General features: G+C 33.0%; 11 protein-coding genes, 1 long non-coding RNA gene and 2 pseudogenes across 12 annotated transcripts; 6 read left to right on the plus strand and 8 right to left on the minus strand.

Annotated features, from left to right (window-relative positions):
- Positions 1 to 3753: 3753 nt before the first annotated feature.
- On the minus strand, positions 3754 to 10154 carry LOC122604968 (protein HOTHEAD-like). Its single transcript, XM_043777823.1, has 7 exons — positions 10055 to 10154; positions 9326 to 9967; positions 8699 to 9087; positions 8481 to 8616; positions 4322 to 4721; positions 4068 to 4123; positions 3754 to 3953 (listed from the first exon to the last, which is right to left on the minus strand). The coding sequence occupies exons 1-7, from the start codon at positions 10152 to 10154 to the stop codon at positions 3754 to 3756; spliced, it is 1923 nt and encodes a 640-aa protein (XP_043633758.1).
- Positions 10155 to 13341: 3187 nt separating this feature from the next.
- LOC122605831 lies at positions 13342 to 14255 on the plus strand. The gene is made up of 2 exons (XR_006324727.1): positions 13342 to 13981; positions 14095 to 14255. It is a non-coding gene; the product is annotated as an uncharacterized LOC122605831 (long non-coding RNA).
- Positions 14256 to 15644: 1389 nt separating this feature from the next.
- Positions 15645 to 18058, minus strand: LOC122604969 (protein HOTHEAD-like). Its single transcript, XM_043777825.1, has 5 exons — positions 17959 to 18058; positions 17231 to 17872; positions 16589 to 16986; positions 15973 to 16499; positions 15645 to 15818 (listed from the first exon to the last, which is right to left on the minus strand). Exons 1-5 carry the CDS (start codon positions 18056 to 18058, stop codon positions 15767 to 15769), a joined length of 1719 nt encoding a protein of 572 aa, XP_043633760.1. The 3' UTR covers positions 15645 to 15766.
- Positions 18059 to 22177: 4119 nt separating this feature from the next.
- Positions 22178 to 22713, plus strand: LOC122604970. The gene is made up of 2 exons (XM_043777826.1): positions 22178 to 22278; positions 22374 to 22713. Exons 1-2 carry the CDS (start codon positions 22178 to 22180, stop codon positions 22711 to 22713), a joined length of 441 nt encoding a protein of 146 aa, XP_043633761.1.
- Positions 22714 to 53640: 30927 nt separating this feature from the next.
- LOC122604971 lies at positions 53641 to 55232 on the plus strand (annotated as a pseudogene).
- Positions 55204 to 57372, minus strand: LOC122603681 (L-idonate 5-dehydrogenase-like). Its single transcript, XM_043776454.1, has 6 exons — positions 57078 to 57372; positions 56899 to 56966; positions 56486 to 56722; positions 56110 to 56400; positions 55573 to 55760; positions 55204 to 55477 (listed from the first exon to the last, which is right to left on the minus strand). Exons 1-6 carry the CDS (start codon positions 57172 to 57174, stop codon positions 55285 to 55287), a joined length of 1074 nt encoding a protein of 357 aa, XP_043632389.1. The 5' UTR covers positions 57175 to 57372; the 3' UTR covers positions 55204 to 55284.
- Positions 57373 to 57980: 608 nt separating this feature from the next.
- LOC122603384 (sorbitol dehydrogenase) lies at positions 57981 to 61565 on the plus strand. The gene is made up of 6 exons (XM_043776069.1): positions 57981 to 58170; positions 58274 to 58341; positions 60282 to 60518; positions 60603 to 60893; positions 60995 to 61182; positions 61262 to 61565. The coding sequence occupies exons 1-6, from the start codon at positions 58056 to 58058 to the stop codon at positions 61452 to 61454; spliced, it is 1092 nt and encodes a 363-aa protein (XP_043632004.1). The 5' UTR covers positions 57981 to 58055; the 3' UTR covers positions 61455 to 61565.
- Positions 61566 to 68314: 6749 nt separating this feature from the next.
- Positions 68315 to 71172, minus strand: LOC122604972. Its single transcript, XM_043777827.1, has 5 exons — positions 71106 to 71172; positions 71001 to 71029; positions 70019 to 70501; positions 69379 to 69568; positions 68315 to 69249 (listed from the first exon to the last, which is right to left on the minus strand). The coding sequence occupies exons 1-5, from the start codon at positions 71170 to 71172 to the stop codon at positions 68315 to 68317; spliced, it is 1704 nt and encodes a 567-aa protein (XP_043633762.1).
- Positions 71173 to 73024: 1852 nt separating this feature from the next.
- On the plus strand, positions 73025 to 76800 carry LOC122605006 (calcium-dependent protein kinase 14). Its single transcript, XM_043777868.1, has 4 exons — positions 73025 to 73187; positions 73658 to 74549; positions 75480 to 75776; positions 75866 to 76800. The coding sequence occupies exons 2-4, from the start codon at positions 73955 to 73957 to the stop codon at positions 76426 to 76428; spliced, it is 1455 nt and encodes a 484-aa protein (XP_043633803.1). The 5' UTR covers positions 73025 to 73187; positions 73658 to 73954; the 3' UTR covers positions 76429 to 76800.
- An 860-nt stretch (positions 76801 to 77660) lies between these two features.
- LOC122603960 (dehydration-responsive element-binding protein 1D-like) lies at positions 77661 to 78408 on the minus strand. The gene has a single exon (XM_043776827.1). The coding sequence runs from the start codon at positions 78406 to 78408 to the stop codon at positions 77782 to 77784; it is 627 nt and encodes a 208-aa protein (XP_043632762.1). The 3' UTR covers positions 77661 to 77781.
- Positions 78409 to 87284: 8876 nt separating this feature from the next.
- On the plus strand, positions 87285 to 88723 carry LOC122604973 (protein ALP1-like). Its single transcript, XM_043777828.1, has 3 exons — positions 87285 to 87816; positions 87976 to 88311; positions 88395 to 88723. The coding sequence occupies exons 1-3, from the start codon at positions 87285 to 87287 to the stop codon at positions 88721 to 88723; spliced, it is 1197 nt and encodes a 398-aa protein (XP_043633763.1).
- Positions 88724 to 96843: 8120 nt separating this feature from the next.
- Positions 96844 to 97725, minus strand: LOC122605971 (ethylene-responsive transcription factor ERF027-like). The gene has a single exon (XM_043778935.1). It carries the CDS (start codon positions 97712 to 97714, stop codon positions 97151 to 97153), a length of 564 nt encoding a protein of 187 aa, XP_043634870.1. The 5' UTR covers positions 97715 to 97725; the 3' UTR covers positions 96844 to 97150.
- A 10487-nt stretch (positions 97726 to 108212) lies between these two features.
- On the minus strand, positions 108213 to 109232 carry LOC122605156 (ethylene-responsive transcription factor ERF023-like). Its single transcript, XM_043778046.1, has one exon. It carries the CDS (start codon positions 109201 to 109203, stop codon positions 108751 to 108753), a length of 453 nt encoding a protein of 150 aa, XP_043633981.1. The 5' UTR covers positions 109204 to 109232; the 3' UTR covers positions 108213 to 108750.
- Positions 109233 to 124709: 15477 nt separating this feature from the next.
- Positions 124710 to 125264, minus strand: LOC122604974 (annotated as a pseudogene).
- Positions 125265 to 144179: the final 18915 nt, after the last annotated feature.

Raw genomic sequence — 144179 nt, forward strand, 5'->3', positions numbered from 1 at the left:
CTAAACTTTAAATTTTCCTTCTTTAGGTTTTAGCCTAAAAAATTCAAGCTTTTGTGTTTTTTCACTACCGTTACTACTACAAAAATGAGTATTAATTATTGTTTATTTTACACTTTTAACAACAAAACCATGTAAAATGTATAAATCAGGAAATTTTGACAAGTTCAATATATTTAATGGTATATAAGAGTGGATTTGGAAATTTTGACTTAGGCGAAGATAAAAACTGTGTGTAAAAGTCTGTTATTATACACGGTTAAAACAAAACTCAGTAAAATGGAAAAACGTAATTTTTTGACACGTTATTTAAAAAATGTTGATAAGTGTTGTATATTCGTGACATATGCTTATACATATGTAGATTGACAACAATAATTTATAGATCTAATTAATGTACGTTTGATTCTTTAGATCTTTATTTTTGTTTAATCTTACGTTTTTTAAATTCATCCACAAGCATTTGTAGAGGAATATGAAAAATCATTAGATTAATGATCTATATGTTTTGTTGGCATCGGATTGGTTATCCTTTCCTTTACATTATCATTTTAGTTTAGTTAAGAGTTATTATTTAGTTTATTTTACTTCTAAACACAAAAGGCATAAGATTATTATGTTACTCTTATTATTTTAAGTTTACTATTATATAATAAGATTAAAAAGTAATATGGGTAATTCTTTTTTTCTTTCATAGATGTTACGAGTATGTTATTGTTTGTTGATTTTACTTATTATAATAAAAATTTGATTGTGTCGTCTTTTTTTTTTTAAAGATTACTATGATGATTCAAGATTTAAAGGTGAATTTGAAAAAAAATTGTATAGTAGATGGAAGTCTTAATATTATTCTTGCATTGCCTTGACACTCGAATACCCGAAAGAAAAAGGTTAGAATTTTTAATCTTATTCATAATATTATTTCTAATTCATGATAATTCTCCATGACATTATTTAAGACTCTCTTATATATAGATGATGATGTCATTTTTTACTTAAGTTTGAATTAAAGCCATTTTAGGCCCTTTATATTACTATAAAATATATGAATTAGTTTACTGAAAACTCTTTTATAGTAATTATCTTTCAAAAATTGTATGAAAATTTTATTATGATTTCTTGAGATTCTTTTGAATTTTAAATTTCAAAATATATCTTGTTTCGGTCAAAAATAAAGATTATAGACAACTCAAGAACCGAAGATTTGTAAGTGGGGTTTGGTGTTCAAGGATTTTCAATAAAAAAGAAAAGTTTTCTTAACAAAAATTACTAAACTATGAGTTTAGGTTTAAAAAGAGTTTTAAGAAGATCTTTGGGATAAAAATATTTCGAGTAATTAAGAAAACGGTTGAAGATAACGTAAAGTAATGCAGATTAAAACTAAAGCGTTTAAGTAATGTGGTAAAGAAAATGCGCTAAAGAATAATAACACCGGAATTTTGTTGACAAGGAAAAACCCTTGATCCAGTTAAGTGATCTTAGGTAAAAAACCCTGGGAGGATGCAATCGACCCTCCAGTTGTTCTCTTATTATTACTCTTGTTTGCGAACGATTACAACGAAAAGAATGAATAACAATTGAATGAGTGAATAACAATTGTTACTTAATTAAATTATGGTTGCCTGAACGATGAGTTGATTGATGATTTGCAGAATGTGTATTCTTTCAGTGTTGTTGATGAGTGATTGATAGCATGCCCCCTTCTGCTTGTTGGCTTCTTCTATTTATAGCGCTAGACGTTGAACCGTATTTCTGAAATATCCGGGATCTCCCTGAACTTGCTCTCTACGCTGAAGAAATGGCATTCTTCATCAAGTAAATCTGTTGTCAAGTCCGATTCTCGTGGAGGAAATGATAGACTATCCGTTGTAACACGTTTTCTTTGTGTAACACGTCTTTGACTTTAGTCCTGCAAATAATACCTGACACACTGGACATATATTTGTTAGTAGAATCATAGATCTTGAATATATCAAGATCCCAATATATCAGGATAATGATGCAATGTGAGCTGGAACTCTGAACTTAGTAGGATCTAAGATCTTATAATTCTATACATTGTTACGTATTTTTTACAGAAGAACTAAAACTAAAGTATTAATTTTGTTCAGGATCTTAATAGTGCAAATTCTACCCCAAACATATCTTTAACGCTCATTCTATATTTCCTTATAGATTATAACTTGTTTGGCCCAAATCCAATACAATTTTCATTGTGATCCTTAGTAATAATCGTTTATTCCTTTAGATTTTTTATTAATACTATATAATATCGATATTTTTTAAAGTTATAATGTATGATCAAATAGATTGAAAGAAATAGTCCATGAGCATACATTTAAAAATAGTTTATAATTATTAATTTATCTTTAACTTAGCATATGGTACTCCAAAAGTAATGTTCAATAGCAATTAAGCATTTACGGACTTATAAAATAATTAGCTATGTTGACGAAAATGGGGAAAAATTAGCTATATCCACAAAAAGGAAAAAATAGCTTAATATTTTATGTTTAATAAGAAATATTATGTTTTAGTGTTACTTGCTAGATGTATATATAACATTGAGCCAATGTGTACATTGACACTATCTATCATATATCAACTATAAGATAATAAAAGATAGATATTCACATTGGTATGTTATGTGATATGGTGAATAAGAATATGTTTTATGTTATGGTATATGAGTTTTAATTTGTTAACTGATTGAAGATGTCGTAACATCAATGGTGCTTTTCTTAACGACATGTTTTTAATCAAGGAAAAATATACGAGTTTATTTTTATAAAGTGGAAGGGCTAAAGTTGTGTTGATTTAATAATAAATTTGGTAATGATATCATTATTTTGATCTAAAGAGTATAACTAAAAGTTTAAATTCGTCTAATGGTCTTTATTTCTCTATAAAAGAATTTAGCGCCTTAATAATCTCATCGTATGTACACATGTTTAACTTATAATAATAATTATGTTATTACGAGAACTTAATATGTTTATCTCGCGTATTACGAGAGAAATATTTATAAATCTACCAAAGTGTTAATATGTGATAAACTAATAAATAAAGTATAACATATTAAAACTACTTTTTGGGTAAAAAGATCGATCATATGGTCAATGGTATTATTATTATTATTATTATTTATTTATGGTACATGACTAAGAAGGAAGTTTTAGGCGTTCGATCATCTAAGGGTTCATTATTATTATCGTTATATTATTTATTTATTATTATTATCATCATTATTATTTATGGTACATGACTAAGAAGTAAGCTTTAGGCGTCCATATATTATTATTATTGTTATTTATGGTTCATGATAAGGGTATCTTTTGTCTAATCATATAAAGTATAAGTATTAATATTGTCAATAAGTAAAGATGAAATAATTAAATTTGATCTAATGGTTATAAATTAAGGATGAAATTCATCCAAAGATTCTTATTTGTTTAATAATGAATTTAGGACCTTGTTATATATATATTGGTAGATTTTTTCCGTGATATACTTTAGATTTTTTCCTTACCTATTTTGGAAGCTTATTTGAAAGGACATTTGATCAAAAGAAATATTCTTAACTATTTTTTCCTTTAATATTAAGATAGATTTCCTATATGCATGTAACGTTGTAAGCAGATTACACCCGGCCAGCATTTCCCTATTAGATATTTAGAGTGATTTGCATCAATCACACCATCACACAAAACAATTATTTCACATAAGCGATCATACAATATATAACCACATTCATAATTAAATTACTACTGGAAAAAGTAAGTGTAGTTGCACCAATTTGGCTCCAACGACGAGACCAATTTGGTCATTCGACTTGCAAACAAGGTACGTGGTCGAGACCAATTTGGCTCCAACAACGCCAACATCCCGGCCCGTGTAGTTGGACACGTACAACGTCGTTGTGCCATTATGTCCATCCACTCTTACCTCTCTTAAAGCTAGCAACAATTAAACTAAAAAGTATGAATATCACATCAAAGGAATGAAATATTATTCCGTATATATCTAAAAATGAGTGCTTCGTAACTGGTTAAGAAAATGACAATTTTTACCTACATCTTTCCAAATGCCAATCTTTCTGCTAACATTTAATTGTAACCCCATATACCTAAAACAACAAGAAGAATTGAAGAAGAATAATAAGATTCATTAATTATAGATCATCGTTACCTAATTCTATTAATTATTTAAACAAAAAATATATATATATCTTTTTCAATGATATAGTAGTATGATCTATATATGTTCGTAGACTATATAAATTATTGTATAATAAAGCATATATGGACGTACGTATATGGTTTACCTTCCGAGCATCATTATAGTAGCTTGAGGATTCGTTCCAGGAGTATTTAGTAGAGTTGAACTATCAATTACACGCAATGCATCCACACCGATAACTTTATAGTTACGATCAACAACTTTATCAACCTGGCATCCTCCATGGTAATGCCATATACTCAACACAGTGTCTTTGCAAAATTGTTCTAAATCAAATGCCGCATTGACATGTCTAGGTCTCAAGTTGAGAGGTAATGCAACGATCAAAGCAATCAACGCTTTAACCGAGATTGAAGGATAAAGAAACTTCTTCAATGCTTTTGATTCCAACACCTTTATAACTATTTCCATACCTTGAACACATCTTTGGAGGTCCTTTGGGTCTCTAAAGTAGTTGAATGTAACCTTAGGATTATGACTGGGATTTTTCGTCACAAGCTTAAGGTCGAAAATTTTTTCGAAACGGACGTATTTCAAGGGTGTTTTGTCAAACAAGTTTTGGAAAAAAATTTTTTATCAAACTAGTCAAACCGGTATTTGAAATACCGGATTCAAAATTCCCGGTCAAATCCGGTATTTGAAATACCGGTTTCAAAAAGGGAAATTTGAATCCGGTATTTCAAATACCGGACTCAAGATTTGATATGACAAGAGAGAGAGTGGGACAGTGCAGGTACAGAGCACAGAGCACAGAGACGTCACAGACAGACAGAGAGACAGACGTGCAGGCAGAGAGTGACAAACATAGTACAACGAATCCGGTATTGGAAAAACCGGATTCAACCAAACCCTAACACGTGTCGATGCCTGGTCATACCCTAGTTGATGTGATGTGACCTTGGTTCAGAGGTACAGAAAGATGGCAGTAGCAACAGTATGAATCCGGTAATTCCAAAACCGGTTTCAAGTTCAGACAAAAAAAGGCCATGCAACGTAGCAGTCTGTGTATTGTATATATACATGCATATTTTCTCATAGATGATCACCCAAAGCAATATATATTTTTCATAAACAAGAAACAAGCAATATATATTTATCAAAGCAGTATTTTCATAAACAAAAATGGCCTCTATCAATGTTAGCTGTGTTCCAAGAAACCCAGAGTTGTTGTGGCTACAAGCTGCAGATGAACATCGGTCATACAACATCTCCCATGACCGTAAATATTCAAATTTCAGGGCATGTCTTCCTGTTATGGCCCAATTGACCGCAAATACCACATCTAGCTTGTTGTCTTGAGGTTGAAGATCTGCTCGTAGAACTCTCATCCATCTCATTCCGGTACCGTCTGGTGCGTCTCCTACCCCTTTGGGTGACCAGTTTTTCAGAGTCTCCCTGAATCTGCCAATCTACCGGCGCCCAGTAATTCACCTCTCGAAGGGGAAAAAGTGCAGCATTATACTGATTTATCCATGTCCTAGTTGTGTACCTTTTACTTGGAAGATTAGCAGCTCTCTCTTGTCTATACCCGCAAACAGCAATGGCATGAGAACATGGAAACCTTTGATGCTGCCAAGCTCCACAAGAGCATTTTTTCCTATTCTCCCCCATGACAACATTGTATGTGTACTCGCCTTGTGCATTTCTTTGGTTTGTTCTGACCGTGTAATTACCTGTTCGTTCATCAAACACTTCCACTCTATGGCTTGTTAACGCTCGTTCACGCATCTGATAAACCTGCCACATTTTGCGAGCTAATGGTGGGTTCCAGCTACTTGCCTTCCGGTATTGGCTGACAAAATGGTCTCTTGTCCAAGTAAAAGTGCTCTCAATTAAAGCTCTAATAGGTAGCATTCGAGCCTTACCAAGGATATTGTTTTGGCACTCGGCAATGTTTGTCGTTAAGTTACCCCAACGACGAAGCGCCGAGTCGTGCCTTAGAGTCCACTTGTCCAAACCAATGTTCCTCAAATACGGCCAAACAGCATCATCTTCACCTTTGATTGTGTTTATCGCCCAAGTATACTTGGATGATTGGGAGGTGGAACCGATAACCCAAGCCAGATTCTTGATTCTCCTGTTCTTGAAGTGCGAGTTGACGTTGCTACAAATGTGCCTCAAACAATACCGATGATGCCACCCATCAATTTGGCTCACTACATTAAGAATGCCTTGGTGACGGTCTGAAATGATACACAAATCACCTTGCCTCTGCGACCCGACATGCTCTTCAAAGAGATTTAGAAACCATCCCCAACTTTCATTAGACTCTTCATCAACCAAGCCATAAGCGACCGGCAATAGTTGTCCATTGGCGTTCTTTGTCACTACAGTTAGCAACTTACCTTTGTAGCTGCCTTTCAAATGAGTGCCATCGACAAAGATCACCGGAATACAACGTTGGAATGCCCTAATTGCCGGTCCAAATGCCCAAAATACATACTTGAATGTATGTATATGGCTTGAACTGGTTGGAGAATGGAGCCATTCCACAACAGTGTCTGGGTTAGCACGTTGTAATTTTCAGCAACATACTTGGGCAGTGCATCAAAGTTACTCAGCCAAGTTCCATACAACCTTTCAATTGCTAACCTTCTTGCATTCCACGCCTTGGCGTAGCTCACATCAACATTGAACGTTGTTTTTACTTGGGCCTGGATCTGTCTAACTTTTAAAGTTAAATCCTCCCGCACTTGTGACAAAATTTCAGAAGCAATCATACTTGCTGTCATACAACGATTGTTATTAGATATCACTTCTCCATAACAATTGTGACTCTCCACCCACTTTGTGATCTGAAACAATCCTAATCTGTTTCTGTTAGATCCAGCTACAAGCCACCTACACGGGACCCGGTCCAAAACACCACGATAACTCTTCCCCCTGGTCATGCACTGTGCTTTCCAAAACGCTGGCCTTGTATTCATAACAATAAGTTCCCTGTTTTCTCTTATGTTCCAAAGCCTAACAGCGTGTATAAGCTCCGCCTTGCTCTGAAAAAACATTCCTTTTTCTATCACATTTCTATCCGGCGACCAAAATTTCACATCTTCTTGAACTTCATTGAATGGCATTAAACGATCTTCATTATCATCTTCAAGATTAACAAGTTCTTCATGCTCCAAAGGACCTTGTGCATGAGCCCCTTCTTCTTCTTCATCTCCAGATACATCCCCATCAACGCTATATGCGTCGATGGTATCATCACTTGTATAAGGTGCCTCGTCGCTTGATCCACCAACCATTGGGTCAATTTCATGATCTTGAACATGTTCATCGTCTTCATCGTCATGGTCTTCATCATCGTCATTGTCATTGTCTGCATCATCTTCGTTATCTTCTGGTTCGTTACTTCCTTGGAAATAACATTGGCTTTGATTCAAGCTTAACAACTGGTTTGTAAAAGTAGGCTCGAACTTCACTTCAAATTGCGCTTCACCGAGATGATAAATCATTGCCAAAGTATTATCATCCGTAATTAAGTTCCTAAAAGGAACACCCTTAAATTCATACCACAAATATAATTGCAGTTTGAACTGTTGTTTTGAAACACCAAAACAACTGTAAATTATATTACAGATTTGTGAATAAGTCATCATGTGGAAATGGGAAAACTTCTTCTTTTCGATGGATCTGTATTTTGAAGGATTCCATTTATGAATGATACTTGATCATCCCATACTAACTGAACTACAATGGGTTTGAATGATGAAGAAGAAGCCATTTTTTTTAAAAGTGTTTGAAATGTTATCTGAAAATGTTTGTTTTTTTTTTAAAGTGTTTGAAATGTTATCTGTAAATGTTTGTTGAGTACTGATAATGTTTACTGATGAAGAAGAAGCCATCACATACTATATATATACAACAAAAATCTAATTAAGTTAACATAGCATATTAGGGTTTCACCTCCATTCGACACGTGTTAGGGTTTCCTCGAAACCGGTTTTTCAAATACCGGTTTCGAGAGACGTGTACGCGACCACTGTACCACCAGTACCTCTGCCACTGTACCACCAGTACCAACACTGTCCCACCATTGTCCCCCTCTCTCTCTCTTGTCACATCATTTCTTGAGTCCGGTATTTGAAATACCGGATTCAATATCCCTTTTTGAAACCGGTATTTCAAATACTGGATTTGACCGGGAATTTTGAATCCAATATTTCAAATACCGGTTTGACTTGTTTGATAAATTTTTTTTTCCAAAACTTGTTTGACAAAACACCCTTGAAATACGTCCGTTTCGAAATTTTTTTCCTTAAGGTCCCCGAAAGAGAGTGGGCCTATCACCTTTTCAAGTATAATACCAAAATTAATTCCTTGTTGATCCAAGTTAAAGTGATGCCCAGTAATGGATTCTAACTTGTCAAGCTTGATGGTCTGAAACGAGATATATACTGTACGTAATTGATTGTGAATAAATTTATCAATCATATATTATGTCCTTTATATACTAACAAACCTGGTTAGCTAAATATCTAAAATATGAACCAATTTTTTGGAGGATTGGCAGGTTGATATGGACACTGGCTGCTTCAATGAAACTCCCAAATCGAGAAATGCCCACAACCTCAATCAGTGAAAACTCAACGAGCTGTTTTGAAGGAACGAATCCTATATTCAATGGGTTATCAGATAAGCCCTGTCCAACCATGGGCTGGTCCAAAACCACTTGGATCCCATGGGCCTTTAAATGCTCCGACGGCCCAATACCACTCAACATCAACAACTGTGGGCTCCCAAGTGTCCCTGCTGATATTATTACTTCATTTGCCATCGAGTCTTCACTCAAAAATGCGTGGTGTTTTTTGCCATACATATCCTTGTACAACACTCCTTGAGCTCTCACTTCTAGTCCTGTCCCATTAAAGATACATGTTTTAAGTTTAACAACAGTAGTTATATTCAACTCCATATATATAAAGTTATAGAACATTTAATCTATTAAATACGGAGTATTTTATATGTGGTGACAACTTTATAAATAAACTTGATGATTATGTCAATTTTTTAAGCTATAAAAGAGCAATCAGTAGTCAAGCCATCAATTTAAAAATTAATAGATCATGATCTATTCTTACGTACGTACCATCGGTTTTAAATAAAATTTTGTGCACCGTAGCATTTAAGTAAACAACAATGTTGCTCGGATCAGCATACTCGAGTAAATCCGCGGCCGTGTGTCTCCTCCGGTTGAGATCAAAAATGCTTCCGCCAACTTTAGTTCCATATAGATGGTCATAAGTAAATCCATTATCGGGCAACACTCCAGCCTCCAACAGCCCTTCTTTAATCGCGGACTGCCATTCCAATACCTTTGGCTCAAACGCAACTTTCTTCTCCGCCCAGTCATAAGACTCTTCCACTAGAATCGGGTCCCACCCTGCTTGGTCAACATATGCAGGGCTCGCCCTGGTGAAAAATCTTGCATTTATAGCAGATCCACCACCCAGAACGCGAGCCCTTTGGTTGAGCACCCCATCCGTGGACACAAATGTCTGAGATGGTGAGGTGGGACCAAGGTTAGCAAGTGTTTCAAAGAAGCCATATATGGTGTTGACGGAGGGGATTCCATACGGCAAGTCACCTCTCTCGAGCACTAAAACTTTTGCGCCTTGTGAAAGTGTGGCAGCCAATGCACATCCAGAAGTCCCACCCCCGATTACTATGTAGTCATAGGATGCCTCCAACGGAGCTTGGGTGGCACCTTTTGCAAATGTGCTATATGGAGCTATACGTAAAACAACTAGTAATCCATATATAATAAGGTGTACGTTTTAATACTACTTAACGAATTATTCAATGAATATTGTGTTACCTTTTTCGGACAATGAAGAAGAAGCAAAAAGGACGATAATGGTAATGAATGCATGAAAACCAATAATGGTGGACTGCCGTGTGAAGGAAGTGTGATCCATTGTGAAAATTAGTTCAAATGAAAAGGGAAAGGAAATGAAGGGAAATTCAAATGTGGATGAACAACCAATTGGATCATACTATACATGTGTTTGCAAACATTATAGCCTTAATTCATTATACTTTGAGTATGTTTTCGATCCCTACAATATATAAATGACGAATTAAAGTTTCACACTAAGTACCTAACTTATCAATTACAGACTCGGAAGCAATTACAAAATCGGCGGCAATTACAAATTCGAAAACTTAACTAAATAAATTACAAGTTTGAAAACTTAACTTTATCAATTATAGTTTAAGAGCCTAACTTGATTGAGTGTTTTAATAGTTTAGACGTTGCACTTACAAACCTAACTTAAGTAAACGTATTTGATATGATTGTAACACACTAATAAAAATAAATAAAAAAATTCAAGTTTACGTACACTACAAAAAAAATCCCCTTTAGTGGCACACACTTTCAGTGACATATATTTATGCGCCACTATATGGTGGTCTTTAGTGACATTTATATATGTGTCACTAAATAATGGATGTATTAGTGGCACTTAAGAATTGTGTCACTAAAGAATAGATGTATTAGTGGCACTTAAGAATTGTGTCACTAAAGAATGGATGTATTAGTGGCACTTACGAATTGTGTCACTAAAGAATGGAGGTATTAGTGACACTTAAAAATTGTGTTATTAAATAATGGATGTATTTGTGGCACTTAAAAATTGTGTTACTAAAAAATGAATGTATTAGTGGCACTTAAAAATTGTGTTATTAAAGAATGGATGTATTAGTGGCACTTAAAAATTGCGTTACTAAAAGATGAATGTATTAGTGGCACTTAAAAGTTATATAAGTATGTGCAAGGTATTTACTTACTTTCAGAATGTCTTGTATATATTAGTCATTGAAACGCCTCGACTCAATTTATGAACATAAAAGAAAAGAAACGCAAATTAGTTAAATTATACTTAGAAAAAATACGGCCAATTTTCGCCAAAATTCAAAGTTCTCAAATTTGAAAAATGACAAATTGAACCTTCTTAGAATGTTAATATAAGTCTATTATATGAGTTTCAGGTCCCGGAAAGATCAAACGAAGCCTCGGTAAAAAAGTGTAAAAATTACACAGGAGCACGGCTCTTGTGTCCTGCAGAGGCCGTCCACAAGAGCCGTCCTCTGCACAAAGGCCGAACTCTTCAGGTTTCGTACTTTTGATACATTGAACAACTTTCGACCCCTTTTTCTCAAAACCGAGCTTCCGACAACTGATTAGCAACTTAGTTTTGACATAAATCAACTAACACTACATTTCCAAAAGTCTCCATACCATCCATTTATACAAACCAAGTTTCTACAAGTAAACGGGTCATCTTACCCATTTTGACACAATTTTCGCCAAAAGTGCAACTTTACATCTTTTCTAAAAAGCTTTACACCTGATCTTTTACATAATATAACAAAATATGACCATCAACCCAAAATGTACCAAGAGCCAAAAGGAGAGGGATAACTAAGCCTCTAAACCCAAAAGCTTGTCATTCATCCATGAATGACCTAAATACCTTCAAATCTTGCAAATCTTTACTTCAACCACTTCAAGCTCTAAATCAACACTTTCAAATCAACAATCCTAGTTCCCTCTTCCGGAACTACCTATAAAAAGGGTAAACAACTAAAATATAAGCAAAGGCTTAGTGAATATACTTGCATACATTTACGATTACGAAGGAGGGCAAGTACAAGGACTATTACATGTAACCTATGGCATCGTCATGACACATTTACATGTTCACCTTGCACACTAACAACACATATATGGATCCATATAAGCCAATCAATTACCACACATGGACTAACAACTTCAACATGGTGGTCTTTCCACACATGGACAAATAACTTCAACATGGTGGTCTTTCCACACATGGATAAATAACTTCAACATGGTGGTTTTTCCACACATGGACAAATAACTTCAACATGGTGGTCTTTTCACACATGGACAAATAACTTCATCATGGTGGTCTATCCACACATGGACAAATACTTCAACATGGTGGTCAATTGACCCAACATAAACATAAAGGTATGCAAATATACTCACCTCCTCCGCAACAAAGACAATAACGCTAAACGAACAAGCACAAGCAAGATACAACCTATGATCATATCGTAAAAATGCATAAGCTTACATTCACAACTATGACTAGCTCAACCTAGTTATACTCAATCACTAGCCTTTCTAGACCCAAAACCCAACCCATTTGTCATTGAGTTTCATTTTCTTTAACAAACACACTAGGTAGTTCAACCTACCATTTTCATCAATAATTCCATAACTAGTCAAAACTCATCTTTTCTCAAGAACTAAAATTTATCACATGCACTCATTATTTTCATAAACAACATATCATATAACTCAATGACAACTAGGTTAACTAAGGAATTGGGAAAAATTAATCATAATTCAATTTCTAGCAAAACCCCCAATTTGGTTCCTTCATGAACCCTAAATTCAAAAGAAAGATAAAGCTAATTTGGGGAATTACCTTACCTCAACAAGAAAGACAATTACTTGGGGTTTTAGATTCACAATTCCTTCCTCCTTTTTCTCCCAATTTTCAGCCACCACCACTAAACCTACAAACCCTAGCTTTGAATTCTTGAATAAAGATTACTTGATGGTGATGATTAATATGATTGTTCTTATCCTTGAATTGAAGGAATTTAGCATGATTTTGAAAATGAAATGAAAGAGGATTGCATGTAGAATGAAAGAGAGCCAAAGTGGAAGTGTGAGTCAAAGGAAAAGGTGGCTGGCACCCTCCTGGCTTGCCACGCCCCATATGAATTTTTGGTATTAAAATACCTGTTATTCGCTAAAGTTCCAACTAAATTAACCCCATATTGAAAAATAAAATACTAGGAATTTAATTTAATGCCAAAACTATAAAAAGAGGTCAATTTCTTTTACCTTAAAATATTTGGGGTGTTACAGTCATTAATTATGATAATTATTTACAACATTAGAGATGATAAAAATTAAATCCGGATGCATCATGATTGACTATAAACTTTAACAAACTATATAAAACTTATATATTAAAAACGTAAATGCATAATTGCCCGTTGATTAAGTAAATATATAATAATTGAATATAACTCTTGCAAGTTGTAAGTGTTGAAGGTCATCATTTCTATTTATTTTATAAAAATACTACTGGTTGTTTATCTAATACATAGAAATAGTCTAAGACTATAAAGTGTTAGATTTTTAAAAAAACGCCTACATAAAACCCTCTAATCTCTTTCTCTCTAGCCGGCTGCCCCTCTTCTTTCTCTCTCTAAAACTTTTCTTCTTTTTCATCTTTTGTTCAAGATTTGGTAAGGATCTTTTAGATCTATGAAAATAAGCAAATGTTTAACACAAATCTATATAAAAAACGTATTGTATATGTATATATGTATTCAGATTTATTGATTTAAAAGAGGAACAGCATGGATTTCAATAAATTTATAAGAAACCGAAATATCTATGGTGTTAATCATTGGATCGGGTTGGTTATGGGTAAGATCTGTTCGGTTTTTTGGGTTAATCAACAAAACCTTCATCTTTTTCTTCTTTTCAAGATCTTGGTAAGTAATATCTAAGGTGATTTCGGTGTTAGATCTGCGTTAGATCTGGTGCGATTTCGGTCAAATTGAGATCGAAAAGGTGGTTGTTTGTTTGTTTCTTGTAATAGATCGAAAATGTGGTTTTTTTAGTATAATGTTTCTTTTTCATTTTTTGTTTCTTTGTGTTACAGATTATAGATTTTCATGCAGAAAGAAGGTAATTCTTTATAAAAAAAATTCTTTTTTTTATCTTGTAATTAGTTTATATAATATGATATTTTGTTCATAGTTTTTGATATAAATCTGCTCCATATTTTAATTTTGTTTCAGATCTGCATAGTCGATTATAAAGTTCACATTGAAGAAAAAGATTCGAAGATGATGTTTTCTTGATGATGTTGTAATTTGTAAATGAGATTTAGATTTCTAAATTAAAGTTAATGTATAAATAAATTATTATTATATGTATCTGATTTTTTATTGGTTGAATATTATTATTTTTGTGATTTATTTCAGTTAAATTTTGTAAATGATGTATATTTCTTGATTTATTTTTTTAATTTTATTTGTTTATTTAGTTTTAGAAAATAAATATAGTGTATATAATACAAAAATATAAAATATACGTAAATATATTTATTATATTGATATTATAATTAAAAAGCATAAAATAATTATATTTATAATTAAAAATAAATTTAATTTTTTATAAATTTTCTTTTAAGCAATTAAGGTGTAGTGAGTAGTGACACAAATAGAAAGCATCACTAAAACTAAAAGTCTATAGTGACATACAAAGAAGTGTCATTAATAACCAAAAAAGATTTAGTGACAGGCTGGAAAGTGCCACTAAAACCTTTTAGCAGCGTTCTTAGTGACTTTTTTTTTCTGCCACCCATTACCTATATGCACTTTAGTGGCACTTATGTGATATTTAGTGACATTTTTTGTGTGTCACTAAATGATATTTTTTTAGCGGTATTTAGCTATAAGCATATATTAATCATAGCTAATATACTTATAAAAGTTAAATTTTCATATTTGATACTATGGTAAGTGGATAGGATTCATTTTGTAGTGCAAATAATTAAAGGCAGTATTCCCTCTTATATATAACCTAAATAGAATCATGAAATTCTCTTTCAAGAAAACATAATAGTCTACATAGAGTCATGAAATTATTTCCAAGAAAACATTCTTAGTTCACTTCCGATAAATTAAGTTATTGGTAAAATTTTATAAAATTTTAACAAGATAGTAACTTTATGAAACTGGTACGGGAAGACCAACGTACTTTCTCATTTGTACACGATTGTCCATTATATTTTTTTTATTAATGAGGTTTACCCACAAACTTTTTTTTTTGTACTTGGCTAAACCATAGTTGACCCATTTACCGGTTATAGTCGGTTAATGAAGTTGACAATCTTTGGATGACTAATGTACTTTTCTTTTGGTACATGATTGACCATTGAACTTTTTTAACCGATGTGTATTACTAACAAACTCTTAATATTTATACATGGTTGACCAAAATCTTCAAAACTGATTCTTTCTCATACTCAAATCTTCAAAACTGTTTCTTTCTCAAAAAAAAAAAAAAACCCAGAACTTTTAATTAAAAAAAAAAAGATTTTTTTGAATTTTTTTTAATGTTTATATAACTAAAAATAACATTCACCAAAATTTACTTAAACAAAAGCTATTCACCGAAAGAAATAACTTTATTACGAGTAGTATGTAGCTATTCACCAAAAGCAATTAAAGTTTTTTAGTCTGTACCTATTTTTAGTTGTAAGAACTCGAAAAAGAAAGCTAAAACTGTTATGAGTAAATCTTAAAGCAATTAAATTAATTAGAAACGTAATTAAATACCTCCACATGAACAAATATATGAAATACATACCACAGTCTCAACCCCAAAAAAGAAATGTAAAGAAATATAAATAAGAAAACGAGTGCTTCATATATAATCAATTAAGAGAATAACATTTTTTTTTCTCTACATCTTTCCGAATGCCGATCTTTGTGCTATCATTTGTAAGCCCATATACCTAACAAAAACAAGAAGAAAAAGAAGAAGATAGATTAATTATAGGTCATAGTCTGCTTGATTCTTTCTATTTAGTTAAAAAAGTTTTTTTTTCCCTCTTTTTCTGCAGTAGTACAATCTATGTACGTAAACTTTTATTAAATTGGTATGGTTACCTTCCGAGCATCATCATAGTAGCTTGCGGATTTGTTCCTGGAGAATTCAGTAGAGTTGAACTATCAATTACACGCAACGCATCCACACTGATAACTTTATAGTTACGATCAATAACTTTATCGACTTGACATCCTCCATGGTAATGCCATATAGACATCACCGTGTCTTTGCAAAAGTTTTCTAAATCATAAGCGGCATTGACATGTCTAGGTCTCAAGTTGAGAGGTAGTGCAACGATCAAAGCCAACAACTCTCTAACCGAGATTGAAGGATCTCGGAACTTTGACAATGCTTTTGATTCCAACACCTTCACAATCATTTCCATACCTTGAATACATCTTTGGAGGTCTCTAGGGTCGTTAAAATAGTTAAATGTAACCTTAGGATTATGACTAGGATTGTTCGTCTCAAGCTTAAGATCTCCAAAAGAGAGTGGGCCCATCACCTTTTCGAGTATGATCCCGGCATTAAGTCCTTGTAGATCCAAGTTAAAGCGATGCCCAATAATGGATTTTATCTTGTTAAGCTTGGTGGTCTAAAACAAATAAATATATAAGTGATTGTCAATAAATCTAGCATTCATATAATTCTAAGTATGGAAATAGTAACATATACCTGGTTAGCTAAATGTCTATCATAATATGAACCGATTTTTTGAAGTAATGGCAAGTTAATATGGGTACTGGCAGATTCAATGAAGCTCCCGAATCGGGTAATGCCCACAACCTCAATCAGTGAAACCTCTACGGGCTGTTTAGAAGGAACGAGTACTAGATTCATTGGGTTATCAGATAAGCCCTGTCCAACCATGGGCTGGTCCAAAACAACTTCGATCCCATGGCTCTTTAGATGCTCGGAAGGCCCAATACCACTCAACATCAACAACTGTGGGCTCCCAAGTGTCCCTGCTGATAATATAATTTCATTCATCATCGAGCCTTCATTCAGAAATGCCTTGTGTTTTTTGCCATCCATATCCTCGTACAACACTCCTTGAGCTCTTCGGACTAGTCCTGTCCCACAGAATTGAAGTTACATGTTTTAAAACAACCGTTTTACTTTACTCCATATAAAGTTATATACGATCGAGTAACTATTAAATTATTTGTTATGTGAATGTAAATAAATAATACTATATGCATGTTACCATCCGTTTTGAATAAACCGTTTTACTCTACTCCATATAAAGTTATATACGATCGAGTAACTATTAAATTATTTGTTATGTGAATGTAAAGAAATAATACTATATGTTACCATCCGTTTTGAATAAAATTTGGTGCACCGTAGCGTTTAAGTAAATAGTAATGTTGCTCGGGTCAGCATACTCAAGTAAATCCGCGGCCGTGTGTCTCCTCCCATTCACATCAAAAATGCTACCTCCCACTTTGGTCCCATATAGATGGTCAAAAGTAAAGCCATTATCGGGCAACACTCCGGCCTCTAACAATCCGTCTTTAACCGCGGCCTGCCATGCCATAACTTTTGGTTTAAATGCAACTTTCTTCTCCACCCACTCGTAAGACTCTTTCACAAGTTTCGGGTCCCACCCTGCTTGGTTAACAAAGTCTGGACTCGCCCTGGTGAAAAAGCCCGCGTTCAAGGCAGATCCACCACCCAGAACGCGAGCCCTTTGGTTGACCACCCCGTCTGTGGACACAAACGTCTGAGAAGCTGAGGTGGGACCAAGGTTAGCAAGTGTGTCTAGGAAGCCGTATATGGTGTTAACGGAGGGGATTCCATAGGGCAAGTCACCTCTTTCGAGTACTAAAACTTTTGCGCTTTGTGAAAGTGTGGCAGCCAATGCACATCCAGAAGTCCCACCCCCGATTACTATGTAGTCATAGGATGTCTCCAACGGAGCTTGGATGGCGCTTTTCGCAAATGTGGTATATGGAGCTGTAAAACACAAATAGTTATCAATATATAAAGATGACGTGTTAATACCTACGTAACGAATTCTATGAATATTGTGTTGTGGTTACCTTTTTCGGACGTTGAAGGGGAAGCGAAAAGGAAGATGGTCGTAAGCAATGCATGAAAAACAGAGGTGGATCGTCGAGTGAAGGAAGTGTGATGGTCCATGGTGATCGAGAATTCTGAAATGAGAATATGTTAATATTATTTATTAGTGTTGAAAAGCTAGAGAAAGGGAATTAAGAGGAGGACGTATATATGTTGACTATGGGGGGAAAAAGTGGATGAACAACCAAGGATCTTAAATGGTGTTTATAAACAATATTGCCTTGATACATTCTAGTAAGTGACGACACACTTACCACCTTCCCCTTAAATTATTCCATGCCATTTATGCTAACTAATTAATTAAAACTCACCTCTACTCTTTTTCTTTTTTAATTAAGTTATCTAGCAATTAGATGCTAGAATAGTAACAGAAGGTATACATAGTAATAGATAATTAGATACAAATACATAAACAAATGAAAATTAATATAACGGAACAATTTAACCAGCTAGGGGATTATTTCGCCATTCTAACCAACTAGTTTTGTAATCTTTTACCACGGTTGGAAATCCAATTGAATGAGAGAATTGAAAAACAATTTGTCAAATACGTTTTTGGGTTTTGAGTTCTTAATTATTTGAATACAAGCTAGCTCTATTTTGATCGATTCTTCCAAAATGACACAAAGTGTTGTTAGAATCACCATGTCCAGTTGAGTCTTCTTGTTCTAGGAAGTGTTATTAGCCCATTTGATCGAAGATTTCACATTCTCAGAAGTAGTCGTGCCTAAAAGCAATAACCAACCCGACCCAACCCGAACCGGTTTTGGTCAACGGAATTAAAAACCAGATTTGACCAAACCCGGACCAGTTTTGTTCAAAGGTTGACCGTTCTTTTCAGGTTTTTTTTCCCCAAAAACCGAAACCAGTTTCGTCAAACTTGGTTTTGATCGGGTTCGTTTGTTTGTTTCTTCCGTCTAGGTTTGAAAAAAAATCGGGTTTTTGGCCACCTCTAGAGAAGTTAGCGGCCACCATTTTTTTACATCCAAGTCCCAACTCCCAAATATCAGTGAAAAGTGATTAGTAGTTTCAATAATGTACTACAAGTATCTTTTATAATGAAAAGCAATTTAGCTTTTTCTATTTTTTAGAAAGAAAACAAAAAAGGTTTGGGCACATAACTAAAATGTCTTATATTTTTATTCTCTATCTTAAATATCTATTTAAAATATCTTGATACACTTATGAGGCTATAATACCTTAGATTAAATTAATTATTAAATCTACCCTTTAACTACAACTAAAATTTTGTTAATGACAGCTCTTAGGGATGTCAATATTAATTAATTTGATGCATCAAAATTTGTACTTTATTTTGTGAAAATTCAAGAGACGGTTATTGATATAAAGTACACTACTAGAAAATCTGTGTATACCCACGGATTTTCCCACGGCAAGAAATCCGTGGGAAATTTTCCCACGGATTACCCACCGAATAGAGTTGAATTTATAGAATCAAGTTATTTTTATATTTTTTAACGGATTTCCCACGGAATACCCACTAAACAAATATCCGTGAGAAGTAAAAAAGTATTCAAAGTATTTCCCACAAATATGAAGTCGTGGGAATTTCACTTATTAAATATTTTCTAACTTCCGTGGGTAATCCGTGAAAAATATTTCCCACAAATTACCCACTGATTACCTACAGATGAAAAATATTCATGGGAAATCCGTGGGAAATTACATAAAAATTTTTTTCCATATTCGTGGGAAATCTGAGGGAAGAAATTACCCACGGATTACCTCACAGATATATCTTAACCGCGGGAAAAATCTGTGGGAAATATTTTTCAAAAATATGTTTAGGTAATCTATGATAATCGATGGGAACGATTTTCCCACGGATTTCCTGTAGATTATTTGTTTCCGTGGGTAATTTGTGGGAATTCCATTGAAATTGTTTTTACAAAATTTTCTAGGATAGTCTGTGGGTAATCCGTGGGAAGTATTTCCCACAGATTTCCACGGATTATATAAGATGGTGGGAAATCCGTGGAAATTCCATGGAAGGTTTTTTTTCAAAAAAACCTTTTAGGCAATCCATGGGTAATTCGTGGGAAAGATTTCCACGAATTTCCCATAGATTATATGATTCCGTGGGTAATCCGGGGAAATCCTTGGGAAAATTGTGACAAATTCATAAAAGTTATCGTTTTGTGTGTGTATATAGTGTATGTATCGATATACATTATATGTAAGTACGTATATGTAATTCCTAAACATACACGTACATACATAGCATTTTATATGTATCGTTTATATATGTATGTACGTATAATGCATGTATATGTACATATAGATCTATTTAAGACTGCACATCTATCCATAAAACACGTACATGTTATACATAAGTATATATATCATTAGTACACACAACATACCTACCTCTCATACATACTTATATATACGTACAATACCTACATATCTCACATATATACCTACATACATACATAGACGATATATAATATTCAATTACCAATATACTAAAACAGGATTGAAGTAGTTTTAAAGTATGTGGCGCTAGATATATAAAGTCATGTGTCGTTTTGATTTAATATTTTTAAAATATAGTTACATCCTTAATGAAATAATATAAGAACATCTACCCAATTTACCCTTCACTTAACTCATTAAGTATAACCATGTAATACATTTAATGAAATAATTTATAACATAAATCACCAGCCCTACCACGCATCACCCTCACCACAACCGCTGTCACTACCGCCATCATTGCCACCACCATCACTCGTTGCCACTATCACCACCACGCGTCTAGTACTTGAAAAAATAATTTATAATTATTATTATTTTGTCCCTAATCTATATTTAATAGAGTTAGATACCGTTTCTTTTTTACTTAATAGACTTATAGATTAAGAACTTAATACATTAAGCCAAGTTTTATGTTTTTTTTATGACTTAATAAATAAAAATAATCGTCAATTATCTTTTTTTTCTTAATACATAAAGATATTATTTATCTATTCAGTCACTTAATACAATAAACATTTGATAAATAAAAGAATCGTAGCTATAGTAAATTAATTTAAAAAATAACTTTAGTTGTATAATTTCATTATTACAAACTTTGATTTCTATACTTCTATATTACTATATAAAGATTATGCAATTTGAAAAGTTAGAGTTAAAAAAGGAGATGCATAATGACCATTATGCCCTTAATGAAATAGTTTACACTATTAGTCCATTATCTTTTAAAATAGGGCTAATTACACGAAAAGGTCCTGAAGTGGCAAGTTTTTATTATTCTAGGGATCATTCTATTTTTTCCCATAACAAAGGGGCCAACGTGGAAAACCCCGTATAATGTGGGATTGAAACCACTATCTGGTTTTCTTCCTCCGATTTTGTGTGTGTTTTTTGTCCACGCTGGCCTTTGACTGCCACGCAAGCTCATTTGGGCGGGATAAAATTGTTTTAGGCGGGATATTGAAGTGTTGACCTCATTTGTCGTTTATGTGGAAAGATAACCTTTTTGTCAAAAATATATATACTCTAAAAACATATATACATATAGATAAACCAAATCAAATATATCCGACATAAAAAAACACACTCTCACTCCAGTTGGTCCCCTCTCCATATTATGTCTTCAAAGTGAAATCTTTTTTCATCGGATCGTGAAAAAAATAAATCATAGTTGCATCTTCATAGCTGATGTTCTTGTGATTCCCAGAAGGCAAGTTTTTTTTCTTTTAATACGATATATCGATAACAAAATCTAACAAAATTGGGATTTTCTTGTTTGCAAAGATTTTCCGGAAATACGTCACACAATATTATCTGTTTATATACATTCTAAAACCACAACCATTTAATTTCTATAATTTTACGTTTAAATGAATATAGTTGTCAGATTAGGGTTTCAAATTTTTTTTAAATTTTTTAATTAATTATTTTTGTTGATCCAAGATCTGGTCTAGATTTCCATGTTATCTTGTGTTGAAGTACGTGACTAATCGTGGTTTAATATATTCTTATTAGTTCTATGATTTTTTTTCTATATAACTATACTTGTCAGATTAGGGTTTCAGTAACTTTTTAATATTTTTTTTTAAATTATTTAATTTATGGGGGTTTTGCATGGGTTTTGTATGCAAGTACGTGACAAGTGGTGACAGATGTCTGTGGGTGACTTTGAATTCGATCATAATGGAGAGGCAAGATGTGATGAGGAGATTATGTTTGAGATGGAAGACTGACATATCTCCTTCAATTCAAAACAGAATTGAGTGGGCCAAGGACCAACAAAGGTTAGACATTGGAAACCTTTTCATGCTGTTTTGTATATTCTTTGTATATTGTTTATAATTTACTATTAAATAACCAATGTGTATGTAAAATGCAGGTTTTGGAAACCTTTTCATGCTGGGGGCTCTCATTGGGAAGTGAGACAATTGTATGAGGCATTTAAGGTAAATGTGGATGAAAAAACATGTAGCTCCAGAATGTGGGGACTTTCTGGTATCCCATGCCCACATGCTTGTGCAGTTATATTCAAGATCAACAAGAGACCTGAAGACTATGTTCCTGGTTGGTTTAGAAGGGAGAAGTATATGCAGTTGTATGATAGCCATATCATGCCAGTTGGTGGAATGAGTACATGGACCATCAACACAAAAGACAAACCACTACCACCACAACCAAGGAAAATGCCTGGAAGGCCAAAGAAGAAGGGCAGCACATGAAGGTCCAAGTCAGAGATCCAAGGCAGGTTCCATTTTCAGACAGAGAATTTCTAGACAAGGATTGGTAATGACTTGCAGCAAGTGTGGTCAATCTGGACACAATAAGTCAAAGTGTGTGAATGAGGCAGTGGAGCAACCTCCTAAGGTTCCAAACAAGGGTGGCAGACCAAGGAATGACTCAAACAACCCAAGTGCTAATGTTCAACAAAATGAACCATGGCAGAACAAGAGGACAAGCAAGTGTGTCCATAAATGGTAAGCCACTTGCTCAAGCCAGTGTTGAAGTGGGAACCAATTCAAGAGGACATGCAAGAGTCAGTGTTGGAGGTCAAAATGGTTGTGAAGCCACAATTAACCTAAGTGGTGGCAGAAACTCATCTAGGAGGACACAAACAACAGAAAGATCCCCAGACCCAATACCATATGGCACACCAGATGAACACTTAACTCCAATACAGACACAAGAAAGTCATACATCTCCAAGATCACCAATTCCCAAACCCAGGTGGACAAAATGCTCCATTTTGCATGACAAACTGAGTCCACAGAAGGGAACAAGTGCAGGACCATCTAGGAGGTATGAAGACAACCGTGTTCTTGGGTCACACAGTGTATTAACCAAAGCAAGTGCTGCTCTGGGTGTCACAAGTATGGGGTTCAAGAATGTGAAAGCACAAGGTATGGGTTTCATCTCTCTTTATCATACATATTTTGTAACAAAATAGTAGGTTAGGACAATTGAAACTGATGAGAATACATACATGTGAATATAGGTCCTAGGAAGTTACCTCTCTGGTGGGGTGCAGGGCTTTATGTAGACCCTATAACTAATGAATCCTTTATAGGTGGTTCAGATGGAGTGCCTGTACCAATATGACCTAGGGATGTTCCCATACCACGTGCAAGTGAAGAGTATGACAAGAAACGTAAACATTTGGAAGAAATTAGGAAGAAAGCTAGAGATAATGGGGAAAAAAAAGTAGTAGAGGCAGTACAAAGGATGCTACAAAGGGACTCTATCAACAAAGATGTTGCTGAAGTGAACAAAGTGAAAGGAAAGGAGTGTGCTAGTGATGGAGTTGCAAAAGGGAAAGGATTCTGCTACTGAATGTGTGGTGAGTAAAAGCAGGTGGATCAAACAAACAGGTGAAGAGCCAACCAAACCCAGTCAGACAAAGGCGTCCAAGTGAAAGAATAATGAGAATGAATTTGGCAAAACCAGTTGTTGGTCCTAGCAGCACCAAAGAAAGTGCAGTCAATATTCAGTGATATGTTTGTAACAACTCTTGTAATGCTTTTGATGTCCCTTACTTTTGTATGATGTAAGAACACTATATTGTGTCTTAAACTTATGTAATAGTTTGTATGAATGACTGCTAAAACTCTAGGATTAGTATCATGTGATGTAACACTAATGTGACATGGTTGAAACATTAGCTTGCAGAATGCAACCATGAATGGCTTTGTTGCCAAATTTTGTATCAATGGAATTTATGTATGTATTGCATTATCTAAAATTTGTATTTAACATCTTTGTTTTGCCTTGTTGCCTTAACACTAGTGTGTCATTTACATATATTTGCAGTGGTCTGAATATGAAAATAGTTATACACATATATAACACATGGAAAATACAAAGCCTATTAACCAATTTTAAACCAACAAAGGTAATTTTTTTGGCATTCATGGACTTAACCAGTCAATTACATAACAAACATCCCAATCGAAATACACATTATCATTATTACTACCAATAAAAAGCAACAGATACTCTTATAAACATTGATGGTTGTGTTCTTGATCTTCATATCCTCCTCGACTTGTTTTGTGTACTCCATCCCTGAATCTGCAACTTCTTCAGTAAGAGCTACTCTTTCATTAGCTTTTAATGATTCAACACTCTTATGGAGGTCATATAGCAAGCCTTTGTAGTAATCACTTGGGAGTTCAACATCTAATAAACTGTAGGTGCCACATTTCTTTTTCTTATCCTTTAAAGCAAAAAAAAAATATTGGTACTCACATTTGATTAATTATATTTAAATACCGATTAAACAATAAATTACTTACCATTTTTAGGCATGAGATAAATCTTCTACCTGGGTTCTTGTTTGTCCAGGATGTTGTAGGGTACAGTTTATACCCACAACCACATACACCATAGTTGGTGTTGTCTTTCGATAAATTTGACGAAGAAGAAGACATGGGTCGAAAGGAGATGGGGAAAAAAAGGGTTGACTATAAACGATGGTTATTGATTACAGATTCAGCCTCAATTTGATGATCTGCGAACAAAACTTTAGTTTTTGGAATTAGGGCACGAAAAGGGGTGAGGACGTGTGAAGTATAGGTGTACAAAACAACCATACGTGGCCATATACCACTACCCGGTATTTTTATATCCCGCATTATACGGTGTTTCCCACGTTGGCTCCTTTGTTATGGGAAAAAATAGAATGATCCCTAGAATAATAAAAAGTTGCCACTTTAGGACCTTTTCGTGCAATTAGCCCTTTAAAATACTTCCACTACCCTTTAGATTATCGACACCACCAAAATGTCGTTACCACAATCGTTGTCGTATTGTGCAAATATCATGCTATATTAATTAAGATAATAATAGGGTAAGTGACCAAGAACCCTATGGTCTTATGTACCGTCTATAATAGTTTAACACTCAATTTATTAATTTCGAGAAGAGTTACAACAATCTAGCGAGGAGCAAACAAATTATAAAGAGAGTTATAAGAACGCTGAAATGCTAATTGAATTGAGTTGTGATAAAAAAAAACAAAAAAAAACAAAACATAAAAAAGTCAATTTACGTAGATGACTCCAAACCGATATTTACAACTTGCTCTTTAATATAAAATAAAATTCAAGGCAACTTGATTGTAGATGACTCCAAACATTTGCATTCAACCATTTGATATTTGAAGATACTACACGTGTCGGTCAAAACATCAAACCCTCCTTACACCATCTTTTTGTCAAACTCCTGACCAATCAATATCCCCCATCACCCCTCACTCGGATTTTAATCGTGCGTCCTAGACATCATTCCCAAAATATTATACTTTGATCCAAGGATTCAAATTCTCCCAAAAACAAACACAAACCCAACCTCTTCCCCAAATAAATAAACAACCCACCAGCCTTTCCAAAAAATAAACATCCCACTCCACCGCTACTGTAAATGCAATCTAAAGTCTAAACTTAGATTTTGTATTCTTTTTTCTCTTCTCGCAACAGTTTTGCTCTTCTTCTACATCTTAAATATAATTACTTTTGCCTCAAATCAATAAACCCACTTCTCCTTTTCTTTACTAACAATGTGACTGGAGTTTTGAGATTAATATCTCTTGTTTCGTTCAAATAAAGTCATCCGGTATGAAAGCGGAAAAAAAAGTCCGATGAAGGAAGATGTGATCCGTGATGCAACTAAGAATATATTGAAGGCGATGGATGTGGTTCATGTTCCTTAGTTTTATTTCAAATCTAGAACAATAAATCATATAGCTTATAGTTTGTATTTAGATTAGATTAAACATGATGGTTTAAACTAGATTTAGACTTAAATAGTACATTTTTTGTAAATGTATATTATGTAATATTCATTTGTTATGATGTACGTATTTGTGAATAATTAATGTCAATTGTTGCTTATTTAATTGATTTTATATTTAATTAATTCTGTTTATTCATATTAATAAATTTATTCTAAATCCGTGGGAAATTCATTGCAAATTACGTTCGAGGAAAATCTGTGGGAAATATAATCCGTGTGAAATCAACATGTGGGAAATCCGTGGGAAACAATTCCATTGCAAATCTGTGTGAAATAATCCAAAAAATTCCGTGGGAGATCTGTGGGAAACGGGAAATCAGTGTGAAAGAAAATCCGTGTGAAATCGGTGGGAAACTAAAATCCGTGGGAAAAACAAAAAAACATATCGTTGCATTTCCGTGGGAAATCCGTTAGTATCGCCGTGGAAAATTCCGTGGGAATTTTTCCCACGAATTTGTTACCGTGGGAAATATTTTGTGTCCGTGGGAAAAATCGTGGGAAATTATTTCCCACGCCACTTTTAACGACGGCCACAATCCGTGGTAAATTCGTGTGAAAACGACCATTTTTCACGGATTTCCCACGGATTTGTCCGTGGGAATCCACCACTTTTCTAGTAGTGGTACTACTTTTTATGCATGTAATAAGTTGTTAATCATTTTCCCTACTAAAAATAACTATAATTTTAAGCCATGTGAGGAAATTAATTAAAGCTCATATCAATTGTCCTAGAAATTACATTCACATGGGGTGGGAACCTTATGATTGTTGTATATCTGCATTTTTCTGGCCGAGCATGAGCGCGCTAATGACATGGAGGGAGGTTAATTTGAATATTTTGGGATGCACTCCATCTCGATCGTGGGAGGTTCAATTCACGTGCACTGTATCGAATTGTTATGTAACACGTACCGGTTTAATTCCTGTATCTACATGTGACTGGATGGATATTCATGCATATATATAGCGCTACATGAATTTCAGCTCATTAAACATAAGCATATATATATATTGGTAACATCTTTTAGAAAGAATTTCTCATTTAATTAGTCATGTGAGGGAATTAGTTAAAACTCAGATCAATTGTCCTAGCTAGCTAGCTGGAAATTACATTCACATGGGTTGTGAACCGTATGATTGTGTTGTGGGTCTGCTTGTATATCTGAAACTAGCTTTCTGGCCATGAGAGCGCTAATATGTAATGTTTAAACATTTTGGGATGCACTCCATCTCGAGGGTGGTAGTCCACTTGATCGTTTCTAGCTTCTCGATCGATATATATACTGATTTTTCAAAAAAATAAATAAAAGGCAAATCATGTATTATAATGTTTTCAGGCCAATTAATTTAATGTATGCCCTTCGATCAATTCAGTATATTTGACTTGTTCAATTAATTAGTCTCTTAACTACTTGAGGATATCCTTGAGCAAATTAAAGACCGATAAGGTGTTAATCTGTCAATTCAATACAGTTTAACTTGTTTTGACAATTTATCGATCGACTCGTATCTTTTACATACTACAGGTGTTATTTGTCCTAAACACAAGATCGAGAAAGAAAAACACGTGCAAGTCATCCGTTTTTCTATTGACGTACATGACATTGTTCATTAGGTTAGAAATTAATAATGCGTAAAGGTTATTAATTAGTCAGTAAAACAGGTTTCCTTTATTTGGGTTGTATAGTGTACCTCCCATTTTGCAATAGATAGATGACAGTATGTAATAAGAATATAAAGAGGCAAGTATCGCTTATAATTTAAGTTACTATATTCATGATACTTGGTTCATTTTACATAAAAACAATCAAAGAGCCAATTTTCCAAATAAACAATCAAAGGACCAATTAAGTATTAAAGTTAGTAGATTATGTGGCGGTGATTCAACCAATTAAGATACAAATAAGTTAGGGAAGAATTTTACCTGAAAGTTAAAGTATTGAGTTGAAGTCGAATTAAAAAGAGAATTATTCTCTTCGGAGCACAAACCCGACGATATATAATTTACAATTTTCCAAGAAAAAAAAAATATGTGGCGGTGATTCATTTATGATTCGTCACGTTGTATACTCGTAGTACAAGTCAAATCATTGCTCAACAATCCCTGAATCTCAATCAACACTCTTTCTATATTTTACTCGTATTTTATTTAAGGTATTATCTAGATTTATCTAATAACCCACAAATTAAAAAAAACTCTAAGTACCATTTTGGATCATACATTTTTTTCTTTTTTCTCTCTCTTCAATTAAATAATAAATTTCACCCAAATAATTTAAAATGATTTATCTCACAAACCGTAAATCGTTAGGCAAAACAAAAAACATATGCAATCTTAAAATTTTGTCCTCTTTCATTAAAGATCCAATTCGATATACTTTTGACGACTTTTTAATTTTCGCTTTTTTCTTCTCTTGGACTTGTGTACCTACACATGTGTATGATCATTGTTTTCACATATAAATCAGTAAATGAACATATCTACACAGCAATGAAGGTTACGGGCGGAGTCTGTCGATCCATGGTGGAGCCATGGTGGCCAAGGGCGGAGCCCGTTAGTCCATGGTGGAGCCATAGCGGCTAATGGCAGAGCCCGTTAGGTGGATCGTCCATCACTGGTCACCCTTATGACATATCACCCTTTATGACCTATCAAACTATGACCTATCACCCCCACCAGCTTTGGTTTATGAATATCCTTAAGGGCGAAGTTTGCTCTGAATCATAATTTTTGTTCGACTTACACATTTGTAAGTTATGAGAAAACGAAAATTTAAAAGTCGTCAAAAGTATATCGAATTGGATTTCTGATGAAAGAGGACAAAATTTTAAGACTATTTATGCTTTTTGTTTCATCTAACGATTTACGGTTTCTGAGATTAAACATTTTGAATAATTTGGGTGAATTTTAGTATTTAGTTGAAGAGAGAAAAAGAGAGAAAGAATGTGTGATTCAGAACTGTTTTTAAGTTTTTCCCTTTTTTTTTATTCTCAAAATAACTCATTCTTTTTTAGCCCATAATATATAAGTTAGCTTCATCCGTCCACTTACGTACAAGTTACAGATACGTGGCAACTTTTAGTGTCTAAACTGATATTTTTTTTATTTTTTTTACAAAAATCTATGCCCAAATTTTACCTAATTTTGTATTTGTTGAGTATCTGTCTAATTGAATAAGTGAGACTTCCGAGTTCCGACAAGTTGTATATATGTCAAATTTTCGTTGAGAAGACAATAAAAAAGATTATCCGCTAAAGTTTGTGAATGTAGATAGGAGTGCATTGCTTCTAAATGGCCACTAATCCACCATCAATATTAACATCATCACAAAGATGTAGCTATATATATAGCCGATAAATGTGTTTTTGGATAGTCATTGTTTTTCGATCATTAAATGATTTATGACATATGTTCTCGTGGAATAAATGGTTTATGACTGAAAGCATCCATGATTTTTCCCACAGGTCTTGAGTTCGATTCTTACAAGTGACAACTGACAAATCTGTGGGTTTTTTCCTTGAATCACCTGTAACGGCTTATGGTCTACATCTCGTAGTCTAGAGTACATGCAGGACTTCACCATTATATGGTGAGGTGTTCCCTGATGTCAAAAACTGACTAACTGTTAAAAAAAATGGTTTATGACATATATGTAAGTTCTTATGTACTTGGCCACATTTTTTGAAAGGTCAAAACTTAAAACATCATGACCGTATTACTTACGAGCATCAAATTCTTATAACAAATATTTATTTGAACTTGTTATGCAATAAAACTTATAATTTTGCATTCAATTATTTGAATAATTATAGTATCTACATTTATATGTCAATTTATACATTTCAGAATTGATTAGTGAATTATTTAACAAAATATTACTCGTAAATTATAACAAAATCAATAAGCTTTTCTGAATAACAAAATTGATTAGTGTTTTACTAAACCTGCTATGCGGGGCCTCGGAGGAGTTTACTCTAAGGTCTTAAGTTCAAGCTTTGGTAGGTTCTCCTCGGCGGTATTTTCCAATTAAGGAGGTGGTATAATGAGAAAGTATATTTAAGATCCGCTTAGTACGGACCCTTTTATTTTGCAATTAACACACATTATATACGTCTGAGATAAAATTTACATGTTAAAAAAGTGACCACCAAAGGTCCCAAACAGACATTTGATTAACTCGGACCAATGTTCTGGACTCTTCGCTTATCATACCCATTTTTCCGAGTCCACGTGTTACCATGTTAGCCATGAACTAGTTGGGCCTTTCTTAGAAATCATTTACACTCAGATTCTATCTGCTCTGGGCCTCTGGTTTCAATATGGGCTTGATATTACCAGAAAGCTAGTGGGACTGTGGGAGTGGACGATTGGACCATTACTTTTAAGAAAATTTATTGTCAAGTACTCAAGTCTCAACATAACATATGACCAATTAAGTTTTTAAAACATTATACATGCCAATCATATATGTCGTTAGTTTTAAAGTATTAAAGTTTTCTAAGATTACCATTAAAATTTGATGAAACTAGCTAATAGTTGATGACTAGTTGTTGGTAACTCTCCTTGGTAGTTATATGTATTAAGTGTTTTCCCAGAATAACTAAACTATTAACAAAAAATGTAATAAGATCGAATCGACAATAATAACTAATATTTAATAATTGATAGGTTATATGTATTAAGAAAAGTATAAATGTAATTGATGTCCAAAACCTGGAAGCTAGAAGTTTATTATATAGTTTTTATTTTTAAATTAAGAGTTTTCATTGAAGCTAAATACTTTAAACTCACGTAACAAAGAAGATTCTTTATTTAATATGACTTTTTTTCTTAACAAACTAGCACGGTATCCGAATAATGTGGCGGTGGTCATGACGGCAACGGTGTGGTGGTGGTGCGGTTGTTGGTTGTGGAAACGGCGTCGAATGGTGTATATATTTGATGTAAAATTTATTGATATAAAGTGTTAATTGAGATATTTAAAAAAATAAAAGATGATAATATAATTTAAACATTAAGAGTATTTTAGACAATAATTCCATGTAACTTTTAATACGAGGATAGTTTTTTTTATAACATAGTATGGATCGAAGGTTTCAAAAGCTCTATGTCAAACATAGATTTAAATGTATATATTGATACAATCAAAAGAGAAAATAATATACAGAAGGCAAAACAAGGCTATTACGTACTCCATATAACAATTTATTTATATCCAAACGAACTAAGACGTTCCAATCCATATGAAGTCTGCTACAAAATTACAAATCAATAACTGCTTCAATAATAAACCTTGTCCCCTGTTGTAAAGGGATAGGTTCAACAACACAATCTAAGCTAATAATAATAATAATAATAAAAATTGTAATAAAAAAGTGTATGTTTTTCTCTTTGTAAGTTAGAAATATAAAACTCTGCCACTTTTGGTCCATGTATGAATCAATTTCTAACTACGATAACCCGACGGGGTGATCTTGATGACAAGCCCAGGGAAAACATCATCCGGGTCATGAATATGCGGGTTTTCTTCGATAATAAACGGGTCGCCACACTTATCACTTATGGTATGCAAGGTTTCACCTTCTCCGACAACATATATTTCGTCGCAAGGAGGATGACCAGCCTCCGGGTTTACTTTCTTGATCAGCGAGTTATCATCTCTAAAAGAGCCTAACAAAACAAGAAACACAAGAAATACGATACAGTACCACCGAGCTGCATCGGCGTAGCACATAGTCGTTCTTGATGATGCCATATGATCAACTGATAGATCGATTATTCGTAGTCGTAAATATATATATTTTTTCTCTATTAATTTTGGTGGGCTTATTATGGAAGTTAGGATATATGTAAATGGGATGTGTATTTATATAGACACAAAGGGTCATGGGGAGGTTTGGGTGGGTGACTGGGCGTGTACGTGGAGTTAGAGTATTGGGTTCGACGATTGTCTGTTGTTCTATTTTGGCTTAAGTTGTTTGACCGACTTTTTTTATATTAATTTTTAGTTTTTATACTAACATATACGGTTATTTCAAAGTAGTTGGCACTTACGATCGACGTCTTGTTAATTGTTACCAATTTTGAAATATATAATGAGAATCTTTATTATACGTACCTTAGATAACTGACATAACAATTTATTAACAAATCAAATCGCTCAATTTTATCAAATTGATTTTTGTGGATGTCATCATTTAAATTTAACAAAACTTTATTTAATTAATATATAATAAGTTATTTAAAAAAAGTCGAGATTACATATATGGATAAATACAATATCAAACCTATTATTAACTTCATCTAAAACATGAGTAAGCTATTTTTTTAATAAAAAAGTCGAGGACACATATATAAATAAATACAATATAAAACCTATTTTTTACTGCCTCAAACCTTCAAATTTATGCTACAACCCCTTTAACGTGACGGTGGACCCCGTTACCATTATAACAACCGTTAAGTTCATTATTTACAACACTGTTATTTTAAGGATAATAATGGTTTGACCCTATAAGTTTTTTTGGCATGATTTAATTCTACAAATTTCAAAATTTTGACTAACCCTTTATAGATGTTGGCAAAAAAAACGATTCGGAATAACCGAAAACTGGACCCGAAAAAAACAAGTTCCTAAAGAACCGGTTCCGGTTTCTCAAGAACCGATCGGTTTGGAACCGGTTCCACATTTGGATCCAAAAATCGGATTCGTAACGGTTCCAAAGTGTTTCAGAACCGGTTTTTGGTTAAAAAAAAACGAAAAAAAATCGGTCAAACGTTTACCAAGAACCGGTTCGGAACCAGTTCCGATTCTTGAAGGTCAGTTCCCGTCAACGTTGACTGGAACCGGTGATTTGGGGCACGTCTAACCCGATATTGAATCTTTATGTTTAGAAAAAAAACCCAAATTTTAATATTTAAGTTGTACCTTTTACAATGATATTTTTTGTTTAAATTATGTATTTTAATACTGTAATTTACGATTAAATTGAACTAATGAGCAATATTAAATGTAATCTTTTATAATTTTAAAATCACGGACTTCATTGAATACACCATAACTAGTGTCACAGGATAGTTACCAAATCTTAAGTTAAATATAACTCAATCATCATATCAGTCAATCAGTGGTTGGTTGATATTTCCTGATTGTCTCGTCTAATTAAGCATCTTTTATAAATATATCATTTTACAAGATTTTTCTTATAAAAACTTAAAAAGTATAGAAGGTATAGTGTCAACCATGATGGCTCACATATTTATTCTCACGATTAGCAGACTTTTCGCTAATGGTGCATGCTCACTCTACTGGTCCAAGTCCTATATATGTCGTCTTTAAGACGCACCTATAGTTATTATTGGAAGTCCTAATCTTTCTTACATCTTTTATTTTATTTTAATCCTATAATAATTGATAAAAGTCCTTTTTATATCGTTTTCTAAATTTATAAATATGGAGTACATGTAATTAAGAATTGAAGATTAGGATGACGTTATCTATATATATATTTGGGTATTGATGATGTGTAATTTGGATGGGAAAGGATTGCGTGAAGTGAATGAGCAGCCTTCTTTTAAAAAGATCGACCAAAAATAGTTTATATCTATCTAAAATATCCATATTCCATGTCATGTGTTCATTTGCCCATATACTCATTTATACTGCTTTTATCAATTTCCTTTTTTATTATTCTATATATTTTCGTTGTAATTGTCACGACTGCAAATTATATTTGACCATATGAATACAATGATAATAATTTAAAATATTTCTTTGTAGATGTTTACTATCTATTGAAGGAATAAAAGACAACTGGTCATTTTTTAGACGCCAATTAATATGAAAATTTAAAAATGCAAGTGTGTCACAACATTGAGTTACGTTCATTAAAGAAATGAATATGCCGAATGTCAACTACTCACTAAATTAGTTGTTACTGAGTTTATTGTGAGTTTGGGATGCTAAAAAGTAATATATACTCGTAATATTTACCAATAAACTAAAACAGAATTAAGATATTCTTAAAACGACATGTGGCTTAGTTATTAATCGACATGTGTCATTTTAATTTATTTATTTTTATTTATATAAATTAGCTTTCGTAATTGTATATAGATTCAATTTCCTTATTGGAATTTTAATTAAACTCTAACTTTTGGCTTATAAATATTAAATACTTAACACATTATATTTAATTTGATTGATCGTTTTCTCATTAATAAAATTATCTCTTTTTCTTTCTCAATTCTTCAAATCCTATTACTTATAATAATAAGTTATTAACATGAAGACTGCAATAATTTGAGTTTACGATCCGACTCACAAGACTATTTGCAGCCATCCACTATGCTTACAAGTTCCGATTTTGATGTGATTGTAAAAATTTAAGGTAATTCAAAACTTTAACTAAACATATATTATATTTATCATTATTCATTGCCTTTTATTATAACTTAGCTTCGATTATTGATTTACTTTAACCAATTTGTTTCATATTCTTGAATCATATATAAGGCATATTTGAATTTCTTTATGATACAATCTATATAACTACCGTATATCGTACGGACATTAGGACTAGTAATAAATATATATAGATCGAGGCATACTATACGGTAAGTCGGTAACTAACATATATCATTAATAAGTGGTAGTAATTAAAGCATCACTGGTACATACTAATTAAATACTTTTAAGGAAATAAACTTACTATAAATAACGTTGTATTTGTTTACAATTTTAGTTAGTGTTAATAAATTAAAAAATTCATCATGTTTTTATGTGTGTAAAAATATTAACAATTAAAAGTGTGTAGAAATTAATGCACACTTAAGATTGTGGTATTCTAAAAGTTCACACCTTTTAGTGTGAACTTTCATATTTAATTTGTAACACCATATTATTTGTCCACACTAACTAAATATGTGGCGTGGACAAATGTGGTGTTACAAATTGAATACCACAATTTTAAGTGTGGATTAATTTTTTTTGAATTAGTTCTCCATATTTTTACACATGAAAATATAACAAATTTTTTAATTTGTTCACACTAAATAAAAAGTTGAAAAAATAAAATATTATTTGAAATATTTTTTAGTTCTTCATATGTGCTCAGCGTGTTTTCTAAATATTTGTAATATAATGCATGTAATTTTCTAATGTTTAATGGAGTATGACCACTTTATTTCATTTGCTATAACCAATTAAATAGAGTATATAGGTGGGTGACTCATAATTTTTATCAAAGTCCATACGTACATAGTCAGGAAGTGGCCATGATATAATAATGTGTTGATGCATACTTGCATTATTTATACAACTCAACATAGGCATTGGCTAGCTGGTCATCCTGTACTAAACCGAATAATACCGTGGGCAGGTACCAAAAAAAATCTAAACCAGACAAAGCATGCATATATATGTGTAACATCATACACCATACTGGCGTCACGCACAAAAAAGAAAAACTATATCGTTTTCATCGAAGTTTCGTAGGTGATCGATTAACTATATTGTAACAAGACTAATTAAGGGAAGGGGAAAAAACAAATTAAGGGCAGGTATTAGTGTGCTTATGTGTCATATTAAAAGAAATAATCGTCTTTTAATGAATGATTTTTTGAAAGTTGACAAAGTTGTTGGATGAGGGTGGGATCTGGTGCCGACCGCATTCGGCCCAACCCAGATCTGATACTAATTAACAACGCACGTACGCAACAAGTTAAAGATAATGCAATTATATTACCGATCGAATGGATTAATAGTCTTATTGCGGACTCAGAAATTCACATCTTTATCATGCTTACTTCATCAACGAGTATTAAGTTTGTTTCATTATTATTGTTCAATGACTGTCATCATGGTGTGTAGCGTGGAGGCCGGTGTTGGAGCTACAAGGGATATCGATCTGTCATCTCACATGCTTTGTGAAGCCACAACTTATTGGTTGAAGAATTATCACGTACACATATCATTTGAACCCAGGTTTGATCACCTTATGATCATACTTTTTTTTTTTTTTTTTAAAACGGCGATATATTAAATTGAAGAAAGCGACTAGCAAAGCACTAGTCGTCCAAATCTGTAAAAGCACAATATACAGACCAATACAATCGACAAGATCCTAAAAACTATTTAGAACTTGAAATGCGAAGGATGTAAAAAGGGTAGAAAAAAACTCATGTCACTTAAACCCGAGACACGAGAACAAACCCTCACACACACGGTCGAGCCATCGGTTTTCACCTGTATTTAATATACCCCATATAAGCCCCAAGGAATTTTTATTGAAGTGGTTTTGATCCTATAATCATGATGATCAAGGAAATCGTTTATCAAATATATTCAATTATGTGTTTGATCATGGGAGGATCCACCCGGCCGGGTTCGAGTCTCACTTTTCACATTTGCCCGAGTGGTTTAATATGTGGTTTTTTGAGAGTCATGATTTTTAAGTGTAAGTGTAATTTAGGAGTGAAGTAGACTATAATGCCGTTAAAAAAAAATGTACTTAGAAATCAAACAATTGAAATTATTGGGAGAAGATCGTACGTATACTTCACTGGAGTTGTTATGTTTGAGTTTTGAAAGCTTAGTTGCACCTTGTGTTTTGATAAGTCATAACAAATGTCATTTTCTTAAAATTCGTAGCATTATCTTTTGGGAAAGTCTTGGCTCTTGAGGATATTTTATAATAGAATGTACGTTTGCTTATTAAAATCAATAAGTTATTTCCTATTGTGATAATATATATTAAATCAATTAGTTCTAGCCAACGTCTACAGATTAAAAAGTTATAAGTTTTGTTTGGATGCAACTAGCTTTAGCTTTTATTTGAAAGAAAAAGTTTAAGTAGCGTTTCAGGAGCTTTAGCTTTTCGATAAAGCTTTTTGTCATTAAAAGTACACAAGTTCATCTTAAAGTTGCAGCTACAGCTACCATACCAAAAATTTTAAAAAGTAAAAGCGCTAACTAACAGCTTTGCTTAAAAACTACAGCTTACAATTCCAACTAAAAGCTACAGCTACTAGTTACAACTACTTTTGCCAAACATACAGTGTCATATAGTGTCATATGCAGAGTACATATCAACTATACTTGACTAATCTCACTAACTTTTTCATCAAAGCAATCAAATATAGTTGAAAAAGTATCAAAATTGATCTTTTGTTCTCAATAACTATTTACAAAGTGTATTAGATAGAAAATGGTGAGCATTTCATTAGGCCGTCCTCAAACATTGAACATCGTCACTGAAAAGAAAAATAACAAAATCAGAAAGCAGAATCAGTTCCACACCATAAGACGGAGTACTAAAGAAAAACGACTCAAAAAAATAAATTATGAAGCTTTGCAAGATCAACGAAACAAGTTTTGGTGCTGGGCAAGTTTGAGGTTTGGACCACTTTTCACCAATAAATTTCACCGATATGAAAAAAAAAGTGAAGTAATTAAATAAGCCTAAGACGCTTTTGTCACCCATTTTCTATCCAATAATAGAAAGTTAATTTTTGAGAAATCTACTGTATTAAACTATTCCGAGCTTATTTTCCATTCAACATATTCTTATGGGAAAAATTAATAAACTACTCATCTATGTACTTTCCGTCCACCGTTTGTCAAATTTTACTTTTGACCAATGCTTTATTGTTTAGTACTTGACATCTCATGATCTCATCTCAATCTTATGCTAAAATGACAAGCAAAATAACTGATTGAGTCAAGCAGTTCTTACACGGCTAGCTCTGATCAGTTAAGCTGATGACTAGGTTTGACTGTTTTATATATCGAGTTCCTGTGCGAATAGTTTGCAACCAATGTTTTGGAAAACGGGTTGACTTGGCTGGTCTCGAACCGGTTCAACCGACTTTATTTAGTTGCCCTGTTCAATTCAAATCATTTTCGTGGGCTTCCAACCGTCTTTTGGTTGGACCGACCCGTTTCTAATTTTAAGCGTTTTTTTTATAACTAACTTTGAGCTTTCTTTTTATTTTATTTTTAAAAAAGTTTATACCCTTATTTTGATGATTTATGTTTATATTTGGTTGTTTGTAACCTTTATGACTATAATTTTTATTAGAACTATTGGTATTATTTTTAAATGATTTTAATTGTATCATGACATTTTCGTTTGATTGTAATGGTATTTTCATTGATAATTTAAAAGCCTAACTAGTTCAATTAGTCATTTTAACCAGTCCAATCTTTTAGTTTGCCCGGTTCGTCAAAAAACCGGTGTTTAAAACATTTTATGCAGTTCTATTTAACTCACACATTGCAATTGATACTTAATTATAGTTTTTATAGATTTCTAAATGATAAACCATTAAGGCTTAATGTGATGTTACAATTGGTACATATTCGTATACCCTTATGTATATTGTCCGTACATCACCAATATGTTTTATGTTGTTGTACTCTACAATGTATAAAGTATGTTTAGTAATGTATGGTTAAGAAAATGGTGATGTACAGATTATTATCCAAGAAAGAATGGCATTGCACTAAATTTTTAATTAGAGAAATTTACATTTTTTTACCTCAACTTGGCAACTTTTGCACTTTTAGTCTCTAATTCAAAAAATTGCAGCTTTCATACCTAAAGTTTTGTGTTTTTTTTCAGTTTTGGTACCACGTTCATACGGCGTTAAATTTTGCCGTTAACGCCCTCACGTGACAAACACGTGAGGGGTATTTTAGTCTTTTAGCCATCTTTTTTTTTTTTTATAAAATTACAGTTTTGATACCTCAAATTGTCAAATTTTTTATTTTTGGTACATCAAGTAGACAACATTTTTTTTTATTACACTCTATAATTTTTATCTCACACATTAGCATCTATCAAACAATACACACTTAAAAATCAACACACATTCATATGAATCCATGTATACCTATATATCTTTATACCATACCAAATCCAATACATAAACATGCATAAATAAATTCAAATCTCTTATATGAATCATACACCACCAGAAAAGATTGCTAACTATCTCCCTCCCCACCATGCACCAGATTCTGATCTAATCTCGTCTGAAGCAAATTCATCTGTAGTAGATTCCGTTAAGATCTAGTTTGTAGCAGATTCCGATCGAGTGTCGTTTGTAGCATATCCAATATAAGAAGAGGGTAATTTAGGGGTGAGAGGATTCAGATCTCTTATATAAATCATACACCACCAGAGAGGATTTTCCCGTGACATGAGGTTTTTTCGGCCATCGATCCACCAATGCATTCAGTTCCTCCACCATCACCCGTAATTACACCAACAACATATAATATTTCAAGAATAGATACACACCATTGGGAGTTTTTTAGGAGTCGTTAAAAAAAGTAAAAAATCATGTGTGTTGATTTTTGAGTGTGTGTTCTTTAATAGGTGCTAATGTATTAGATGAAAATTGGAGAGTGTAATAAAAATATGTTGTCTACTTGAGGTACCAAAAGTGGAAAAAATTAACAACTTGAGATATCAAAACTGTAATTTTCTCACAAAAAAGGGGGTCAAAGACTAATACCCCTCACGTGTTTGTCACGTGAGGGCGTTAACGGTAAGATTTAACGCCGTATGAACGTGGTACCAAAACTGAAAAAAACACAAAACTTTAGGTATGAAAGCTGCAATTTTTTGAGTTGGAGACTAAAAGTGCAAAAGTTACCAAGTTGAGGTACCAAAAATGTAATTTTCTCTTTTAATTAAGATTCTACTAAAGCTTAGTGCACAAATTAGTTGACGTACGAGAACCGATAATTAAGAGTAAAAAATTTGCAACGTCGATCCAGTCCCATTTTTCATTACTCTATAGTATGTTATTTTGAGTTTGTCTGATTAGCACATTTTTCATTACTCCGTATTGGAATTACATTCTCTTTGAAAGGATGCAGACACAATTCGTGTAGCCATCACATGCGTTTTAAGACGAGTCTTTTACTCTTATATCATAATTTATTTATTTTTTGACAAATACTCGTAACCTTAAATAAACCCTTTTAATTTGTAGCCGTGAAAAAAAAAATTTCTTATTTGTAAATTTGGAGTTTGATGAGAAGTTAAAAGCTCAATTTTTTCTTATTTATTACAGTACGGTGTAAATAAATAAAGGCCAAAGAAAAACAAAAACAAAAAACTGATTAATATATAACGATTTCAATTCTCCACATCTGTTACATAGCTAGCGAGGGAGACCAAATTACATTACAATAATAATAATCAAAGAAAAACAAAAACTAGTAACAAAAGTTATTAATTATTGTAACGACGACGTATTATGTACCAGAAGAAGAAGAAGAAGAAGAAGAAGGGGTGATCTTGATGACAAGGCCAGGAAAAACATCATCCGGATCATGAATATGCGGGTTTTTTTCAACTATAAACGGGTCGCCACACTTATCGCTTATGGTATGGAGTGTTTCTCCCTCTCCGACAACATATATCTCGTCGCATGGACGTCTGTTTAGCACGGGCAGCAGCCGGTTTCCTGTTACGACGTTGGTCGTGCTGCTAATTAGAGAGTAACTGAAATTTTGATCATCTCTCAAGGCACCGGTGAGCATGAGAGTTACTATGGCAATAGCACAGTAAAAAGAAACTGCATCTGCTATCGCTATTGCTGTTTTGGCTTTCATTAATTTAACCATTTTCTGTTTCTTTTGACGCATATATACAAAGAGAGTTTGTATTTATTCTTTTTGGGAAGTAATCGAATGTTTTAATTGATCGAATACCGAGTTGCTTTTTTTTATTTTATTTTTTTATATATATAAAGAGAGAGAGAGAAGAAAAGCATATATAGAGAGTAGTAGTGGGAAGACTTCGTGGAGTGTTGGTTTAGGCCGATGCATAGAGTTGCTTTATATACATTAACCAAACAAATAAATAAAACCGGTTTAGAAAAATATGGGGCTAAGAGGGGTAGTTTACAAATTGACTTCTTGTGTGACAATAAAATGTAGGCCCTTTATTTTAGTGCAAATATATATTAGACATCTTATTTTAAGGTCATTGTCAACAAGAAAAAGTTTTCTGTTTTGATACATATATTTTTCGTGGCATTAAATTAAATCAGTTAATAATGGTGTATATTAATTTGTGTTCCATTTAATAAACTCAGTTTCGTCATTGAAGGTGTATTAAGTGCAATCTTGAACCGGGAAGAAAATAACTAAAATATATATATATATATATATATATATATATGAATTCTATAAAATCTTTAGCAGTTTAGTACCACTTATTGACATGTGTTTTTGTAACTTACACACCACCATGATCATCTCCAACCACCACCATGAATTTTCGGCCACCACATCGCCGGAAAATAATGTGTAAGTTAACTTACATATGTCGTCGCCGGAAAGTCTTAGTGTTTTTACAAAAAAAATTTGTATATCGTAGTAGATGATGATGATGGTGTGTAAGTTAAAAAAAACACATGTCCTAATTGGTAAATTCAAACAACTCAAAATAATATTTCAAGTTAGCTTGAACTTGCGACCTTTTAGAGACAAATTTGATCTTCAAACAACATAATTATTCAAATTTGAAAGAAATGAACGGAAATTTGAAAGAAATGAACGGTACAAAGAGTGAATTCAAAAACTTAGGAACAAATAGTAAATTCACTATTATATGTTGAAGTATTCATGATTTTATATCCCGAATTCCCGATTGAATTTTGAAAAAAAAATAGTTTCATTATAAGTATACGTAAATGTTATATGTGGTACAAGTTAATAATAACTTTCTTTTAACTAAACATTTTATCGGTTTCATAATTCGTGTGTATCCAATACTATGGCATGTCGTGTAGGTATTGAATTGACGATTTCGACACGTTAGATACAAATTTTGAACCAAACCTAACTATAATTAGCTATTTAGCTGATATATTTTGGCTATTCATAATAAGTTTCTAACCGATTGCCAACTTTGTTTCTTTTCTAATAGAAGTAGCTATTTGATACAACTTTGAAGCTATCTATAAATATATCATTGAGGATGAAAATATAAGGTTGTTAGGTATCTAAGCTTAAGTATGGAATACTCACATATTCTTTTTTTTAATCCATAAAATTCATGGGGCCATGTAATTTATTTAAAAATCAACAAATATTAAAAAATTAGTATATAAGGGATTTCACACCTAAGCTTGAGTACTGGACAGCCTTTTATATATATATATATATACATTCACTTTTCTCATGTATCATTGTGTTACCTAATTACTCATTATTAAGTAGGTTTTGATTACTATAAAAAAAAAACAAATTTTGACACATCCAGGGAGGGTATTATGTTTGTCTCACTAGATCAACAAGGGTATATGATCATCACCACGCACGGCCTCAATTATAAACATCAAATCAAGTACACCAATAATCAACTAAATCATTCATTTAATTCCTTATTATTCACACAACATAACATATGATAGAAATTGAAATTTATTTCATATCTTCAAGTTATTTCTATAAAAAGAAACAAAATGATTTCATATTGGTCTAGCTACATAACGATATTAAGTGTTGGCAAATGTATCTACAATTTCTATCTACTTAGGCATCTATTTATAGGGTTTCTAGCCCGCGTCCACTGTGCTTCCGCCGCACCAAAACCCTCAGACGCTATAAGCATCAGGCGCGTCTTGGCTTGCGTCTGGTGCTTGCTTCCGATCTTAGACGCAACGAGTTGGGGTGGTGTGGGGCCCAAGCGAGGTTGAATGTGTTTGAGATAAAAAGAACAATTTTTTTGTTTGAAAGCTTTATTTTGTGAAAAAAAAAGGTATAGATATGGTGGTGTGTCGCGTCTGTGTGGTGGTTTTTATGGTGATGGAGATACAGTATATATCTATGAAAATGAAGAAGGAAGACAAGTTAATGCTAAAGTTTATTTTAACCACCACCCCCCCCCCCCCCCCCCCCCCCCCCCACCCCCACACACACACACAACTTTTATTAGTTACTAAATAAATGGTTATAATTTTAAAAATCACTTTTATATCTATAATTTTTTTGATTTTGTATAATAATAATAATAATTATTATTTTAAAATGATACAAACACATTTGATTTTGTATAAGAATTTATAATGTGTTTTATGTTTTATTTTAAGTGTTGTAATGTGTTTTTAATAATAAAATGTGTTTGTTTAATTTTGTAAAAAATAAAAATAAAATAATATAATAATGAATGAATAGTGTTAGAAGTGGATATTATAAGGAGAGGTGTGTCTAGCAATATGAGTGTTAGATGGTCATCATGGATTTGGTTGTCGAGAAGGAGTTGAGTGCTCTTGCATACGATTAAATGTACGTTGGGTCGATTACCATATGATGGTGGATTCCGTATGTGGTAATCGATTTGGCATTGGGGCCTAATTTGAGGCTGGGGCCTAAGAACCCCATAGTTGAATTGAGATGAGGCCTAAGAACCTCTTGAGTATGTTGTTAGCGTATATGGATCCATGTATGTTTTGTTAGCGCAAAGGTGAGTATGCAAGTGATGGTATGACGATGCCATTGGCTACATGTGACAGTCCTTTGTGTTTTTGCCCTCCTTCGTGTGTATAAGCGTATGCAATGGTATTCACTAAGCTTTGGCTTATTCTTTTAGTTGTTACTCTTTTTATAGGTTGTCCCAGATGTGGAAACAAAGACAAGTATTTGAAGTTCGAAGCTAATTATGGATTTGAATGTTTTAGCTAAATGCGGAAATTGGTAATATTGATAGGACCCGTAGAGACCCTTTTGAACTAGTGGCTCTCGGTACAAAGATTTTATTTTGTGACTTCTTGGTTACATATGGTGTATTTCAGAATTTGGTAAAGTTGTTCTTTTGTAAGTTAAAGGTCAAAATGTTGTTTTAGATCATTGGACAAAACGGGTAAATGAACCCATTTTATGTTAAAATGTACATTTTAGCTAATGGAAGTTTTGAAAAGTTTGATTTAATAATAATGTCTTATTTGAGTCATGAAGTCTTGAATTAAAATGATTTATATGGCGTCATGGTGTAAATGATGTATTTTGTCAAGTTGGATAAAGGCGGGTAAACGACCCGTTTGGTTGTTTTAATGTAAATTTTAATGGTTAAAGTTTCGAATGTATCAATTATGTTGTAATATGTGATTTTACACTTCTTGATGTTTTGGTTTAAGAATTTGAAGCATGGAATGTGAATATATGGATTTTTGGGTCAAAATGGGTTTGTGCAGAAGTATGTGGAGTATTAGTCTGTCGTAGACTAATATATAGAGTATTAGTCTGTTGTAAAAAAAAAAAAAATTTGTCGTTTTCTTGATTCGAGTCTTGGGGTATTACATTTTTGGTGGCTGGATTAAAGACCAAGTTTTTCTAAACATAAATTTAATGAAGCAATTACTTTCCACAAAATATTACGAGTAATAAACTAATAATCAACCAATGGGCTAAAACCCTAGCGGTATCCCTGTCTCCCCATGAAGGGGTTCTTTCCTGTTGACGCAGGTTTCTTCCTGGAGGGAACAAAGGTTTTCTCCCAATTAAGTGTAGTGCCCTTGGGCTGCTTGGTTTGGGGTTTTCCCTCCCCCGTGGTTCCCTGACGCACGGTCGTTATTCCTTGAGCACATCTGCCCGATAGGTGTAGAAACCATATATGAAGTCTAACAGGCTCTGAAGTTCAAAAACAGTCGTCCCGTTAATGTTCAAAAAAATAATAATCAACCAGAAATTGAAAAGTTGTTTGATGGTACCTGGACTCAACCGACCGCAACCATGTTTGACCGAAAATAAGGAAGATCTCAACCATAAACTGATGAACCACTCACCCACCATCTTTTTCTTTACCAATAACTCAACCGCACCCAAATATCAAAGTGTGAATCGGCATGGTATTAGTGTATCCATTTCTTGCGGTCAATTCCTATAATCAATGTAAACGTTTATAATTAATTATTTGAATTACCACCTAATCGTCATTTCCTCCACGACTCTTTCTCTTTCAATATTAGAATTTAGTCTAATCAAACACTATGCTCGATCAACATTACAAAAATACTGAAAATTCATTAAAGTATATGTGGTCTACTAATTATTAAACATATCTAATATCTCCAAAATCAGTTCTTATGTATCTAGCTAGCTACTATACTCGTAGTACAATAAAATTATATAAGAAACAGTTAGTCGACCTAGATTTGTTGACTAAATAGAAATAAATTATAACCAAACCAGCCATTATTGGTCATTTCATACTTAAGATCATGTACATTATTACTTATAACACTTAGTGTAGTGATCCTTTTATTTTATTACGTAACAAATTAATTATACCTTTTACTTGCATACATTATGTTTATACAATTATACATGTACATGATATATTCACATTATCATAGATTTTGTGGATGAATAATGAACTGTAATCTTAGCCGTCTTTAAAGGATTGTTGGCATTTTCAATGTAAGTATAAAAAGGGGTGGAAAGATGACCTTGTAGGCTTATAAATGGTCAAACCTATTTACTTTTACAAAGACTAATGGTGTGTGTACTCGCTAATTAATCAACATATCCTACCAACACAGAGTGTTTTCTCTTTATTATCTGAAGGAGAACGATTCCAATATGACTTTATAACCAATAATAATTACCATACAATATTTATCATAAATACGAGTACATGTTTAATGAACCCCCAACCATAAACTGAGCCAACTTTCTTCGCTTTGAACCAATAATTACCGTATGATAGTTACCATAAATACATGTTTAATGAACCCCCAACTATACAACGGGCCTACTTATTTTGGTTTGAAGATATATTGACGCATGCAGCTTCGCCGTAAATAAGTAAATACGGCTGGCCACTTTTGTTGATCAGTATTACTATATTCCTGTAGAAACCTGTATGTTGTGATTCTTAATTTGTGTCACTTATACTAAAGTAACAACAATTTTAATTTAAAGTCCTTAAAGACAAACAGAAATAACGATATTACTAAATTAAGCCACGTATTTACAACTTTTTTAAGGATGATTTGATATAAAAGTTGTATAATTATTGGCGTGGAACTTGGAAGAAGATAGACGAAGACTGACGATTGTCATCGATAAACTATTTGTTATATATTAATATGTGTAATTAACTCAATACGTAAATCTGAAGTTATTTGATCACGAATAAAGTTTTTCAACTTCGTATTTAATGTGTGAACGTATTTCCTCATTGTTATATATATTCAATTCATCACTGCTTGTCAACAACACAATCACATCACTACTTGCCAACATCTCAATCACACACTGTAATACCAACAACTACCAGCTGGAGTATATAGTTGGTCGATAGATTTCAAATAGTCTTCAATAGATATCAACAGACATCTATTGCATCATAGAATCAACACAAACAAGCTAGCATACACATTTCATAATTACACGTATTTGTCCAATAAAACAAACAAGTTTTGGCACAACTAGTAAAGAAATGAAAAAGGTTTTGAGCATCATTTTCCCCCAAATAAATAAAATAAAAAAGGGTCACGAAACTCACCTCAATCAGCAAGCGGTTGTGCAAAGTCCAAAAGATCACTAGAATCTACACAACATATACATGTACAAGTTACAATTATGGACATGGTCAATAACCATCCATTGTAACCCGCATTTGATGAGATACATATATGGCTACTTTCAAAATATTCACAACTGATTTGTCATGTATTATTAAGTTACAAGTCACATAACTTAATATAGTGTATTTGTTTTAATGATATACCATTGGTTTCTACAAGTTCATATTCACTGAAATTTTTGGTAACTTTATCTAGTTTTTATTAGGACGAAACGAACAATTCAAGCTTTCAAATCTTAACCACTATAACCTTAGAGTGTTATACACTTACATGAATTTTTACTTAATTTATTTCGCACGTTAACTATTTTTTAAAAATTCCATAATTACAGACTAGTTAGAAAATTCACTGTTTGCGTGCAGAAAAGTTTTATAAAAGTTAAGGGCCTTCGAAGCTTCAAAAAAATCCAAATTTTTACTGTACACTCTTAACATCATAAAAATGTTTCTGGAAAAAAAAATAATCTTCCAGTTCATAAAATCGACCAAGATATGACTATTTGAAGTCGACCTAAATCTGTTCGGAAAACTCAGCTTTGCGCAGTTTTATTATAAAATTCGTTTGACAACCTTAAACTTCATATTTTTACATGAAACCAATTCCTCCAGAAAGTAGACTTCCTGAATTTAATTTTAGATACCAAAAACGTGACTTAACCATCTTCCATGACCAAGATACGACCTTTCAAAGTTAACAAACCGAATCTGTCCAGATCTGAAATAATTCCAAACACACTTTTGAAGGCTTCCATGACACAAATAATTATATAGACTTTCACGCTTTAATAAAACTTATATAAATTAGTTATATACTTATATTTATATTTACATGAATCTTCCAAATTGTTTTTTTTTATGATTATATATATAACCTACTATTTATATTTATAATCTCACGATTCATATTTGTGCTCCAATTGTACTAGAATTTATAATGTTATTAACTATACTTGTAATTTATAAAAACCATATTTTATTTTCTGAAACTTAGCCATATACATGTACTCTTCAAATAGATTACATATGAACTTTTAATACTTATATATAAAGAGAAGGAATAAGAATTTACCACCAAGGTTGATCATCATTCCTTAAAGTACCTTTACAAATTAAATATAATTAATGAGAATTTTACCATATAATTTATATGATGAAAACATTTTTAAAGCATAGTATAAATTATATAAGCTTACCAAAATTCCAAGAGATCTTTAGGATTAAGCTTTCCACAATATGGATTATAATAATTTGGTTTTGTGGTGGTGTGGTTTGGAACTTTGGGTCGACGGCAGGAGCAAATCCAAGAGGGTTTTGCTTTAAAATTTTTTGTTTTGATAGTTAATTTATAAGGTATATATATCCTATTCTTAAAGAGTTAAGTGTTTGAGTTAGTATGTATTTAGGATAGCTTATGATTAAAAATCAGCCAAAATTCTAACGGGATTAGAGATCCCCATTTGACCGAAAATCCAAAGTGAGGGATTGGAAAAATGGGTTGGTGTTGAACTAGAACTCTTTAAGATTACAAAACTAAATTAAAATTATTAAATTAAATATATGTATGACCACGTAATATCTTCTTATTTTGAATGTGTCATGCTATACACTAGCTATAGGCTATTGTTAATCTTAATTTAATACTATAAATTATCATTATTATTACTTATAAATATTACAATTAAACTTGTTTACTTATACACTTTAATTTACCAAGTAATAGTGTATAAGTCACATATTGAAATGATCACAACATCTCTACGCTTGTTATACTAAGTAGGTACATTGGCTAGTCAAGAAATTAAGAATTCAAGTTAGAGACTATTATAAACTATCGGCATTGGTGACCGGTGTCACAGTCTCCCCCACTTGAGAAAATTTCGTCTCGAAATTTAGTTGAAAGTATTTTTGAAATCTTTCACTGAATAATCGTGGTCGTTTGTTTCTCATTTGATGTTATTTCGCGGTCTAGTTTGGTACCACCTCCATTGTACTATTAGTATTTATATATAAGGTACTGTAGCTGACCTACGACACTACCAACACACTAGTAACGTACTAGATACTTGTCGTAACCATACGCTATACTTATCCCCATTAGTAGATATTTCTTTTGCTCCCTTTGCTCATAAGGTACATTTAGGTGCTAGTTGAAGGTTCATTGAAGATTAACAACTTGAATTTTATAATGTTTTAGTTTATATAAATATATATATATATATTTATTTATTTCTAAGCACCGTTTTCTCTATGTAAATGTAACTTCTGGTATTTGAATCTTATATTATCATCCAATGATGTTTTCAAAGTTTAGCCAACAATACATTTCTTAAGATTTCGACACATGAAATGTATCATAAACACTGCCTAACTCATGATATAATATTGAATTATAAGCTACTTGAACGATTGGTTTAATAATATTTTTGTATGGACTCACAAACTTATGCTAACTTGCCCTTTTTACTAATTGTAAGAAAATTTTCTAAAGCGACACTTCATGTAGCACTGAATTGTTGACACAACCTTTTAAAGATTTTTGTAATGGCTCTTTTTGAGGATTATTATGGTAGTTTCTTGTACAATCTCAAGTCTAACCACTTTACTCTTCTAGTAATTCATAAAATTTTCAATCTGAATTATTTAGTAGGAATAACTTATGGTAGTCTCTGTATCTCTCACTACTTGTATAAGGTTTACACAAGGTGTCTTTAGTATGTCAAGATAACCTCGATTCTATCAAATTGATGACTAGATATGACTTAACGAATTCCGTTGACTGAATCTTCTAAAAGAGTCACAACACATCAAACCTTCTTGCCTTAATATTGTTGCATACACGATAACTATAAACATTTATCAAAAGTTCACCAACTGACTTTCAAGAAAACGTTGAATATTTCATTCAAGTTTGTGTCACAATTATGTTAAAGTCCACAACACATATAATTTAGTTAATTGTTTTTTTTTTTGGTTAGATTTGTAATTTACATAGCTAGCATTGATATATTTTGTGCTTTAACCAATTCAATCTTTTTTTTAGACCACTATTAACCGTTCATCATTTCCATTAATACTTTTTACGGTCACGCCAGCTTCATTTTCTCACCATCTTCCCCTTTTTCTTTTCTCCCTTAACCATTCCCTTCAAATTTAATACCCCACTATACTCATAATATCACCAATCAAAATAATATAAAGCAAGGTAGTAACAATGAATAAGGTCTATAAAACAATAGCTGAATATAATCATTATCTTTTCATCACCTTAACCCATTTCACATCCACCCCATAATTGTTCACCAACTTCACCCTCTTATTTCACCTTCTTTCTTTCACCTACCCTTAAAAATGGCCCTCGTATTATTATTATTATTATTATTATTATTATTATTATTATTATTATTATTATTATTATTATTATTATTATTATTATTTCCTAAGTATTCAACGTATCTTAATTCAAGACCTCAATACTAGGGATTTTATTGTTATGGACAACCCGACTAATCAACTGTAACACATTATTTGGTAATAGTATTAATATATAACAACCTCTTTAGTTAAACTTAATGTAGTTGTAGGAGGATTCACTTAATAAAATTGCAAATGACTTGAATAAATAAATTGGGGTAATATAAAAATTTTCTCCCACTTACGGGGCATCATTCAAACGTCCATCATATAATTTTGCTTTGTAGTAAAAAAGAAGTGCTATTATTCGACTATATGTTTCTTTGGTATGTTTTGGGTTAACGTGGGATTATACATTCATGCGTGGAATTATTGGACTTCATTTGAGTTTACTTGATGATGTTCTTGGCCTTTAAGTTGTTTTTGATTATGTGCCTTATATTTGTTCTTGGCCTTTAAGTTGTTTCTGATTATGTGCCTTATAGGATTGTTATGATTACTATAAACGAGTATAAATTTTTGTATATAAAAATAATTATTTAGCAATATGTATAAGATAGTGAACTAAAACTTATTACTATAATAAAAATAAGATGAACAAATGAGTTTAGAAAAAAAAATGTACAAATAAGGATTAATAGATATAGAGTTAAAAATCTATCATCTAAAATTTTCAACAAAATGAGAGAGATATGAATTCATCTCGTGCTAGCCCAACAATGTTTTATTATATAATTATTAGAAAGATACTCTAGACACTTTCTTTAGGTGACAGTTGAACACTTGCTCAAAGATTGGTTTAGCTTTCCAAAATGCTTACGAAGGGTTACATTCACTTTCTACATTACTTTGTCGAGTCAAGGATAACCTACCATGATGGTCTCTCAAATAGAGCATGAAAATCTATGTGTGGTGTTTGAGATATTTGTAAGCTAGATTTTTTTTTTTTTTTGAGGCTTATTTTGGGATCTATATTACCACATAATGATGATAATATAAGATTTTAAGATGGTGATAATATAAATAGGTTACAAAATGATATAATACTTGAATTCAATAATTAAATGAGATGATTAAAGAAACTGATAAAATAACTAAATAGGAAAAATAATTATGAGATATGTGATAGGTATAAATTTTGGATTAGGTGATATTTGTATTATTATTTTTACATACACTTTGCGCGCGCATGACTAATTATATATGTTGAAGTGGTGTTTTTTTCCCCGCATTATCTAACATTTATTATAAGGATTTTGATTAAGGATTTTTCGCGTATACTAGAAATAGTCTTTTAAAGTAAAATGGTTGTAATTGTAATTGAAACGAGTTTCTATTTTTAAGGTATATCTTGAGACTATAATCTAGACTGGTTAGCGATGGTATGGGAGAGAAGTCACCATACATTTAACCATACAGATCTAAAACCACTATGTCCCTAGACAAAAGGATTCCCCAAGATTAGCATGCATTGCAAATTACCATAAAGTGTGCACCCGTGATTGTAATTTACTTTGCATGGTCACCCTAGTTCTTCCCATTCTCGAATATGTATACTTTCCTCTATGGAGTGTTATCTACGCTAAGAACACCAGGTCATTAAAGTCACTACATGTTTATAATGTGTCACTATAGAAAGCAGAAGAGAAGGTTTATAAGTTGTACTCAAGAGGACGATGGAGACTTATATATGCTCTACTTCTAGTTTCCTAATGTCGTGTTATGTGATGTGTTTACCTTCAATATCCAACATCACTAATTATAACCAGAAGTTTAAACAACTAAGGTGATTATAGGTCTAAATATTAGGAATTCTCAAAACTGCCACATCCCACATAGAACTATTGCCAAACAAGCTAAATCTAATATTGTAGGATTTACTAGTGATCATAGGTTCATAGTGCATGTATCAGTAATACATTTCTAACGGCAAAACATATACAAGCACTTAGTTCACACAAAGAACACATATTGGTCACAAATACGTGAAATAGCTCATGAATGATTACACATATATATGATGCACACATAGTCCATGTTATGCATGCTATATGTGGGAACTTAGGTTATAGTCTAGGTCAAACCACCTAATTCTCTATAACCAAGGCTCTGATACCAATCTGTCACACCTCACCTTAGGCAGAATCGTAGGATATGACGAAATGACATAGCATAGCACATGGAATTTGTAATAGAGTTATACTAAATGAAATCCAAATAAATGTAATTCCCACAAGCGGGATAAGTCTAGGCAACACGCCTCAAATAGCAAAAGATGTAACAAATAGCAAATAGGGTTCAATGATTAAATGCAACTAGGAGTCTATGAAGGATCTCTTTATTAGTCTTCCTAAAGTCCTTATGCTCAATCTCCTTAAGCATTGTTATTACCTGAAAATGAATGCTCGAAAATATCAACATAATGTTGGTGAGTTCGTAGGTTTATAGGAATACAAATGAATTTGTTGTGCATGATAAATGATGTTTGGACAATAGTGTAAATATAAATTCAACGGTGTCCTTTATAATTCGATTTTCGACTCATGTTTAGCTATTTGAGTTCTATCATAAAGTTCTTCAACCATTTTACTTGCTTCAATTCGATGCATTGTTCAACTGTCAAAAACTTTGGTGAAAATTTTATAATTATTTTTAATAACAAAAAAGGCTATTTAATTTCTATACGTTAAACCCACATAATATGTACACCGATGCAATATTACCAAATACTACCACATATCTTTTTGTGACTAATCGTTATTCGTTATTATTAGTTAAAAATTGAAAATGATTGGAGGAAACGGAAATTATTCATTTATTTAACATCGATTTTACTTTTGGTTTGTAAAAAATCGAAATGTTTCCTATTGATATTGATTGATTGATCTTGATGGATAACAACTTCAGTAACATAGAAGTTGATAGATAGGAGACACCGTCCATGTCTATTGTCATATCTTTTTCCAAATCCACAACCATCAGATACATATAACCGTGTCGACCCGACCCGAATTGGGTTTGGTCAACGGGACTAAAAACCAGATTTGACCACACCCGGACCGGTTTGAATCAGTTTTGTTTAAAGGTTGACCGATTTTTTTGGACCCAGGCCTAAAATCCGAAAACCAAAACCGTTTTCAAACCACCGGGTTTTCCAAGGGTTCAGTTTCAAATTGAATTTCGAGTTCGGGTTCTGACTCAGTTTTTTTCCAACCTCTACGTATGTGCATAATAAATTTGATACAAGTGGGTAAATTTTATCCCCATATTGCCAAGCCATTGACGAATTATATATTCATTGATGGACAAATTTGTATTTATTTTATAAAACTTCACACTCATTGTCGATATTTCCTGTAATCCAATCATATGCACTTGACCAAAGTAATCTGAACAAAACCCTTTTTGTATTTAATCCCACTAGAAAGTCCCATGCTGTCAATTTGGAACATCGTCATCATGTGCGAGTGACTGTCCTTTTTTTGCAATCCCTCTGTTTGATGAAATGCGTGACCGAGGATCAAATGGAAATAACCTGACATCTATTATTTGTTTTAAAAGCTTGTGGCCGTGTTCGAGAATTTCGGTTTGGAGGGAAAGTTCATGCTCATGTCTTTAACGTGGGGTTCGAATCGTATGTTTATGTTTGCAATTCTTTGGTTCATATGTATGCTTCTTGTGGGAGATTGGAATGTGGGAAGGAAGTGTTTGATAAAATGCGTCAAAGAGACTTGGTTTTCTGGATTTCGATTATTTGTGGGTATAGTCAGTGTAATAGATTTGAGGAGGTTTTACGTCTTTTTGATTGTTTGAGAAAAGCAGATTTTGTACCTGATAATGTATCAATGGTGAAGGTAATATTAGCATGTGTTAATATAGGTGACAAGAGTATGGCTAAAGATAACAATGTTGTGATTGATGTTTACCTTGGAAACACTTAAGTTGAAATGCACGGAAGGTATTGTTCGATGGGGTTGGCTCAGGAAGTTTTTGATCAAATGTAGGAACGAAATGTGGTTTCTTGATGACCTCGGGTTATGCAAAAGCTGGGGACTTGACCAATGCAAACTATTTGATCAGATGCCTAAAAGGGATGGTTTTTTTTTGGACTACTATGGTTACCTCACTGGTTCTCTGATGCATCGAGTCTCTTTTCTGACATGATGAAAACGAATGTTAAACCTGATGAAACGATGATTTCCACCGGGCAAATCTATATACATGACTATATTCGTGAAAACAATATAAAGGAGGATGTGTACGTTGGGAACTCTTAATTTGATATGAATTGCAATTGTGGTGCAGCTGAGAAAGCACTTATAGTGTTTCGATCAATGGAAACAAGGGATTCAGTTTCCTGGACCTCAGTCATCTCATGACTTGCCTTGGATGGAAATGCTGTTTACGCTCTCGAGCTCTTTTCATGATATTAATGGAGAAAGTTCAGCCAAGTCATGGAACGTCTGTAGCAATATTGCTTGCTTGCACACGTGCCGGAATGGTAGATAAAGGTTTGAAGTATTTCGAGAGTATGAAAAGGGACTACAAATTGAAACAGATTGAAACATTACGGATGTCTGGTTGATTTATTGAGCCGGGCAGGAAACCTTGATAGAGCATACGGGTTTATGCTGCAAATGCCAACTGCCCCGGATGTAATAATATGGAGAATATCTTTGGGATCTTGTAAGCTACAAGGAAACATGGTTCTAGCTGAATTTGCAACCAATAAGCTTCTTGAATTGGATCCTTCTAACAGTGGGAATTATATTCTTTCATCAAATATATATGTTGGGCTGTTGGCACAGAGAGATGGGATGGTTGCTATAAAAATGAGAAGGTTGTTTAATGAAGGTGATGTGTTAAAACCACTGGCTGGAGTTCTTTGCAAGTAAACAGATCAAGAACAAAAAGGTATTTATTGTAACATATAAATTGATGTTTATATTGTATTTTGATCCACTAACGAAAGTTGTATTTTAGAGGTTAAACATAACTTTGATGGCGTTCCCTCCCCGAGCACTTGTTTCAAATGCTTTCTCGACATCTTCTTGTGTAAATTTGTATCTGTGAGTAATAAGTGGCTTCACGTCAATCTTCCCGGTTTTCAAAAGCTCAATACAGAGTGGCCATGTGTTTCTATATCTGAATATCCCGATAACATCAACTTCCCTATTGTCAAAAGAAAACCAATAGTCACTATTGTGATTGAAGAAACCTGCATATAATAACTGTGTCTATGTATGTGGAGCAAAATAAACGACAACCTTGCAGCTGCAGCAACCAAAGGGATGGTCATCTGACTCCGCCCCAATCCCACAAGACATACTTTACCACCAGCCCGAGTGGCATTTAAAGCCGTTGACATAGTTTTGTCAAAGCCCACACAGTCAAAGCTAATATCGATACTGTCACCCATGGTTTTCTGAATCTTTTCTGTGTCCTCGTCGGTATCCTGTACATATACAACCAACAATCCTGTCAATCTGATTCGACCCGAAACACTTTTATCCTAAGTTTTGTTTTTGCAGTAGTTGGTGTGTCAAATATTGTTGCAAAATTCATGTTATTTTAAATAAATGTATCTAACTTTATGCTTTATAATTACTTTGGGAGTTTGAGTGATTTCAGCCAACCTACTTCTCCTTTAACTATCTTTTATAGAAATTATATACATTTGACCCAATCCATTCATAAGTAAATGGGTCGAAATTGCCACCTCTAAGTTATTCTTTCATGGAAAACTTCAGGTATTGAACTTTATTATCATATCTTGATCATGATATTAATGTAATGTGCAGAACCTGAAGGTTTGTTGAGACTTTAACGGTTCCATTTGCACCAAGATCCTTTGCAATTGATAATCTGTGGTCATCAATATCAGCAATGATGACTTTGGAGGCTCCAAAAGCATGGGCAGCCAGCATAGTTACAAGGCCTATGGGTCCAGCTCCAAAGATCAAAACTTTAGAATCCGGGGTGACATTTGCTCGACGACAAGCATGCACACCAACACTAAGCGGTTCACACATGGCCCCTTCTTCCAAGCTCACATTATCAGGTAATTTGAACACTAAATTTTCTGGATGAACTACCTAATATAAGGCTAACACTCCATTAAAAGCTTGTTTTCAGTTATTCTTAATGTAACTATCAAAATCTTTAACTTTTTCATCTCACCTGATTGGCAAGTGAGCCATTGGTTGGTGGAGAGCCGAAAAACTTCATCTTTTTGCATAAGTTATAGGTTCCATTTTTGCAAAGATTACAAGTTTGGCAACTAATACCAGGTTCCAGGGCAACTCGATCGCCCACTGCTTGAGACTTCACATTGGACCCAACTTCTTTGATTATACCAGCACACTCATGTCCAATTACCATAGGCTTTTTAACTATGAAATTTGCAACCCGCATGTTCTAGTTGCACAAATCAACCAACTAATTACATCATATACAAAACTGGCAAAATGCATTTAGTCGAGACAGGTTGAGTCGTGTTTTTGGCTCAACATTAGTATTAATATGGCTACTGAAACTATATTAGTAAAAAACTGTAATGACTTTGCTAATGAAAAAAAATAATGGGAGTTTACCTTGAAGTGATGAACATCGCTCCCACAAATTCCGAGAGCCTTAATCTGGACTTTAACATCATTAGGGCCTAAAAGTTATAGAAATCAAATGTAAGAATTACATGTAGAACTCTCTTTATTTGGGACCATAATAGTATAGTACAATAATTGATGGATAGTTGGGAAAACATGAATCTTGCCTAGAGGAGGAAGATGATAAGGTTGAATTTGAAGGTTCTTGATTCCAAGAAGCCAAGCTGCCATGTTCGTCTCCTCATTTTCTTCGGTATTCGTCATCCTTTCTCACACTACTGTGATTGGCACCAGAAACTGTGAAAGCAAGTGAGACTTTTATGAGGAAAATGTACTCAAAATTCAACCAACTTTTAATTTGATGGGTACCGAGTACAAAATTTATATGGGGATTATATATGTGTAGGCATGTGTACTTGTTTATTGGTTTTTTGCTTTGGTGATTTTGAACCTCTCTGTAAAGGGAATTACGTATATGAACTGGACACAACAACTTATTTATTGGATGAATAATACAAGACAATCATTCAATATCAATATTTTATATGATTATGTATATAAAATAAAATTATGGATTTAAGGTTTACATACTTACTTTCTGTATGTCGATATGAATTTTCGAAACTTTTAACAGTTAACTGAGCAGTTAAAAAAAATAGAGTATAAAATTGTGGAGGTGTGCACTAACTGACAAAAAGATAAAGCACTGGTCGACAGTCTGAATCGCATCGGATTATCGACAAAGCTGAACAAATAAAATCTAATGAAAACAAATGCCTTGGTGGAATAAATTTTTTTATGTAAATTATTTATTTTTAAAGGTGAATTTTGTTGGAAATTTGGTATCGTAATTCGATGACAAGAGGTTTAGCATACGATGTTTTAGCTGGACGTTAGAGAACTCTATTGAAGTAAAAATGTCTATTTTAAATATTTGGGAGGAAAACCTTTTACTAATCCGTCCAAAAACACAACGATTTATAAGATAAAGCTTTCCCCGGGATTTATATAATACTTATCCAATCCGCCATCACAAATTAATAAATAAAGAATAAAGAAATAGTAATATATATACGAGTATTATCCGGAAGCAAACAGAAAATAGAGCATAGAAGCACAAATCAGTCCAAGAGAGAGAGAAAAAAATGGGAAAGGGAGGAAAGAGTGATGGAAAAGGAGAAGAAGAAGAAGAAAACATGGCTGCTTGGCTGGTCGGTATCAACACCCTTAAGATTCAACCCTTCAAGCTTCCCCCTCTTGGTATGCATATATAACTACTCAGTCACCACTGTGTATATATATATATGTGTGTATTTAGCTTATTATGTGAATTGATTGATTGTATTGGAATGGATGCATGCAGGAGCACATGATGTTCGAGTAAGGATGAAAGCTGTTGGTATTTGTGGTAGTGATGTTCACTATCTCAAGGTGCCTCTTTCTTTCACTCCTTCCTTTATCCATCTCTTTTAATCAAAATATTAGTCCTTATTCTATATATCTATATTCTTTCATTTATGAATCCATCCTATGCTATGCATAAGACAGCATAACACATATACACTAGAAGAAGTCGAGAATTAAAGGGGGTGTTTGGTTAGTATGAGGTATCAATTAAATGTGTTTGTTCACATAATTGGGTTCTGATTTAGATAACAATCAAAATCTGTAAGTTTTGTTATTCACATTCCGAATACCATTTATAAGCAAATGTTTGGCAGAGACTTGTGCCTCTTAGAGGGGATGTCTTGGGTTCAATCTTGAGCATGGGAGTAGTTCAGATCATTTGGTCTATGGTAGACTAGAATTAAGCTTTTCTGTTTAAAAAAGAGTTTACTATTTACAAAACAAACATTACTTAATACAATCGTGTCTTAACTTTTTCGTCTTTACTTTCAGACCTAAAACCTAATATACCATTCCCGCTTACAAACTAAACGCACTGTTATTGTTTTCCACTTTTTGTATCCTATGGTATATACTTGCAATACATATTATGAAGTTTCCTCTTTTAAAGTTTAAGCCTTTCCTTTTTGTTGGTATTTGCTACTTTTCATGATACATACATAAATTTAAATTGATGAATATCAAAGCAACAATTGGTGTAACTCATTTCGGAGGGAAATGAAGAATATAAATTACTCTTTTTTGCTTCTTTAGTAATCGATATATACACAAGAACAGTGGCGAGACTATGTAATGGGGTGAAATGTCACCCCTTGTTTGTGTCAAATATTATGAGAGAATAGCTACGAATTCTATATATGACGGTATGACACCACTTGGAAGTTGGAACAAATTGCAGACCGTATTTAGATTTTATTATTTAGACCACTAATTGGTTTTGGTAGTAAACCTGTAGAATCTTTCAAAAGTTAGCTCAAATTAATGACTAACCCACGTCACTATCTGATGTTTCACATTCTCGCCTCTTCCAGGAAAAAAAAGTTGGATATTCTCAATCTCATCTCCACTTACGTTAGTAATGCTTTCATTCTCTTCAATCTTTTCTCCACCTTGTATTCCTTCTCAATATCAGCTCATCTTCCACTTACTCTTCATTCAGCCAAATAAAGCGTTTGTGTTGAGATTGAAATTTAGAATTAAAGTACTTTTCAATGTTTGAAGTTTAATTGCTAACGTTGTTGATTACTGATACTCCATTGGTTACCTTTTCTATATACATAATAATATCATTAGTTTGGTTATTAGCTCATTCATCCTATGTTCATTATTTGAATTTTTAACTTGTGGCTTCTGCTTTTTAGTTGAAATCTTAAATGTTTGGTTGTTGTATTCTTTGATTAAAAATTTATCTACTTTAACGCAAATCTAAAAAGTTTCAAATGTTTGATCATAACTTTTATTATAAAAATTTTGAGATACTTAAAAATAAAGGGAGACCCAGATACTTGTGCTCCTGACAGTAAACATAGTAGAACATTTTACACTTTGGTTTTGATGATATGCTTGTGTTTTATGGTATTTCTAACGATCCGAGCAGTTTAAAAATGTTTCCCGACCCGACTCACTTGTTTATTTTGAACATGATAAAATAAGCAATGTTTGACCCCAATGAGTTTAATCATGTATTCACCACTGCATACTGATCCCACTTGTGTGGCCCATATGGGAAGGTTAAAGGTATGATGGAGACTGCTTCGTGACTCAATGACTCATGCATCGATACATTCCCGGCCATCTCATGAAATATCTGTAGCAAGTTAGCATAAATAAAAAGTAAAAATGTGGAAAATAACTAATAACATGGCCAATTTAATGTCCAAGTTTTTATTAAATTACATATAACCAATTAGTGTACAAATTTCAGCAAAACATTAATGTGTTATGTTGTTGTCAAATATTTGCAGACATTAAGATGTGCAGATTTTGTAGTCAAAGAACCAATGGTTATTGGACATGAATGTGCTGGAGTGATAGAAGAAGTCGGAAGTGAAGTGAAAGAATTAGTGGCAGGCGATCGAGTAGCTCTTGAGCCTGGAATTAGCTGCTGGAGATGCACACAATGTAAAGAAGGGCGTTACAATCTTTGCCCTGATATGAAGTTTTTTGCCACTCCCCCTGTCCATGGGTCTCTTGCCAATCAAGTACAATTTGTTTCTTCTATGGGTTTGGTAAAATAATCTACTAGAGGAGCTGGGTTAAAACGACTGACTATTTCTTTGTAACAGGTGGTGCATCCAGCTGAATTATGTTTCAAGCTGCCTGATAACGTGAGTTTAGAAGAAGGGGCCATGTGTGAACCATTGAGCGTTGGGGTCCATGCTTGTCGTAGGGCTAATATAGGCCCCGAGACAAATGTGTTAGTTATGGGGGCTGGACCCATAGGGCTCGTGACCATGCTTGCTGCTCGTGCTTTTGGAGCTGCCAGAATTGTGATTGTGGATGTTGATGACAGCCGGTTATCGGTTGCAAAGGAGCTCGGTGCAGATGAGATCATCAAAGTCTCCACTAACATTCAGGTTCCTTTAGTCCTTTGATACGACATGAATGTAGTTGGTAAGTGAGTGTTAGTTACAGATTAGTAGTATGTTTGTCTAATAACTTTTACTATCTAACTTAGGATGTGGATGGGGAAGTGGAAATAATACAGAAAGCCATGAAGGGTAGAGTGGATGTGAGCTTTGACTGTGCAGGTTTCAACAAGACCATGACAACAGCTCTGTCTGCCACTAGTGCTGGTGGCAAGGTTTGTCTTGTGGGAATGGGTCACCATGAGATGACGGTCCCTCTTACGCCAGCGGCTGCTAGGTACCGTTATGACTTCTCAAATTTTAATATAATTTATCGCAAATGTTACTTGAAACTCAATGATTTTTGACATAATCAGGGAGGTTGATGTGGTGGGTATCTTTCGGTACAAGAACACATGGCCGTTGTGCTTGGAGTTTCTGAAAAGCGGTAAGATTGATGTGAAGCCATTGATAACTCATAGATTTGGTTTCTCACAGAAAGAAGTCGAAGAAGGATTTGAGACTAGTGCTCGTGGTGGTAATGCCATCAAGGTTATGTTCAATTTGTAAATTGCGAGATAAGAAAAATAAAAGAGAATAAAAGATGGATTGCAAGTAACTTTAATGTGTTTGGTTGTAATTTGATGAGTCTGGACAATGCATCTGCTTATGTTTTAGTTCTTTCAGCTGTTTGCATCAGATTAAAGCTTCCATATACATGTCCACTACATATGTATAAAAAACTTGGTTATCTTTGTAGAAAAACATCTTCTGGCTCTTTGCTTTCGAACAGAATAAAACTATAAAAGACACTTTGCTTTAGTCATAAACTAGATTACACTTACGGACCGACTAAAAACATAAATAACAAGTACTTGATAATCACAATATTATCTATAGTTTATGATAATATATAAAAAATTATAAAACTACTATGCAATTAATAAGATTATGATAAATATATGATATATATCAAATATGTTATAACATGACTAATGGAAAATAATATCTATAAATCATAACAATCTTCTTTATGCAAACAATCCCATTTGAAAAATGATAATTAACATTTAAGTTTTAATGAAATACCTTAAAATGTTCTTTCCATGTCTTGAACTCAAAACCTTCAGACTGATGCTCAATCATTGAGCTATAAGGTTTGACCTGTGGTCATAGTAATTTACAAATACTTAAAAAAAAAGAATTAAAATAGCTATATATTAAACAGTGCAATGTGATTATGATGCAAGAAATTTATTCCATAACCTATAATTATAGGAAACATTAAAAGATAGATTTAATTAATAATGTAGTCCCAACAATGAATAAGACGCAATAGGACATGTAATATCAAGTTATTAAAAATATTAAATTAAATGGTTTTAAAAATTTATAAAATGTTTAGAAATGTCAAAAAGCTTGTAATGCCGTTTTTCTAAAAAAGGATTTATGATGTATGGCAAGATAATGTATGTGGTATGGAAAAATATATTATTTAAATGCATCGATCATAAGAGTTGATTTAGAAGTTATATAATACATATATATTATCGGTGTCTTCTAATTAGTATTTATATTTCTATACTACTATATAAAATATATAAAAATTATAACCCCTATGTTGAAAGTTTACAAAAATGGGACATGCGAATTGACCAAAATACCCTTAATGATTTAAACACCATCAACCCTTAATATTAAATTACATCATTAGTCGATTATATTATAAAATATTTTTACTAACCCATTTAAATCAAATATTTTTACCTACACCAATAGATGTCGCCACCACCGTCGTCGCCGGCTCACGGTCGCATTGCGTGGATACCATGCTCGTTAATATTCATTTGAATATCTATCATAGTTTATAATAAGTAAACAAATATGAAATATTAAGGAAGATCAAATGGTTTATATATAATATTAGTAGTTAGAGATTATAGGTTTTAATTTTGTTTTTAGCTTTTCAATATAAGGATGAAAATACTGTAACTTTTGAGTGTTGTAGTGATTTTTTCTGAATAAAAGTGTAGATGTTTTGAATGAATGAAGGTGTAGTGCTTAAAAAGGTAAAACACATTTTTTGTTAATCAATCTCAAACGTTGTAATATTTTGGAAATATAGTCATCCACACCACGATCACCGCTACTCATTGTTGATATAGTCATCATCTGTCGCCATTATCAGTACACTGTACCATCATTATTGTCGCATTGTGGGGTATTTGTCTAGTTTTTTTTAAATTAACGAGCATGGTACCCGCGCAATGTAGCGGCGGTAACGGAGACGACGGTATAGTGGGGTTGGTGACGCGTGGTGATGACATCGACGATTGGTGTCGAGTGGTGTAAGTTGATGTTAAGATAATAGACTATTTTATAAGATAAGGACTTAGAATGTAAATTAGCAAGATAAGGGTTTATGATGTAAATTAATTCATTAAAGGCAAATTTGGTAATTTATAAAAACCCTTCCATAATGGGGTGTTTATTAAAGATATTTTGATAATTTTATATGTAATATTTTGGTAATACTTTTCATTTTAAAGGGGTATATAGTCTTTAATAAAGAGTATAATGAAGTCGCGTACAAAAACTCATATTGAAGGAGAATAAAACTCCGGTTGTTTCCAATAATTAGTGGGACCATAGTCCACAAAAACATTATTATCAGTATTTAATTAACAAGTTGGATGTTTACACGCTTTTGCACATGGCAAATATAGCATGGTATGGTATGACTCCTTATCACCTTCAAAAGTTGCGGCCCAAACAACCTTTTACAATTAAAAAAGAAAATATACCCAATAAAATTTCTATCATATTCTACATACAAATATTTCTTATTTAAACCTATCAACGAAGATATATATCAATAAAGTTACAAATAAATATTAAGATATTAGATAAATAATATAATTTTGAACATACGAATATTTCGTAGTATAATGTATTCCATATTTCCATCCACTATGGCACTACAATCCAAAACATGTGCATTGTTTCCCAAAATTTAGCACATATGTTCTTATTAAATTAGGAAAAGATAGTATAAGATTATTTCTAAAAACATCAATAACAAGGGGAAAGGGCAAAAACATCATACGAATAGATTTTTCTTGTTTGATTATTTTGGAATGTTGAGCCTTTTTAACTAAAACTAGCATGTTATCCGCGCAATGCGGCGGTGGTCGTTACAATGCCATTGTAGTGGGGGGCCGAGTTTTGGTGGTGGAGACGGCGTCAAGTGGTGTGGATAATTGATGTAAATGGTTAATGAAAATATATTAAAAAATAAATGATTGGTAGTGTAAATTAATCATTAATGTTATGGGGTAGTGTATGTTGAAATATTTTAAGGGGTGCTAAGTGAAAATATTACATATTTAACACTTCCATAAATAAAAGTGGCTATTTCTTTTATAATACTAGCCTTGTACCCGCACGATGCAGCGGGGCATAGAAAAAAAAACGATTGTTAAGTACCGGTTCTGTGTTATTACATGAATGTATGATTCAACTAAAGAGTTTCAAAGTCCGGCTGAAAGTGCAAACGGACGTTGTTGTTTTAGAGTGAGCGTTTTTTATGCTGATTGATTATTAAATTCGGTAACGCATGTGTGTTTTTTTGGTATACTATGTGAGCAACTTCAGGTCAGGGAAGGAACACGCGTAAGGGTTTTTTTTAAGGGTATTCTTGGAATTTCAGGGATAAAATGTTTGATAATAATATGAATTAAAAGGGTAAAATAAAAATTTTAAAGGTAGAGTGTAAAATATAAATTTATGCCGATAATTTTTATTGGTTTTCTGATACTCCTCTAGTCATCACACTTGAAATATATTCAGGTGTTTTATTGGTTGTTTCTCCACCATATCAAAATTCTCGCACCAAGTTGCTCACATCAGCTTAACTATTTATGTGTTTTGAAGGCTTCACAGTTTATGTGTTTTGTAGGATTATATAAAGCTAATTTTTGGACCAAACCATTGTTTGGGAATTCTGACATCAAAATTCTGACACCTTATTTTCTTCATTAAAACTGTTAACTTTTACTCGTATCAACTCACTTATTATACACAAAATTTTCCCTAAGTCTTAATCCAATCAAAATGATATTATATAATTGGTTTATAGTTGTGTCCCTTGTTATTCCTAAAATATTGATTTAAAGAGGTGTCAAAATCTTATAAGAAAATAAAGTACATCATGTTAAATGGAAATATAGAAACAAATAAAATAAAGAGAAAATGTCACAAATGATCCATGTGGTTTGTCACATTTGCATTTTGCTCCCTGTATTTTTTTTCGTTGCAACTGGTCTCTGCCTTTTTCGTTTTCATTGCCAGAAGCCCCTGACACTAACTTCTGTTAAACTTGACCGTTAAATCCGTCACGTGCATATCACGTGAAGGCATTTTGGTCCATTTTGTAATCATTTGGGACTATTTGTGATAAAAACATTTTTTAATTAAAGATAAATTAAATTAAATTATATAAATGATATATACATAAATATATATAATCACCATCACCACTGATGTCTTGGCTGTGTGAATGCATCCGAGAAAAAAGAGTCCAAAACTTGGGCCTTAAATATTTTTGTTAGATTTATATAAATAGATCGGAATTGAAGTTAAAAGATTTTGGATTTTTTAGACAAGTTAAAGAGAAGATAAAAAAAAAACATGATGATCTAACATAGATTTGATTGGATTGAAGAATGATTATTTTCATAACTAGTACTTTAAGTATATTTGCCAGGGGTATAATATCGAAGCGCGTAACCCGACCAGGCCAAAGCGCATAACCCGACCACCCACTATTAGCGGCGACGTCGCCGCAAATAGTGGGTCCCTTAGTCAGACTGCAACTTTAAAGTTAGACCGAATCACGTGGTGTGGACCCCATTATTAGCGGCGACGTCGCCGCAAATAGTGGGTCCCCCACTGCAGATATATCGTTATAAACCACGCACTATCTTCTTCTCCGTATTATTCCTTCTCCTTCTCCGTAAGAACTCCTCCTCACTTCCTCCATAATTTCCTTTCTTCTCCATTCGTTTAACTTTTTTTTTCACAAAATCCGGCCATCTATCCCCTCATCCTCGTTATCAACAATCCTTTTTACATGACCCACGTTTTACGGCGTCTCGGAGTCCATTTTCAGACGCGGTTTTAAAGGCGACTTTTTCTGGCGAATAAGTTTTCCAGCCAACCAGTTTTGCGAGGAACGTTTTTTCCGGTGATATACGGGAAACCAGTTTTTGGGAATTCCGGCGAACTCCGGCGAACCAGTTTTCCGGCGATATAATTTTTTCCGGCGACCCAGTCAGTCCGGCTTTTGTTCTACTCATTTTTCCAGTGAACCAGTTTTCAGACGAGGTAACACTCATTTACCTTTTAAATAGTTGTTTTTATTTTAATATATAATAATGTTATTAATGTTAGAAAAGAAGGTTTGAAAAATAAGTTGCAAAAATGTGGTCATTTTAGGTATAATAATTTTGAAAAACAATTTTGTGTCCAAAATATGTTAATTTAATTTGAACCTTTTTTTTGACATTTATTTTTGTTTATATTATTTTATAATTGTGTATAACTGATGTAGGTTAAAATGGCTGCCCTTCACGGCGGAGATGGTGGCAACGACCCTCCAAATTGGGGGTGGAATACCGAATGGGGTTGTAGGCGTACGAGTGGTAAGTATATATTGATGTAATAAGCATATAAATATATGATATATGTATATATATATATATTTGTTATTTTATTTTGTTTTGCAGGTATTAGCACAGGGAGAGTTGCTGCTGCTAACAATGATCTGGAGCGGGAGTTTCAGAATTCGGGACGCCGTATCTCCCTTATGCTGAATAACGATCTTAGTAGGTGGCAGGCCATCGAGGACCACGTCAAGTGGTACAAGAGCTATTTGGGGACCTATGTCGCTACCGTCCCACATAATTACGAGTCGTGGGATCAGGTGCCCCAGCCCATCAAGGATGGACTTACTGACTGACTTATGGTATAAAATTTCTTTTTTTACAACTTAAATACGTCATTAAAAAAATATGGTAGATGCTAACTATTACTACAAAATTGCGGAGACGGTTCTACTTGGAACCCTATCTAGATCACCCAGAAACTCACCCCTTACGAAAGGCCGTGACCAACATGATTCGTCAGGATGCTCTGGAGATCTACAGGGACAAAAAATCAAAATTCAAGAAGACTTGGTTCACCGACAGGGGTGGGTCACAGAGGCTGGCAGAATTGGAGGGTCAACCGCCGTATGGAATGCCTCCACAGGTCTGGAGTTATCTACTGGGTTACTGGACCAGCGAGCCTCGGATGATTGCTGCCCAAAGAAACACGACAAACAGGCAGCAACAAGATAATATTGTCAGTACTCACGGTCGACAGTCATACGCTCAACATGAATGGCGTTACGCTGTAAGTTATACGTAAATATTTATATCCACATATGTATACATATATCTATATAGAGATACACATACAAATATATAACCACGTGATTAATGTATATACAGGAAGATAATGATGGGCGACGTGAGGAGCCGCCTGAGTTCTATTTGCGGGCCCACACTAGACGAGATGGGACGGTGCAGAACGCAGCTAGGCCCATTTATGTAAGATCTTGCACAACACTTAAAAAATATAATTTTTTGTAATTTTATATTAAGTATAACTAATTGGTAGTTATGTGTAATTTTTTGTTCATGTGTTACAGGAGCGGCTTCTTGATACCCACCATAGACTTTCCCAAGTGCCCAATACCCCGCCTACGCAGACATTTGTGGACGCTTTAGGGACCCGATCGGGACATACTCGTGTGGTTGGGCGTGTGGTTAGGGGAACATGTGGACTGAATGTCCCCCTCCCAAAGGATATAGAGCAACCTTTCCCAGCCCAGCAGTCACCGTCCTTTAACGTGAGTGATATGTTCGCCCAGGGTGCCATTGGAGCCAGCCATCATTCCAGGCCGGGCCTAACACGTCATCATCCCAGGTTGGGTACTGATAGTGATAGTGAAAGTGATTAGTTTTTAATTTTTACGAACTTGTTCGTTTATGTTTGTATTCATCGTTTAACTGAAGTTCGATTTCTTTTTGTAATCTTCATTTGCGTGATTTGATCATTTGTATTTTTTATGTTTGTATACCTTTGTTGATAAAAATAAATATTATAACAAGAATTATAAAAATATGATCCGAAATCGCCTTATAAAAATACGATGGGTACCAACTTTACAAAAAAAAAAATATTATAAAATAAATATATGTACAATAGAAAACTATGAAAAATTAATGATTGAAACTTGTTTTGGAACAACAAAAACTGGAACATAAAAAATATATACAATAAAAAAAATACAAAAACATACAACCTATATAAAACATCGAACGGATTTAATCATTTATTACAATAGGAGGCCCTGGTGGTACTCTTGGTATGTTTGCATACATCCAATTTTGATACGCTTGTTCTTGATTCGCGAACATTGATGCTAGTCGACGTGCAGGACCGGTTGCGTGGAAATCCCACTCTGGATTCTTGTAAGCCATTGGGTAGTCACCTGCTAATTTCACTGCAACAAAATGGGTTTCGCCATTTATGAGAGCAATACTTATCGGTTGCTGGAATAACAGTTGATCCAAGCCGTGATGCATCGGGAATACTGTGCGTGAGTCACGTAGGCTTACGCAGTTGACTATTATACCCAGCTTATTGGCCAGGAGGATATGGAACCACACTTTACTCATCCAATGATCTCTGGGCCAGCTTCTTCCATAATAAGATGTTTGCAGCGCCGACAACATGCGGCTGCCCTCTGTTTGCCCAAACATTTGCATATACCCATCGAGGTCAGATTCATACTCCGCGAGCATCTGCGTACGAACCCACTTTGCACCCATCTCCTCATCTAGCCCCAAAGCAACAGCGGTAGCTCGAAATCCACAATTACCATCTCCTTTGACATTCTGTGCGCCTACAACGTACGGCCTTAAGTACGATGGTATCTCATCTATTACCCAATCGTAATTTTTGGAAAGACTAGCGTTATACGGTTCCGCAACATACCCAACCCAACTGGCCGAGGACTGTGCCTCTGACTCTGGATCTGACACTTGCTCCTGCGTTGTTTCATATGTGGGTGCAAAGTTAGGTTGTGTCGGTGGTGCCCCGAAGAAGTCATCAACTAAGTTGGAATATGGTTGGTCATAGTTGAGCCAATGGGCTTGGGACGTTTCCCCGAAGCCATATAATTTTTGTGTCACATATGGTGTTTCCCCGACCCCGTATGATTGGGACGGCTCCCCGAATGTATATATATCATCAAGACCTGGATATGGGTGCAGGTTTCCGAAAAAGTCAGGATTATCTTTGACCCACTCTGCTTCGGGGTGGGATTGATCCTCGAACAAGTTTCGTTTCTCGGGATAACGACAGGACTAGGACGGCTCGTACATACTGTGTCGCGCACCCTTTTGGTCATCAAAATAATCATGTGTGTTGTCAAACCGTGATGTCGTTGGGGCGTACTCACTTTGTCTGGCAGGCTGCGCAAGTGGGGGTTTGTTCAAATCTGGCACCTTGTATTCCCTCGGTCGACTGGACTTGGATTTTCGAAGCCCAGGTGGGTTTTTGTTGAGATCCAGCACCTACACCATTAGTAAGAATCAATTACCTAAACTGAGTTAGTTAGATACGATGTATTTATTGAATCAGATAGAAAATTTTATGATGTATTATGTATACCTTTGGCGGCTTTTGTTTCGACCCGACTGGTCTATCGCGTGTGGTCTTTTGAACAAGAGGATCTTTCACTTATGTCTTACCGGGCTTAAACATGTCTTTAATTTTTGACAACCAATGTTTCTTTTGGGCCTTGGGTTGCTGATCCAAGAAATTCGTAAGACCATCGACGACTTTATGGACATCATCTTCATCGTCTTCGTCTTCTACGCATGTCCACGGTGTTAAGTCAAGCTTTCTCCAAAACGGGTCTATCACATGAGGCTGAATACGAGTCCTTGCATTTTTTTTGATATCAATAAGTATACGAAATTATGTCATTTTGATGGGAAAAAAAAGTAATAAACCATACTAACCGCGCTGCATATACTCGGCAATCTTGCAGGCACATGGTAGCCCGCAACTTGACTGAACCTTGCACCCGCATTTTTTACATGTCTTTTAAGGACTTTGTCTAAGCGTACGATTTCATCAGCCATGATGTCCAAAGCTTTATGTGAAACCTTTCCCAACAGGTCCTTCATACAGTTGTAATTATGACTCCCCTTCCGGATCCCGTTGTTGTACCCCGGTTGGCCCCTTATTTCTGTCTCTTGACCGATTAGGACAGAATCAACACATTGCAGGATTCTAGTAAATGTGCATTTCCCCCTCAATTCTTCCTTCAGTAGGTGGTGCTCGGCCTCCACTCTGTTTGTGGTGTGGTTTTGGTAGTTGAGGTGTTCATCGACCCAACAGGACACAAACTGCTCTCGGTACGGGGATAACCAATTATCGGTCAGGTACTTGTAGACGCCTGGGAAAGCTGCAAGTTTATTCTTTAACTCCTTCTCGTGTGACTTAAACTCGTCAAAAGTCCGAGATTGATAGACTTTTTTCCACTAGTCGTTAAGCCTGTCTATAGAGCAATCTTTCTTCATCCGCAATGCCGGTTCGCAGTGCTTGATTATGTTTTGCCATATGTGGTACCTACACAGCAGTTGTTTCGCTTCCGGCATAACAACCTTCAAAGCTCTCATCAGGGCCAGCTCCCTGTCAGTAAGAACGACACGAACGGCAAAGCTTTCAGCAAGGGTGGACTTGAGACATCGTAACACCCATTGATAATTCGCCTCCCGCTCGTTTACGATAAACGCATACGCTAAACTGAAGGTCTTCCCTGTTGAAGTCACGCCGACGATCTCAACTAGCGGCATGTTGTAGATGTTGGTTTTGTACGTGGGGTCTATTTCAATAACCCAGGGAAATGCGCGCCATAGGGTCATTGATGTTGGATGAATGAAAAACAGGATCTCCAAGCGTCCATTTTTGTTATTTGTGGTGAACTGGTAAAAGTACCTTTTCTCCTGCAACAGTGAGAACATAACCTGCGAAAAGTGACCAAGATATATTAAATAAGTCACTTCCAACAACGTAGTACAATATAATATTTAATGTTTGTACCTGCATTGGAGTACGCCCTGCTTGGACCGACCTCCGTCTCGATTTCAGGAAGTTGGTGATGTCTCATTTCCGAGTCAGGTTTCCCGAAAATTCAAGTTTGAGGTTTACCAGGATCTGATGTGGGTACAAACCGCGATCCAATTGGGTCCCCACATATTCCTTTTCTTCATCCGTCATCCGTCTCGCGTACGCATTCCCTTGCAGATCGGTAGTTGGATCATGATTGTGTCTCCAATCCTTGACGGTTAACCTCCAACCACCATCACGCCCAGGGCGGCCTATTAAAGTAAAGGGACAACCTATCTTACTGGACCGTTTGGGTGGCCCAATTAACCTTGCATTGCGCGACATATAAGTGTCACTTTATTGACCACCTCTTTTGAGTTTTTGTTCGTCCGCCGTATGACTAGAACATAACCCAAATCCATTGCTGTTCTTTGAGCCCACTCCGTCAATTCTTCAAAGGAACCGAACACCTCATCAGTTTCAAAGTCCCCAGCTTCGCATTCAAATTCACCGTCTGCATCAGGTTGCTCAAACACATTATCCGGCACTTCAATACGTACGTTTTTTGGGTTTGCCCAAATATCCTCCAAACTATCCATCTGAAACAATTCAAGTAAACATCTAGCTCATTAACTATTGATGGTGTCCATACCATATATATATATATATATTTACACATATGTATAATATCTATATCTATATTCATAATATATATATAAACAATACGCTTGAAAAGGAAAGATACACAATACCAGCAACTATAAATACTGTTTGAAAACGATGATTAGTTATGAAAACGATGATTGCTATGTTTGAAATTTTTTTTTTAAAGATACATTGATTCAGTATGAAAACGACGATTACATATATAGTGTTTGAAAATGATGGGCTGCCATCATTTTATCCTATCGAAGTATGTCAAGTATCGCACAGTATGGCAAATAACCATTCCCGAGATGTCAGTTGGTGGGGGCCCCATTATTAGCGGCGACGTCGCCGCAAATAGTGGTGACGTGGCATTCACTTGTAGTGGTCTGTTAGGCATCTGTCAGGCAGCGTTGAAGGTTGTCGGGGGTCCCACTATTAGTGATGACGTCGCCGCTAATACCCTGGTGGGTTGACCGTTGACCTGGTGGTGTTACCCAATGCCTATAATATCTATACATTTCTAAACTTCGCATATATAAGATTTGATATAGACAAATCTGTTAGTTGTGTTATATACTGTATTTTTTGTATTTAAATATTGTGCATGTATGTGTTAATACATATTGTATCAAAACTTGCTCCCAAGATCAACTATCTATATAATATTGCTATCATAAATTCAATAGAGTGCAGACGCAAGGGGCAAAGTTCCAAAAGACTTTTGTTCCTTTTTTGTCATCAACGTGAAGCAGTCGCAATTCGACGTCAACGGGTATGCGTTCGAACTCTTTAACTTGTTTGAATATGTTATTGTAATGATTGCTATAACTAACATGATTTGCAAGACTTGTTTATTATACAATTTTTATTAGATGTTTTGGTTAATGATTGATGGATTGAGAAAAGGAATGGTAAAGAAGAAAAAAGGTAAAAGAGAAAAGCATAAAGTAAAAAAAGATGGATAAAATAGAGAACCAGGAAGAAGAAGTATTATGATGTGAAAAGACCAAAATGCCCTCACGTGATATGCATGTGAGGGATTTAACGACCAAATTTAACAGAAGTTAGTGCCAGGGGCTTCTGGCAATAAAAATGAAAAAGACAGAGACCAGTTGCAACAAAAAAAAAACACAGAGAACAAAATACGAATGTGACAAACTACATGGATCATTTGTGACATTTTCTCTAAAATAAAAGTAAACAATAAGACGACAACACATAAACTCACAGTAAGCAGAAAAACATAAACACAATCAAGTGGAGGGGCTTTCCTTCTTTTGGGACAAAAGCTAAATAAAAGGAAGCAGCAGACAATTTTAGAGCCCACACCACAACCTCCCCGTCCCCCTCTCTCTTGGGGAGTTCTTGACTTACTTCAATCTCTCTCTCTCTCTCAATCTGTATCTATCAATCTATCCATCTTTCCAGGTTAAACCCCCATTCTTTCTCTCTCCTGAATCTAATATATATAGTTTGAATTTTTTTTTCCTTGATTCGACATTAATTTGTAGATCCGGGTGTTGTCTTTATTATTGAATCTTGATCTTGATGTGTATGTCACAAAATTTTCTATTTTTATTGGTTTTAACTATTCATTGTTATTTTTTGTATTTTTCAGTTTTATTGGGTTTTGAACTTGTTTCAAGTGTTTTTTTATATGTTTAAAAAATATTTATATTTATGTGCTATTTTTGATTACATCAGTTAGGTTTACAGCACTTTAAGTGATAAAGTTTGTGATGTGTTAGAAAAGGAGTCTTGTTGAATTATAGGTTTTCAGCTCTTTAATTGATATAAATTTTTTTGCATCTTGTTGAATATTTCATGAGCTTTTGATTTCAGAAATTTGAAAAATCAAATTCTAATTAGAAGAAGTATTGTTGTGTGTCTATTTTCAGATCCAAGGTCCATCTGGGTTTGCTCACAAGTTTAAATTTATGTCAAGTGGCTCATGACAGCTAACAAGAATCACATTGTAAAAACCTTCACAAGCATATGATGATTCTTGAACTGTAGCCAGTAGTTGATTGCCCAAGACTTCAAAAGTTTGACCTAAAAATCAGACTGTAAAAGTCAGCAACCCCAACTTGGAAAAAAAAAAAAGAAAGTCAACATTTTGGGGCTGCTAAAAAGTTTGAATCTTCATAATCACAATTGGGGATTTTAGATTTCTGTAATTTTGTCCAAGATTTCGTATGGCCGTTGCGAACGATGACATGAATATATACAATGAATCGTCTTTTCAACTCTGCAACTGCTATAAAGTCGAGAACTTGACTGAAACCATATTAGAAGCTAAGCAGATATCGAATCTGAAAGATAGGTATGTTCTTGGAGATCAGTTGGGATGGGGGCAATTTGGTATTATCAGAGAATGTTCGGATAAATTGACAGGGGAGGTATTGGCTTGTAAGTCAATATCAAAAAACCGACTTGTGACTGATGAAGATGTAAGAAGTATCAAGCTGGAGATAGAGATAATGACTAAGTTATCAGGGCATCCAAATGTTGTTGATCTTAAAGCTGTTTATGAGGAAGAAGGCTATGTTCATCTAGTCATGGAGTTATGTGCAGGTGGAGAACTTTTTCATAAATTGGAAAAGCAGGGGAGATTTTCTGAATCTGAGGCGCGGGTTTTGTTCAGGCACTTAATGCAGGTAGTGAGGTTTTGTCATGATAAAGGTGTTGTTCATAGAGATTTAAAGCCAGAAAATATCTTGTTAGCGACAAAAGCTTCCTCTTCACAAATAAAGTTAGCTGATTTTGGTCTTGCAACTTACATTAAGCCAGGTATATACTGAATTCTCATGCATTTATCTATGTTCTCATTATATTATATTCTAAATTTCTAATGTATGGACCTTGTTATCCTGTATTGTATACTTGGTTTATATATGGAAATTTGTTATGGACACGCACACGCTAGAGAACAATAAATATAGGAAGTTAGGAACGTATATTAAGCCAATGATGTAATTTGACTAGTTTCGATCAATATGTGATGTACTATCTAAATGTGCCACGTTTAACTTATAGTTAATATTGTGTGTAATATCATAATTGACATCTTTCTTCAAGTTTTGTTTCCTTGTCATTGCTGGCGATATGTTCGTTTTTTAAGCCTCTTAAGACCCAATGTTACTCCATCCATGTAAATAAGATACCACTTTATAGAGCAGTTCCTAGAATGTATAGTTGTTGGCCGTATGTTTTAACTGATTATTGGGACGTCAAGTCACCATAATCAGTTTTGCTGTATGGATAAAAGTGATTAACTGATTGTGGATTTTTATATATAGGGGTCAAAACTATTAGATTTGCAGCAAGATATTGTACTTTCCTTGAACTAATTATTTGACCTTGTAGCTCTGATGCTGATTATTGAAGTTACAGTTATCACTATAAGGACACACATGACACATCTAAACACATATCACTTCTGAAATATTAAGTTTTTAACAGCAAATTATTATTGTGCTTGTAAAATGAAAATTCTCCATGCAATTATGGAAATTGTGAACTGTATAGACAGCTTTGTAAAAATGGTAAACTAGTAGCACTGATTTTCATAAACCATTCTCGCAATATATACCAATCTTGGAATCTATATATAGCATAGTTAGAATCTATTTTTCTTGTATGATTTGTTCATTTACAGTGTCAAAATGTCAAATGGAGAAGGACAATAATTTAATTTGTTAATCTTGTATGAATAAACAGGTCAAAGCTTGCACGGAACCGTTGGAAGTCCATTTTATATAGCTCCAGAGGTACTGGCTGGTGGTTACAACCAGGCAGCCGATGTTTGGAGTGCAGGAGTCATTCTCTACATCCTTCTTAGTGGTAAGCCACCTTTTTGGGGGAAGACCAAATCAAAAATATTTGATGCTGTTAGAGCCGCTGGTTTGAGATTCCATTCAGATCCCTGGGATAGAATTTCTGATTCCTCCAAGGAATTGATCAGAGGAATGCTTCATACAGATCCTTCCACGAGATTCACTGCTCAACAAGTTCTTGGTAATCTTAAAAAAACCAGTTTAATGTTATATATTACAACTTAGTTAGAATAGTCTCTTTGTTTGCTCAGAATTATGTTTGATTTGTAGATCACATATGGACTAATGGCACGAACCCGGTCTCTGTATCACTGCCAAGTCCTGGAGAATTTGAGATAGCAGGAAGCTCCTCTTCTTCTTTGTTCATGGCCAGGAACGATGACATTAGTTTTGGGATTGGATCACCAGTTATTTGTGAGACATTCAGTTGCAAATCATCATTTTCTACTTTCCTCGTGGAGCCAGTGACACCTCTCATAAATACATGTGGGTTTTCGTTCCGTAGTAGCGGCGGGTCATCAAATGCCACTTTAGATTTCTGCACGCCTGTTCAATCAATGTCGAGTTTTACTTTTTTCGGGCCAGGCCCGGAGACTGAAATTGTGCCTGTAGTATGTGTATTGGGGCAGGAAACGAGAGAAGGGAAAGAACAGAAGTTGAATGAGGTGAAGAGGGGAGGTGGATCGAGAATATATGGAAACTATAACAAGCGGAACCGTACAATTGGACTGGGAGAGTTTGAGCAGCTGGATCTTGTGGTTGCTGAGTCAGTTATTCGGTGGGTGTCGTGCACGCATCTATCAACTACACTAAGGTCGGATTTTGTTTGTTAAAATTGTGATAATGACTGAGTGGGGGTGATGTGAGTTTTAGGATTTGAGTTAATGGAAGTGGTTTGTGGATTTTGACTCTGAAAGCATGCATTCCTTCCTCAAGTTTGATAATATTAATTGTCACTTAACTTCATACTTGTTAAGATCAAACTATTTAGGCTTCTTAATAGTCGAGATGGGCAGAAGGACCGAACTCACGGTTTGGACCCCACCCCTCTCGTTGTCTAAGGCTTCTCAACCCATTATATTTTGGGTGTGTTAGGACTGCAAAGGCCTAACCTGTCTATACTTGTCCTAATTTAATCTTGGTTTTAGACTTCAGTAAGTGTATATAGTTTTGGACTTTTTTGGTATTAGAACCTTTTTCAGAAAGCTGGGCTATTTGATAGATATTAGAAAGTGCTTTCATATATTTTTGTTTTATTCGATCTAGTTGGGCATGATCCTTCTAACCCTGGCCGATCCTATGTCTCTTGATCTTAAGTGTTGGATGTGGTCCCTTTTACAATTGTGCTTATGAACCAAATGGCTAATCAGCTGATACCAATTTGATGACTTGGAGTCATAAACCAAATGGCTAACCTGTTACTCATAGTTTATAGCTTCCTTTGCCAACAATTGGTGGCATCTTCAGTACTGGGTTTTATTTTATGGTTTTGGTTGTAACTTTATAATTTTGATATGTACCATACGCCGCCATACGGTTTGAGTTGCTGATTTGGATCATAATCAGCCTAGATGCGTCTACTAATCAATACTTCGATGGACTGAATAATGTTTCTAATTAATGTTGATTATATGGTTAAACTCGTAAGTACTTCAATAAACTAACTAATTTGGATCAAGTGCTGGAAGTATATTTGCCATTGAAAAGTGAAAACAGAAGTCAAAGGTTTGTAGTTTATAACTGATATATCATTTTGAATAGCTTAAGTTTGAGTGTGTTTTCATTCAAACTAATATCAAACAAATTAGTGGCTAACCGGTAAACATATCGAGTGTTCATGAAATTTAAAAGTTTGAAAATTGCCGCATTGACATCCCAGTTAGGTTGTACATTTGAATTTTAAATTTACCCTTTCCAGGTAATACGAACGGGGAAAACCTCATTTATCTACTCTTTTATAAATTAGTGACAAACTGCAGAGAATGTTAATCTATTAGTGTTCGTTTTTGCTACTTTTGAAATCAACCGTGTGACTTGACTTGAAAACCACTTTTTTGTTTTATTGCTTAGGATGCCTTTTTTATGGCGTATACTAATTGCTGGCCAACTACATAAAGTCTACAACTATGAGCTATTCAACTATCAAATCTAATTCCCTTAATCTAGAGTCAAAATCCAGATCAAATTCAGAAAGTCCACAATGACATGTCAGCACAGAACCCGACGTCATCATCACACTGGCCATATCCAGCAGTCTGATGTGGCGGTGGTACCATCATCCCTTCTGCCATGTCAGCAAGAAACCCCTGCATCCCAAAAACCACCTCATAATCCAAATAGCTACTATTACTATAAAGGTCCGCATTCTCCTTCTCCGGTTCAATCTCGGAATGAAACGCCTCGGCCGCTTTTGCAGCTGCCTTTTGAATATCCTTGACGTTACTACTTTCCGGAATCGGCAGACGCCATAACGAGTCAGCAAAATTCAGACACGCGGACCGTCCCTTCATAGCCAGAGCTGCCACGTCATGAGCCCGTGCTGCCATGTCAGCAGTCGCATATGTCCCTAGCCATATTCTAGTTTTCTTGTTTGGTTCTCTTACTTCACACACCCATTTTCCAGAATCCCTTTTCCTTACTCCCCGGTAAACCGGGTGACGTGTCTCCCTAAACTTCTTTCTCCCAGCTCGCTTTTTCGGGTTTCTTGAAGCCAAGTTCACATCTTCGTCTGAAATATTGTCGGAAGTTGAACAAGAAGAAGATTCTGTTGTTGGAATGTTTTCAGTAGTGTTGAATTGAATAAAAGTAGTCATAATTATTATTAGTAATAAAAGTGAGTTTTAGTACTTGAGTTTGAGTTGGTGTGAGTTAGTGAATAATAATTAATTGTTGAATTGATTTGTGAGTTTATATATATATGTAGGTATGTGGGGTTAAGTGAAGTAAGTTGATAAGCGAAGTGCACACGGAGTAAAGAAAGTGATGAAAAGGAGACAGCTAATGAATAATAAAAAGAAGGTTGGGTTGGGTTGGGGAAAAGCAAGATTTAAAAAAAAAAAACCTATTGTAGACGGTCGTGGCTCATGACGTTTTGACCATTTTCATGCTTCCTTCCTAACACCCCACTAAAGGGCAGTTTGGTTCGCAGAATGTTTTTGAAGGAATTGAAATCTGACAAAAGAATTGGAATTCAAAGGAATTGGAATTGGAAAGTTTTAAAATTTATTTTGTATTTGGTTGATAGGATTCAATGAAATTCAATTAAAAGAATTCAATAAAAATTAAGTAAAATGACAAAATTAACTTTTTTTAATATTCTTTTAAAATGTCATTCTGGAAATCATTTTAACCCAGTTACTAAATTCCTGTATAAATTATTGAATTGAAAATAATAATATATATAATAAATCAATTTATAATACATTCATAAGTAGCTTGGTCCATCTTTATTCCATTTTATATATGTCTGAGGATCCGCATAGCCCTCGATTTATGTGTTATTTATCCATTTTTACTTTTTTTATGCTAATGTTGGTGACTGAAGATAACTTTTATAGATTATAGTCAGTGTTGACTCATAATACCACCATCCCCATTTTCTTTTTCATAGAACTTTAACTCATAATACCACCATCCCCAATTTTTTTCCCAGAGAAGCATAAACCGTCCCCATTATTTGTGTTTCTACCCAACCCCATATATTCTACCAAACATTAACAAGATAAGAACGATTAATTGCTACTAATAACAAGAAAAATAAAAACGATCAATTTACACCAAACGATCGATTATACAGATTTGTGGTTAAAGGTGGTTAATTCCGACGGTGGTTTACACATATTACTTGTTTTTCCAGATCTATCATATTTAAAGGTTTGTTTGTAAATAAACTCTAGTAACTAGTAGCTGTGGATCTCCGATAAGTAACGGGGGTGACAACTGTTGAGCAATGGCGGTGGCTACTGTTAGTCCAAGAAGCAGCAGATTCGGTGGCAACCGTAACTCCGGTAGGCAGGTTACTCCGGTAATTCATATAGGAACACTTCTTTTGGTGTTTATATTTGTGGAAGGGCATGCATTATGGTAAAGATGGATGAATTCCATTGAATGTATAAACATTCCATCATTTTATTGAAGGAATTGTAAATTCCTTAAAACATGGAATTTGATGGAATTTTTCAAATTCCAATTCCATTCATTCTATCAACCAAACAAAAGAAAGTATGGAATTTACATTCCAATTCCATGGAATTCCTTGGAATTCCATGAACCAAACACCCCCTAAGGCTTATTTTGCTATTTCTTTCTAATGGATTTTATTATGCTTAAAAACTATGTTGGACTGAAACGGGTACGACAATGGTGTACGGGAACGAAAAACGGCAAAACTCAAAAAATTAATATACGGGAACAGCAAAGATACGACAATTAAAAAATATATAAAATAAAAATGTATTAAAGAAATTTGAAAATATATATATCTCTCTATATATATAATTCTCTATCTCAAAGCGCATACGTGGCATGTTTCTGAACTCGCTACGTCATCTTTTTCCTACGTGTCGTCTTCATATTATTTTGGTAATGAACTCGACACATGGCTGCCACCTAATACGCCATATAATATTAAAGCTTAAGTTAAAAGGTGTAAAAATTGTTATACGCAAGAGTCGAACCCGCATTTGCTATGAGATATAAACTTGGCAAAACCATTCGATCTAGGAAAGTGTTAGTTTGTTCAAAAATTCGCGGCCCACATTAGTTATAATTCCTTAGCAATTAGCATGATATAACACCACGTTATCATTCATTTGTTATATCCATAGTCCACAATTAAACTAAATCTATAATTTTCATTTTTCAAATCTACATTAACTTAATTAATCAATGGATATTAAATTTAGACTCGGTTTCATTTTTACTTAATTGACTTAATAATTAAGAACTTAAACTTAATACATCCAGTCAAATTTATGTTTCTTTTTTAACTTATTAAACAAAATAACCATCATTTTACCTATTCTTATTTAATGTATATAGATATTATATATTATTATATACCTCTATCTCTCTATATATAATTCTTTATCTCAAAGCGCATATGTGACATACCTCTTTGCTTGCCACACCATCTTTTTCCTACGTGACATTCATACGTTATTGGTATCTCAAAAGTTGACACATAAGCAGACACCTATGCATATTATATTTATTTATAACATCTCTATTGTTATCGTTGAAAATAAATAACAAGCATTAGAGGGGCTCAAACCCGTGCTTGGTCAGGAGGATTTATCATTTTCTTTAGATATTTATATAAAGCTCAAAACATATATATAACACTACAATTAATATCTTAATTATGCATACTTTTAGTTAGCGTGAACAATTTATAAAAGCTTGTCACACTAACTATATTGTCACTAAAAAGGGTGAAGTTATAAAAATTTACAATTTAGGAATGGACTTTCATATCTTATTGTCACATCACTTTTCCACAATACACACTTGCATGACTAATTTTTATAACTTATTCACGCTAATTAAAAGTGTCAATTATTTATCAATAAGGGTTGTCTATATAAAAAAAATATTAAATATTGTTATAATTATCATCAAAATTTTTAATAATGAGTGAGCAAATTCGATGAATAGTGTTTTAACCGAGTCCGCCTGAAGAGCTCACTCGCGATTCCAGTTACATCCTGCCACTTCCATTCCACCATGTTTTTAAGCAAAACATGTTATTATGTGTAAATAATCAAGATCATAGTTGGTGGTGGTCTATTTATTGTTCTTTCTATAGTTGTCGTCTTTGTTACAGTCTGATTCAAGTTATTACATGTTATATAAAGATTGATTATCTGGAAAAAAGATATTATAGTGAATGTAAACACATAGAAGTGTAACCTCTCAAACAACTTTAATATATAAAAGAGTTAGCTGGTTAAAATTATTTATAACTGTATACAAAACATGTACCTTATAATGTATTCCCTTTTGGCCAATACTATGACTTTTATTTGTTTTTATTACATAACACTTTATCAGGAAAAACATTGTTTTAATTCAAATTGTATCTACCTTTCTATATATTTTATGTTTATTTCTTTGAGAATAATAGTAGTACAACATTAATAATAAATAATAATACATTTTTTTATTTGATAAAAATAGAAAAAGTTGAAGGAAATTATTTAAATAAAAAAATAAAAAATTAATTATTATATTCATAATATATTAGGATTTAGTTAAATTGATATTTTAGTGAAAAGAAATATAGCATGTACTGTATTGAGTAAATATAAAATGAAAAATGAAAATAAGTACCATTTTCATAATGATATTCATTCATGTACCAATTTAATTCAATGAATAATTGAAAGAAAAAGAAATAAATATATTAATAATAATATTGTATTATTCATGTAGATAATTGATAAAAATTTAAACATTTATTCACAAATAAATAAAATAATCCTAAATAAATGTGCATTTTATTTCCATTTTCTTACTAATTGAGTAATTTTAATCACATTATTATGATAATTTTAATATAAGATTCTACTCTACTAGAAAATCTGGTACTATCGACAGATTTTTAATAGAAAATAAACCATGAATTAACTTACACATACCTATTCTATATTACTACATATAGTGACAACGATTCATCACCTTTGGAAAAAAATGACACATATCAATGTTTAGGATCAAATAACTAATTTATTATCTGATTTGGTGGACATTGTAACTAGAAAACCTCGATCAATGTAGACATACTCAAAAACCAGTTGGGTTATGGCCCAGTGGTCACCTGCCCCCCCCCCCCCCCTTAGTGGGAACATTACCTAAGTTCGAATCTCTGTAAAAGTATATTTAACCAACCAAGATTTCTGGGATCTCACCGTCAAGCAGCGTTGCAGCGTCGCTAGCTTGATAGGAAAAGTTCTTCTACATGACTTAGGGGTTCATGGACATTTACCATTTTAATGAGCTAAGCTAGGTTTTTGCATTTGTAATCATTCACCTTAACTTCTACGACTATTCTTAAGGCATATAATTTACGATAATTTAGTATGAAATAAGATATAAACGTGCAACGCACGAGGTGTAATCTAGTATATATATATATATTGATGTAAATTATAAATTCCAAAAGTAATACATTCCGTCTATGACTAAAAAAAAAAAAAATTAATAAAAAGTTTAACATTAAACTGTATACAAAATTTGAAAATGGTAATAGTTTAGGGATCAAATATTAATATAACTATTTTTTGTAGAGTTCAAAACAAAACTTATCAAAACAATTATAGCTATTTTGTAAAATATGTAATAATTTAGGGGTTAAAAACAAAACTTGATATTAAATATCTCAAACATCAGATTTGTTCATCGTCTTTATCTGGCCACCTACCCTGCTACCCACCTGCAAATTCTTTCAACAAAGAACACATACAACAAAGAAAATTAAGAATAATAATAATAATCCATGCCAAAAAATTACAGAAACGGATTCGAAACTTCTTGGAAATAGAGAAATGGATGGGAAACTTCTTTGGAAACGTTTCGAAAAATACGGAAACGGATGGGAAACGTTTCAGGGGCGTTTCGATGCCGTATCCGTTCCCTTGACGTTTCGAAACGGGAATGGGGAGCTTTGGGACGTTTCAGTGCTTCAAAGCTTAAAAATACCAATTGTTTCGTATATAATATAAAAATTTTAGGTAAAATAAAACAAGTATTAAAGTTAAAAAATAAAATACCCTGTTCTCGCGTAATACACATATAAACATATATAACTAATAAAATATTAATATTCACGATATCATATATTCACAAATTGTAAATAAAAGGTATTGAAAAACAATAATATTATATATGTTATATTTGCTTACATATAATTAAATGAAGTTAAGTATTTATAAAAATTTAGTTGATACGGTGTCGATAAAAAAAAAAGATTTTAGTGATCCATTCTCTATATACTTAATCTTCATATGTAACAAACATATGAGCTACAAGTTTCATGCACCATTATGAAAATAATGAAAAATTTAAAAGATCGTAAGTTTTTAATTTTAAAGTTTGTAATTAAATTTACTTGTCTATTAACAACTTTATTTAGGGATGAGCAAAAAATCCCAATTCCGGTCCCGTACCAGTACCGTTCCGATCCCGGTACCGAGTCCCACTCTGGATCGATACCGGTATTCATTTTTTTGAGTTTGCGGGATCGGTACCAATCGGTACCGGGACCAGGAAATCCCGAGAAATCCCGTTTGGTCCCATTTGGTCTTGACATGTAAGGAATGTTCATTTTATATGTATATGATCTATATGGTTAGTGTACGAGCTGATATAAACATATCAACGTACAAATCATAAATAGTTGTTATAAGAATCTATATCTTTCTAAGCATTGTGATGAGTGCTAACTAATAAAATCAGAAAGCACAGTATAAAAGGCTCCATGGTCGAACCAATCAATCCTAACTTGTCCAAGTCAAAGAGTTGGCATGTAAATTAAACTTTTGGAATGATCACATTCACATATATTTACTTATGAAATCTGGTATACGTACTAGTGGTTAAGTTAATATGAATTCGTAGATATCAAGTTTCCAACTAACAGAAGAAAAAGATGGAGATATTCAGTTAACCAGATACATATCCAAAAGGTTGTAAATATTTAGTAATACTCGGGATTTGGTACCGAAATCCCGTACCCATCCCGACTCGGGACTAGTCCCGTATCGATTCATATGGGACCGGGATCGGTACCTATTTTTGGCTCATTTCGGGATCGGTACCATCGGTACCGGGACCGGTACTAGACGGTACCAGTCCCACGCCCATCCCTACAAGACCGGTATCTTATATTTATTTGACCGGTAGCATCAATAAAAAATACATCATTTTAAAAAAAAAATTAACTACTAGAATTTAGCGGACCCGTAACCCGGGCTACCCTTGTATCAATGTAGTTCCGCCCCTGCCTATGAAGATGAAACTCTTTAAAAAAAAGACTCTAAACATTAAACAAGTTCCCAATGACTCCCATTTTGTTATTGTAAGTTGTAACTAGAAAGAAATATCAAACGCATAGTGCTCTTATATGGTATCTTTGCTTTATTGGGTGACAATAACTCCTATCACAATCGGACAATCAAATCTATAATTCTCCATGTAAAGAATTAAATTGCTTGAGATATTTGTTTTAAGTTATTGTTACGTAATCTTATCCCACTTTGTCAAGATAAAGTTTCCAAATTTAATTTAGTTTATCAAATATCAAAAATTCTATTAACAAAATATCCAACAAATTTAGAGTTAAATGTACAACTATATACTTCACTTTAAGTACAGCTTTTATAATTTTGTCTAATAAGAACTTAATTTTCATATGTCATTGAAATGATAAGGTTTATATAAAGTCTAAATAATGACAGATAAATTGACTACTAAGAAACAATTACTCGTCATTTTTCACTTAAATGGTGAACGTTTAAATTAATACTTGCTTTATTTTTCATAATGCACGCCTAGACGTCAAAAGTTATATGACTGAAATAAGTTACATCATTGTAATCGTTGTGTGTCTCTTTTTGTCCGAGCATCGATCTACTTCAACTCCTAAAAACTTTTATATTTCTTCCAACAACAAAAAAAAAATAGTATTAAATTGAATTTGTGAGTTGGTTATGTTGGGTTATAAAACTATTATTAAATCAAATCACAAAGCACGCAGCGGAATATAAAATCTATGTAGTTAATTAATTAACCAAGAGAGAAAACGTGTACCTTAAATTGGAGAGAATAAAACAAAAAACCTTTATAATAAGGTTTAAATTAAACATCTCTACGATCGCACACACAACGTTAGAATGTATGTATGCTAGTACCTTGATCACGAACTCACAACTCTTTGTGTATTCCCTTTAATGAAGCCGAATCAAAATCCCTTTGCCTTTAATCTCACAAGTCGACAATTACATGATGAAAGAAAATAATAATATTTTCTTTACAAGTTTTGACTAGTTCAAGAAACAAAGTGAATTGCTTTTGTATTTGAGATTTCGAATACTTCATACAGAAGTATTGTTTTGGTTTCTCACGGCAATCAAGATAAGAGAGAGATGGATTATTAGGGTTTTACAAATCTAATTGTCTTGTGTGAATAGATTTTAAACCCTTAGATTATGGCCCTCTATAAATAGGGATATATTTAGGTTTAATAACTTGGTGACCAAGTTTAATCAAAGTCCTAAAAGGCTTCTCAAAACCGGCCCCCTTTAAGGAATTAGGGTCCAACACTAATTTCCTAATTCCACATTTAATCCTCCTTCTAATTAATTTAAATACAATTAATCCTTTAACTTATTTAAATTAATTATTTCGTGATCAAATTAATCAATAAATTACATTTAATATATTAATTAATTATAGTTACATTCACGTTGAGGTGTGACTCCGTAGGCTTAAATACTTTCCAGACATACATTCATTTTACGTGATCATATTCTAACAGTTTATCCATATACCATCGGTTTATTGAATATGAAAAGTTGTTGGTTATATTTGACAACAAAATGTCTGTATCATATATAACTGTATACAAAATGAAAAACTGGTTGACATTTTAAGTCTGAAACATTTCTTTTACTTTTTGCGTGTCAACCTTGGTTTTTCTCTCATGATTTAATCCCCGATGCCATATTTAAACCCACATTGTGTAATTGTATCACTAGATTAACAAGTTATCATGGTGGAGGGAACTTTTCTTCTTTTCCACAACATTCATCTCTTCTCATCATCTCATTTTACAAAGAATGATCATCTTTCCTATCTCCATATTTTATTTTATTTATTTAGAAAATACATAGTATGAGAAAGTGAACCATATCAAAAGTGTTGCCTCCACCTCACTTTCATTTCCATTTTACTATCTTGGATTATTTTATATAGGAAAGACCGAAAGAGTGGTAGCGCATTTTGAACCACTAGGTACCACACCCATCCCACACTATATCTTCCACTTTTGATTGGTTGTGATTGAAACATTTTGCATTATGAGAAGTGTGGTATCTTTGTCTCATTGTAAGCCTCAAATGCTCCAAAATACCCAATACGTCACCCATGGGGACGTTTTTTGGACAAGAAAATGAAATGTCCCCCAAAATGAAACGCCTCTTTTTATTTCACTTTTACAATTTTGAAGACTGCAACTTGTCCTTGTATTTGTTTTCACTTGTAAATAAATTGTAAGGTGGGACCACATCACAATGACACAAAAATAAAGAAATGTGTTTTTATTTATACTCTCATCTAAAAAATAAAAAAACATTTTCCTAAGTGAAACTATGTCATATAACAAAAGATGCCCTAAGACTGAACGGTGCAAGGCGTCCAAGAGGGGGTTTTGGCCCTGAAACGCGGCCTGAACGCTGTGAACATCTTCCCTGGGTGGCGTTCATGGTAGTCAAATGGTGGTGACCGGACAAAAATGAAGACTTGATTTTTGTGTTTTCCTCCTTCCTATGCTCCAACAGTACCTTCGACCAACTTTTTCCTATTTTTTTTTTAAACCATTAATCCCTTTTTCCTATATAAACCCACCATTTTCTTCCACACTCTAAGTAATATCTCATCAAAAAAAAAAACACATTTTATTCTGTAGATTTCCATGGATCTCAACAATCCATTGTCGTCAAGTGAGAGTTCGACCGATAGCTCATCCGATAGTTCGAGTGGTTCATCCGAGGTAGACGCGGCCATATCGAAGGTGGCCATTTTGGCTGTGAATGCTATGTTGGACGCCGTTCGCGGCGATGATGATAATGATGACGATGCTGACGATGAAGTTGTAAGACCGCGGTTTAAGAGACAGACTACTATTGTGCGTAGGCGTCAAGAAGACGAAGCTCGACTCATGCGTAACTATTTTGTTGATGAACCGATTTACAATGCAAAAATGTTTAGGAGGCGGTATCGTATGAGTAAGCGGTTATTTCTCCAAATATTTGATGATTTGGCAGCCGAGTATCCATTTTTCCAACAAAGATACGATGGGTCGGGGAAGCTTGGTTTCTCAACCAAGTTAAAGTGTACATCGACGCTCCGTCAATTGGCTTATGGCACTAGTGTTGACGCATTTGACGAGAACTTTGGCATATCAGAAAGGACCTCACGTGACACACTAGAACACTTTTGTACCGGTAAATTTTTTTTACTCAAAACGTTTTATACTTTATATATAGTTTTTAGGTAGCTTAAATTAATATATAGTTTATAACGTAGTTATACTTTACATATAGTTTTTAGGTAGTTCAAATTAATATATACTTTATAACGTATTTGTAATTGTATATAAATAGGCATAAGGGAACTATACGGTAGTACTTACTTATGTAGACCGACTTGGAGTGATCTACAACGGATTTACGAGGTCCATGAACAAAGCCATGGTTTCCCGGGCATGATTGGTAGCATTGATTGCATGCATTGGACCTGGGATATGTGTCCTAACGCATGGCGTGGCACTCATACTCGAGGTGATATTGGAAAACCGTCGTTGATACTTCAGGCAGTTGCGTCTTATGACTTGTGGATTTGGAATGCATATTTTGGGATGCAGGGGTCCAACAACGACATTAACGTTTTTGAAGCCTCACCTGTTCTTGAGGAGCTCATATCCGGTTTGGCTCCTACACGTTACTTTTAAAGTACATTATATAATTTCGTTTTTTTTGTTTATATTAAGTGTATAATTTGTTCATTTATTATTCTTTTGTAGCTTCATTTTATGCAAATGACAACTTTTACAAGGCCGGATACTATTTGGGAGATGGCATCTACCCGGAGTATGCAATTTTCGTCAAGACTTTTACCGACCCAATTGACAACAAAAGAAAGTTGTTTAAGAAGAAACAGGAATCGGCAAGAAAGGATATTGAAAGAGCGTTTGGTGTACTGAAGAAGAGGTGGAATGTTATTAGTAATCCTGCACGGTATTGGGACAAGGATAAGATGCAATCCGTGATCTACACTTGTATCATCCTACATAACATGATTTTACAGGACAAGAACAAAGCTTTCTGTCAAAACTACGACCTGGAAGACTGAAACGACTCGACTCAATTTAAGAAAAATACGATTTTTTAATTTTTTTTTTGTACTGGTCGTAAAAAGTGGCCGTAAATTTATGGTTGAGGGCCGTAAATTTACGGCTTAATTACTACTGATAGTAAAAACCCAACCGTAAAATTTTGGCTTAAATTATAACTAGCCGTAATTTGCTCATGGATTTTTTTCTTCCCTGTTTGAAAACAACTCAAAATTTCAAGGGCCGTAAATTTATGGCCCAGGGTCGTAAATTTACGGTCCCATCTAAATCAATGGACAGTAAAATTATGGTCAGGGCCGTAAATTTATGGTCCGACCTGTACTTTTCCATTTTAACCAAAAATCCATATTTCACATTCCATGCTTCAATTTCAATAAACCAAAACACCAAAATGAGTAAAATCATATATTACAACATAATGGATAGATCCAAAACCTTGACCATTGAAATATACATTAAAACAATCAAACGGGTCATTCGCCCGTAGTTGGCAAAATGGGCGATTTGACTCTTTTTAGTTGCATAATTCATTCAACAAAACTCGTGACTTCCAAAACATAATAATATACTTGTTTTACCAAAATGAACATGTATCAAGAGCCAAAATGTACCAAGGAATTGTCTACACCATTATCCAAGTTGCCAACCTTCAAAGATGGCCAAAATACCTTTGATAACAACTTCCACTTCAAACCTATCACTTGATCAAATTTTTTCCTTGGCTAGTACCAACTCCTATAAAAAGTTAAACAACTAAAACATAAGCAATTGCTTAGTGAATGAATATACATATGATCATAATCTAGCTATATAATTTTAAGAGCACACAAGCAACTTTGAGCCATTCTTTCGATAGTCAAAACAACAACAAAACAAATCATGATCATGCTAATTCTACTTGGCCAAGGATGTATGCTAGTAGGTATCACATCATCTACTAGTCTTACACAAAATCAATACATGATAGTAGGTATCTCATCGTCTACTAGTCTTACACAAATTCAATATATTCTAGTAAGTATCTCATCATCTACTAGTCTTGCGTAACATCAATATATGCTAGTAGGTTTATCATCATCTACTAGTCTTACATAAAATCAATATATGTTAGTAGGTATATCATCATCTACTAGTCTTACACAAATCAACCTACAATTGGGTCATAGGAATTTATCCACCTATGCCCTTCATATCACCAACTAAGAACATATACATATTCACTCACCTTAACTTGGCAATTTGACACTATATGGCTATAAGGCTCAACAATTTGCTCTTCACCACCTACACAATACATAATATATATATATATATAACTATGAGTTCTATAAACTCATTTCTTTCATAATCATTTAACAATTTCACCATAACTCTAATATCAAAGTGTTTGGCCATTCCATATTTCAAAGCTCAAATTCTCATAATAAGGTACCATTTTTACATCTACTAGCCAGACACTATCAATATGAGGTTCTTATTATGGGGTTTCTTATTAACAACATATTTCTAAATCAAATTATCAAATTTCTCAATCAAAATTATTAGGGTTTTACTTGAAACCCTCAAATAACAAAACCCCCAATTTTTAAGTCTAAGAACCCTAAAAGAAATTGAAATTAAACTCAAGAAATCAATACCTTAAAAGTTCAATAATATAGACTTGAATCAAAACTCCTTCTTTCTCCTTTTTCTTCCTCAATTTCGACCACCACCACCAATTTCACAACCCTAGCTTTTCAATTTTTGTTTATTGAGGATGATTGATGATTATTATTTACTTGAATGACTGATTACTTTGATTTATTGTAATCATATAAAAAGGGGATTGAAATGGAATTGTAGAAGAAGAAAGAAAATCATAAAAACATGAAAATGGGAGTTTTGGCTGGGCATCCCTTGCCTTTGCCACGTTTTCTTCAAATTAAAATGGGCATTATACCCGCTAATCATTAAAGTTCCAACTAAATTAACCCTTTTTCTTAAAACAAAATACTAAGAAATTAATTTAATGTCAAAAATATGAAAAGGGTTAATTTTCTATTACCTTAAAATATTGGGGTGTTACAAAGACGCTTTTTTGGACCCGGAGTATTGGACACAAGAAACTCCCATGGAGCAACGGATCGAGAACTTGCATGCGATCAAAAGTAGAGAAACCCACAACATGCTCATGGCGGATTTAGTGGATCAAGTATGGACGACCCGTTCGCGACAAGATGAACATGTGCCCGACCTTAATGAATATGTTAGCGATGATGAGGCTTAGTCTTTTATATTTATGTAATGGACCTTATTTTTTTTTTATATGTATGAACTTTTTTTTATGTTTTTTTATATGTAGTTTATAATAATAATAATAATAATAATAATAATAATAATAATAATAATAATAATAATAATAAATATTTAATCATTATTTGATGACACATAGCAAAGGACCCCCCACTAATCCAAGATGCCTTACACCTCTAGTTTTTGAGAATGCATACCATGATGACATGGAGCCATGTGGCCAAAGACCCCCCTCCATAAAAATGTCTCATACCATTTAGTCTAAACTCCTAGTTAGGGCTAGCTTCAATAAAAGAGAGTAATATTTATACATTAAATTTTAGTCATTTGTAGCAAAAATATAAAATTGATTACGTAATTTATAGTGATCATATAGAAATTGTTTGTAGATGGTTTAAGTATGTGGTAAAAATATTGCGCCCCATAAGATATGTCACTCAATAGTGTTAGTGTGGAGTGAAAACATATCTTATTCAACTAGTGGTATACAGTGTACTTATGAATTAAATATTGAGGAAATGTTGATGATAAGGAGACAGGCTGGTAAAGTTGCAAGTTGGTGTTGGTTTTGGTCCTTATCTCATCAAACGCCTGCGGTATCGCGTGTGAATTTCGTGTGTTGATGTTGACTTCAATTTTTCCATGTTTTACTTGACTCATCCAAGTTTATTCCTTAAAATTTAAATTCTTTTATATACTTATCCGTTTTAATAGATAAACTCAATTTAAAACATGAATCTGGTATCTATCCTATCTATATCTATACAGCTTTATGATACAAGTGGAGAGTTCTTAATTCAGCATTTTTTTTACCTAAAATAAAATCTTACACGTTCCTCGTCCCCCCTTACTTCTCCTCTACCCACACTGTACACACAAACACATACATCTCATCGCATTCCATTATCACCGCAGCCATAAATACCCAAAACATCACCGTTTAGCCGTCGCAACGCACGAACATCCATCTAGTAACTAAAAGATGAGGTTAGGGAACTTATAACCTTTGAAATTATGTTTTACCCTTATAACCCTTATAAATTAACTAATAATTTTTTTCTTTCAAATTCTATCTTTATCATGAACTTTGTTGTTAACAAATTATCTAAAGTCCAATCTATTATATTTTATAATCACTAAAACTATGTTTTCTATTGCTTAGTTGGTTTTTTTTTTTTTTTTCATATTCGTAAAATCATTAACAATACAAATGGACACAATGTCACCGTAAATTATTCGTCTCAATTGGGAAGTGTTCTAGAGAGAATGGTTAGCCATGCCCTTTGATGCCATCCAGAAAAAAAAGCCATGCCCTTTGATACGACAGAAAGAGAGAGGGTGTGATGAGAAGCGCGTGAACCACGTGCTGATATTAATACCAGCATGGCTCCCATCTCAGGTGGTTTTTTAGCTTTAAATTCTCTTTCAAATACAACTTGGGCAACATGACGCGCCAGCGGCCAGTCTTCGAAGAAAATGCCCCCGTCAATTTTATTAATCAATTACCTTCTTATCATTATCTCAGCAGATTACGATTTTAAACTTTTCAAGATATTTTTCAAATAAGTTAAAACTATGATATCAATGATATTTGACGATCCTAGGATAGCGTGACTACTTTATGAGCGATATGATATAAGAATGTACACTTAATTATTATATGTTACTCAATTATGCCCAATTTGCAAAGTCGATGTCGAAACTTCAACATTTGAATAATTGAATTTGATGGGTGTTCAGACTTGGGAGATTTGTCTTAGCTCTGAAATCAAAGGCTTAAATATATGAGACTATGAGAGAAAACATATAATATCTGAGCTTGAGTGGAATAAAAAAAATTCATTGATGGGTGATAATTGTGATCCTTGAACCGTTGCATAAATATTAGACGGATGTTCGCGCAATGTAGCGTTGATTGTGGTATCGACGACGGAGATAGCGACAACGACGGTTGCGAGTAATATAAGTTATTAACGTAAAAGGATAGTTTAGATTTTTTAAGGGTTGATGAGTAGATATTGTAAATTATTTCATTCGAGTATATATTTCTAATACCATATATTTTAGGTGCGGTAAGTGTGTTGAGTGGTGATCAATGATATAATAAGGATATATAAGAGTATTATTTATATGGAGTTAATTTTCGTATATTATATATTAAGTTTTGTAATTGTAACTTATATTAACTCTTAGGATGTACGATTATATCTTTCTATAACCTTTTAGATATAAAGTCTAAATTTGTTGTGAATAGGTTTCTGATTACTTTAATATATTGACTTTGATTATTTTGATATCACTTTGAATGTAGCTCATTAATGGTGTATACTTAAGATTTACAATTATATCTTTCTATAATCTATTAGATAAAAAGTCGAATTTTGATATGAGTAAGATTATGATTAGTTTAATATATCGACTATTTAATATATTTGAATTCTAATTTTTTAGGTTTGATTAATAAATTTTGAGACTACCCGTCCATTAGACGGGTTTAAACACTAGTAAGGATATATAAGAGTGTTAGAGTGGTTATTATAGGCGTAAAGATATAATTCTTATTGCTTTGAAAGCGTGATAAACAATAGATATAAAGACTCGTAAATTCATTATTTTACATATGTTCAGATGTAACTTTCTCTTGATTGAATTATCAGTAGTATTCTACTTGTTCATTAGCCTAGTTGTCTCAATAATATAAATAGAAGTAATCGAGATACGGCAAAAATGTTATTTTCTTCTACAAATTAAATATTAAATCTTTTTATACATATGTCTTTCATCCAAATAAGTTTGAGTAAGTAAAGTTTTTTCTCTCTAGTTTTATTAAGATGATTGACATGACAATTGACATATCTATGTTTGTGTAAAATGATATATAGGTTGATTTGAAGTATATAACAAAACTCTGGGACAACAATCAATGAATGGTATAATTCAAAATCTTTTAAAACAGAATAACAGAAATATGACGTGTGATGTTATAAAAAAAACTAATGGCACTTGTATCGTTGTTAGAGCACCCCAATGGAAGAACACGTCAGCGTCACATCAAATAAATCTCTTTTCAATACATTTTCTCTAAATCACACTCAATACTCAATACATCCACTACATTTCAATACACTCCAACACATTTATTTTTAAACTTTTAATATATAAAACCCAAAATATAATTTAAAAAACAAATACATAATATTATATAAAAACTTATTCATAATTTAAAAACTTTACAAATCTATTACAAGACAAACATAAAACATACAGTATATAATAGTTCCTATAACACATTCAAGCTGTTCATTCATTCATCTCATAAACTGCTTTGACCCATATGATCAAATGATTCAAGTTGTAAATTGCACAATCAAGTTGTTACAGAACAACTTGAGTCTTGTCTATCTTCCTCTGCAAATAAGTAATTGATTGAATTTCAAGATCAATACAATACCTGGTTTGTATATAATCGATTTGTTTTCGACACCATTGTTTTTTTGCATTTAGTTTTTGCATTACTGCAACAAGTTCCTCTATAAACAATTGGTGGTCGAGGATATCAGCCATGATATTGTCTTGCACTTGATTGATAGTCATTGGTGGTTTTGGGTTAGTGACATTTGATGAAGAATCCATTTGAGATGTATAAAAATTTGTATTTTGATCAGAAATATTTGATAAGAAGCCAATATTTATAGGTAAACTACAAGACGCTCATTCAGTGTTCAAAATTCAAAATATTTACACAATTAGTCCCTTCAACGTTCGAATTCAAAATATTTACACTTTATTGCAAAATCCTCAATTTATTAGTTGAGAATTCAAGCGAGTTAAATGTAACAAAATGTGAGTTAAAAGGAAAAAATGTGAAGAAAACCAACATGTAACCCGTAATAAAAACCCAAACAAGATATAACGTGGCAAAAGCCAAATAGTTGAACGGGGTGTGACATGGGCGAATCGTAATCCGCCACGTAGAAGGGTAACTATTGACAAACTGTCTAAGAAAAGCAAGAAAAAGTTGAAAGTTATTCTTATAATCTATCTATACTCCATTAATAAGCAAACTACCTCACCCCCTTTTAACACCTTTACCTTTAAAATGTCTTTTATGCCTCCTAATTTACACTACCCTATTTTTTCTCCATCACGCTCATTACACACACATACGTTCATCCGATTTTCGATTTTCTCTCCCTCCCCCTTATCTGATTTTCTCCCCCCATAAACACCATCCACCACCGCCCCAAATACCACCATCCACCGCCGCAATCCACCTTCTATGTACGCTATCCCCCATAAACACCATCCACCACCGCCCCAAAACTACCATCAAACAACCATCCACTGCCGCCGGCTTATTTTTTTTTCTTTTTCATCGTCGCCGTCCCACAAACCACCATCAAACCACCGGCGTTTTTTTCTTATTCCACGCTGCATCGCGCGGGTACAACGCTAATCTTAGTATATACATGTCTAATTATTAATTAACTTTCATCTTAAGCCCATCGCACCATTAGATAAGCCCATCAGCCTTATCTCTAAGATAAAAAACTGAAAAAGAAGAGAAAGAAAGGAAAAGCCCATATGATTAAATTCATTACCCATTTATTCCGTTCGGCAAATGAATTCTAAAGTTCTTTTGTTTTTACAAATTTCTCGTTCTTTAGCCCATTAAATTAGCACAGCAAGGTTAGACTTCAAAGCATCCACGCACAATGACAAGTTTTTAGAAGCATTATTGTAATTGTAATAAAATATATAAGAATATGTAAGAGGTTTTTTAGAAAAAACTTTATACTCTTCAAAAGCTTAAAGTTAGATATAATAGTACGAGTAATATTTTAGATGAGAGAAAAATAAAAAAAGCTTTATATTTATCAACTTATTGGTCATGTTTTCAAACTATTCCTACACTGAAGTAATGTATAAATGCATTTTATTCAATTTTAAGCTTTTAAAAGTTTTTTTTTTTCTTTTTCAATTGGAGTGGAAAACAATTTTTGAAAAATCTCTTACACATTTTTACAAAAAAAAATTTCAAAATTTACTATTGGAGATGCTCTTGCATACACATGACTCAACGTTTTTCTATGTAAATTTGAATAGTGAAACCCCGTTAGTTTATGCCAAGCAGGGTTTGGGCCGGGAAGGTTAGATAGATCAGAGCATTATATCTTTCAGAATGTACCAAATTTGTAGATTTTAATGGTGGCGATGATGAAGTGCCAAAGGAAGAAGGGAGGAAATCACTACATGAAGATTAGTAAGACCGATCGATTATGTGTGTGGAGATGATCACATTTCATTTTACAATACCCACTGGTCCTACTTCGTATTTTAGTTTCTAAAAATATAAGTGCCACTAAAAGTCCACTCATTACAAATTTCTGCTTTTACTTGATCTATTTTCCCTACATGATCATAATGCCCCAAAAATTTCCAGCATGTCTTCACAAAGTACATTGTTTTAGAACTGTTTTTATTGTTTTACTCAAGCTAAACAACTATCGCAAACAACATTAAAGTGAAGATAATTTCAACCTTTTTATTACTATATATAGAAAAATGAACTTTAATTTCCTGTCCAGCCATAAAGTAATTCAGATGAAATATTTCTTTATCCTGTTGGGGACAATATAATTTTCTCTTTATATATAATTTATCCTGACATTAGTGAATTTCCTTTATGCAAATAAATTACATATGTACATTAATTTATTATATACATTATCTACTGTTAATGTTCGTGTTAAAATTGTAATTATAGTTCGTGCAACTGCTTGAACTTCGAAAACTAGTTAAAGAATCTAACCACAATGTTCAATACTAACTGATCAACCGGCATTAAATCTTTTATTTCTTACTTGTAACACAAATCAACTACAAGAAGTAGGATATGTTACATTTATTTTAATGTACAAAAACACACTTCTAAAACAAACCTTTGATACAAGTTGATGTGTTACATACACCAACAAAATTCCATATATATCTTCATATTTTTGGTTAAACTGAAGATTTATGGAAGAAAAAAAGAAGGCACCCTTTATATGTTACATAAGCACAAATATATATGTAGTCAAATTACCGGCTGATACTAATAATTATTACATATAGCTTGTTTTCATGGTCAATTAATAGTCCCATAGATTTCCTCCACCAGAGTTACCTGTCCCCTCATCCGGGGGACTAGAGTTATCATCCCTGGGCGGGCTGATCAGCATTCCTCCAGCCATGTCGGACAACATATTTGGCATACCAAATACAGCATCGTCGTCCATATATTGTCCAGGATTGGTGGAGCTTCCGGCTCCACTTTGATTAGTAGGAGCTCGAGCAGCTGCAGCTCTTGCTGCAGCTGCACGAATGTCATCGGCAGTGGGGCACTCTGGAAGTGTGCTAGAGAGAATAGAGTCGGGAAAGTTTAGGACAGCATAAGTACCTTTGAGTGCCAATGCAGCTACATCGTAAGCGGCAGCTGCCATTTCGGGTGTTTGATACGTGCCTAACCATATACGACTTGTTTTGTTTGGTTCACGAATTTCAGACACCCATTTTCCAGCTCGGCATCGGATACCATGATACGCAGGGTGGCGAGTAGTGGAAGAACCGCCAGGAGTTGGATTACTAACTGGAGGCGGGTTGTTAAGGTCATTTTGAGAAGCAGGGGAATTGTTGCGGCGTCGACGGTTAGCCATGGAATGATATGTTAAGGTTGTTGGATTTGTTGGCAGTTACATATAGTTGTATAAATAGACAAAATATAGATTCTCTGTTGATAGTGCATTATTAACTGGGGATCGTCGGTCTTCAACTGGAAATAGTTTCTCGCGTGGCCGTGGGGAATTCGCGGATATATATATATATATTCTTCTCTTTTTTCTAATTATAGCATGCAAACTTTATGGGAAAAAGACAAAATAAAGTTTCCTACTATTATCAGTCATCTATTATGAAACATGTACAGAGGAAGCCCTTTAATTTGGATATAGGCCATTTCTGCACTATCTATGGTGTACCTGAAGTCCGTATTGAGTTTATCCTTTTCTTTTACATGTGAATAATTAATCTTGACTTGTTAACCTTATAGTGGTTGTAGTGAAAACGAATTGTAGTGTCAAACATATATAGATGATCTATGGTTTAATGGATTGCTTGATTTGTATGTACCGGAGAATCCTTAAATATAACGTGGTATATAAAGTTAAGCGAAAACTCATGATTAGATCGAAATATTGCGAATAATCAATTTCATAACTTTTAGGTTGTGGTATTGCTTTTTTACTCACATATTGTTTAATTGTAGGCTGTCATTTATTTTCAAAGAAATCTACTTTACACTAGAAATTCTTATAGGAATTTTGTTCCAAAGCAATGATGTATATAGCATGGTACCTGCGCAATGTGCGGTGGTGGTAGTGATGACGCTCTGGTGGTGGGGATAATGGGTTTTGATGGCGACGACTATTGGTGGTGGTGGGTGTCGGGCGATGTAGGTTAAAATATTTTAGAAGATAAAGACATAAATTATAAATTAATAAATATAAGAGTTTATGATATAAATTATTAGTTCATTAAAGACAATTTGAGTCATTTGTAATTAAAAAAGGTTCATTAAGAGCAATAGTCGCAAATGGGGAAGGAATGGTAACATTTTGATAAGAAATCCATGAATTGGTTTCTAACAGTCCAAAAAACAATTGAATATTTGAAACCACCAAAGGTCCAAAGCAAGCAACCATGCCTCGAGTTTAAACTGGCTGAGTGAAGGGGAAAGTGTTTTATTTTAGATAAGACGAGGGGTCTATATGCTTATATGATGAAAAAATGCCTTGCCAAGTGTCACATATCCTACCCGTTTGCCACTCGTTCTCTCGTTATTAATTGTGTCCCACATATCTATTTAGCTGGAGATAAAGAATCTAGTCGTTCCATTATTATGGCATAGAAGAGTAAATACTCACGCGTTGCGGCATTAAGATGGTGTGGGTGATAGGTCATAAAGTGTGATAGCAAATGCTTTAATCATACGGGTTCTGTCATCGGATTTAAAAATTCGTCGAAAGTATATCTAATGACATCTCTAATGAAAGAGCATAAATTTTTAAGAACACCCATATAATTTTTATAATTTATCGATGTACGGTTTGTGAGATAAACGATTTTGAATGGATTGGAAGAATAAATGATTTATGGAGAAGAAAAAAAAAGATGATTGGTTGAGATTTGAGAAGAGAGAGAGTATTTGGGAGTAATTGATAGAAGAGATATTTTGGGAAGTAAATGTTGAAACTTAAAATGTTAGACATGAACTTTTTACTTTATAATATAGTATAGATTTAGATATATATTTATAAAATAAAATGTAAATTTGTAACTCTATGCCATCGAATTTTAAAAGATAATAATAAATATTTTATTGTTATTAGTAAGTTTAACAAGCTATAATGTTTCCTACATTATTAATTAATGCGGTTTTGTTATGCTATCCATAAATTAAAACATTTATACGAATAATACATGGGAAAAAGCCAAAATGGCTATCAAACCATGTAAAATATATAGTTATTTAAGGGAAATGCTATAATTTTGTTTTTGATGCAATTTTGATATTCATGTTCGCTAAAAAAAAAAGTGACATTTGAAATATGTATTTATTTAAAGATAATAACTATAATTGTGTTCAAAAGTTTTGAACAATAAAGTATTTATATTTGTTTTGTGCCACAAAAACAAAAGTTTAAAGTAAAAATATACATGAGTAATTTTTTTTTCAAAGAAACAAAAATTCAACCCCAAAAGTAGCCCAACAAAAAGATGGGTCCAAAAAAAGTTGTCCCAAAATTTTTTTTCGTTCCAAAGCCCGTTATTATTCATATTGATAACTTATTGTATATTAATCAAAGGATTTGATCATTCCACTAAAATCAATGGATAAAATTCATATATGAGTTTAATCTTGATTATTGATTTTAATCCTAATGTTTAAATTCACCCAACTTTACTACTAAAGTTTTTTAACTTTAAAATTAACTCATTGTATATTAATCAAAGGCTTTGATCATTCGATTAAAATTAATGGATAAAATTCATATATGATTTTTATCTTGATTATTGATTTTAATCCAAATGTCTAATTCATCCAATTTTACTAATAAAGTTATTTTTAACTTTAAAAAATCTATTCCATTAAAGATTATTATTTTTGAAAAAACTTATTTTTAAAAGTTTGAGGCTTTGAGCTCTTAGGAATTAGGATCCCTTACAAGGCACTTACCAAAGTGTCCCTAAAATATATACAGTTTTCAGAAACTAGCAAACTAACACTAAACTAAAAGATTGTATAAAAGATTGTAATTCTGTAAATGTTGTAACTTGCTTTGGGAATGATTGATGAATTAACCAAAATCAGTATATGAATTATTGGAGTATTATTATGTCATCGGTGATATCATTCGATTATATTATATGTTTCAACACCAAGTCACCAATTTATGAGAAAACACAATATTTTCCAAAAGATTGAATTAACCTGGGATTTTATTTGAGCATTATGATACCACCAAGGACACTTGAGCTATGACCAAAAGACATGAACCAAAATCAGTTAGTTAATTAAATTATTACACAACTAAAACAATGCAACTCAAGTAGATATATAAGTTGAAATCAATATGGATTTATAGTATCCACATGAACTAGTTCTCTCTACGTGTCAGATTGCTTTTGAATTATTGAAGTATGAATTTCAGACTAGAACTATTATCATATCTTGAATTTTTATCTATAAAACTGCATTTATCCGTTTATTCCTATAAATTAAATTACAATTTGAAGTTAATTCAACTATTGCTAATTGCTATAATTTCCTCTTTAAACCATATATGCACTTAATCCGATACTCCTATTCGACTTGATTTGTGATTTAACCAATCAATTTACTTTAGTAAAGTCAATAATTACATACGAGTAGTACTTTTACATAAAACTGAGCAACTGGCTATCATATGTTCATAAGCAATTAACACACTTAAGGCATAACAAGTTAAGTTAGGGTTGAGCTAAAACCGAACCGAAAACCGAAAAAACCATGAAAACGAAAAAACCGAACTGAAAAAACCATTAGTTTTGGTTTTCTAAAAACCGAAAGTTGTGGTTCGGTTTTGGTTTCTAATAAAAACTGAACCATAAAAACCGAACCGAACCAAAAATATATATTTTTACTTTATTTTATATTTATATCATTTTATTATTAAATTTTGATAAATATGTTCTTATATTTGCATTTTTAGGTGTATATAACAATATCATTTATATGTTTTAAGTGAAAATATACAATAAAACTAATTTGTTTTAATAATTGTATAATTAAACAACGCGTAAAATATATAAATAGTTATATATAGAATTTGTTTGAAGTTTGTACAACTTACTTTAATGGATTTGTTGTCATTGTTGTAGTTTTATTGTTACTAATATTGTTTTGAAAATTTGTTGAAATCAACTAAGGTGTAATTATAGAGTATAAACTTATAAACTTTTGATCAAAGTTCAATTTGACCCAAACTACAAGTGGTTAAAAACTGACTAAAATCGAAAAACCGAACCGAAATAGACCAAAACCAAAAAAACCGAAACCCAATGGTTTTAGTTTTCAAAAACCGAATTATAACATTTCGGTTTCGGTTATAATCAAAAAACTAAACTAAACTGAACCGTACTCACCCCTACAAGTTATGATACTATTGTTACCGGGTACGCCGAAGATCATGTCATAAAAAAAAAAGTTAGGTCCATCAAGAAGTTCAAGACTAAATAATGAACGGGTGGTGATATTGTTTACAATATTTTATAGTTATTCATAACAAATATACATATTTTATTATACTATATACAACTGTGTATTAAATATAGATAGTTGTGGATCACTAATTGGTGTTTGTGGGAATATTTAGAAGCAAAACTTTTCAAAATCGGATAGTGAGGAGTATCGGTTGTTGCCTAGGTAATTACAATAACAATATTATCGTCATTTCTTTCTATCTCTTGGCTCTCATTGCTGAGCTTTTTACATCTCTTGATACTTGTTTTCTATTCTTCTTGTCTAGATATATAATATGCACATGAAAGCAATATGACACGTCATGAATATATGATGGTATAAAAAATTTAGCTATAAATAATGATTTAATTAAGAAAATAGTGTGATTTAGACTACTACGTACACTAGCTTAGGCAAGCATGCTCAAGCAGATTGTGTGAGCATCCAACTCAGAATGAACCGTTATTTTAAAGTTAGAATATGAATAATCAACTAATAGGCCTTTTATTCGGCTAGTATCTGGTTAGACCTCACTATAACTTCAACCCGCCAAATGTTATTTGAACCTGTTCGACCCCGACAATTCATCTGGGATATATATATATATTGATCTGACTTGCCAAACAGGCAAACATGATCTGACCCGTCAACTATTTGTTTGACCCCCAGCCATCCTTGTCCGCTTTATTGATAAGGGCCTAAGGGGTAATACTAATGAGCCAACCGGGCTTGGAGTGTTTGGGCCTTCAGCAAGGTAAATGGGATTATGTTTATATTTATAAGTAATATTAAATTATAAAACATTTAGTACCTAGCTATAATATTTGCGAGAAATATCAATAATACTTTTTAAGTAACTTAATTTACAACATATTTCCTTAACACAAATAACTCCACTAACTCATTATACATAAGTTACTTTATATTAATAACCACACTGTTACCATTGCCTCCACCATCATCACCTAGTCACTGTCACTACCGTTGTTGTCATTATATCGTTGTATCACGGGAACATCTGACTAATGTATATATAGATATACGTTCTATACAACTTTTAGCCATATACATGGATAGGAGAGGTGATATTCGTACCATGATTTTTGATTTATGTACCACAAGGTATAACTTTTACAACTGACTGTACAAACTGATATTGCACAGTTGTGGTAAATCTATCAAAAGAAGTGGTACAGATATCACTTTCCCATGATAGCCGTTTCACAAATACAATATTGACATTGAGTCAATGAGTCATGTGTTTCTTAGGCCTTGATATCCGCTGATTTAACAGAGTACGTGATATTATTCAATGGCCAGCCGTTAACTGATCAACTTCAATCACACCCCAATCTCTATCACTTTTTATAGATTAAACGTATGTCGCGTATTTAAACTTTTTAGATTAGAATCCGTTTTAGATGTAGATGAAGATAAATATTACGAGTAATTCGTTATTTGTAGAAGAGACTTAATTTGTTTATTAACAAATTTCTATATATTTAGTGTTTAGAAGAGCATCAGTGTAATAGCAAACTTCTTAGATCAGATAAATCTTTGAATTACTTGTCCATTGAAGACAGATGAATTCTGATTGAAGATCTAAAATCACACACCGACAATTTTTTATAATTATTGCGAACTAAAAAAAAATTGTACTACATGTGTACGTTTTATTTTTCAAAAGATATTAAATTTATCTCTCCATATGCAAAAGACCTTCACCAGATAATAACATTACCACATTATTGGACCAGCGAATAAGAAATCCAAAATTGACCCCCATTTATACTTAGAATAGCACAAATCATGTACGTACATAAAATAGGACATTACTATATCATTAATGGCCAGGGCTTATGAACAGTGTCACGTGACATGTGGCGCTGTTCTATTGGTCTCGCTTGTATTCCGCGTTTTCCACAGATTTTGTCATATCGGATTCCGTTAAGGTTATTTTTTGTTCGGTTTTTCTTAGTTTCCTACATAGTTTTTTTTGTTTTTGTGTTTTCTTTCTATTGGTCCACCTATACCCCGCGTTTTTTCGGATTTTGCTATATCGGATCCCGTTAAGGTTATTTTTCTTTCGGTTTTTGTTGGTTTATTACATAGTTTTTTTGCTTTTGTGTTTTCTTTCTATTGGTTCATCGTATACCCCCCATCACTATTTAGATTTTTGTCATTTTTGATCCCGTTTGGGGTTTTCTCTTGGTGTTCATCATAGTTTTTTGGCTTTTGTGTTCTGAATTAATATGTTGGAAACTTTTACTCAATATTTAATTTTTCCTTTGTTATTTCTATTTTCGTTAAGGTTATTTATCTTTTGGTTTTTCTTGGTTTTTTGATACCTTTAATTTGCTTATATGATCTCTTTTATTGGTTCATTATATACCCCGCATCACTATTTAGATTCTGACATTACGGATCCCATTTTGAGTTTTTTTCTTTCGTTTTTTTTTGGCATGGTTATCAATAGTCACCATGCTTATTAAAACTTGACACGTCGCATCGGCTATAAAGTGACACATCGCACGTTTCCTATAGTTTGGATTTTGCGACATTGCATCCTGTTTGGATTTTGTCACGTCTTTTTCTTTTCTAGTTTTGTTTTTCCTTTTCGGATTTTTTATTACGGGTTACTTCTTTTGTTTTTTTCACACTTTCTAATTGTCATTCAACCTTATTGTGATACACCCCGTACCACTACTTGCATTTTGCTATATCGCATCCACCTGATATCTGAATTAATATATTAATATTTTTGTCATATCAAATCTCGTTCAGGTTTCTACTACGGGTTACGTTTTGTTTTTCTTGCATACTTTTAAACAAACATATTAATGAGAAAATTATTTCTATTAAGCTGTCGAAAATTCACGGCATATATACTAAAATAACGAACCGTTTCAACAAATAAATTGAGACCCCGCATTGTTTCTAGTTCTACACTAACGTACAAACCACATCAAGCTAAGCACTTTTTAAACAAACATTCGATCAGACGTACGCGTCGACTTTGGTACAACTTTGTGAGTTACATTCACCAACAAAACTTCAAATTAAGACTTCAAGTTATCATTATTATTGTAAACCAATTCAAGTGTAATGGATGAGTTATTATTAATATATACAAGGCATACTTACATAATATTACGTACTGACGGTTTTCAGCCAGCTCGTCGTCGTTTGACATACTAAAGGTAACGGTGGTCGGGTCCGTCTGATGAAGGGGGGGGGGGGGGTGTCTCTTCAATGGCCATCGTTCAGCAGCACGCACTAGTTTCATCGGTCAGAGCTTGAGCAATTGCAGCTCTTGTTGCTGCCGTACGAAAATCATCAGGAATCGGAGAGTTTGCTAGGGAGGTTCAACAGAGTCAGGAAAGTTTAGTAGTACAACGTACATATATAAGTACATTTAAGTGACAAGGCAGCCATTTGTTAATTGGTTCACGTACGGATCTCAAACACCCATTTCCCAATTCGGCATCTGATAACATGATAAATGGGGTGACGAGTGGAGGAGGTTCCACCCAGTCACCCACTATAGAATTAGGGGTAGGATCTCTAGTTTCATCTTGGGATACTTAATTATCTACAGTTATCCATGCAAATGTTAAACAGGGAAACATTTCTAATAATAGATCGATCGACCGTGGTTAGTTCGCGGATGCTCTTCTCAAAATGCATGTGGATAGAATTCTTGATGGGCCCGGTGGCATATTTTTTCCAATAACACATTCATTCTAAAAGATGACCGTGTACAACAGTGATCGATTTTAATCATTGAGATTCATCAAGGAATCGAGTGCATATATAATTTCTTTTGGAATTTGGCTGATCTACAACGAAATAATTAATTAATATAAGAAATTAGGATATAAGTGGAAGCTTTACAAATCTTGGGCCGTACGTTTGCTACTCTTCTCTACTCGATCGTCAGATAGCCATATCCAACGGACACAGCTGACAGGTATATCCTCTTAGCATTTTCTCGACAGACAGGTATAAACACTTTACCCTTGTACGACTTTTACATTTTCTTGACCGGAGGTCCTTATGGAAGCAATCTCTCTACCTCTGGGTAGAGGTAAGACTGTCTACAGCTCACCTCCCCCATACCCCGTTCAGGGATTGGGTACAGTTGTTGTTGTTGTTGGAAGCTTTACAAATAAGTACTTAAACAGGTTGGTACTAGGAGGATACAAAGCAATAACTGTCAACACTTAGCGGATGCACTAATGCGTCACACAAAGACAGTGAAGTGTTACAGTAAGAAAGATATAATTGAAAATCTTCATTTTGTACGGTTCAAAATTTGCGCATGTTTTTTCTTTTTTTGACAGGTGCACATCATATATAGAAATGTCGATGCACTTCCTACCTAACATAGTAAGGACCTACCCAGCGTGGGTAGTCAGTTGTCTTAACTGGATCCCGCTACATTCAAACTGAGTCGACTGTCAAGGAAAAACTCTAAGAGACTCCCACACATAGAAAATTTAACGGAGAGTTGATACTGCACTTGACAGAGATCAAACCCTTCACCTCAAGGATAAAACCTTGGTGACTCATCACTGGACCAGTGGATCATTGTTATTCTAGAAGAAGTTTATATGCTTGCATTCTACGTAAATTGTAAAAGTTTGTAAATGGGCTCCTATTTCGCTTTTAATTGACAAAGCAAATTTCATTCTTTAACATTTTAAGATTGAATTTTAAGTTTCAACAATTCATCAAAATTACCTCATGCCACACTAATAATTTACACTACTCCTCGTCGTTACCACCACCAATCGCCGCCACTACCACCACCACTACTACCATCACCAATCGCGGACACTGTCGCGCACCGCAACCATAGCCGCCGCAGTTACATCGACATCATCGCCACCGCCATTACACTGCTGTATCACGCAAGTATCGTGCTACTTGAATAGAAGGTTAAATCATGAGGAGTACTTTCAATATATGTTACAGACTTATGTTTTAATGTGAAACAAATTTATATTTAGTTTTCATATATAATACTAACGGGGTATACGATCTGTTTTAAAGTAGTTCAAATTTTTAGAAATGGTTAAAAATCAACATTAGGTAAGGTGGTCATAATGAACAACCCAAATCTTTTGTAATATAGTCCTAACTCCTAAGTGAGTGTTCTATATATTGTAAAGCTACAAAATATTTTACAAATATGTTAATCTACCGTTTTGCAAGGATAGCTCATATTTCTTTTGTTGTTTACTTGAATACATATATATATATATATATATATATATATATATATATGAGAAAAAGTATGGGGCTGTTATGCACCTAATTTGGGTGAAAAACCCCTCACATACCAATATTTTAATATTTTGAATAAATGTTTGGCCCTCCATGATTTTTATGGTTTAAAAAAAGGTATATGAGGGGTTTTTCACCCAACTTAGATGTCTAACAATCTCATATTCCCTTCCCCTATATATATATATATATAAATATTAAAACAATAGGAATCCTAGCTTTTTAAAACCCTATTTAATTTAAAATTATTTTTAAAATTTGCCACATAGGAATTTATCCTATGTGTCATCTCTATAATTTTCCACAATATTTATTTATTTATGCAATAAAATATATTAAATATATATTGGTATGTAAAAAATAAAATTATGAAATTAATAAAATTGATTTTGTTTCTTAAAAACCAACAATAGTTTCATATATAGATTACATAATTGTGTCGACCCATCACACCATTGTCATATTTCTTTTAAAAGTTGGTTTTTGATTTCATCTTCAAATTCTTTTCGACTTTTAATATGAAAAGTAATTGGGTTGATAAATTTTATGTGCTTTATACATCATTATATTTCTCAAAAAATTTATATGCTTTAATGTATTATTATATATTAGTTCATGTTCATTTTTATTCTTTTTACGTAGGTTATTTTAAATAGCCGCACATCGTGCGGGTAAAAAACCTAATATAGCTCATCATTTTCAATTAACTCATCATCGGACAAAAAAATATTACAATTATCAATTTCCTTTTGCAACATGACAAAGTCGATCACAAAACCATGAAGATACTAAACTTAACTTAAATTTAATTACATATATTCACTTTTATTCCTAAAAAATGATAGTCCATGTGTTCGAAGCTGTACGTATTTAACACCAGGATTATATGTACATCAATTTAATTACATCATTTACGTACGTATATATAAAGACAACTTTAATTAAGATTAATATATATATACGTACGTGTACAGTCCACTTCAGAGCAAGCATTTTCCAATTAATAACACTCCTAGTATCCCAATCACACTTTTTGGTATCCCAACAAAAAGTGTAAGCCCATATATATAATGGTATACATGATAGGGTAAAAAACGAGCTCTCTGTCATTAATAATCTGGTCGGGTTACCAAAATCATGCTCGGAATACCAGATGCCATTGATAATCATACAAGTTATAAATTGGTGAGTTACATTAATTCACCTACGAAACTCGATCCAAACACTTGATTCATCATTAATTATATATAGGTCTTCTTTTATTGGCAACCGACGGTAGTGGATGAAATAGAAGATATGGATACATTACATCCCCACAAATATTTAGATATTTATGCAACCTACCGACGGTTGGTACAAAAGCTTATATAATTAATTATGTAATCCAATAGATTCCCTCTAGCTAGCTACCGGAAATTAATTATCGGACTCAATCATCATTTGACATATTATACATACTAGTGATGACTGTTGTTGGTGCATGGGATTAACATCTTTCCCAGCTGCACGTGGCCGGAAGAGCCAAGTAGTCTTGAAAATAACTTTTAAAATAAAATTCTATATATATAATAAAAAAAAGAAAAAGAAAAGCTGTGTTGGTCGGGCGGGGGGCCTTTGGCCTCCCTACAAGCTCCGTCTTTGAGCGTCCACATGCTCATCATCTCCAGCAGCACTACTATTACTTTCATCAGTCAGAGCTTGAGCTATTGCAGCTCTGGTTGCTGCCGCACGGATATCATCCGGAGTCGGGGATCCGGAGAGTTTGCTAGAGAGATCAACAGAGTCTGGAAAGTTTAGTACCGCATAAGTACCTTTTAGTGCCAAGGCAGCCACGTCGTAAGCTGCCGCAGCCATCTCGGGTGTTGGATACGTGCCTAGCCATATACGGCTGGTCTTGTTTGGCTCGCGAATCTCAGACACCCATTTCCCACCTCGGCATCTGATACCATGATATACAGGGTGGCGGGTGGAAGAGCTTCCCCCGCCACCCGTAGTAGTAGTAGGATTTGGATTAGGATTAGGATTAGGATTAGGATTAGAAGGCGGGGGGGATGATGGTTCTCCACGGTTAGCCATGCAAATTTAGTTATAAATGGGCAAAGGTTTGTGTAGTTATAAACGAATTTATTCTGTCGGTGGGTCACAGTTGGTCTGCAACTTGAGTCATGATTGACCGTGGTTTGTTCGCGGATGCCATTTTCACAATTTGGGGATAGAATTGTTGGTGGGTCCATTCAATAAAAATCTTTCCAATAAGATATTGCACTACAACACACATATAACTGTTTAAACAGGTTGGCACTTAAAAAAAAGTTACAAACTAGGGTACAATCTAATTATTGTCTACACTTCGATGCGTCATCTAAAGTGTAAAGTGTTCACAGTGAAACTAGGAATTAGATGCGTTTAATTAATTATGTTACATTTTTATTCTTCTTTCTTTTTTTTTTAATAGAAATGGAAAATTTAACAAAACATATAGAATAAGCATCAATTAATATTTAAGATGTGTAGATAACTTAATATGTACCTAACTAGGAAATAACTCAATGATAAAAGGTATCTCATACAAGTTTTTCAGTTATATAAGATTCAGGTTTGAATCTTCGTATGGAACATGGTTCTATCTCAATTATATGTTGTTGCTTTATTAGACAGTTTAATTGGGGATTTTCTTCCTATAAGGTATTAAACGTGAGAGGCCTTTCTAACACGGATGCACATAAGACAACGTAAACTAGATCTTCTGTTTCGAGCAAATAATCTACACCTTAAATAAAATAAAAAAAGCTAAATATATAAATGTAAATGTCAATTAAAATATTTAGGGTAAGCCTAAACTAGTAATATCTAGTGATGAAAATACTTTTAAACACTGTGGTGTAATTGTTATATGATAGATTAGGCTAAAAGGATTACAGCGTCTCCAACCCAAAAAGTGCATGGGAACGTCGGAGAACACCTCAAGGACACCATGAACACCACCCCAGGTGGCGTTCTCGAGAGAAAATATGGGGAGAGCGACACGAAAGGGACGGAGTGTGTGCGTGAGTCTCCATGCATTTTCTTTCTTGGTTTCTTCCCCTAGAACCCCTTCCAAAGAACCCCTTACTCCAAAGAAACCCCTTTTTATGACAACATTGCCACATGACATAAAAAGGTAAAGAGGAAGGGGTCTTGAGAACCCCTTGCTCCTAATAGGCTTAGTATACCTATAAATAAGTGAGTCCTATGTGATCACTCATCTAAGTATCCAACTTATATACCTAGGCATTTATTTGTCAAACTCGTACGAGTCACAACTTGATTTATATTAGTCGAGTCAAAACAAAGTGAAAACGAGACGACTTAGTGAACGAATCAACTTTGCTCCAGACTCTTCGAGTCGATATGATTCACATTCTGAATCAATATGAGTAAGCTTTCAAGTCTCAGTTAAAAAATATATTTTTTAAATTTCTTTTGTTTTGTATACCAATTTTTTTCACATGCTTTCATTTGAATGTACGTATTTCATAAATATTTTTTATTTTTAATTTAATATAGAAAAATAATATCATATATTTACAACAAATACTTGTATATTGTTATCAAGAAACATATTATCCAAAATCATAACCCTTACGATTCAAGCTGACAAAGATGTTTATGTGTCCTTTTTTGATAACTTGTTGAGAAGGTCGGGCTCGAATTTAGGAATGATTGTTTCGATGAATGCGTGTTGTACCAATGAACTGTAACTTCATTTGTGTTCTAATATACAATAATAATAATATACCTTTACGAGTGTATTTCACTATTACGAAATGTAAATATAATATAACTACCCGTGCTATCAATTTAGTTTGCTCATACTAAACGATTTCATTCAAATGTATCTAATCTATGTGACATATATTCATCCAACATATTTATTTAGGCATCTAACGGATGTATCTTTTCATAACATTCATTACATGGCGCATTATCCAACTTATACACCTAGGCATCCTATCAGTTTTTAGATAATATAACCGTATCTACGCTATCTACTTGCTGTGCTAAGTTGTAAAGGTAGATGATATAAGGTCGATGAAATGGCCTCGGGTGAAAACTTATCAATTGTTAAGGTAAATGAGTGGTGAAGAATGATTGGTAAAGTGAAAACTTATCAATTGTTAAGGTAAATGAGTGGGTGACGAATGATTGGTAAAGTGATTTATCTATATGAAATATATATATATAATGGGGTTCATTTTTTTGTTTTATTTTGTTTGTTATAATTTATATGATATTGATTAGCTATTATTATGGGTATTGTGGGATATATTATGATATTAAATTTGTAAGTGAATAATTTAGAGGGAAATAAAAAGGAGATGATGATTAGAATGTAATGTGACATTAAGAAATATAAAGGGGTGTTTCGTGTTGAGTTTTGTAAATAAATTTCGCGTTTTGAAAAAAGATGTTACGTACCTGCTTTTCCAAAACTGTAATTCAATAGCACATGATAATCACTTTTTTATTTAAATATTTTTTAGATTATTTGTAATTACAAACGTAATAATATGATAATCAGTTCAAATGTAATCACAAACACGTGAATATAGTAAACAGTTAATAATCATATAAAAAATTTCATTCATATATATCCAATTTAACTTTAGAAGCTAATTGTATTCTAATAATCAGTGTGCTAAAGTTGATGTACTCTAATTACTTTTAAGTATATTAGTCCAAAATTTAAACTTTTAAAAAGATAATTCATTTTTTCAAATTTTGCTTATACGATTGTTAACTACAAACCATTTAAAGAATTGTCCATAATTTATCAATTATCAAGCCGTGTATATTGTACAAGTTCTAACTTATATATATATATACTAGGTTCTTAACCCGCGCGATGCGCGAGCTGTCTAGAAAACTATATAATAACCTTTATACATGAAGAAACGGTAGTAAGCATATTTCGTTAAAATTACATAATGTGAACTATATAAATAGTTTAGTAACATGCAAACATATAGATAGAGCCAAAAGTTTGTCAAAAATATGAACCGAACGAGATAGGAGGATTTGCCTATACTTTAAAGTATTGTTATAGCTGGTGAAGGACTTCGTAATATGCTTTTTCCGGTAGTAATTTGCTCGGTTTTTTTGGTGGATTTACAATGACACCAAACATTAAAACAAAAAAACTTAATTGAATGAAATGGAAATAACACACATTTATTAACCCATTTTCAATTGCATATTGCATCATATAAACAGTATATATAAAAAATGAAAGGCATATAGATTGATGATCAAATTAAACTGCACAGTACATTCATCAAAATATATAAAACCTTAATTCTTATACATGTATATAAACAGGAAAGTATTAGCAAATTATGAACTGGTATATATTTACATAACCGAAAGCGAAACCGAATGAACTTTTTTTTTGAACTTCAAATTTCGAAACTGAATGAACTTGAGTCCAACAAATGCCAAGAAAGTTAATAATGCAAAAAACAAATAAATACGTCTAGAGATCTGATGTGTGAAATCTAGTTTATTAATTTATAAAAAGATCTACCGCTTACTGACTACCACACACTTACGGGCAGTGTACCCGTTCGTATGTAATATAGTAATTTGGTAAGATCGAGATCGACACAAGGACTGAGAATAGTACTAAAAATTGCTATAATATGAATCAAGAGAAGTTTTGGTTTGCGACCGAATTGTCGCTTTGCGTTCCAAAAAGCTACGTAAGTAAAAACAAGTAAATAAGTACTCAACCGGCGTCACTCGAGAGCACACGTAAATAGTTTTAGTTACAACAATAATTAAAAAGCCATCTATGTCGAATCAGCTACACAAGAAGTTTAGGTTGCATATTGTTTAAGCTCAAAATTCATATAAGTTGGTAAAAATAACCGTGACAAGTAAATAACACAAACGGGTGCACAACGTTTGTAAAATCGACTAAGTCACCTAATCAACTCAATTTCATGCAACAAGTGGTACCACCAACCCTATTACACTTCCATGAACTAACTAGTTTGTTTGGTTAACTTAAATAACAATTATATCTTTGTGAAAGAAAACGTGGTACCACCAACCGTTAAATCCACTTAACAAAATGACTTCAATAAAACTTGTATCAATTGGTATCATACCATGACCTAGCAAGAGTTATTCATAGACAAACAACTCAAACAATACTTGCATTCAACTAGTACCACTATCGATGAACACAAATATCACCAAAAACACAAGTTTAAGTAAAAGAAATCACTTCATTAAGATCTTGATAAAATGTTAAGTAAAACCAACTTGAATTCAAAATATTATGCAACCATAACTAATTGTTTCACTTCATCTCCATAGATGTATAAAGATTTAGCTACTCATAATGTAAAGAGCTAAAAATATAAATAAAGAGAGAGACATAATGTACCAAATATGAAGAAAATAATCAAATCAAGATTACAATTAAGCTTCCTCAAGTAACTAGAGCTAAAATTAGTCTTTGAATCTTCAAAAGTTGTTGGAATGAGGAAAAAACCCCTTGAAACCCTTGAAAATCAGCTCCAAGTTAAGTATGGAGGCTAAATTGTGCAAAATTAGGGTTTGGGTTGATTGGTGGAAGGTATTTATACTCCAGGAGAGAGAAAATCGTCAGGTCCTTTGTCTAGTCGCGCCGCGAGCCATCCTTCGCGCCACGAGAATTGAGTATTTAGAGAAAATTTTGATCAGGGATTCTTGGCGCGTCGCGAATGCCGATTTCAACGTGATCGCATCGCGATACTCAGTTCGCCCCGCGAGTGCCTTTGATTTTCCAGATTTTTCCTGCCTTCAGCTTCATTCTTCATCCGTTAGCGCATATGGACCACTTCTGAGCTATTTTCTACCATTTGGGAGCAATATACCTGCTGTAGGCCTGAAACTACTAGCAAATACCATAACGCACCACAAAACAAGTATAAACGGCCATAAAACGAGTATAAAACGTCCAATTCGGTGTAGGGAAACATGTACAGTTTGAGGCTTATCAAACCTCCCCACACTTAAACTTTGCTTGTCCTCAAGCAAGTATGCACTTAAACAATTAAAGACTCAAATTGACAAACAAAATATAGTTAAGAGAACTTTCCTACCAAGCGGTGTTGAATGCCAAAAGCAAATGCGTTAATAAACTAATGAGCAAAGTTTAAGACGAAATCAGAAAAATTCGACTAATCTAGGGCAAAACCATCTTTCGGTTACAATTAGAATCCTCCCTATGCTTGTGTTTACCTCTTTAACATTTCTATCGCTCCAATTGACCTTAGGCTCGTTCTTACTAAGCTTATAATCCACTAGCAAGCTTCAAAATTATTATTGGCAACATAAACAATATTCCACAATGATTATCGGTATATTTGTCCACTTAAACACCCACGCCTTTGGTTTTCCATAAGGTTTTCATTACGGTATACTTGTGAGTCCCTTGACAAAACATACTCCTATGGTCTAGAATTTCGACTCTATCCACACATTGGGTGATCATACGAAAGTGTACTTTAAGCGTTCGGCCAGCGGTTCGCTACAGATACGTGAGTATCGTTAAGAGACTTACACCAGAACTCAAGGTTGGGTTGCATATCCAAAGACCATGCCCTAAATACTAGCACATGCAAGAACAAAAGATTTAATAATTTCCAAGCCCACATAGGCATTAGACCATTGAAAGATTAATTTAGCGCGTGTTCCCGCATGTGCCACCCGTTTGATGCAAAAGCACCCCAGACACCTCGATACAAACACCCAACATAATGACTAGAGCCATAACCTATAACATAAGAATTAAGGGCCGGATTCTGCTTTTGACAGCCGGGCGCAGACCACATGTTAAGTCAAATTACCACAAGAATATTTAATACATTTCAAGCACTTTGTGCACACAAGTTGCAAAATTCAAATGGAAAACCTCAAGCGGTGCCTAACAATACATCATCTAGTGAAGCTATTAATCACATTTGGTTCATTATTAGGGTACAATTTGCAAGCAACCTAGATTATATTGAAGTTCGGAACCAACATCTGACCCCTTGGAACGATGAAATGCCACAAGCACTAGGAAAGGAAAGCCAAAGGTAAACAATCTCAAGTTCTATCCTAGATTAGCAAAATCTTAAAAGGTCCTCATTTCTCGTCTTTGCATAAAACCTATAGCCTCAAAAATTTACAAACATAACCAAAATGCTAGTAAAGGAAGGAAACTTCAAAAATTTTCATTTTTCCGATTTACCATTCCCCCTCCCCACACTTAAGTTGTACATTGTCCTCAATGGACGCATAACTAAGGTGAACAAAATTGGAAAAGAGGAAAAAAAATTGCAAAATGTAGAAAGGAACAATGAAAAACCTCCGTGTGAAAGCATGGTATCGCCAAAGCAACGGTGAAGCCAAAATTTAAACGGGTGCTGAACTGACTGCCAGCATAAACCCGCTTGTGTTCCAAAAATTCCAAAAGCGATCCAAAAATGCAACTTGCAACCATACAATCACCTGACAACAAAATAAGCCAAATGCGAAAATACTAGCTAGTTCATAAAAAAAAAGAAATAAAACACACAATCCAAAATGTCTCATCGCCTACACGACGGAAATACAACCATATTGAAACATAAAAATGTAAATGTCTTAAGAAGTTTAGAATTAAGAGAGAAGAATATGAGAATCAGTTCTCATCCATGTCTTGATTTGAGGGGACACCATCTCCAGCATCAGGATCCGCTGGCTCACCAAATATCCCACGGTAGAAATCATAAGCGGGTCCAGAATACCGCTCCCCTGTTCTGTGCCTATATGATCCAAACTGGGGCCTCGCCTGCTCGCCCCCTGCTGTGCCCGAACTATGGCCACCCCAACCGGGTTGTGGCATCTGACTTGGTTGTGGACTGAAGAACCCAAAAGTGGTGCTAGCCGGCATGAAGATGGGAGGAGGGCTAGCAACCTGAGTAGGACGAGGTGGAGGAGGAGAATCAGGTCGGATCCAATGGTTGACAAAAGGGGACCACTGCACTTGCTGGAATGCCATCCGATTAACTTGGCTCCACATAGTCCTAGTACCATCCAAGAGCATGTCCTGAGTATCTCGGATCTCCTGCTGCTGTCCGAGTATCTGATCAAGGGTGGAGCCCCAACCTGCAAAATCATAAGAAGCATAAGGGTTAGACGGCCCCTCTTGGGGCGGGGAATCCACTCGCTGCCTCTGCTGGGGTGGCTCCTGAACATCCTCCACATCATCATTCGCCAAACTGGATGCATGTGCACCCATCAAACCCGCCTTCCTACACTCAGTGGCATCAATCTCCAAAGTCGGCTCAATATCAGTCACCCTCAAAGCCTCGGGTGTATTAGCCATACCCAACCTCTCCATGATCATAGAAATGAAATGCCCACACAACAACCTCTGCTCCCTGCGCTTTTGCATGTGACGTGCAAGGATATACAGGGCACAAGCATACCTATCCGTTGTGAACTCAAGAAACTGCCTCAGCAACCAAAGATCATCACTGTTCACCTTATCATTAGCATTACCCCGGTGAACGAAAGAGTAGGTGATCATCTTGTGCAACAATCTCACCTTCTTGGACCTAATGTCCGACACCTTGCTAACCCCCGAACTAAAAACATTCTTCACCGATATACGAGCCCAAAACTCGTGAAAACTAACCCCATCATCAAAGTGAGAAATATCCAAAAACTCATGCGCCAAAAACTCATGCGCAACACCTTCAATGAACTCATTTTTCTCCAACATACCACAAAGATAACCAACCTCAGGAATGGTGCAATGGCGTTGCTTCCCACCTAGCCTAAAGTGAATCACCCGATCTTCATTAAAATTGGCTATGGGAAGAAGGTCTACCCTAAGAGATGAGTAGAACTCTAAGCACCATTCCTTCTTAACCGGCCTTTGCAACTCAAACACCCGCTTCCACATATCAATATTTGCAATCCAATCCTCCTCTTCATTCGTATACCTTGTCCTAAGCTTTTCCTCAAAATAATCGTCAAGAAGTGCATTTCAAATCAAACCCCAATCCATGGAGCGAGGAGAAGTCAACTTGTAATCTTGAATTTCGGCCTAGTGGTTTAAGAACACTTGGCGTTCCGCCTTTGGTGCATCCCTATACTGCAGCCATGGGTGAGCAAATGATCGGAGGTTCCGGAATTGTGGACTAGTTCCTGCTTTCGCCGGTTTGTAGCTAGGGTCGACATAGTCGAATTGGTAGTCATCGGGCCAAACCCAATCATCATAGTTTTGTGCAACCGGTTGCTTCTGCAAAAACAAGTAAACAAGTCCAAGTGAGTGAAAGGAGACTAATGCAAGCAACCACGACGAGCCAGGTCCGAGTTACGAGGTGAAAATTGAACAGGGACATTTCTCGCGCCGCGAGCCTCCTCTCGCGCCGCGACCTACTAACTTATTTAAACAATCAACAAACTATAATTAAAAGGAAATTGAAGATAATAAGCAAAATCTAATTAAATTGAAATAGAAAATAAGGAAGAAAATTTTCGTATATCATTCTACCTGTAGTTTATATACTTAGAGGATATTGTCTATAAATTAAACTTTTTAAATTTGGTATATATAATCAAGTTATAATAAATAAAACGTAATAAATATAATGTCAAGATATATGAGATTCGAAGTAATCTTTTAACTAAATAAATTTAGTTTTTTATACGTAATTTTCCTTTCATATTCATATAGTTTCAATATATTATTAATTACTTAAATTTTAAAAAATATAGAAATGCCACATAGGTTATAATCTAGGTGGCAATATTATAAAATAGGTTTGATTTTTAGAGGCTCTGAAAACGTTCGGATTCCTACTGTTTTAATAATTATATAGATATAACTAAAAAAGGGGTTGGTGGTACACTTGTCACCCTTAATTCCTCTCATTTAACCTAATCCTCAATCCTTATTAATCTTCTAATTTTTTAATATTAATTTAAATTAATTTATACTTTTTAGTTTCCATCACCAATTTACACTTTAACCCCAATCTAAATTAATTTATATTTTTTGGTTTCCCATCACCAATTTACACTTTAATCTAATTTAAAAATAATTAACTTACACTTTTTGATTTTTTAATCACCAATTTACACTTTAACCTAATTTAAAAATAATTAACTTACACTTTTTGATTTTTTAATCACCAATTTACACTTTAACCCAATTTAATAATAACTAATTATACTTTTTGGTTTTCCATCACCAGTTTACACTTAAAAATAATTAATTTACATTTTTTAGTTTTCCATCACCAATTTAAAAACAATTAATTTACACTTTTCGGTTTTATTGGTAATCTATAATATAACTCACGTACGATAAAAAAAAAACTACGATCAACTACAAAATAGTTTTCTTTTTATATACTTTGCACATAATTAATCATTATTATTATTTTTTTAACATTAAATTCTTATGTTATTGTTATTATTATTTCTTTTAATTTAATTTGTTGTCCATTAGCTTTTTTTTTCAACAACAAAAAATATGACAACATTAGTTCATCTTGAATATCTTAAGCCAACACGTGTTAACCATCATTTACGATTCCGTGTTGTGCATGTATGGACTATTTCGGATTGAAACAAACTGAAGAAAATTAAAACGTTTGAGATGATCTTTGTTGATGAATTGATATGTATTTTTCAAATTATATAGTTTACACTTTTAAAATATAAGAAACTGTAATTTTTTATTTAACTAAAGTTGAAAAAAAAAGTAAACTGTAATCAATATTTATATGGAGTTAATTTTCGTATGTTTCCTTTTTAACTTTCGTATTGATTATCTTGTGATATATGATTTAATTAATCTAAATATTATATATAAATTTTTGTATTCGTAACCTATATTAACTCTTAAGTTACGATTATATCTTTCTATAACCTTTTAGATATAAGGTCTAATTTGGTATGAAAATTTTAGGAGTATTATTTTAACCGATGGAGTGGCTATTCAGCTAGCAAATTTTCAAGTTGATTTCGGTATATCTATTTAATATATTTGAATTCTGATTTTTTAGCTTTGATTAATATATTTTAAGACTACCCGTCCATTGGACGTAGAGAAAAGTGAGTGTGAGGTTGTCACACATGTAACTTAGGTAAACACCTCACATAATATATTTTAATATTTTTTGTATGATTAATAAATGATGGGGCCCTATGACTTTTATGGAATAAGAAACAAGATGTGAGGGGTTTTTCACCCAACTTGGGTGTAATTCAAACCCACCTTAATTCACTTTCCCCATATATATGCATGAAACTAGATTAAACCCGTACGTTATACGGTTAAATATTTATTGACATTGATAACAACATGATTATTATGTCAATTTGATTAATTGGCTAAAGTCTTGAGTATCAAGCTCACTTCACAAGATAACCATATTTTTATATGTAAAACCCACAAGTAATTAAACACCAATGTAACATAAACAAATGTATCAGTATAAACAGTATTTCATTAGTATTAAGATTTCGAAAAAAACTGACAACAATTATAAACATAAAATTACGTGACAAAACATCAATGTCGTTAAACCTATGCTGTTAAAAGGTCTATGAGTCATAAATCAGATAGAATGTATGTTTATTAGAAGTTTGGAACTTCTAAATAAGAAAAAAAGATATGATATACATCGCAACAATTTGAAATAGTTTTTTGAACATGAGATGAAGTTAATTAAATAGAGATATTTGTGTTTTTATGTTTTTTATTTAATTCAAATAGTATTTGAGTCATTCTTAAATTAAACTTAAACAAATAAACAAACCGATAGATATAAAAAAAAAACCAAACATAAGAAAAAATGACATCTAAGCAAAAACCTTACGTGTCATTAATAACCACGTAAGTAAAAACTTATTCTTTCGAGAGAAGATTAATAATAATAATAATAATAATAATAATAATAATAATAATAATAATAATAATAATAATAATAATATTTAATTTAGCATGCAATTATTTTAAAAAGGGGGGAGAAAAGTGATACCTCAGCACGACTCAAGATGAAAGCGGGGTCATGATTGAAATAGATTGGTGTTGAAGACAACTGCCAACTTTGAGGCTTATCAGATGGAGAGATTTGTTGTTCAATTACAACATAGATCACTTTAAACACTGCTTCTGGTGCTTGCCATATATATATATATCGGGTTCGGTTGGATCGGGTAGACATGCCTACCCAAAACCCGAATAAGAATATTTCCGTTAACTGTGATTCATTAAGCTTTCCCCGACCCGGTCCTAGATGTACGGGCATCAAGTTTTGCCGTTGGGTTCGCGCTATCACTAACCAATGTACGATTTGTATCAGCGCATAAAATTATGGAAGCATTAATTTGCATTTTAGAAAATTAAATCATGGTGTTTTGGGGGAACCAATTTAGCGAGTCATATCATGAAAATGAATTGTGGATGAAGATTTATGTCGGAGACATGGGCTTTTAAGTCTTAACATCATCCACTCGTTCCATTTAACTTGGTACAGTATTATTTTACTTTAAAAAGAAAGAAAATTAGTATTTTTAACTACGAGACGGGGTGCCCACGCGATGCAGCGGTGATGGTGGTAACGACAAAGGTGTAGCTGCGGCAATTGTGGCGATGATGTGCGGCGGTAAGGGTTAATATGGTTATTTAAGGATTAGAGAATCTATGTTGTAGTTTATTTTATTAAGGGTATTATAGTTATATAGGTAAAGATGTTTAAATTAGTGAATAAATAAGAAGGGTAATATGGTCATTTCAGGTTCTTAATTACTTAAAGGGGAAAGACAGTTTGCTTTATATAATAGTATAGATTAGTTTCTTATATTAAAGACATGCCTCTAAGGATAAATTGATATTAACTAGTTTTGTTACCCGGCATTGTCCCGGAAAACATAACATTGATTTCACAAAATTTATATAAGCGGAATATACATTCGTTTGTTACTTTAGTCAAACGTGTCTCTGGAAATTAAAGGTCATGTATATACATGTAGAGCAACTATCTGATTAATCGGAAAAAAAATATGACAGAACGAAAAAATAAAAATAAATAAAAAATGCATTAAAACTATACTATTATATAACCAATGGATGCTAACATTATATTAACTTTGTACAATAAATTGAAAAAATTCAAAAGAATAGTTAAAAATATAAGGCAAAAATAAACACATAGAACAAAAAAACAAACTCATTCTTTTTGTTAAATTGGGCGAGCGATAAAATATATCAATTTAAAACACATACTCGTACTATATACTCCAATGCCCGATAAAGAAACATTACAAGGAAAATGTCGATTGGTGACGAAAAACATTTGGTCACTAATTTATCATAATAACCAAATTTTCGTCACTAACAATCAAAATTTGGTCAATATTGAGGTTAATTACCAAATTTTGAGTGGTCATTTTTCCTTACTAAAAGTCCGTCACTAATTTTGTTTAGAGACCATTTCGGCCACTAAATTTGTTTAATGACCAAATTCAGTGACCATTTTTTTTAATGGTAACTAAATAAGGTCATTCGTGACCACATTTTAGTTATCATTAAGGAAAATGGTCACTAAAGAACTTTTTTCTTGTAGTGTATTGGATTTGATTTGCAGCAGCTTTTGTAACTCTTGTAGTCTTGTTAGACACTAATCAGACACAAAAGTAGCATACAACGATCATCAACACCCGTTAGAGAAAAGGACCAACCTCTATGTTAAAGAAAAAGACCTAATTTGCGATTGTTATTGTTACTTACGTTAAACACTTGAACAAAATTTAACGATTATTAGTGCTCGTTATTTCGTTTCTTAAAATTAATATTGAATATGTCACTATATTCGATTGTTTATGAAGTACTATATAGTAACAAACTAGTTGTTAATTTTACCCGCGCGTTATTGCTGGACATACTTTTTACAAGATAAAATATTAGATACAAATAATATATTAGTACAATGAAACCTCTATAAATTAATGAACGAATTGCATTTTTGGTCCCTGTGTTATCATACATTTTGCAAGTTTGATACAAACATGTGTAAAGTTGCGAAACGCATCCCTGTCATATCACACATGTTGCAATTTTGGTCTAACAGTAATGTTTCGTCTATTTTTACCGTTAAAAACATCATTTGCCACTCACGTGAGGGGCAACATTGTCTTTTCAAATAAACAAGGACCATTCTTGCAACTAAACCTAATACATCATCATCATCAGATCACTTATAAGAAAAAGTCTCAATTCCTTAAAACTTTTTCTAATTCATTCCATATCTCATTCAAAATGAGAAAATTTCAAATCTATTTTTACATACAAATTACACATACATATATTACCTTTGAATCAAAATCAGCCAACACTATTAGTTTAAATCAAAATTTCCGACCGTCATGCATCTGAAAAGTGGTGACGGTGTAGATTCTGACCATCCACATTTGCACCCACATCTATGCATACATACATCACCCATATTTATACATCAACTAAAAGTACACACCACAAACCTAGCTTGTTGGCTTGTCGGAGCAACACAAAAGCTCTGTTAAATCATTGTACTAGTAATTACAATGATATTAATTTATCAATCCAAGTATTATTTAACAAAAAGTGATCAACTATATGTAATCAAAAGTTGTTGACATTTATAGATCTGATCGGATAAGCTCACAGTCTTTGTGGTAGATCTGATGGTTGTGGTCATCGTGGTTGTGGTCGGAGGCCGGAACAACCATATAAACATATCATCGTGGATCTTTTGAAGGGAGCTGAATCCAGTGAGGATAACTTCAAAAGGAAGTTTGACATCATCGGTGAGTTCATTGGAGAAATAATCGCCGAAGAAGACAATCAAAGAAGTAGATGGGTCACTTTATGCTATATAAATAGATATTGAACAAATGTGTATATAATATATGGATCATTGATAATAAAGATGTGTATATGATATAGATATTTAGATGTATGTATGTATGTGGATCATTGATTTTGGTTATATATAATGGAGATATAGACATATAATGGATATATAGTACAAAGATTTGTGTGTCTAGATCTGGGAATAAAAGATAATAAGGTGTTTAAAGATAATAAATCTTTTTTTTTGTTGTCTTTTGATGATGGTGATGATGATAAATACATGAAAAACAATAAAGAAAAAAAGAAAGTTTGAGTTAGTTTGCAATAATGGTCCTTGTTCATTTGAAAAGACAATATTGCCCCTCACGTGAGAGGCACATGATGTTTGTAACGGTAAAAATAGACGAAACATTACTGTTGGACCAAAATTGCAACAGGTGTGATATGACAGGGATGCGTTTCGCGACTTTACACATATTTGTACCAAACTTGCAAAATGTATGATAACACAGGGACCAAAAATGCAATTCGTTCTAAATTAATAGTGTTGGGACATAAATTTTTTATTAATTTAGCGAGTTATTAATTTATCGAATGTTGATTTCCACTAGTTCTTTAAGTTGGGTCTGGACAAATTATTAATTTTATCGAGTTATTAATTTATCGAATATTAATTTATAGAGATTTAATTGTATTAGCGTAATACACCCGAAGTTAAATAGAGACAACAAAACAATATTTTTTTTCTATACAAATGATGACACTCTGACGATGACGATGCAATATATTGTCTTAATTTAAATGTTAAATGAACAAAAAGTGTAGTGACCATGAAATTTATCATATATTATAATGTGTATATATATATATATAACGAAACGGCAAAAATAATCAAATACAAATGTTTAAAAGTAAGTCGTAAATTGGTAAAAGTTGTTTGATATAAACATGAAGTCCTAAAAATTTGGTTTAAAAAAAAACCCCGAGAACTTTGATAGAGGGTAGTAAAAGTTAAAATATGAAAACTTTTAGAGGTGATAATGAAGAAAAACAAAAATTAATCACTACAAGAAAAATTATAGTTGTAATATGCATATTACTTTTTAGTATATATATAATGTTAGTTATTGAGTTTATACTATTGAAACTATTACCTTAAAACAATGCTAATTGGACCATAGTAGAATGGTTATCATATTAATCGGACCCATTTTAATCGGATTCGTCTTAATATGTTAGGTATCTTAGTCATATTGCCTAGTTAAAATTCCCTCCACACACGAAGATCCCTATTTGACAACATTGTGTAAAAACCGAAAAAATACGTAGATGTATCCCTCCTTAAAGGCAAGAGAGAAAGAACATAAAATCAACTAGTATATATTATAACATGAAAACATATATAACAAACATAGGTCGAGTATGTCGCGCGTGTTTATTTAAATTTGCATACCACTAAGAAGAACAACGTACCTTCATAACACTAGGTGAGTTACATTCACCCAAAAATCCTCAACGTTCATATAGTTCTTTTCTAACCCAAAGACCTGAAGATTAGATATTGACAAGGCACACAAACATATATATATATATATATATATATATAACAAAAACTAGAATCGTAAAATCACTTAACAAGGGGATTCATAGTTCATTGATACAGGGTGATATGATACTATAGGCTTGTTTTCAGTAGTCCCATATATAGATTCCCATCAGTGGAATAGTTATAGTAGTAGGTCCCATCATCCGGTGGATTAGGGTTGTTGATTCTCGGTGGGCTTAGAAGCATTCCCTCAGCCATGTCCGTCAACATATTCGCCATACCAAATACAGCTTCATCATCCATATATTCTCCAGAATAAGTATATATTTTGGTATCATAATTCGGAGCTCGAGCAGCTGCAGCTCTGCTGCACGAATGTCATCAGGGGTGGGACACTCGGGAAGTGTACTAGAGAGAATAGATTCGGGAAAGTTTAGGACAACATAAGTAGCTTTGAGTGCCAATTTCAGGTGTTTGATGCGTGCCTAACCATATACGACTAGTCTTGTCTGGTTCACGAATTTCAGATACCCATTTTCCAGCTCGATCGACATCTGATACCATGGTAGACCGGGTGGCGGGTTGAGGAGCTCCCCCCTGTAGTAGGAGTAGCTAGGACGAGGGTTGTTATGATCATGCACCTTGAGAATTACAAGATGAATTATGGGGTCGACGGTTAGCCATTCAATTTATATACTAGTATGTTTTTGTTATGGTTTGGTTTTTGGATATATTTGCGGTTGTGGAAAGTGCTAGATCATATAGAGACACAAAATAGATTTTCTGTTGCTGGTCCACTCCAACGTGGGTTTAAATCGGAAAAGGTTGGACCGTACGTGGGAAGTTCGCGGCTGCATTACTTTTCTCTTTTGTATAGGAAAAAAAATAAACTTTTCCAAATCTCATAATTGGACGTGTATTAAACAGCTAATCCCCAATCTACCCGTTTGTCACTCGGTCTATTATCATCAGGTTTCAATGATTAGATCATGAATAATTACCCGTTAGCTATTTTATTATAAAACCATATAACATCATTGTGTCTCTATTATAATAAAAGTAAGAGTTAATTACTGAAATGGTACCTAACATTTGCGTCATATTACTGGTTTTAAACCTTTCCTTTCGAAATTACGCTGATTATATCCAACGTATGAAAATTTTCACTCGGACCATACTGGCGGCTAACGCCGTCACGTGGCCGTTAAAAACCCTCTCACGTGACTTGCACGTGAGGGTAAAGGTGTAATATCGCGTTTATTAATTACTTAAATGGTACCTAACGTTTGCACGATATTGCTGATTTCATACCTAATGTTTTTCTTAATTACTTAAATGGTACCTAATGTTTAGTTGTTAATTTTTTTTTTTTTTTTTCTTTTGAAGGGTGAATTCCATTTTAAGCCAATGTCTTAAAAACTGGTATTTTAGTCATACTGGTGTGGAATTTTTTTTGGTATTATCGGTATTACCGAAAATACTGGCCGGTACGATTATTTTTAATTTGTTTTATTTTTTTTTATGAAAATTTTCCAAAACTTGTTTATATTTAACGAAAATAGTCAAAATGCACTTATAATCCAATAAAAAATAATACAAAATAATTTTTCATAACAAAATATAAGTTTAAAGCTCACAAATAACCAAAAATAACAATAAAGTATCATAAAAACAATTTTTAAAAAAATTCAAATTTTCTTTTTTGAAAATACTGAAATACCGCAATGGTAATACCGGAATATTCCAGAAATACTAGAAATACCAGACAATATTTACTGTGACACGAAGCTTAAAGCAATGTTTTAATACTAGTAAATACCGGCCGATATTTCTGTTATTCTTGGATATTTCTGGTATTACCGTTGCGGTATTCCCAATATTTTCGAAAAAGAAAATTTGAATTTTTTATAAAATTATTTTTATGATACTTTAATGCTATTTTTGGTTATTTGTGAACTTTAAACTTACATTTTGTTATAAAAAACTTATTTGGTATTATTTTTTTACTGGATTATAAGTGCATTTTGACTATTTTCGTTAAATTGTAACAAGTTTTATAAAAGAATAATAAAACAAATTAAAAATAGTCGTACTGGCCAGTATTTTCGGTAATATCGATAATAACAAAAAAAATTTCACACCAGTATGACTAAAATACCAGTTTTTAAGACATTGACTTAAAACGGAATTCACCTTTCAAAAGAAAAAAAATAAAAAATAAAAAACTTAATAAATAAACATTAGGTACCATTTAAGTAATTAAGAAAAACATTAGGTATGAAATCAGAAATATCGTGCAAACGTTAGGTACTGTTTAAGTAATTAAGAAACATGAAATTACATCTTTACCCCTCACGTGCAAGTCACGTGGAGAAGTTTTTAACGGCCACGTGATGGCGTTAGCCTTCAGTATGGTCCGAGTGGAAATTTGCATACGTTGGATATGATCAGCGTAATTTCGAAATGAAAGGTATGAAACCAGTATTATAACGCAAACATTAGGTACCATTTCAGTAATTAACTCTAAAAGTAATGATACACATGCTTAAACATAACCTTTCAAATTATTTTTTTGAAAACTTATATTTTTACTATTGTTCAATTTTCTCCTTTAATTTAGTTTTTGTCCATATATACTAAATTATTAATTAATGATGATAATTTGGACCATGTGTATCTTCCTTAAAATCGGTTACCTAAATATCAGCACGGTATCTGCGTAATGTGACGATACTCGTGAGGGCAACGGTGTGGTGGTAGAATCGGTGTCGAGTGATGCACGTAGATGATTGATGTAAATATTATTGTTGTAAATGGTTAATAAGAATATTTTAAAAGGTTTTAGGTTAAAATATTATACAATTTTTACTCAAAAATAACTTCTTGTTTCTTCAGTTGGATCGTATAGAAGTATAGATGGTGATATGAGTTGCATGTAATATTAAAAATATATATGGCATTCGTAAAACTTATGGGTACTTTTAACTATATATAAAAGTATTTTAGTTTATATATTTATTTTAATTGGGAGCAAATATGACCGAACACAATTCAATAGGGAAGGGATTGACCTTTATTTTAACGCATATTCAGTCGTATCAACATGGCCTCACTGATTATTCTCCGATCAGAGCATCCAGCAACGCACTCAGTTCTATTTGACTAAGCGCGTGCTCTTCCGAGGAGGGAGTTATGTTGAAGACACATTTAGTTTCTCTCATTTTGAAGTTAATTTTCCTATACAAAAGAGAAAAGTAATGCAGTAAAATTTTGAAATATAATTATAATTTAGAAATATAGTTATAATTGAGAAAAGTGAAGTTATTGCTTTCAAAAAAAAAAAATTTACGAAGGGGAAAAAATTTCTTATTTTGAAAATAAAAGTTAGTTAGAAATTGATAAAAGTAAGTTTCTCAAAGTATACTTTTTGAGTGAGGATAAATTTACAATATTTACTATCCATTTTATAACAAAACAGATATATTAATGTATAATGTATAAATGTTTAAAGTAGTGATTGTTGTGCATAAATCAAATGTTTCCGTTTTCATGAAATATATTTTTCAACAAACCACATTTAATTATGTATTCTATTTTTCTTACCTTTCCTTTAAAAATGAATTTAGAAAATACTTTTAGTTTTATACATATGATTGGTTATTGAATCAAATTACTACTACTCGTAGTACGTTATTAAGAGGGAGTATTGGGCCTGATTTATATTGGTCTAGTTCAAGGCTTGATGGATCATGGAAGAAAGAAGAGCAAAGTTTCTCATTTTGACGTGACGTGATCTTAAGCTAAAAAGAAAACCGGCCCAACAGGCTAGAATCACAAAGTTATACAACTTTCATCTTAACTAACAAATTTATCTATTCATAAATTACACTGATTATACTAATATATTCGATATCAAGATTTGAATCTTAGTCAAAATCTTCTAGACAAAAATTTATTAACTTGCTATTATATTTTATAGTTTCAGTTTTTCATACTTTCTATTAATAATAACTAATAAGATTAGACGGTGATATATCACTTTTGATGAGTTTATGAAAAAGACTCGTATCTCTCAACAATAACCAACAAATCTTCTAGAAATTATCAATAACAGCTCTAAATATAGTCATTTTATACATAAATTACATGTATAGTAAACCAATATTTTGTTCTTTAACAAAGCAAACTTCTAAAGTTTCTAACCATTCACTTTCATTTAAATTTAACTTCAATATCTTTAAAGACTGCCATTAGAAAAGCAAAATGTTATTTATAGACTAGTGATGATGATTTTCAATCGTTATTGATGCATTAGATTAGAGATAGAAAATTATAGGGGTTTGCTAAATACAGCCCTTAGGACTGTGTTTAAGGTGCATAAATTATTTGTACATTTATAATGAAAATCAGGGGGTGGGATTTTAATATGGAAGGTATAAGTTTTTTATGCACGTTAAATACAACCCTAGCATTTCCCAAAATTATAAAATTGAAGCAACTACAAATTAAATGAGCAGGTTAAGCTTCCCCCATTCTACTTTAAAAACACTACCAAACATGAAAAATGACGGAGTAGTTAACCAGTTATCTACTAGAGATGTAGAAATATATAAGATTGATCGATAATACTCGTAATAATATGTGTATAAGTGTATAACCATTGCATAGCGAAAGTAGACTCATTTTCCCTTGAGTCAACTTTGACTCATTCTCTAATACCTTACCTCTAAATGGATTTTTGCGATCCCTTTCCATTAACTATGAATATGCATTGTTGATGATTTCTTAATTAATTGTGGAGTTTTTCTTATTTAGTTTATTAATTTTCTTCAAAAAGATAAATATCAACATCAATACATATATTGAATTCACATACGTCTATTATTAATTCTTTGGATCCATAACCTTTTAATTGATGGCCGGGTCGGCATTATGCATACCGCAAGGCATAGACATTGGGTTTTCTTAATTTGAAAAACGGACATCATTATTTGCAAGATATATTGCATATAACAATCTCACTTTTTATTTTTGATGATGTCTTGAGAGTACGTAGTCTATCCAACTTTACGAATATACAAATTTTCCAGTCATTAATTTGTGACACTTGTAAGATTTGGACAAAAAAAATTTAAGTGTCTAATCAATGTGCAATAAATAGGCTAGGGAATCTTTTGTTTATTCTTGCCCTCCAAACTCCTACAAACGAGAGCGACAATCACAATAAAGATGTGGCAACAACGTTTTTGGTCGAGAGTACGTTCCTTTCAAAGCTAGAGTATATTAATATTCAAAACAAGAATTACTTGAAAGGGAAGATGTTATAGAAAGTGTACGACGGTGACCACCATTTGTACAACTCGATTTTAGCCAGCAATCAGACCACGGCACGGAGCCCTGTTTACTGTTTGAAGATGATGTGAGGTACGTGGTGGTAGTAATTGTACCTGCTGCTTTTCTTTTGTCATTCAAAGACACGTTTCGAACTTGAAATGGAAAAGTGCATCTTTTAAATATTGTTTTTTTGTGTCCGGCATATGGTCAAAGTTAATTAAAATCAAATTAAAGAAGCTGCATCGTTCATGTTCAAGTAACTCCTTATAATTCAGCAGCTGGACCACAAAACCACATTGTGAACTTCAAAAGAGTATTTAGTTAGCAGGTAAAGTTGCTATATAATATGCCATATGGATGGATGTACATATCATATATAGTGCTACTCGTATAATGTTTGAATTCTATAAATGTATACGTTTGTACAAACACACATGAGAATGATAACGTATTTTGGTCAAAAAAGTATGCAAAACACATGAATCGTGGTCGCAGTGAAATAAGGCGTCGTGTACGCTATGTTAAAGGGCTCAACACCTGGTAAATGGTAATTGGTACTTATACTTCCCCACTAATAGTTTTATGTCGTTTTCCGTATATGCTAGATATTTTGTAATGAAAAAACAACACATACGGTACGGTGACATTATAGCTATCTTCAATAGTTGCTTTTAGGTGCCTTGAATATTCTTTCTTATTAAGATTTGTTCAAAGATTTTTTTTTAAAAGATGTCCTTACTTAAAGGCATGCCCTTACTTGTTTATATCAAATATATTTTTGTCTTTAGTTGAAGGTAAAGGAATATATAAGGATATTTGTATGGTTGAAGATAAAATTATAAGATTTAAAAGATTTATAAGGATTTGTAAGGATATGATGTGGCAGCTCAAAAACACCTAAAGACGTCCCCAGTATTGGAGATAACCTAAAAGCATTTTTGATAGGGCAGTAAAATTATACCAAAAAGATTTTCACATTATCAACTAAACTCGATCTTATGGATCAAAAATTATATTTACGCTATTAAGGCCAAGGTTATTGTTCTATGTTAAGGTTTTTTATTTTGCGGTATTAACTAAGGTTTTTTAGAATATCTTTATCTCAAATATGCGTGTACTTTAGTAAGGTTTTTTAGAATATCTTTATCTCAAATATGCGTGTAATTTAGGATTAGAAGTACGTTAGTTGTTTGTTAAAAAAAACAGTGTTATTAATGTTGTATATATCTAAATTATTCGAAGAGAGAATTCTAAAATTTTTAGTTTAGCGACAAAAAGCATCAAAGCTTTCATTCATACAATATTTAATTCTCCATTATGGAATCATATATCTTTCATAAAACGACATGATGTGTTATTATTATGTGACAAATGGAGTACTTCGATTTTGTATTGACTATTATTAGGTAAACAGTAAAACTAACGTTTTCGCTCTTATACACTATGATGATATATATGCCCAGACACTAAAGACGGTAACTACTTAAATTTTCCGGGTGATTATGTAAAAGATATTTAATTTAATTTATATGCTAGTTATGCCAAACAAGAAATCTAAGATTTGAATAGTGATTATTGGATATTGTTGTGTGTAAATAAAACAAAGCTAGGAAATTGGGTTTGTTGAAATGGACAACACACATGCTAAAAATAAGTCCAAAATTCATATTTCATAATCCTAAACATATACATGAATCGAAGACTATTAACATACAAAAGTTGTCTTTCGAAGACATACTTGTTCTCTTTTAGACTATGATTAATCACTTTAACTAATTATTTAAGACCATCTTTATGTTATACATTGTTTGATTGAGGCAACAAATATAGATAACATGAGGGTCAAGGACTCAAGGTTAACTAGTGAATATTACAAAAGATATTTATCCTTGCTATAAGAAAAATGTCGATTAGTGACCACTTTGTTTAGTGACAATTCATATTTGGTCACTAATAACTTATTTAGTGACCATTATGAAAAAGTGGTCACTAAACAAAATTATTAACGGGCCTTTAATGACGAAATGTGACCACTCAAAATTTGGTCACTAATTTCTCATAATGACCAAATTTTCGTCACTAATTTTGTGTATCAACTTTTCGTCACTAAAGCTCCGTTACTAGTTTTGTTTAGAAACTAAAAAATGTTATTTTTTTGCTACTAAGTTTGTTTAGTGATCATTTTTTTTAATGGTAACTAAATAAGGTTATTAGTGATCAAATTTTAGTTGTCACTAAACAAAGTGGTCAGTAGTCGACATTTTTCGTGTAATGGCTCCATGTGGGGTGGATTTAAGTTGATGGGTGATGGGTCAAAAATCAATGACTTTATTTTGAACCATAAAAAATATCATGTTAAAAATTATTTTAACACTAAGCTAAGTCACAACCTGTCAACACGAACCCAACCCACTAACAAAAATAAATCGCATTGATGGGGTCGAGTTTCGGGTTAATAGGTCAAATAAGTTGGTTGGATGGTGTTTTGATTTCAGGTCAGTTGGAATGTGTGCTAACGGGTTGATGAGTTATTTTTAGATCAAATGGATCGTAGGTTGACGGCTCAAATGGGTTGATGGGTCAATGCATTAAAAAATTATGTGAACTTAAAATATTTTTGGGTTGATTGGTCGAACGGTTAACCCAAAAGGTTAACACGAACCCAACCCGAAAAGTTCAGGTTAATGGGTTGACGGAGTAACATGTCAAAATTTCACGATCTTAACCTGGTTGGGTCGAGTATCATTGCCCTAGATACATGCTATCAAAAATTTCATGATCTTAACCTGCTTGGGTCGAGTATCATTGCCCGAAAAGTGTTACCTTTTTAACCAATGTCATGTTCGGGTTAGGAATATATTTTTCTTAGTGTTACCTTTTTAACCAATGTCATGTTCGGGTTAGGAATATATTTTTCTTTCTCATGTTAAAAGTTTTAAAAAACAAGAAAATAAAAAAATTAAGGATATGAACATGTGTGTTTCACCGTTCCGTTTATAAGTTGCAACATATATTTGTTGCTTTACGAAATGGTGATTAATTGCTGATATGATGAAAGAAGATGAGTACTTATCATCATCCTTCTTTTAACACATCGAATTAAGGATTATACATGCAATTCATTTTTCAAAAGATGAGATATAGCTTTCTTTTTTAACGTTTATTCCCTTTATCTTAAGTACTCGACTTGTTTTGCAAGCCTGACCGAACCATCTTAATTAATTACGTATTGATAGCATGAGAATCTTGTAATAACGACTCTGAGTTGAAAAAGAGGGATCGATAATGCTTTTCATGAAACCCCTTTTCGTTTGATTTAGTGGGTTTGATTGAGTTTAATTAACCGAGTATATTCAAAAGCACTATATAACTAATCAAATGCTACTCATTAACCTGATTATATTCACATTAGTAATTAACTACTTATAGCAGTCATTGTCATCCATCATTATCTAATTACGTTCACACATTTTGTCATACCCGTTATCGTGCGTTACTGATTATGGTTACTACCTACCTATTCACTTCATCTACATTGTTGCTTAATGATGATTATTAATTATACTCATACACGATAACAAGTAGAACTTTCAATTCATTAATAATTTTTTGTGTCGATAATTGTTAGTTTTTCTAATTACTAGCTGAATTTTATTGAAACATAACTGGTTTCATTCAAACAGAAAGTCAAAGATCATATCTGAGAAAATCAAATTTTAATCCATTTAAGTTATTCTAAGCATAAGAAAATCAGATATGGTGCATTTATATAGAAACATCAAGAACCCCATATCAGCGCCACGTCAGTTTTTATCATTTCATCACTTTTAGCCTCTTATGAATGCAGAATCATCCAGAACGCAGAACACCATTTTTTTCATTTTATTTATTTTTATATATTACATAAATTATTTTTTTTAATTATTCTTGAAAGCTACTTTTTACATAATTGATACATTTATTTTACAAAGCTGTATTTATTTTTTTATGTTTATTTTTTTTGTTAAAAACAATGCATTTATATTTATAAATATCAAAATAAAAAGAGAGCATCATACGATGATCTAATTACCAATGGCAATATGTTCACTATAGTCTATATATAATTTTATACCTTCTGTATGTATAAAACATAACAAATTTTTTTTACTTTCATTTTCCCATCATCCTTATCTTTTTGACTCTTTCAATGCATATATATTAGTGTATGTGTCTTTTAATTAACTTGATGAAGCAGATACGAAGTAATCTTTTTAACTTCATGATCATCATCACTCTAACCGGATCATCACTCCCCAGCAAACCATCGTCTCCCCACCAACAAATTGGCGGTCTTCAGTTTCCCCCAGTTAACCACCGCCATCGAACCATCGAAAATCCAAGAACCCAATATCTGAAATTTGATCCAGATCCAATAACTACACCACCAGTTTTCTATATCTATATAGCTTTCCTTATATTGTTAGTAAATTTATATATACATACATACACATATATATAATTTACGGTGAATATATAATACATAATATATACTAGTGTATATATATATCAGTTTATACAGAAGAAAACAAAAACGAAAGAAAAAAACAAAAACGAAAGAAAGAGAAAGTGATGCCGGGAATCGGCGTTCTAACAAAGAACCACGAACAAGGTGCGGCGCCGAATGGGGGTGGTATGGTTGGTGGTCCAGTGCCGAGGTGCCATGTCACAGTACGTCGGGGTCGGGGTTAACCCTCCATACCCCATGCTCTAACATACATTTTTACTCCTATGTTTATTAGGTGCTTGTGTTATAGTAACAGATGTCATTGACTTGTAATGTCCTCCTTAGTCTTTCGGGCTTTCAGCCCATCGCACAAAATATACCGTATACCTTTTGCTAGCTACTGAAATGTATTGTAGAGAAAAAGTGCTCTTTATTTAATTATTTTCCTCTCTTGTATCAAAGTTAGTAGAATGTATCTATATATGCTATATATACAGTAAAACCTCTATAAATTAATAATGTTAGGATTATGATATTTTATTAAATTATCGAGATTTTATTATATCGATAAATTAATAAATTATTAATTTAAAGAAGTTTATGTATTACTTTTAATTTTCATATCCAATGTACATTCACACATCAAATGACACAAGAGTCTAAAGCAAATTGCTTTCGACGATAAAATTCGTTTCATGAATTTAATCAGCTCAAGTAATTTAAACGATGTAAACTATGAAAAGGACATTTGTGAGCTTGAGAGCTTGATTACGGTATGCATTATTAGCACAAAACGGATGTAAATGAGTTGCGGGATTATCTTGGTGAAAATAATGAATGTTATAAGGTTCAAAGCATTGAAGAATTTGTGATGGATACTGTTCAAAATCTAGTTGATAATGGAGTTGAGGATGATACAGTAATTTTGAAATCAATCACTCGGAAATAAGCGGCTAACGAATCTTCACAACTTTTTGTTGCGACAATGTCTCAATTCAACATAGATTTAAAGTTAAAAAAAACAAGTGACTATAGAATCATTTTTTTACTACACAATATAAAAATTTTAGAATATTTAAGGAATTATTAATTTATAGTTTTGATGAGACTTATATATTTACTTGGGGTTTCAAAAAATTTATTATCTTATTATTTATTGATTAGTGTCCAATTTTGTACTTGTCTCGAGTTAGAACCGGACAAATTATTAATTTTATCGAATTTATTAATTTATCGAGTATTGATTTATGGTTCTACTGTAGTGATATATCTACAACAAATTTTGGTAATCTACAACAATACATGTTTTACACAGTTATACACTGTGTAGTAAAATATGTATTTTTGTTGTAAATGACTAAAATATGTTTTAGATATATCACTCCCAGTATAGATTACTATAATAGGTACAAATAATATTTTGCATTCTAACATCAGTCTTTAATTTTAATGCTAAAATCCTCCTTTCATTAATTTGGACAACGAGTCATTGGATTCACACATTAATAAAAAAAAGACAGTTTTGTCTGTATACCAAAAGAAAACGTTCTGTTTTATTTTTACGTAACTCTTAGCTTCTCGTTAATTTGATGACAATAAAATTACTATAATTTAATGTTCCGAAATTAAAAATAAAAAAAATAAAAAAATAAATAAATAAAGAACTCGGGTAACGCCTCTAATGGACATTTAGTGTGTCATATATAGTACGACGTCGAAGTTGATTTATCTAGAAGTCATATTTAACTTGTCTTGAATGTTACATATATAGGTAACGCTATTTTTATTCACGATATAATTAAAATTTAAATACGAAATCAAAAGATCTACCAGATGAATACAAATCCCATGTCAACATTATTTTTAACACAATGTAACTTTCATGCCATTGTTTTCTTTATAAAGTTGCATATTTCATGCCATTTTCTTGATTTGCCGTGTCAACATACAAATCCATGTCAGGTTTCACATTACACGATTATCAAGCCATCATCTTAATTTGTCTTATCACAAACATTCTGAATTATGTAACTTTTAAAGTTTTATTATAACTCGTTACCTTTTATATCAAAAAGTAGTTACTCACTCCTTTGATAGTGGTTTATATGTGTTTGTACACTGAACCAGGGTCTTAGAACAGAGAGAATGAGGGGTTTATGGTTGTATATTGGCGATTCCTTTATTGGTAAGGCAAAGCCTCTTGTACGCCAAACATATGTGTGTTGTATGTATATTGTGAGTGTAGAAGATGATACAAATGTTGTAGGCTACGTCCCCTATTATAGGGTAAATGTGTCTTGTCCTCCAAGTAGAGTTTTTCGCTCTTGGAATAGATTTGTTGCCGATCTGAGGAGTTTCGTAGCTATCTCATGCGTAACCAATTCTCTGGAGATAAGCATATAAATCTTGATATTGATAGAATGTATATCATTTCCATAATTATCGGCTCCGAGGTAGTTTGCGTGTAGGCTCCGTAGTGAAACTGAGTGAGTAATACCAACAGTATGAAAAAATCAGAACATTGTAGTGTTTGATCAGAGAGATGCAAAGACAAGCGGGGAACTCTTAATTCTCTTATTTCATTACTTTTATGGTTATCATCTTGCTATAAAAAGGAAATTGTTTAGCACACTAGTCCTGTGCCTTGTAACTATTTTTTACTTCGACATCTTGTCCAGATGTTATAATTAACATATATATATATAAATAAATACTTAAGTTATTAACTCCGTTATCAATTAGGGGCGAAACTGTCATAGGTTACTCTATGACTATGTACATCTATCATGACGAGAACGGACTCTATTTTTTAATTAAGAAGGATACACTCAATAACACAACCAGGATTTTTATGTTGTGCGGGATACACTTAATGAAAGATACATATGTAACTATGTTAGTAAACTAGAAAAGAAACTCTCGTTATTAATAGTCATAGGGACTAATCTTATTTATAATATACTAAAAAGTTATATAAATGTATAAATGTTTTATGCGTGAAATGTATAAGTTTTTATAGCACATAATAATTTTTACCATTTTTTATTTTAACCCCTTAAACTTTCTATCTTTTAATTTTTGTCCCACATCAAAGTTTTCATTTTTATTTTCTTGACACTAAAATTTTTGGATTCTCATGTTTTCATCAAATAACTTTCTCAGGGTTACGATTTTACTTTTAAACATTTATAATATACTAAAAAGTTATATAAATGTACAAATGTTTTATGTATGGAATGTACAAGTTCTAATAGCACATAATAATTTTTATCATTTTTCATTTTAACCCCCTAAACTTTCTATCTTTTAACTTTTGTACCACATCAAAGTTTTTGTTTTTAATTTCTTGACACGTAATTTTTGGATTTTCATGTTTTCAACAAATAACTTTCTCAGGGTTACGATTTTATTTTTAGACATTTGGTTTTAGCTACTTTTATCCGGCTTTTTTTATATATAACGTTTTAAATCTATAATAAATTTCATTATCATTACGTATTACATTCATGTAACATTTAAAGCATTAGTATACTTATTGTTTATGTTTTATACAAAAAATCTATACAAATTTACAATTCCTTTATGCCTGAAATGTACAAGTTCTATAAAATATAATAATTTTTACCAATAGTTTTTATCTTTTAACTTTTACCCTCTTGACACTAAATTTTTGGGTTCTCATGTTTTCATCAAATAACTTTCATATGGTTACGATATTATTTTTAAACATTTGGTTTAAAATATAATCTTTTTAATATATAATAACTTTCATTATCGTTACGTATTACGTTTATGTAGCATTTATCATTAATATAGTTATTGTTAATGTTTTTATACAAAAAAGTCTATACAAATTTACAAATCTTTTATGCCTGTAATGTACAAGTTCTTATAACATATAATAATTTTTACCAGTTTTTTCTATCTTCTAACTTTTGCTCTACATCAAAGTTTTCATTTTCGTAACACTAAACTTTTTGATTTTCATGAGACAACTTTCACACAGTTACGGATTTACTTTTAAACATTTGGTTTTAATTAATTTCATCTGTATTATTATATAAATAACGTTTTTAATATATAATAACTGATGTGTAGAATCGAGCTTTAAATTTATAAAACTAAAACTACCCAAAAACTCACTACTACGCACTCACGGGCAGTGGACCCAATCGTTTGTAATATAGGTAAGAGATAAGTCTGAGTTCGTTCTCAGAGATTGAAAATGATTAGTTGCTTATGAAATGGTTTGGAAAACGGGTGTTGCTTCGAAAATCTTCTTGACAAATAAAGTAAATGGGCTTGCAAAACAATTGCATAAAATGAAAAAAAAAAAATTCAAACAATATAATTAAAAGTCATCCACCTTGACTTCCCTCAACTTCAAATGTGATTGCATTTACTGAAGAACAAATTCTCTAGAGTTTAAAGATAATCGTGACAAGATTAAGATACTCACGTGGTACCACCAACCGTGAACGAATTATCGAATCACCTAACTGCTAGTTGAATTACCCAAGCCGGTACCACCAAAACTAAGACAATTCTTCTAACAATAAGTTTTATTGACTATCAAATTATCAATTGAACCTATGTGACAATAGCGTGGTACCACCAACCGATATCAATCACGTTGACAAAATTAATCTTTTCTTAAAATGATATTCACTATCATACCATGAACTAGTGATAATTACTTATAGACAAGTAACCGTTTTAAAATCACATACACATTCAACTGGTACCACCAAAGAAGAATCATATGCAACCAATATCAAAATTAATTAATGAAAATAGTTAACATCATCAAGATCTCAGAACAACGATAATTAAATAAACCCTTTTGAATTTAAAATATTGCAATCACATTATCTATCTTGTTTCATCAAGGTGGATGATTGAACGTTTAGCCACTCATGATCAATTCCCAATAATAAATAAAATAGAAGAGAAACATGATGTACCAATCGTTTGAAGAAAATAAAATGCAAGACAATAAGTAGATACGATCTAGGTGAGTGCCCGTGAATCTTCAACGAATCCGCCTAAGAAATAATCTTGATTGGAGGAAGAAGAACCCTTGTAGAACAGCTCCTAGAAAGATTTTTGATAGCCAATTTTCGACCTAGGGTTTTCTAAGTATACTCCTCCAAAATCTGATGCAAAAACAAGGCAAGTATGATTCTCTCGTGCACCCACTGCGGCCCAGTGGGGCTGAGACTTCCCTCACTGCGGCACAGTGAGGTATTGTTTGACTTTGACTTCGGCTGACTGCGGCGCAGTGGTTCGTGTGACCACCACTGCGGCGCAGTATGAATCCACGGCTTCTGTTCTTCTTAACCAAACTGCGGCGCAGTCCTTCTGTTGCCATCCCCACTGCGGCGCAGTGGGGCAAATCCCATTAAACTCCGTGGATTTGGGTTGCGACGCAGTGGGCTAGTGCATCCCCACTGCGGCGCAGTGAACACTTGTACAGAGCCACTTCTTTCGATCTCGATTACTCGTCAAACTCTGCCGTCTCTTCCACTCAATTCAACTCTCAACATCATATTGCACTTCCGAGCCAATAATCATCCGAAAATGTACCAAATGAATGCGTATCCTGTTTAGAGCCTGTAAACACTAACAAATACCATAAACGTGCCAAATGCATACAAAAACGACTTAAAACATATAGTAAAATGGCCAATAACGATGTGGGTAATGGGTATAAATTAGTCACATCAATAACTTTTATCATCATTACGTTTTGTGTTCTTATAACATTTAAAACATTAATATAGTTATTGTATATGTTTTTAGACATCTTATTACTCTTTTTCATTTTTTTTATTGTTATTGCTACATGTTTAATTGTAAATTTTAAATCTTGAGTTCGAATATATGACATAAATTTGGGTACAAAACTTCAGTGTCGGCTTTACTATATAGGGAGGTTAGGGATGGGCCTAAAGCCCTCAAGATACAAAAAATCTCCATTTTTTATATTTTAGGCTTATTGTTTTAGACTTTAGACTTTTGTGTTAGATGTTATTAATATAGAAGGGTAACAAGAATATTGCCAAAGAAACAAATAGGGAAATAAATTTCATGACCTACCTTTTGATAAAAGACATCACACAAATAAAGTTACAACCTTCAAGAAAAAAAAACTAACTATTAAGAAATTGAAAAAGTTTGACCATTGATTTTCACTCTCAAAAAATATTTCCAATAACGAGTTAGTGATTAACTAATGATTATATGAAAGACTTTCTCATAAAAATGTAGAATTTTGCTTCTTTGCGTTCTTTTCACATAGCAGCCTAGTATATAAGATAAATTACTTAATTGTTTTATACTTTTTGTATTTACCTTAATTTGTATGTTAATCAATTATGCCTCCAAAATTAATCTCGCTTAAGGCTCCAAAAAGCTTAAGCTAGCACTGCAAAACTTTGTCGTGTAAAAAACGTACTTTTCGGCAACACGCGGGTACAAAACTATTAATTAACTAAAAAAAAGTCAGAATTTTCCATGCATCTTTCCATGTATGGAAAGGGTAAAATACGTAATCCACTTTAAAATGTGAGACTGACTTGACCAAACCATTTGCATATATACAGATAGCAATTTAAGGGTGCGGGTAATGTCACTTCTGACGTGGGTTCGATCATACGTAATATATCACGATTAATTAAAATACATAAGTCCTAAATGATGATTTTATACTTTGGCCGTCCCACTCCATACTTTGACTTTACAAATTCTTCTTGTGTGCAAATGTTGACTTTTTACCCTTGTAATTTGTAAATGAAACACCATAAATCATATGTTCTTATATTTCAATGAATCGATGATCACTCGGTGTCATTATTAGACGGTATAGTAATAAAATCTTTTTTGGGGATTACAAGGTTTTTGATATATAAGTATTCTAAGCTTCTGAGATTCTTTAAAGTTAGAGTTAAATGCAAGAATGGTCCCCATGGTTTGTCATTTTTTGTAACGGTAGTCTTTCTCTTGATTTTTTAGCAACGGTAGTGATCCCTGAAGACATGTTTCAGTTGCAACGGCGGTTCCTCACTAACGAAATCGTTAATTAGTGTCATTAAGTTTCTCAGGAGAGTAGCACGTGAGGAGTATCCACCTACATAAACATAAGAGTATCGATATTATTTGAAATGTCAAATGTTTGAATTTCGGATATCTTAAATTTAGGATTAAGAATCAGACAAAGATTTTTGAAAAAATTTTCTTTTCTTTCTAAAATTTAGATATTTGGGATATCCAAAATTTTGGATTTGTGTTCGGATATTTAAATTCACTATCCGAAATTTCAAATATCCGAAATTTGGATAGTTGAAATATGTATATCCTCCAAAATTTTGAAAATCTGAAATTCAGATAGCCGAACTTTAGAAATAATAAATAAATATCCTTTAAGGAAATATTATATATGAAACTTTTCAAAAATTAATATCCGAATTTGAATACAAAATTTACAGTATCCAACTTTTCGTAGAAAACCGGACGGATTTTCGGATAATGGGTTTTGATAGGATTACATTTGAATACCCTCTATTTGTTTAGGTGGGAGGACATTAATACCCCTCATGTGATACTCACATTGAAAAATTAACGGCACTAATTAACAGTTCCATTAGTGAGGGACCGTTGTTACAACTAGAACATGTCAGTGCAAAAACTGACAAACCATAATGACCATTCTTGTATTTAACTCTTAAAGTTAATTCAACTTCATAGGTAAAATTGGATTAACTTTAAAAGTAAAATTGAATCTAACATCAATAGACCTAATTCTTCGTGTCACATGTATTTGTATCCACATTCGTGAAACAACAATACATTTTTTCATCTACACTTATCAATTATCATGTTATTTATTTAAAAGGTAAAGAGTTCCATCATATATTAAAAAAAATGACATTTCTTTTATAATCATGCATGCGAACAAAAATTTACATTAAGACATGGTAGAGGATTTGGTAAATTAAAATGAGAAATCATAAAATAGTCTCAAGGACTATGGGCTATGTTTAATTTGTCAAGACATGTTTAAAAGTGTTGTACGTTTCATATAACCACCTCTTGAATATTTATAAATATCAGTTTAATTATAGTAATATCGTGTATGTCTAAAGAAATTAACTACAGTCGCATGAACTATGTTTAACATCTTTAATACGGAGTATATATTAAAACAAAACCCTTAATTTTAAATTGGAATAATATGGAACATTGATTAATTTAATATCTTATTTTCCATCATTAGATCATATTCATGACATCATAAATAATCAAACAATTGATATATAATACTTTTGGTCCTTTTACTATTATATAAATGTGTCTTATAAAGTCATACTTTTATTTATTTTAGTTTTATAAATAGCTTAATTAATTATCACTCAATAACTTTGTTAAATCTTTATAATAATAGTATTCCGAATTTCTTAATGTTGTAACTTATAACTAAATAAAATCGTTTATATAGTATATCATATTTTAATATTCAAAGGTTTTTTATATATATTTTTATTTTTAATGTTGTATGAATGATACGAGTTTTTGACAAAATTTTCATTTAAAATTGATTAATAAATTGAATACAGTATTTAAATTTTGATTAAAAAAATTTATTTGATATATATACTATACGCTTATTTATTTGACAATCTATACCTTTTGTTTCACTAATTTTTTTTTGGTAAAGATTTTAGTTGTATGATTTATTGTTGTTTTTTATTGTTCATTCAGAACTAAACATTAAAAGTATGATATTATTACGAGAAATTTCAATTACATTTTCCTTTCAATATCAATGAGCTGACACTGCATATTTTTTTTCCAAATATCTTTTTATGTGATTGCTTAGATGCATGGATTTGGATTAAGTGGTTAACACCTTTGTCTCTGGTGCAAAGGTCATGGGTTCTATCCTCATCCATTACAAGGCCGGAGGTCCTTTTCTATCTTTAGATAAAACCTAGAAGCAACCTCTCTACACCGTCGTGGTAGGGGTAAGACTGTCTACATCTTAGCCTCCCTCATACACCGTCGAGGTATTGAGACCTAAAACCCGTGAAAGACGGCATTGGGCGTTACTTTCCATGGATTATAATAACACCATTGTTACTCTTAATATGAGTGACAGAGAAAGTTATGTAGGTATAATGTTAATAAAGATATCAATTTAATATTTCATAATTAACATAATGATGAACTACATTAACTAGGATATATATATATGTGCTCCATGTATATATTTTAATTTTATGGTTGAAAATTGAAATCATTTGTTAGAATTTTTACTTGATAATAAACTAGCATGGTACTCGCGTAATGCGGCGATGGTCATGGCGGCGACTGTTGGTGGTTGAGACTGCGTCGAATGGTGTAGATAATTGATGTAAAAGTAATTGACTTAAAAGGTTAATGAAGATATTTTAAAAGATAAATGATTGATAGTGTAATTTTATCATTAAGTGCATTTTAGACATTCCCGCATGTAACTTTCAACAAGCGGGTGTTTTTTTTTTATATCATATAGTATAGATATGGTATTATAATTGTGGTTAAAAATATGGAAATATTTATTTAAGTGTTAATCACTTTCATATATTAAAAGTTTTTAATGAAAAAAATCATCTATGCTATATTAATAAACAAATTACCTTCCATTTATAACTCTCTACCTTTAAAATACCCAACATACCCTTAATTTTCAACACATTCCTAACTTACACACTAAATCTTCCCAATATATCCCTAAAATA

This window comes from Erigeron canadensis, chromosome 6 (genome assembly GCF_010389155.1).
Source record: "Erigeron canadensis isolate Cc75 chromosome 6, C_canadensis_v1, whole genome shotgun sequence".
Taxonomy (NCBI): Eukaryota; Viridiplantae; Streptophyta; class Magnoliopsida; order Asterales; family Asteraceae; genus Erigeron; species Erigeron canadensis.

Excerpts from the sequence above, each read along its gene's own strand:
- LOC122604973 (XM_043777828.1), top strand. The coding sequence starts at position 87,285 with ATGGATCTCAACAATCCATTGTCGTCAAGTGAGAGTTCGACCGATAGC. Across the intron at positions 87,817-87,975 it reads ACTAGAACACTTTTGTACCG|GCATAAGGGAACTATACGGT; the intron begins GTAAATTTTTTT and ends GTATATAAATAG. Across the intron at positions 88,312-88,394 it reads ATCCGGTTTGGCTCCTACAC|CTTCATTTTATGCAAATGAC; the intron begins GTTACTTTTAAA and ends ATTCTTTTGTAG.
- LOC122605006 (XM_043777868.1), top strand. The coding sequence starts at position 73,955 with ATGGCCGTTGCGAACGATGACATGAATATATACAATGAATCGTCTTTT. Across the intron at positions 74,550-75,479 it reads TGCAACTTACATTAAGCCAG|GTCAAAGCTTGCACGGAACC; the intron begins GTATATACTGAA and ends ATGAATAAACAG. Across the intron at positions 75,777-75,865 it reads CACTGCTCAACAAGTTCTTG|ATCACATATGGACTAATGGC; the intron begins GTAATCTTAAAA and ends TTTGATTTGTAG.
- LOC122604970 (XM_043777826.1), top strand. The coding sequence starts at position 22,178 with ATGGAGAGGCAAGATGTGATGAGGAGATTATGTTTGAGATGGAAGACT. Across the intron at positions 22,279-22,373 it reads TGGGCCAAGGACCAACAAAG|GTTTTGGAAACCTTTTCATG; the intron begins GTTAGACATTGG and ends TGTAAAATGCAG.
- LOC122603681 (XM_043776454.1), bottom strand. The coding sequence starts at position 57,174 with ATGACGAATACCGAAGAAAATGAGGAGACGAACATGGCAGCTTGGCTT. Across the intron at positions 56,401-56,485 it reads ATGGCTCACTTGCCAATCAG|GTAGTTCATCCAGAAAATTT; the intron begins GTGAGATGAAAA and ends GCCTTATATTAG. Across the intron at positions 55,478-55,572 it reads TTGGTTGCTGCAGCTGCAAG|GGAAGTTGATGTTATCGGGA; the intron begins GTTGTCGTTTAT and ends TTTTGACAATAG.
- LOC122605156 (XM_043778046.1), bottom strand. The coding sequence starts at position 109,203 with ATGGCTAACCGTGGAGAACCATCATCCCCCCCGCCTTCTAATCCTAAT.
- LOC122603384 (XM_043776069.1), top strand. The coding sequence starts at position 58,056 with ATGGGAAAGGGAGGAAAGAGTGATGGAAAAGGAGAAGAAGAAGAAGAA. Across the intron at positions 60,519-60,602 it reads ATGGGTCTCTTGCCAATCAA|GTGGTGCATCCAGCTGAATT; the intron begins GTACAATTTGTT and ends TCTTTGTAACAG. Across the intron at positions 61,183-61,261 it reads CTTACGCCAGCGGCTGCTAG|GGAGGTTGATGTGGTGGGTA; the intron begins GTACCGTTATGA and ends TGACATAATCAG.
- LOC122604968 (XM_043777823.1), bottom strand. The coding sequence starts at position 10,154 with ATGGATCACACTTCCTTCACACGGCAGTCCACCATTATTGGTTTTCAT. Across the intron at positions 9,968-10,054 it reads TTCTTCATTGTCCGAAAAAG|CTCCATATAGCACATTTGCA; the intron begins GTAACACAATAT and ends TTTTACGTATAG. Across the intron at positions 8,617-8,698 it reads TTAGATATTTAGCTAACCAG|ACCATCAAGCTTGACAAGTT; the intron begins GTTTGTTAGTAT and ends ATCTCGTTTCAG.
- LOC122604969 (XM_043777825.1), bottom strand. The coding sequence starts at position 18,058 with ATGGACCATCACACTTCCTTCACTCGACGATCCACCTCTGTTTTTCAT. Across the intron at positions 17,873-17,958 it reads CCCTTCAACGTCCGAAAAAG|CTCCATATACCACATTTGCG; the intron begins GTAACCACAACA and ends TGTGTTTTACAG. Across the intron at positions 16,500-16,588 it reads ATAGACATTTAGCTAACCAG|CTTAACAAGATAAAATCCAT; the intron begins GTATATGTTACT and ends TAGACCACCAAG.
- LOC122605971 (XM_043778935.1), bottom strand. The coding sequence starts at position 97,714 with ATGGCTAACCGTCGACGCCGCAACAATTCCCCTGCTTCTCAAAATGAC.
- LOC122603960 (XM_043776827.1), bottom strand. The coding sequence starts at position 78,408 with ATGACTACTTTTATTCAATTCAACACTACTGAAAACATTCCAACAACA.
- LOC122604972 (XM_043777827.1), bottom strand. The coding sequence starts at position 71,172 with ATGAGACATCACCAACTTCCTGAAATCGAGACGGAGGTCGGTCCAAGC. Across the intron at positions 70,502-71,000 it reads TCACTGTTGCAGGAGAAAAG|TCACACGAGAAGGAGTTAAA; the intron begins GTACTTTTACCA and ends GACGAGTTTAAG. Across the intron at positions 69,250-69,378 it reads CCAAAAGGGTGCGCGACACA|GTCTTGATGATATATATACA; the intron begins GTATGTACGAGC and ends ACCCATATCCAG.